The sequence below is a fragment of the Ranitomeya variabilis genome, chromosome 6 (assembly GCF_051348905.1).
Source record: "Ranitomeya variabilis isolate aRanVar5 chromosome 6, aRanVar5.hap1, whole genome shotgun sequence".
Lineage (NCBI taxonomy): Eukaryota > Metazoa > Chordata > Amphibia > Anura > Dendrobatidae > Ranitomeya > Ranitomeya variabilis.
In genome coordinates, this window is record NC_135237.1 from 90,684,792 (window position 1) to 90,828,970 (window position 144,179).

At 44.1% G+C, this 144,179-nt stretch overlaps 1 long non-coding RNA gene and 1 pseudogene across 1 annotated transcript; one reads left to right on the forward strand and one right to left on the reverse strand.

Moving 5' to 3' along the window:
• Window positions 1-14,786: 14,786 nt before the first annotated feature.
• On the reverse strand, window positions 14,787-113,710 carry LOC143783471 (uncharacterized). Its single transcript, XR_013217191.1, has 3 exons — window positions 113,582-113,710; window positions 75,133-75,350; window positions 14,787-14,878 (listed from the first exon to the last, which is right to left on the reverse strand). It is a non-coding gene; the product is annotated as an uncharacterized LOC143783471 (long non-coding RNA).
• LOC143783644 (U2 spliceosomal RNA) lies at window positions 98,097-98,213 on the forward strand (annotated as a pseudogene).
• Window positions 113,711-144,179: the final 30,469 nt, after the last annotated feature.

Consider the following 144,179-nt stretch of genomic DNA (forward strand, 5'->3'; position numbering starts at 1 on the left):
CTTGCGGAGTTAGAGGAACCCATGCATTTGGCCGGTGTTCATGCTAGCCGAAACCACATGGACCAGTGATCGTCCCAATGAGTGCCCGCTCTCTTTATAACGTGGGCATAACGCTACTCAGACAACACAGGGTGAGAGTAAAACAGTGTGGCACTACTTTATTGAACCGCAAAACAGGCAGATAACACATAGAAAAGTCCCAGCACAGTACTAAAGATGGTACACATTACAGAGTCTCACCCTTCCGCTGCCTCGCCAGGATAAGAGCAGCTGTTACTTCAGATCTTCCAGAGTCGCTACTCCACCTGTGGCACACACACATAGAGGAGGTAATAAGCGTATGAATATGACAGTCCATTGAGGTACAAGGCCAGTTAACCTGGCTTCTCCAAATGTATCCATGGTTCAGCGTTGGTCAATGGAGCAGATCTTTATTCTTTCAACCAGGGCCAAAAACACCTAGGTTTTTTTTCCTGCAGAATGATAGATCCGTGTACCTCGTGATGGAGCCATGATATAAAATGGCTGCTGTCCTGTGTCTGGTCCTTTTGGAGGTATCGATGTTTTGGCAGAATCTCTGGCTGTCTCTCTCTCTGTCTCTTTATACAGAGGCATGAAGCCTATTTTTAGACTTAAAAAGTGTCCCTGATTCAGTATTTACATAAAAGGGTAAGAATGGAAATGAGATCAAGAAGCATTACTTTATTATTTAAACTATTTGCATAGATTTTCCTCCCCTGTTTACAATGCAAACAAACTGGCAGGCAAAACAATGTATATTAACATATCAGCAAACATCATTGTTCAGTGACCATGCATTACTGTTTTGCAAAGATAACAGAAAATAAACAGTTGGAGATAATATTAGAGGTAAATATTCTTCCTACAAGAAGAGTCATTTTATGTTTCTGGGCCTACAAAATTTACATCTGGTTAAGACTGTGTCTTCACACTGAGTTTGCTAGAACTCATGGTTTTGTCTGCTCTAACTTGGCTGAATCTATTCCTATTTGCACCATCGACTTAGCACCTCTTGCACAGAGAACACTGGCACAAATTGTTCATAACATAAGATTGAAGGTGGGGTTTTCGCATTATGAAATAATCCCTTGTTATATCCTGAAGGGTCTCCACGCTCCAATGGTTCTGGGTTTGCCCTGGTAGGTGAAGCATAATCCAACTGTGGATTGGCAATCCAGAGAGACTGTAAAGTGGGGAGATTACTGTCATGGTAACTGCCTAAATGTTTCTCCTTCTCTTGTATCTACAAGGACCTTACCAACATTTTTGTCTGGCTTTGAGCAACCTGCCCCAATTTTGCAGAAGGGGGTATGCATTTCGGCCTTGTACATTGACCTGTAGGGTGAGGTGTTGGAAGCTCAGGGGGATGCCCCTGCTTCCTGCCTTCAGGGAGGTTGTTTGTGCCATCTAAATTGCGCTGTGAAGTAACTAGAGAATATCATGACTCTGTACTTGCTGCCCACCCAGGTAGTAAGGCAACCGCGGACCTCCTTTCTCATCGTTAATGGTGGTCTGGGTGGCATGTGGTTGAATAAATGTCTACCTTCAATGTTTGTGCACATTCTAAAGTACCGCATACTCGTCCATCTGCTCCTGTTGCCCCACTACCTGTTCCTAGCCGGGTCAGGAGAGACCGGTATACACGTATGACTGTCAGTAAACGCGTGCCAGGTCCAGACCTAAATGTGAAAGATTCTGTGTGGTTGTCTATCAGGAATTTCAGGTTGAGGGTTCCTTCCTGGAAGTTGGGACCTAGATTCATTGGTCCCTATAAGATAACCGCCGTCATTGGTCCAGCAACGTTTTGTCTTGAGCTACCTCAGGCTCTTAAGAGCTACAAGTTTTTCACAGGTCTTTGCTCAAGAGATATGTGGAACCCCTTGAGCCCCCACCCCTACCACCTACCCAAATAATGGTTGATGGAAACTTAGAGTTTCAAATTTCAGTGATTGTAGATTCTTGCCTCCAACGTTGTTCCCTACAGTACTTGCTGCACTGGAAGGGTTATGGTCCAAATGAAAGGATGTGGGTTTCTGCATCAGAGGTGAATGCCCCCCACAGGCTGGTTCATTCTTTCCATACCTCTTATCCTGAAAAACCTGGCCCTGAGTGTCCAGAGGCCACTCGTAGAAGGGGACACTGTAACGGGTGTGTCAGAGGCTGCATACCGTCGCTCTGCATCTGACTGCAGAAAGTTTCAGCTGTTTGCTTTGCAGACTTCTTCCTGGGCCTTCTGACCATAGGACTCAGTGGCATCCTCTCCCTGCTCTAGTTGGCACACCTGGACTGGGGTGTATATAACTCCCAACTTGCTGCTGGAAGTTGCGGTTGATATTTCTATTTCCAGTTCCCTGTGGCTTGGAGCTATAGCAGTTGGCTATCTTCCTTTCCTGTGTTTGAAGGACATCCATGTTTCTCTCTGAGTCTACTCAAGATAAGCATTCCCCCTTGTTTGTATATGCCATCTGTCTTTAGTTGTGGGGATTGACTAGTGCCCAGTCTGTCCTTTCCGTGCAGGGCTTATCACCAGGGTCAGGCAGGGATTAGGTATCCTGATCGGTGATAGGTGCGGAACCTATATAGGGACGATAGGGCAGAAAGAGTGATGTTAGATCTGTCTAGGCGTCTCCACTCCCCCCTTCCCTAGTGTTTGGTTCCCTTTCCCTTATCCCTTTGTGTTGCACTTAGCCTTTCCTACACGTTGCGTGACAATAATTCAGTACTAGCAAGTCATCCTGGTATTAATAATACTATCCTATTGATAACCAGGAATTTTTGATGGCCAACCAAAGTTCAGGATTGTAGGGAATATGTTATGCATGTGGAATGTGCATCCAAGTCAAAACTTCCCAAACCCGACTTGTTGAATTTTTACGGTCTTTGCCTGTTTCTAAAATTCCATGTACCCACCTCTCCATGGACTTTGACTTGCTTTCCTCAGAAAGAAAAACTGTAATTTGGGTCATAACTGAGAGATTAAAAAACAGTATTATTTTGTTCCTTTGTCTAAATTGACTACCTCTCAGACTTTGAGTAAGGTATTCATCATATTCGTCCTATGAAAAGAACACTCTAGAATCCACTAAATCCATGGACGGGCTGAAGCTTATCTGGTTTAAGGATAAAAAGAACTTATGGAGGACACAAGGTAGCCAGACCCTACTAATAAGAGGCAGAAGGATTGGACAAGCTTTAAAGTATGGTTATCCACTAGAAACATCAAACTTAAAGTCTTTTCTGCTAAATTACCCTGGTTTATACTCCTGTAACTGTTCTTATTCAGCTTCTTTGATTCCTGCTAATGATCTCACCTTCCCCCTCACCATGCCCTTGACTTCTGAGATTTTCTATCTGACTTTGACATCAGCATGCTCCACAGCCAATATCTACCCTGTGTAAGTCCAGACCCAGTGGCATAACTAGAGTCCAATGGCGCTGATGACCCCCATCCTGGTATATATATGTCCCTCATCCTGGCCCCATCCTGGTATATATATATATATATATATATATATATATATATATATATATATTTACCCGTCATCATGGTATATACAGTATGTCTCTCATCCTGGCCCCATCCTGGTATATGTATATGCCCTCTATCCTGGTATATATGTCCCTAATCCTGGCATCATCCTGGTATATGCATGTCCTTTATCCTGGTATATATGTTACCCTTCCTGGCCCCATTCTGGTATAAATATCTCCCATCCTGGCATATATGTCCCTTATTATGGGTTCCCTCCTGGTATATATATCCCCATCCTTATAAATATGTCCCTTATCCTGGGCCCAATCCTGCTATTTATATCCCCATCCTGGTATATATGTCCCTTATGGCTGGAAGCACAGCCAGTTGAAGTTTGTACTGGTGTCGGCCGGTCCCCCACCTGCATGAGCTCGGTCACAATCATAACCTTAAAAGCTCCCAGGCTTCCACCAGTGTTTCTTTACATATATGATGTCTGGCATTACCTTGAAATGCTTATTTCATGTTAAAATGAGATTAATTGATCTTTGCAAAAAACATACCAGTTCGACTGCAAGTGAAAAGGCTTGACAAACACTGTGTTCATCAGCATGTCTTTTAACACTGAGATGAATTATTTATGCCTGAGACTAAAAGTAGAATACAAGAACAAAGCACTGAAGGCTACACTATAATACCTGAGCAAACGTTATACAGACCATTGAAAATTTCCAGTTTAATTCATGATATATAATCAAGTTTCCATAGATACTATTAAAAATATAACATATTGCTGGGCAAATAATCTAAAATGCCTTAAGGGAAGATATATTTCAGCACTTAATGCAAATGAAAGTGCCATTTATTATGCCCTACTCACTTGAGAAGTAGACAAGAAGTCACCCAGGCTAGGTGAAGGTGGTTTTTCCTTTTGCTGCCTATAAGGAAGGTTACACTTGGCTGCAAAGCTCTTGCCAATTTCCAAGCAGTTCAAATGCAAGACATTGTAACTAGGAGTCATTGCAGGAGATTAGTCAAGTATGGGTGGCAATAGGGACAAGGAAAACTACAAGTATAAGATAATAAATGAAAGAGGACTCTCTTTTAATCTATAATCTTCTTGTCTGAACAAGCTCTTTAACTTACCTGCTGTATTACAATAAAAACGTGTTCAAGTTGCAAATTAAAGGGAACCTGTCAGGTCCCCCATGCCCTACAATCCAGCAGCATTCACATATGGGCATGCGGTCATGATAACATGACTTGCAAGAGTCGGCGTCATCGCCAGCTCCCTACACATCTCACTCATGCGCGGCTCTATTAGACAGCGTCATTGCACCTCTGAAGCTTAAGGCGCACTCCTAAGGGACTATTGAAGCAAGTAAAAAAACAAACTGAATTTTGTTGATCGCACTCTTTTGCATCCTGAACTCAGCACATGTAAATGTAACCAAAATGTTTCTTGTGATGGTGCAATATGGGTTAGCATTTATGGCCCTACTTTAAACTTTTGCCCAGGGACCCACTTCTAAAATCAGCCATGATAACGGCTATACTTGAAAAAGACCTAACACAGGTCGAAACGTTGTTGCTATTTGTATAGGGCAGAATAAATTATGTTTTTATTAGCTATCACCTGGTTTTTGGATGTTGTCTTCTGTGCTTGTACCTGTATTGCTTCTAAGTGGGTTCCCTGGTCTTCTGGATTTTGCAACCTTCTGAAGGAGAGTGCTTCTAGCTGTTTTCATGCAATCCAATAGATAGATCATTAACATGTTAGTCCCCCTTTACATAGTCCTTCAATGATATCCTGGGCAAGCCTATCCATTTAGGAAGTCTAAAGAGCTCCTTGTGTTCCCGTTTCACCCTTTTACAGATATCTCGCCTTAATTGCAATAACTTCTTAGATGTCTACGCAGAGCAGCTGTTAGCTGGTAAAATGACTTGAGACAAAACATTTGCATGTTAGATCAAAACCAGAGAGAAAGAGATAATGATAGTGCAGCGCCCCAGAGTCCTGGTCATTGCAGTAATGTCGCTCTTCCACCAGGGGGAGTGATGTTACGTCTGATGGTACTAAAGGAGTTCCCCTTGCCAGGTATCACAGTCACACACTACACTTTACACTCCAGTCCACCAGGGGGAGCAAAGCTTCTATCTACTAGGGCACTCCTCACACACGGGTAAAACTGGTGGGTTGGATAGGAAGTGAGAGAGAGAAGCAGACTGGGCTTTGACCAGATAACATCGAGGAAGAAGCAGCCTGGGTTTGACAGAGAGGTCCCATCAGGGGTGGGATCCTGATAGAGGTCTAGCAAGAGATAGAACGTTACGGAGCTGCGCCTGCACATCATTGCGGCAGCATCCTAAGAAAGGACACGAAGCGAAGTATATTGTGGAGAGTGAGAACCGAAGTCACAGCACAAGGAGATAATACTGGGAGGAGTCTGCCCCGAGATCGGCAGCCTCCTTCTGAGGCGCGTAGCCGGTGGCCGGAACACCGAGTGAGTACTGACTCTACGCATTTCTCCAAACAACGGCAGGACAGTCAATTTCAAGTTGGCTGCCCAACCTAAATACCTAAGAAGACACAGAGGCAACTGTGGGAGAGGGGCGTCTCTAGGGTCCCTATAAATTAACTCCAGGCCTACCCCGTCATACGGGTTGTCCTATCCATATCATCTGGGGGACAGAGAGAGAGAACATCAGAAATATCTACAAAGGTTGTGAGGACTTTCCCGTGGTGCTCAGCAGGGAGGTACTACAACACACAGGCGCTAGTAGGAAGGCTACTGATTTCCTCCTGGCGTAGGGAACTCTGGATGTGCCTTCGGACCAGCTGGATTCAGCCAGCCCCGTGAGCGGTACTCTGGACTGCGGACGCTGAAGTCTACAGTAAAAGTTAAAGAGACTGTAACCTTTGTGTCCTCGTTATTCATCGCGCCTTACAACGACCACTCTCATCATCCACACACTTTGGGAAGCCCTGGGGACATACTTCACCTGTGGGAAGGTACACCATCTGGCTGCCATTCCATCACCCCAGAGGAACCCCAGCAGCGTCGGTCACCCTGACCGAATACCACAGGTGGCGTCACGAACACCAGACAAACTTTCACCTTTAATTGGGCGACCCTCAGCAGGGTCACGGACCGAGTCGGGCCACCGTGACATCCCCAGAACCGAGACCGAGGGACCCGGTGCCGAGTACCCCATTGCCCTGCGCCTGGGGGCGATCAAACTTTGGCGTCACGAACAGGATCTACTTAAGCCTGAAAATCAGGTCATGTGTGCCTTAGAACTGTGCCAGAATCATGCTTGAACTGTGATTTATTGCAAAGACTGTGTATTGCCATTTGCCGCCAAAACTCCCGTCAAAATCGCCGCCATTGCCGCGCCACGAGGAGCGCAGAAGAAGGAGGGCATGCCATGGGAGGAGACTACCAAAGCGGCGCCAAAAGTAACGACCGCCCCCTCCGACTACTGTTGCAAGAGGATGACGTGCCTCAAGGGAGAGGAGATCCGCCCCCTGATTTGCAACGGCGGGAACGAGGTGAAGAAGGAGCTCCGCCCTCAGAAAATGGAGGAGCAACGTGTATGTGCCGCCGAAGATCCCAGAGCGGAGATGGCGACCAGCGAGTACCTGAACGACGAAGGAGTGACCCAGGACTGCCTCAGCCAACCGGGGGCAGACTCGAACTTGCCGCTGTTGGAGGATCCAGACTCCTTGGATCCGCCGGTGGAGGAGCCGAGTCCCCCATTCCAGGGCATGGAGCCGACCACAGTGAGGAAATGGAAGTCGGAGCTGTGCCAGAAGGTCGCATTGGAAGAACCGTGGCCCGAGCCGCCGCCGACTCCAGTGTCCTTATCAATGGAGCGGATCGTCATTGGTGGAACCACATCAGATGCAGATACAGAAAACGCCCCTGCCCCACGGACCGATCCTGCTCCGGTGACTGCTCCCCGTCCCGACAGTAACCGATCTCCCACCGCTGAGCTCGTCGTGGTAGCCCCAGACACCATGGAGAAGATAGTGCCTCCGTTACCAACAACTATGGGAGAGCAACTAGGCGTGAGATCTGAGGGGGTGATCTTCAGATGGGACACTCCAAAGACTAGACCGGATGGGTCCCAACAAGAAGGAACCTATATTGCTGTGCTCACCTGGGAGCAGTATAAACAGTGCCTAATTTCACATTGGAAAAACAGAAAAGACAGAGCAAAGTGACCCACCGAAAGTACAAAAGCCAAAGACCGAACACGGGAATAGGAGCTCGGTGAGGCAAGGAACCGTATTAGCCTTTCACCCGAAAAGGGGTTGGGGCTTGATACAGGAGCCAGGATTACCATCCGAAGTCTTTGTTGCCAGCTATGACGTGGACGTCCAATTCCGCAACGGTTATCGGAACCGCATCTTGCGCAGAGGGGACCAGGTGACCTACACCCGCCATCGGAATGAACAAGGTTGGTGCGCTCGGAACATTAAGCGATGTGAACCTACTGTAGTGCCACCTGCCGTCCTGAATGAGACTAACTCTGAGCTGACAAATCCTAACACTACCACCACTGTGTGCATTATTGCCGCTACTGAACTGGCTACCAAAACTGACATTCGAATCCAGACTCCTAGTAACTTGACCGCCCCCGAGAGACGAACCAGTGACATTGACACCGCATCAGACGAGAACACAGGGCCAAAGCTCCCCCGGTCAAGAAGTGTTCATTACCGACTGATGCCTTGCAACTTACTATGAGAATAAACCTCGGAGAACCGAAAACTGTAAATAGTTAACTGTTTGCTTTCCTGTTTTGTTACTTTAAACCCGTCTAGGGTTAATTCTTAAAGGGGTCCCTTTGTTTACCCAGGACCCCTATTGTTATAAGTTTTGCTATTTTTTCTACTAAAGAACATTTGAATCATGGACTGCGCATTATTACAAACTGCTTGTACATAGTTTGCACCTTCTTAAGGGTGCTCTCTACTGGTTTTACAAAGAAGAGCTTTTTGAAGAGACTGATCCTGATTACAACGTGAAAGTTCTTGCTTTAAACTGATTTGCAAATGGGTTGTTTGCACTACCTCAGTAAAGACTTGGTTTCCTCTTAAAGGGAATGTTCGTTGTTGCACTTCGCCTAAAAGTGATAATGTTGCTTTAAATAGTAATAATGTTCTTACATAGAGATAGGATGAAAATAAGGAGAACTAGGGAGTATAAAGGGTATCAAAATTTATTTAAATATACACAAAAGTGAATATACATAAACTCTATAAATATAGAACATATATCAAGTATCTATAAAAGATGCATAAGGACAGAGGGTAGAAACAGAGTCCACCCCGGTGGACGGCGCCCAAAAAGTACTTAAATAAACAATCACTGACAAATTGTGTGGTGTACAGCCACGGGACACTATGATACATGTAATATGTTAGAGCGACCTAGAGTCACTATTAATGGACCTGCAGAGTGTGCTTACCGCGATATGGGAAGGGCAAACCAGGGCACCGGGCTGGAACCAGGAGAAAAGAGCCCCCAATTTCATAGAGATAGGATGTAGTTAGAAGTAGAAATGTTTAATAATGCTATTTGAATAAAAATGGAAGTTAAAGTGATTATTAGAATTTTATGAGAGAAAGCAAGAGAAAGATGCAGTAGGCCCTTAGGGGTAGACAGATAGTCCTGCATACGTGAAAGTGAAAGAGAAATAAAGAGAATGTTGATTTGCACTTTTTAAGTTTTATAGTATACCTTTAGTGGGTACACGGCCTTAAAGGAAAGATATTGTTTTGTCTTTACACTTAGTAGATAGCATACCCGTATGGGTAATAATTGTTATTTATAGTCAGTTAATTAATAAGCGTTATTTAAAGTCATATGCACAATGTAAATATGTTCTTGTTTGCAATGTTCAAGTGTTCTTACCTCCCATAAAGGGAAGCACTGCTATATTTGTTTGTTTCTAGCATTTCAAAAATTTTGTATGTCTTTTGCTAACACGTATTGTTCTTCTTTTCCCAGTCCGGGAGTACTGAATTTAACGGGGGGGAGTGCAGCGCCCCAGAGTCCTGGTCGTTGCAGTAATGTCCCTCTTCCACCAGGGGGAGTGATGTTACGTCTGATGTTACTAAAGGAGTTCACCTTGCCAGGTATAACAGTCACACACTACACTTTACACTCCAGTCCACCAGGGGGAGCAAAGCTTCTATCTACTAGGGCACTCCTCACACACGGGTAAAACTGGTGGGTTGGATAGGAAGTGGGAGAGAGAAGCAGACTGGGCTTCGACCAGATAACATCGAGGAAGAAGCACCCTGGGTTTGACCCAGAGAGGTCCCATCAGGGGTGGGATCCTGATAGAGGTCTAGCAAGAGATAGAACATTACAGAGCTGCGCCTGCACATCATTGCAGCAGCATCCTAAGAAAGGACAAGAAGCAAAGTATATTGTGGAGAGTGAGAACCGAAGTCACAGCACAAGGAGATAATACCAGGAGGAGTCCTGCCCCGAGATTGGCAGCCTCCTTCCGAGGTGTGTAGCCAGTGGCCGGAACACCGAGGGAGTACTGACTCTACGCATTACTCCAAACAACGGCAGGACAGTCAATTCCAAGTTGGCTGCCCAACCTAAATACCTGGACTGCAGACGCTGAAGTCTACAGTAAAAGGTAAAGAGACTGCAACCTTTGTGTCCTCGTTATTCATCGCGCCTTACAACGACCACTCTCATCATCCACACACTTTGGGAAGCCCTGGGGACATACTTCACCTGTGGGAAGGTACACCATCTGGCTGCCATTCCATCACCCCAGCGGAACCCCAGCAGCGTCGGTCACCCTGACCGAATACCACAGGTGGCGTCACGAACACCAGACAAACTTTCACCTTTAATTGGGTGACCCTCAGCAGGGTCACGTACCGGGTTGGCCCACCGTGACATCCCTAGAACCGAGGGACCCGGTGCCGAGTACCCCATTGCCCTGCACCTGGGGGCGATCCAATAATATCAGAACCAAATATGTAAGATCAATCAGCCAATCATCATGTCCAATCAACGTAACCTTTCATATCGCTCTCCGATCTGCTTATCATGCTGAGATGAGATAGAATCACCTTCAGCACTGTCAGCGCCGCTGTGCTGATGGGAGTAGAGCAGCATATGGCAGTGGTGACCAGACCTGAAGGAGGGACAAGAGCATTTATTTCAAAATAATTGATAATATTTTTAAACATTTAGAGGAAACCTATGAGGATGAATGCTTGCTCTATACTAATAGTATGGTTGTATTAGCACTGTTGCTAAGTAAATATGTACTTTTCCTTTAGAGATCTGCCTTGCAATTTCTAAGAAATCTGACTGTGACTTTACATGTAAATTAGTTGGAAATGCTCTGGGTATGTCAGTACACTTCCAGCTCTCACTTTCTTGTTCCCTGCCTGATACCCGAGTCCTGTGTGTCAATGATATATCAGTGCAGGCAATGTTATGTACCTCCCCTTGGCGAGATCTCTCGCACATGTCTTCACTGCCTGTGGAAGCCCAGACACGTCTCATCTGTGAGCTAGGGACAGTCTATCGTACTGAACCATCCCAGGCACTGAGAGCATTAAAGAGAGATCTTAGTAAAGGGAGGCAGATGATGTCGCCTTGTCAATCACAGACAAGGAGGAGGTGTCAGATGGGGCATGAGCAAGTGAGGGTTGGAGAACTGGATGTGCACTCACATGCCCAGAGCACTTCCAATTAATTTGCATATAACTTCAAAGTTGGATTTCTCAGGAATGGCAGAGCAGTTTTCTATAACAATTGTACCAATCTACTGTACTTAAGGTAACAGTGCCTATACAACTATACTATCAGTATACAGTATAAATTCCTTATGACAGGTGTCCTTTTAAGATGGTCTACAAGTGGGGAAAGAGGCAACTACAGACTGCTGAAAAGTGAGGAAAATTGACCTGTCCTTTAAAAAGACTTTGATATTGATGACCTAACGTTAGGATCGGTTATTAATATTATACTCCCTGACAGCAGTTATGTCGCTTATCCATGTTATGTAAATAAATTTACAACGTTAATAATGTTTAATAACGTTAAATTCATCCATTGGTTGTATAAATTAATCTTTTGAAAGCTGAAACCATCCGAAATGTGGTTTAGGTTAAGAAAATAAATTGGCATCAATGCAGATATATTGATCAGTTAATGGACACAGAATGGTCAGATTTTGGCAAGACAAAAGTTTTGTCACCTGGTCATATAATGCACCCAATCCTAGTTTACATCCTCACCTGTGCTAAGTAAATAATAGGGTAATTAGTGGGTGTGTATAAAAAGAAACCCAGCACCCCAGACCTTCACTTGAACTGCAACTTGAGTTCTGACAACATGCCAAAAATCCATCCTGCGACCAAAGCCTGGATTATCAAGAGGCTGAAGACCAGATCCACTGCAGAGGTGGCTGGCACCTTTAATGTGTCTCAGCGTCAAGTACAAAGAATTAAAAAAAGATTTGAAGAGACTGGAGATGTGTTTGACAAGCCCAGGTCTGGCACACCCCACAAGACAACTGCTCAGGAGGAACGTTTGTTGGTTAGAAAATGCAAAGCGAACCCCTATTCCACTGCAGCAGAGCTCCAACAGGCCTGGTCACCTCAAGTCCCTGTGTCAACTAGAACAGTTTGTAGGATTCTGTCTCGAAATGGCCTCCATGGTCGAATCAGTGCCCAGAAGCCAGCACTAAACAAAAGGCAAATAAAAAACTGTGTGGCATTTGCAAAGTCCCACAGCCTGCTAAACAGATGGACGCTGGAAAAGAGGCAGAAGGTGGATTTCTCTGATGAATCTTCAGTATAATTACACCGCAGCCACCGCAAATACTGCAGGAGACCAACTGGAGCCCGTATGCATCCAAAATACACCCAGAAAACAGTTACATTTGGTGGTAGAAAGATCATGGTCTGGGGTTACATTCAGTAATGGGGGTGTGCGAAACATTTGCAAGGTGGAAGGCAATATCAATAGCCTAAAATATCAAAAAGTATTAGCTACCTCTTATATTCCAAATCATAAAAGGGGTCAAATTCTGCAGCAGGATGGTGCTCCATCTCACACATCCATCTCTACAACAAAGTTCCTCCAGGCAAAAAAGATCAAGGTGCTCAAGGACTGGCCAGCCCAGTCACCAGACATGAACATCATTGAGCATGTTTGGGGTAGGACGAAAGAGGAAGCTTGGAAGACAAAACCAAAGAATCTAGATGAACTCTGGGAGGCATGTAAGACTGCATTCTTTGCTATTCCAGATGACTTAATTAATAAATTGTATGAATCATTGTTGAAACGCATGGATACAGTCCTTCAAGCTCATGAAAGTCACGCAAAATATTAAATATGACTCTAATAGCACCACAACTTCATTCACCAATGTTATGCAGCATACCGTATATTTGTATTTTAAGTTAATTATTTGTTTGAATATCACATTACTTTCAGTGTGTGACAAAACTTTTGTCTTGCCAAAATCTGACCATTCTGTGTCCATTAACTGATCAATATTTCTGCATTGATGCCAATTTATTTTCTTAACCTAAACCACATTTCGGAGGGTTTCAGCTTTCAAAAGAATAATTTATACAACCAATGGATGAATTTAACGTCAGGTTGTAAGCTTTTATTTACATAACATGGATAACCGACATAACTTCTGTCAGGGAGTGTAGATTAATATTTGATCAACTGTTTGCAGGAACACAGACTGTGAAGTTACCATATTGAGTATTACACAAAGGCTCCTATTCACCTCAATGTCCTGAACAACCCATTTAAAAAAGTATTACAAAGTTCATACATTCACATGTGCTATGTACTACTTTATTTATGAAAACATATTTTATAATGACAGATAGACATAAAGAAGTGTGACTCCCCAGGTTTCTAGTTGTTACAGTGGCATTGCTTTCCTCACGGGGAGAGTGATGTCACCCTTGGAAGCGATGAACGATCTTTTTGCCAGGTAGTCACACACATGCAACACAGTTCTGACTCCAGGCCTGAAGGGGGAGCTCTGAACCCGGTTTCAGGGGAGCTTCCCTGTATATATATATATATATATATATATATATATATATATATATATATATATATATATATATTCTGGTCTGGGGGAGGAGTCAGGCAGTCTGTCAGGAACAGAATGGAGAGGAGACAGGCAGTGAGAGTCTGAAAGAGAAGGAGGGGGCTGTGCAGCCAGGAGAGGTGCTGCAGCTCCTAGAAACTATGAGAAGAGAACTGTTTGTAGAGACAGTAAAGGGGGAGTGGAGCGCAGGAGAGTGAAGAGCTGGAGAATGAAACTGCGACTGGGCTTCCTCCATGTTCAGTGCAGATACTGGTAGCCGGAAGAACTGCTCTAAGTATCACAGCAGAAACCGGTGGGACAGCTGGATTGCAAGTTACCTGTCCCCCCAACACCCAAAGAAACAGTGGCACAGAGAGCCAGGGTCATAGAGATCCTGTAAAAAGGCTTGAGCCGCCTGTCATACGGGTTAGTGTCCTACCTGCAGGGAGGACAGAGAGACAACGTGAGGACCTTGTGAATGGCCTAAGGCAGCAAGGGACTACATCACAGCGCTAGAGGCAAGGCTTCCAACCCCACCTGGTAAGGAAGATTCCAGATTCGCTTCCAAGCCGGCCGGACCATACCTGTACCTGTGATCTGATACCCTGGACTGTGGATGCCTGAACCCTTCAGTAAAGAGTTAAAGGGACTGCAACCCTGTGTCCTCCGTTTCTTTCTACACCACCTACCATCTGTCCCTACTACATCGGGAGCCCTGGGGACCCGGCTTCACCTGTGGGAAGTTATACCATCTTAACTGCCATAACATCACCCCAGTGGACCGCTTTAAGCAGCGTCGGTCACATGTGACCGAATACCACAGGTGGCATCATGAACAAACTTTATTCACAAAACCCCTTTTAAAGACCTTCCCTTTAACTTGGGTGCCCAGGGTCATGGACCGGGTGACCACTGCCGTGACACATCCCTTTGAGTACCGGATCCAGTACCAAGTACCCCATGGCCCTGGCAGGCGCTCCAGAAGTAAAATACGTTAGCATAAAATGGTCACCGGGTAGGACATTGATTGTGATGTTTCCAGGAAATAAAAACATAAACCAGCTGGTAAAAAAAATAAAATATAGAGCTTCATAATATGATTTTATTACCTCCAGTGATTTATTCCCATATAGCCACTTGAGTCCTAAGTGCCTGCTGTTCCTCTTCTGATCTGGTACCAACACAAGTTTATATGCCCCTGTTCAGACCTGATTATTTCATTATGCGCAAGGTAAGCTGTACCATGTGATCCACATTTATTTATTAGTCCTGTTGGGAAACATAAATCTATCAGGATCTATATTTTGTATGCATTTGCAGACAGCCAGATAGCAAAATATTGCTGATAGCATCAGAAAACTCCTTTATGACTTTGTTCCACTTTTACTTTTTCATCTTAAGACATGCTAAGAAAACCTATGAATGCCAATGCCATAGAAATGCTAAGAAAATGTTTGAAGCCATAAAATTGAAATCTGCGTTCTGATCCCGCAGCAGCAAGTTATATCCCAAGTGTGTCATTTTAATATAATAACTATAATTTGTAGCTGAGTCCGTTACCTCTGATATCCAAAATATTCATGTTCAGCTCCAAGAGGGAGACACAGAATTCTTGAACATATATATATTTATATATCTTGTGCATGTGTTCTTCTATATAAATGTATATACTGTGTATACAGTGGGAAAAAAAAGTATTTAGTCAGCCACCAATTGTGCAAGTTCTCCCACTTAAAAAGATGAGAGAGGCCTGTAATTGGCATCATAGGTAGACCACAACTATGAGAGCCAAAATGAGAAAACAAATCCAGAAAATCACCTTGTCTGATTTGGCAAGATTTATTTTGCAAATTATGGTGGAAAATAAGTATTTGGTCACCTAAAAACATGCAAGATTTCTGGCTCTCACAGACCTGTAACTTCTTCTTTAAGAGGCTCCTCTGTCCTCCACTCATTACCTGTAGTAATGGTGCCTGTTTGAACTTCTTATCAGTATAAAAGACTCAAAGAAAAATGATTGGCTACAAGCACTGTCGATGCAACACCAGCCGCTGCAGACGATAACATGCACCAGGAGCAATGATGGAGACTCAGGGCTCAACCCCAGGAAGGTAAGAAAACAAAATTTGGTTGTTTTTTCTACTCTTTGGAGGCCAAGTAAAAATTTTCAAATCTGACCAGTGTCACTTTATGGGCAGAGACAGACTGCCATATTTCTCGTGCGAAAATCGCATCGTAAAACTTGTACTGGCTGTCGGCTCTCCTGACCTGAGCATGACAGCTGCATAGAAATCCATCATACTGTCATGCTCGGGTCAGGAGAGGTGCCGGCCAGTCCGTGCAGTGCGATGCGATTATCGCCGGAGAAATACGGCAGTGTGTCTCTGCCCTATGTGGTAATAGCTCTGGAATGCTTCAGCAAATCCCAGTGATTTTCAGACTGTCTTTTCTAGAACGTTGTGCTGCTAATTTTAAATTTAATGCGATTTGTTTTGCAATTATTTATGAAAATTTCAGAAATATTTTCAAACTTTGAATATGTATACCATTAATTATGGTCATATCACACAAAATAGTTAAGAAATAACATTCACCTTTTCTTTACCATACATCAACACTATTTGTCAAATGTCCTATTATTTTGTTAGGATGTTGGAAGGTATCAAAATTTAGAAGCAATTTTCCATTTTTTTTCAAGGAAACAATTTTTTAGGGACTTATTCAGTTTTGTAGTGATTTCGGGGAGACCCATATATTAGGGGAAAAAGTGACACCATTTTAAAACCAGCATTCTTCAATATATTCAAAACTGCTGTCAGGTAGTCTGTTAACCCTTCAGGTGCTTTTCAGGAATTAATGAAGAGTGGAATGACAGGAATGGAAAATTATATGTTTTGCCATTAAAATGTTGCAAATATCTGAGCAGGCTATGATAGCTGGCAGACCATTTCTTGGCATCGGCTTCTCATAGGAACCATTTGGACCAGACAATCGCGATCTGTAAGTGCCAATAGGATTAAAGAGGGTGCCCCTATGCTTTGTTAACAATCTAGATGCTGCTGTATCTAGCAGCATCTAGGGGGTTAAACTGCCATGGTCAGTGCCAACATCAATCATGGCTGCTGCAGCAGGATGTCATTTATAATGTACAGCTGACACCTACTACGTTTTCACCCTTTGGGGGATGCTATTCTCTTATATCTCAAGTTAGTAAAAAGTATAGGTGATCAATAAGGGGTTAAAATAAACTGCAGCATGGAAAAAAAAAAAAGGTTTTCTGAAACCAGAAAACCCCTCTAATGACTTTTACCAAAATATGGATTATGAGCAACTTTTAGTAGGAAATATATATATGTGTGTGTGTGCGTGTGAGTATCGATCTGGCCCATGGTGAACAGGTGAATCTCCTGGTGGGCCCCCAACAGTGATTTGTACACTTGACATTAGATGCACTATTTGCAGACGAAAGCAGCAAACAGCATCTCATTTATTTAACATACTTCTGCAGCGCCCCAGAGTCCTGGTCGTTGCAGTAACGTCGCTCTGCCGCTAAGGGGAGTGATGGTATGTCTGATGGCACTAAAGGAGTTCACCTGACCAGGTATCACAGTCACACATTACACTTCACACTCCGGCCACCAGGGGGAGAAAAAGGTCCTATCTACTAGGCCACTCCTCACACATGGGTAAAACTGGGGGTTGGATAGGAAGTTAGTTAGAAAGCAGCCTGGGAGAGTTCCAGGGAGGACCTGTCGGGTGTGGGATCCTGACAGCGGCGGGGATCCTGACAGCGGCCTAGCACAGAAAGATCATTACGGAGCTGCGCCTGTACTGCATAGCGGCAGTCTCCTAAGGAAGGACAAGAAGCGAAGTGTATTGTGGAGAAGTGAGAAACGAGATCACAGCACAAAGGAGATTGAACCAGAAGGAGTCGTGCCCCAAGATCAGCAACATCCTTCTGAGGCGCGTAGCCGGCGGCCGGAACGCCGAGGAAGTATTGGGCTCTACGCATTACTTTGAACTATGGCAGGGCAGTTAACTCTAGGTTGGCTGTCTCACCTTTACACCTAATGAAGACAACGGAGGCAATTGTGGGAGAGGGGCGTCTCTAGGGTCCCTATAAAATAACTCCAGGCCTACCCCGTCATACGGGTGCGTCCTATCCAAACCATCTGGGGGACGGAGAGAAAGAACAGAAACATACACGACAGTTGTGAGGACTATCCCGTGGTGCTCAGCAGGGAGGTACTACAACACACAAGCGCTAGTAGGAAGGCTACTGATTTCCACCTGCAAAGGGAACTCTGGATGTGCCTTCAGGCTGGCCGGTCTCAGCCAGCCCTGTTAGCAGTGCTCTGGATTGCGGATGCCGAAGCCTTCAGTAAAGAGGTAAAGAGACTGCAACCCTGTGTCCTCGTCATTTACTGCGACCTACACCATTACCATCTACTCATCAAGGGAAGCCCTGGGGACATACTTCACCTGTGGGAAATTACAACATCTAGCTGCCATTCCATCACCCCAGCGGACCCCTAGCAGCGTCGGTCACCCTGACCGAATACCACATGTGGCGTCACGAACACTAGACAAACAAGCCCTTTAATTGGACGCCGCTCAAAGGGCCACGGACCGGGTCAGGCCACCGTGACATCCCCCGAACCGAAAGACCCGGTACCGAGTACCCCATTGCCCTTGCGTGGGGGAGCTCCACTTCCAATATTATTATTTTATGTAAACTTAAGCTGAAATTACATAAAAGTCGAGCAGCAAGCCGCATAGTATCCTCCATCCCCAGCCTATAATAATTAGCTGAAGAGTTGGCCCTTAGAATCAATGTTAATGGGGGGCCCTTGGTAATCCAGTCTGTGAGGGACGAAGGAGGCTCCATTTTCAATTTACGAATTCAGGCCCCATAGATTATCCAGAGATCTCCCTCCACTCCTGAATTGTGGCCCCCACCCTTTGGAAAAGTACACAATTCCCAAAAGCTCCGAACTTTGCCGTTTGGCCAGAGAATTAGAGGCCATGTGCTAATGAAGGCAGGGAGGAGAAGAGGTGAGACCCCCTTTTGCCTTTTGTGCAAGTCTGCTTACATTAAGGGAAAACTGACCGAGCGACACCAACATCTAGAGATGAATTATGAAAGTGCCGTGTGTCATGATCTCTGCAGGCAGAGATCATAGCAAGCCTATAGAGGGACAAGCTCTCGGAAGATGGAACTATACTGACCATGAACTAAGCCTGCCGCGCAACTAGAAATAGCCAGGTAGCATTTCCTATTTATCGCTAGATGCCCAGCTCTGGCCTAAGACCTAAATAGCTAGCAGAGGGAAATATAAGACCTGGCTCACCTCTAGAGAAATATTCCAAAGAAGACAGTAGCCCCCCACATATAATGACGGTGAGTTCAGATGAAACAACAAACGCAGCAGGAAAATAGTCTTAGCAAATTTGAGGTCCGCTTACTAGATAGCAGAAGACAGATAGTATACTTTCATGGTCAGCAGAAAAATACTAACAAAACACCATCCAGAGATTACCTTAAACTCTGGCATTAACTCATAACGCCAGAGTAGCAATCCCTGATCGACGAGAGCTTTCCAGGCACAGTAACAAAACTTCAGCTGCGAACTGGAACAAATAGGCAAAACAAAACATGGACAAAAGTCCAACTTATCAGTAGTTGTCTAGAAGCAGGAACAAGCACTGAGAGGCATCAGATAACATTGTTGACCGGCAAGAAACCACCAGAGAAATGAGCTTAAATAGCGACACCCACTACTGATGGAATCAGGTGAAACAGGAAAGAGGATGACAAGTCCAATTCCACAAGCGGCCACCGGGGGAGCCCAGAATCCAAACTCACAACAGTACCCCCCCCTCAAGGAGGGGGCACCGAACCCTCACCAGATCCACCAGGGCGACCAGGATGAGCCCTATGGAAGGCACGAACAAGATCAGAAGCATGAACATCAGATGCATTGACCCAAGAATTATCCTCCTGGCCGTAACCCTTCCAGTTGACCAGATACTGGAGTTTCCGTCTGGAAACACGAGAGTCCAAAATTTTCTCCACAACGTACTCCAACTCACCCTCAACCAACACCGGAGCAGGAGGCTCAACAGAAGGTACAACAGGTACCTCATACCTGCGCAATAACGACCGATGAAAAACGTTATGAATGGAAAAGGACGCAGGGAGGTCCAAACGGAAAGAAACAGGATTAAGAATCTCCAATATTCTATAAGGGCCGATGAACCGAGGTTTAAACTTAGGAGAAGAGACCCTCATAGGGACAAAACGAGAAGACAACCACACTAAATCTCCAACACAAAGCCGAGAACCAACACGACGATGACGGTTGGCAAAACGCTGAGTCTTCTCCTGGGACAACTTCAAATTGTCCATAACCTGCCCCCAGATGTGATGCAATCTCTCCACCACCGCATCCACTCCAGGACAATCCGAGGATTCCACCTGACCGGAGGAAAATCGAGGGTGAAACCCCGAATTACAGAAAAACGGGGACACCAAGGTGGAAGAACTGGCCCGATTATTGAGGGCGAACTCTGCCAATGGCAAAAAAGCAACCCAATCATCCTGGTCAGCAGAGACAAAACACCTCAGATATGTCTCAAGGGTCTGATTAGTCCGCTCGGTCTGGCCATTAGTCTGAGGGTGAAAAGCAGATGAAAAAGACAAATCTATGCCCATCCTAGCACAGAATGCCCGCCAAAATCTAGACACAAATTGGGTACCTCTGTCAGAAACAATATTCTCAGGAATACCGTGCAATCGGACAACATTCTGAAAAAACAGAGGAACCAACTCAAAAGAAGAAGGCAACTTGGGCAGAGGAACCAAATGGACCATTTTAGAGAAACGGTCACAGACCACCCAGATGACAGACATCTTCTGGGAAACAGGCAGATCTGAAATAAAATCCATCGAGATGTGTGTCCAAGGCCTCTTAGGAATAGGCAAGGGCAACAGCAGTCCGCTAGCCCGAGAACTACAAGACTTGGCCCGAGCACAAACGTCACATGACTGCACAAAGACTCGCACATCTCGTGACAGAGAAGGCCACCAGAAGGATCTTGCCACCAAATCCCTGGTACCAAAAATTCCGGGATGACCTGCCAATGCAGAAGAATGTACCTCAGAGATGACTTTGCTGGTCCAATCATCCGGAACAAACAGTCTATCAGGCGGACAACGATCCGGTCTATCCGCCTGAAACTCTTGCAAGGACCGCCGCAGATCAGGAGAAACGGCCGACAAAATTACTCCCTCCCTAAGGATACCTGTGGGTTCAGAATTACCAGGAGAGTCCGGGTCAAAACTCCTAGAAAGGGCATCTGCCTTAACATTCTTAGAACCCGGTAGGTATGACACCACAAAATTAAAGCGAGAAAAAAATAAAGACCAGCGCGCCTGTCTAGGATTCAGGCGTCTGGCAGTCTCAAGATAAATCAAATTTTTGTGGTCAGTCAATACCACCACCTGATGCCTAGCCCCCTCGAGCCAATGGCGCCACTCCTCAAACGCCCACTTCATGGCCAAAAGCTCCCGATTCCCAACATCATAATTCCGCTCTGCGGGCGAAAATTTGCGAGAAAAGAAGGCACAAGGCCTAATGACGGAGCAGTCGGAACCTTTCTGCGACAACACTGCCCCAGCTCCGATCTCCGAAGCGTCAACCTCAACCTGAAAAGGCAGATTCACATCAGGCTGACGCAACACAGGGGCAGAGGCAAAACGGCGCTTAAGCTCCTGAAAGGCCTCTACAGCATGAGGGGACCAATTAGCAACATCAGCGCCTTGTCTGGTCAAATCAGTCAGAGGTTTAACGACATCCGAAAAACCAGCAATAAATCGGCGGTAAAAGTTGGCAAAGCCCAAAAATCTCTGAAGACCCTTAAGAGAGGAGGGCTGAGTCCAGTCACAAATAGCTTGCACCTTGACGGGATCCATCTCAATGGAAGAGGGAGAAAAAATATACCCCAAAAAGGAAATTTTCTGGACCCCAAAAACGCACTTAGACCCCTTCACACATAAAGAATTAGACCGCAGAACCTGAAAAACTCTCCTGACCTGCTGGACATGAGAGTCCCAGTCATCAGAAAAAATCAGAATATCATCCAGATATATTATCATAAATTTATCCAGAAAATCGCGGAAAATATCATGCATAAAAGACTGGAAAACTGAAGGGGCATTAGAAAGACCAAAAGGCATGACCAAATACTCAAAGTGGCCCTCGGGCGTATTAAATGCGGTCTTCCACTCATCCCCCTGCCTGATCCGCACCAAATTATACGCCCCACGAAGATCAATTTTAGAGAACCACTTAGCACCCTCTATACGAGCAAACAAATCAGTAAGCAATGGCAATGGGTATTGATACTTAACAGTGATCTTATTCAGAAGCCGATAATCAATACATGGTCTCAAAGAGCCGTCTTTTTTTGAGACAAAGAAAAACCCAGCTCCCAAGGGAGAAGAAGATGGACGAATAAGTCCCTTTTCCAAAGACTCCTTTATATATTCCCGCATAGCAGCATGTTCCGGCACAGACAAATTAAACAAACGACCCTTTGGATATTTACAACCCGGTATCAAATCTATGGCACAATCGCACTCACGGTGCGGAGGTAACGACCCAAGCTTGGGTTCGTCAAAGACGTCTTGATAATCAGAGAGGAACTCAGGGACTTCAGAGGGAATGGACGACGAAATAGAAACCAAAGGTACGTCCCCATGAATACCCTTACATCCCCAGCTCAACACAGACATAGCTCTCCAGTCCAAGACTGGGTTGTGAGACTGCAACCATGGCAATCCCAGTACCAAATCGTCATGTAAATTATACAGCACCAGGAAACGAATAATCTCCTGGTGATCCGGATTGATACGCATGGTTACTTGTGTCCAGTATTGTGGTTTATTATTAGCCAATGGGGTGGAGTCAATCCCCTTCAGAGGAATAAGAGTCTCCAAAGGCTCTAAATCAAAACCACAACGATTGGCAAAGGACCAATCCATAAGACTCAGAGCGGCGCCAGAGTCAACATAGGCGTCCGTGGCAATGGATGACAAAGAGCAAATCAGGGTTACAGACAAAATAAACTTAGACTGAATAGTGCCAATGGAAACAGACTTATCAAGCTTCTTTGTACGCCTAGAGCATGCCGATATAACATGAGTAGAATCCCCACAATAGAAACACAATCCATTCTTCCGTCTAAAATTCTGTCGCTCGCTCCTGGACAGAATTCTATCACACTGCATACTTTCTGGCGTCTTTTCCATAGACACCGCCAGATGGTGCATCGGTTTGCGCTCCCGCAGACGCCTATCAATCTGAATAGCCATTGTCATGGACTCATTCAGACCTGCAGGCAAAGGGAACCCCACCATAACATCCTTAACGGCATCAGAGAGACCTTCTCTGAAAGTTGCCGCCAAGGCGCACTCATTCCACTGAGTAAGCACAGACCATTTACGGAATTTTTGGCAGAAAACTTCAGCTTCGTCTTGCCCCTGAGATAGTGCCATCAAAGTTTTTTCTGCCTGAAGTTCCAAATGAGGTTCCTCATAAAGCAAGCCCAAGGCCAGAAAAAACGCATCCACATCGCGTAACGCAGGATCCCCTGCTGGCAATGAGAAGGCCCAATCTTGAGGGTCACCCCTGAGCAAGGAAATCACAATCCTAACCTGCTGAGCAGGGTCTCCAGCTGAACGAGACTTCAGGGACAAATAAAGCTTACAATTATTTCGGAAATTCTGGAAGCTATCTCTATTCCCTGTGAAGAACTCCGGCAAAGGAATTCTCGGCTCAGATACCGGAGCATGTACCACAAAATCTTGTAAATTTTGTACTTTCGTGATGAGATTATTCAAACCCGCAGTTACACTCTGGAGATCCATTATTGTCAGGTGCACACAGAGCATACAGAGATTAGGAGGAGAGAGAGAAAAAAGACTGCAGCAAGGCAGACTGGAGGAAAAAAAAAAAAAAAAAAAAAAAAATTCCAGCAGACTTCTTATAACTCTCCTTTCTCAACCTGGGTCTTTAACACTTTATTGGCCGGTCAAACTGTCATGATCTCTGCAGGCAGAGATCATAGCAAGCCTATAGAGGGACAAGCTCTCGGAAGATGGAACTATACTGACCATGAACTAAGCCTGCCGCGCAACTAGAAATAGCCAGGTAGCATTTCCTATTTATCGCTAGATGCCCAGCTCTGGCCTAAGACCTAAATAGCTAGCAGAGGGAAATATAAGACCTGGCTCACCTCTAGAGAAATATTCCAAAGAAGACAGTAGCCCCCCACATATAATGACGGTGAGTTCAGATGAAACAACAAACGCAGCAGGAAAATAGTCTTAGCAAATTTGAGGTCCGCTTACTAGATAGCAGAAGACAGATAGTATACTTTCATGGTCAGCAGAAAAATACTAACAAAACACCATCCAGAGATTACCTTAAACTCTGGCATTAACTCATAACGCCAGAGTAGCAATCCCTGATCGACGAGAGCTTTCCAGGCACAGTAACAAAACTTCAGCTGCGAACTGGAACAAATAGGCAAAACAAAACATGGACAAAAGTCCAACTTATCAGTAGTTGTCTAGAAGCAGGAACAAGCACTGAGAGGCATCAGATAACATTGTTGACCGGCAAGAAACCACCAGAGAAATGAGCTTAAATAGCGACACCCACTACTGATGGAATCAGGTGAAACAGGAAAGAGGATGACAAGTCCAATTCCACAAGCGGCCACCGGGGGAGCCCAGAATCCAAACTCACAACAGCCGTGCATCTCAAGACGAAGTCCAGTATACCACAGTACAGTACAGACATATATATCTTGTATAGTCTCCTTTATTATGTATATTGTAATCCCTTATTACACAGTGCCCTCTATTGTTATGTACAGCTCTGTCCCTTACATATCGGATTACATAGCCCCTTGTTTTTTATTACATACTGTCCTCTCTTGTTAGATATATAATGCAATGACAGGTGATGGAGCATAGGAAAGCTTCTATTCTAATGGAGGAGCTGATGGACTGGTCATCTGGTTACCGGCTGCTCCATCAGCAGTCATTTTATATCTAACAAGATAGAACTATGTAATAAAATGAGGGCGCTGTGAACAGGGCCGCCATCAGGGCATTACAGCCGTGACTGGCGTATGGGGCCCGGTGGGCAGAGGGGGCCCGCATCGGGCCCCGTCTCATCTGCCCACTGGGCCCCTACCGGCAGCCGCAGGCTGAACCGGGCCCTTAGCTGCGGCCGGCGCTGCAGCGCTATTGAAGTGCGGGCCCGCGCCCGCACGTCAATAGTTAACAGCCGCCAGCCAATCTGAGGCTGGCAGCTGACGTCAGCCGCAGCGTGCATGTCGCCGGCGTCTGACGTCATTGTCAGTCGCCGGCGAGTGCGCGCTGCAGCTGCGTGCAGAGAGCAAGAGCGCGGGAGGTAAGTAGAACTTTTTTTTTTTTTTTTTAATTGAGAGCGGCGATCCGGGGGGCCAGGGCAGAGCGCTGGACACAGGGGGGCAGAAAGCTGGACACCGGGGGGGCAGAGCGCTGGACACAGGGGGGCAGAGCGCTGGACACAGGGGGGCAGAAAGCTGGACACCGGGGGGGCAGAGCGCTGGACACAGGGGGGCAGAGCGCTGGACACAGGGGGGCAGAGCGCTGGACACGGGGGCAGAGCGCTGGACACAGGGGGGGCAGAGTGCTGGACACAGGGGGGCAGAGCGCTGGACACAGGTGGGGCAGAGCGCTGGACACGGGGGGGCAGAGCGCTGGACACAGGGGGGCAGAGCGCTGGACACAGGGGGGGCAGAGCGCTGGACACGGGGGCAGAGCGCTGGACACGGGGGCAGAGCGCTGGACACAGGGGGGCAGAGCACTGGACTCAGGGGGGCAGAGCGCTGGACACAGGGAGGCAGAGCGCTGGACACAGGGGGGCAGAACGCTGGACACAGGGGGGCAGAGCGCTGGACACAGGGGGCAGAGCGCTGGACACGGGGGCAGAGCGCTGGACACAGGGGGCAGAGCACTGGACACAGGGGGGCAGAGCGCTGGACACAGGGGGGCAGAGCGCTGGACACAGGGGGCAGAGCGCTGGACAAAGGGGGGCAGAGCGCTGGACACGGGGGCAGAGCGCTGGACACAGGGGGGCAGAGCGCTGGACACAGGAGGGCAGAGCGCTGGACACGGGGGCAGAGCGCTGGACACAGGGGGCAGAGCACTGGACACGGGGGCAGAACACTGGACACGGGCAGAACGCTGGACAGGGGCAGAACGCTGGACACGGGCAGAACGCTGGACACGGGCAGAACGCTGGACACGGGCAGAACGCTGGACACTGGGGCAGAAAGCTGGACACGGGGGCAGAAAGCTGGACACGGGGGCAGAAAGCTGGACACGGGCAGAAAGCTGGGCACGGGGGCAGGAAGCTGGGCACGGGGGCAGGAAGCTGGACACGGGGGCAGAAAGCTGGACACGGGGGCAGAAAGCTGGACACGGGGCAGAAAGCTGGACATGGGGCAGAAAGCTGGATACGGGTAGAAAGCTGGGCACGGGGGCAAGAAGCTGGGCACGGGGGCAGGAAGCTGGACACGGGGGCAGAAAGCTGGACACGGGGGCAGAAAGCTGGACACGGGCAGAAAGCTGGACACAGGGGCAGAAAGCTGGACACGGGCAGAAAGCTGGACACAGGGGCAGAAAGCTGGACACAGGGGCAGAAAGCTGGACACGGGCAGAAAGGAGAAACAGGGCATGATTGGAGACACGGGGCAGGATGACAAACATGGCGGCATGACTGGAGACACTGGGGCATGACTGGAGACAGATGGGGCAGGAATGGAAACAGATGGGGCAGAATTGAGACACAGGGGGCATGATTGCAGAAATGGGGGCATGATTGGAGACGGGGCAGAATGGTGATACGGGCATGATTGGAGACACTCGAGGCAGGATTGGAGACAGATGGGGCAGGATCATGGGGCAGGATGGATACGATGGAGACAGATGGGGCTGGATGGGGAGATCATATGGGTCAGGATGGATACTCATTAGGGCAGGATGGGAGAACATATGGCTGACGCCAGGAATGAGACACACGGGGCCAGTATGGCGAATATTATTACCATAGGGGCTAATTAAGGGATATTATTACTGCAGTGATGTATTTATTTTATTTTTTGAGTACACTGTTTTAAATGGAGGGGCGGTCCTATTACTGTGTAGAGTGACACTATGTCGCCTTCTTCATGGGGTGTAATGTAGAAGTTGGGAAAATTAAGTAATGTGTTCTGCAAGTGGAACTCGAGATAACGGTGTTATTTCCTGCAGAAACGAGTCCTGGCTGCATGAAGTGATGGCGGTCTGTGCGGGATGAAAGATGAAGGACTTCACCTAGAGACGTCACTGGTGAGTCAGTGTGTTACCTATACACTGACACTATACACTGTATACTATATACAGAGGTCCTGTGTATAATGTCACCAGTGATCACTGGATTACCTATACACTATATACAGAGCTCCTGTGTATAATGTCACTGGTGATCACTGTATTACCTGTACACAGACACTGCATACTAAGTACAGATCTCCTGTGTATAATGGCACTTATGGTGATAGTATTGTGTTTTTTTTTATTATTGATCAGTATTGTAGTATTCAGTCACTATGTGTTGCTAATATGTGGTCTGGTCATGATGTTGTGGTATTTGTTCCTTGTATTTGATATTATTCGATCACTGTGGTGGTAATATGTCATCTGGTCATGGTGTGGCGGTATTTATGCCTTGTAGATACTATTATAGGTCACTGTGGTGATATGGTGTCTGGTCATGGTGCTGTGGTATTTGTTCCTTGTATGTGGTATTATAGGTCATTTTAAAAATTGAAAAATAAAAATATACCTAAATTGTACTGCATATTTTAACAAATATTTAATAGGTTACAGTAGAGTAGGGCCTGGCCAAAAGTGTCTACCTTGTCATTTTGGTGGCTTAAAAAATCTTTTGGCCAAAACAAAAGCTGCCGGCTACATGTGCGATCTGGTGATGGGAACTGTCAATGTGTGATAGGTGAGAAGTGGAGTTTTTCCAAGAGAGAGCGGTGGGACTGTGGACAGTTTGAGGGGTGGAGCGTGGAGGCGGGGCTGGGGTGGAGCCTGGGCGGAGTCTCAAGGGGGCCCCGGAAATTTTGCCAGTATGGGGCCCCGAAATTTCTAGTGGCAGCCCTGGCTGTGAATAACAAAAATACGCTATGTGAGGGACATAGCTATATGTAACAAGACATAATACTATATAATAAAGGGATAGCACTGTATAGAGAACGCTATATAATAAGGGTCGGCCCCATACATAACTTGTCACGCAGTGACTATGGCACTATGGGCGCTAACCAGGTCCCTAGAACTATGGGTGCCCTAGTCTTTCCCTGTACCCCAGTTTTCTCCTGAAGGCCCCCACACAGCACTCCCAACAGCATAATGGCCCCCACACAGCCATCCACACAGTATGATAGACATCACACAAACATTCAGACTGTATAATTTCTTGCATAGCAGCACTATACCTTCAAACAGTAGAATGCCCCCTCATCAAAGCCCTGAAAATAGTATAATGGCTCCCCACAAAGCACTTAAAACATTATCATAGACATCTACATATCCGTGAAAGCATTATAATGGCCCCACATAGCCCTGAAAGCAGTATAATGGCCCCCAGGTAGCCCTGAAAACAGTAAAATGCCCCCCCATACACAGCCCTCCATAAATTATAAAGGCTCCCTCATAGCCCTCCAAATATTATAATGGTCCAAAACGTAGCCCTCAAAATAGTATGATGGCCTCCCAAAGTACGTCAAATGTTATAAAGGCCCTCACATAGTATAATGGACCCCACAGAGTCCTCAAATTAGTATAATGGGCTTAGTATGAAACCTTAGTATGAACCCTTGGTATGAACAGGACAACATAGTGTTCCAGCAGGACAACAACCTAAAGCATATGTTGAGATTGGCGAATAAATGGTTCAATGACAATGAAGCAGAGGTGCTGGATTGGCCTCCACTGTCCCCAGACCTCAATCCAATCAGACACCTGTGGGTACTTGAAGAAAAAAGAAAAAATCCAAGTGAGTCGACCAGTATGTGCCAACTTTGGGAATGTGTAGAAGAGACCTGGGATCAGATTTCAGTCGAGACATGCTTGAATCTGATCGTGAGCATGTCCAAAAGGATTCAGGCAGTGTTGAAAGCCAAAGGTGGATTTACAAAATACTAACAAAATACAAAAAAATTAAATTAGTAGATTTTTAGAAGCAAAACAATGCAGTGACATGACAGGAATCGGCATAACTAAACATATGCTAATTAGTTGCAAGTCAAATTTAAGTATGAAATGATTGTCTATAAAATGATGGTAGTCTCACTTTCGAAGCAGCAGTGGATGGAAAGATATGGAGCCTGAAAGTCAAAAGTTCAAAACATTGTTACTCTTTTGCTGGTCAGTGTATAACAACTGTTGATAGAAAACACTGTGTGCACAACTAGGGGGCGGTGCAAAGGTTAGGTTCCCAAACCGTCAAGATAGTGAAAGTATACGTTACATACAAGCCCAGCATATCACGGTATGTGACTCCTATCTACTTTACTGTTTAGTCTCTCTGTACCTCACACCCTATGATGACTCACTGCTCATTAACTAGGTTTGCGCGGGTATATTGTAATAGGACTCACTGCCTGCCTATTACTACAGATACATGATCTAATGACCTTGTATTTAATTATGTATATACTTTATTTTTGTTTTTGTTGTGTTTTGCTTTATTTTCACGGTAATCTTGTACTAAGCTTAATCTATCTCTACTGTTTTAGTTACTGATGAAGGTCCGTGTGGACCGAAACGTTTCATGTGCTACAATAAATATAACAACTGTTGAGTCAGGTTAATGCGTACTATAGAAATTTTTACTATGGGTGACTAAAGTTCTAAATATGTCCTAAACAATGGTAAGGGCATGCTTTGAGTAGTTTTTCCCAAACTAAAATGAGTCAGCCTTAAAGGGCACCTGTCACCAGAAAAACATTATTAACCTGCAGATATGGGGTTAATCTGAAGGATTATAGCATTATAATGCTGCCCGGCGCCTGCACATAGCCAAAAGATGTAGGGAAAAAATGAACTTTACTCTCCGCGGTAGTATTCAGCTTCAGTCACGGGGCAGTGCTGGCACTGATTCAGTCACCACTCTGAGTATAGAGAGCGATGCCTGTAACCGCACCCTTAGCCCTGACTGACAGCCAGCCCCAATGCAGAGCTACTGTCAGTCACGGCTGGAGATTGTGGTTACAGCGGCCGCTCTGTATACACGAAACGGTGACTGAACAATTGATAGTTCTCAACAGGTGAGGAATGTTATATGTGATTGTGTGGAAACAATGACATGACTGGGATAGGATGTAGTATATAAAGGTGTACTTTTTACAAGATGGCACACAAGGGCTAAGAACCACAAGGTTCAAAATGTGTCTGCCCATGCTATTTTTCCCACATTGGGGGTTGTGATATCTACGCTGAACGGACTACTAATTTTTAAAGAATTTTTCAATAAATTAAAAAGATTTTATGAGACTGTTTGAGCTGGATTACCTACTCGATCTATTGCATGAATGGTCCACAAATATCATAGCATGAAATCAATTCAGCCAAATGGAAAAATCATCCAGTATGGCCACCACTAATAGTTACAACAATAATTGCCATGATCACAGAGCTTTCAGTAAATTAGTAAATACAACCCATAAAGGAGTCTGTTAATAATCTTAATTAGTGGAGAGATCCCTCTTACCCATGTATCCCTGTGTAGACCGACAGTGCCCGCAGCCCCGGCGCACGTTTAATGTCGCTTAGAATGCCAGAAGAGATACACTGTCCGGTGGATGTAGTACCACGCATGCCCCATTTATGGCACTAAATATCTGACACCTGTGGAGATATCTTAAGCTTGATGTGACACACAGTTAATCACAGCCCCCTGAGGAAGTCCACGAGAAACATGCATAAGGGCTACAAGCACGGTCAGTCCACACAGGGAGACATGGGTAAGAGGATCTCTCCATTGATAAAGATTATCAGCAGACTTCTTTATGGGTTGTAAATACTAATTTACTCCAAGTTCTGTGATCACAGAGATTATTGTTGTCACTATAAGTGGTGGCCATGCTGGATGATTTTTCCATATGGCTGGATTGATTTCATGCTCTGATATTTGTATACCATTCATGAAATATCACTTTATATATTAGTATACTATAGTACTTGTCATCATATAGGCTACCCTTAAAACTATAAGTGGAGTTTATACTGAATATATATTTTCTCATCTAGTCATATTTTATACTCATGCACTAGCACTTTATGAGATTAATTGTGTACATAGAGGATCCACTTTGCCCTTCCCTGCTACATATATGCGGATCGGTAGCCGTAAATGTCTGAGTCTCTGCTCTAGAATTTATATATTAATTTTTATGTATTGATTTTTAGGTGTGGTTTGTGTACAATTTAATAAACTTTGTTGAATTATGTATGAGAATGTGGAATATTGACTCCATGTTTTTTATAGGAAGTACAATTTTGGAAGTGATCTTGTGGACAATTTATGTTGGCCATCTATGAAGGCCTATGGCCCAATATAAATGAATGGTTATACGAGGTTATCAATTCACATGATTTTGATTCGATATATCTGTACATGTCTATATATATATATATGTATACATGTGTAAGCAGGCTACTTGTAAAGCACCATGGAATAAATGGAGCTATATAAATGTATAATAATAATAATAATAACTTGCATGCAACAGCGCAGACAATGAAGAGAAGACATTGATACTTAATCAACACTATTTATTTGACTAACACAAAAAGAAAATCTATCTATCAGTATATTTATGTATAAGTAACAAGTATATTATGGGTAACAGTAGCAAGGTCAATACAGTATGTTATGGCACTATCAGAACACAGTGATGCGGCTAAATATAATATCTATGCAACGTTCTATTATATACACTGCTCTTAATGTTCTTATTATCTAGCAGTTAATGACTATTAATGCCTTTATGTCTTATATTAGCCGGCGACACTCTCAATACTAGGCTCGACCCCATCGTAGTCTCTGTAAGCACCTCTGAACGCTTCCCTGGCCCTAGTGGGGGTCACCGGTGCTTTCTGTTAGGCTGGAAGTCCTGGATATGCGAGTCACTAGTGTTGTGAATTTGCTTTTTGCTCCCTCTAGTGGTTACTAGTTTTTTGACTCTGGTTTTTCTGTCATTCCTTTTATCCGCACCTGGGTCGTTAGTTAGGGGTGTTGCTATATAAGCTCCCTGGACCTTCAGTTCTATGCCTGGCAACGTAGTTATCAGAGCTAGTCTGCTGTGCTCTTGTCTACTGATCCTGGTTCCAGTTATATCAGCTAAGTCTGCCTTTTGCTTTTTGCTATTTGTTTTGGTTTTGTATTTTTGTCCAGCTTGTTCCAAATCTATATCCTGACCTTTGCTGGAAGCTCTAGGGGGCTGGTGTTCTCCCCCCGGACCGTTAGACGGTTCGGGGGTTCTTGAATTTCCAGTGTGGATTTTGATAGGGTTTTTGTTGACCATATAAGTTACCTTTCTTTATTCTGCTATCAGTAAGCGGGCCTCTCTGTGCTAAACCTGGTTCATTTCTGTGTTTGTCATTTCCTCTTACCTCACCGTCATTATTTGTGGGGGGCTTCTATCCAGCTTTGGGGTCCCCTTCTCTGGAGGCAAGAAAGGTCTTTGTTTTCCTCTACTAGGGGTAGCTAGATTCTCCGGCTGGCGCGTGTCATCTAGAATCAACGTAGGAATGATCCCCGGCTACTTCTAGTGTTGGCGTTAGGAGTAGATATATGGTCAACCCAGTTACCACTGCCCTATGAGCTGGATTTTTGTATTCTGCAGACTTCCACGTTCCTCTGAGACCCTCGCCATTGGGGTCATAACAGTTTGCCAGGCCAGTATTAAATGTTTAATGCATTGCAGAAGAGGGATTATAAGAAAGAAGATTCTGAGTTTTTTTTTTCTCCTTCCCCTTTACCTCAGAGTGGCTATGCTTGCTGCAGACATGAATGTCCAGACCTTGATTACAAGTGTGGACCAGCTGGCTACTCGTGTGCAGGGCATACAAGACTATGTTATCAGAAATCCTAGATCAGAACCTAAAATACCGATTCCTGAACTGTTTTCCGGAGACAGGTTTAAGTTTAGGAATTTCGTGAATAATTGTAAATTGTTTTTGTCCCTGAGACCCTGTTCATCAGGAGATTCTGCTCAGCAAGTAAAAATTGTTATTTCGTTCTTACGGGGCGACCCTCAGGATTGGGCTTTTTCGCTGGCGCCAGGAGATCCGGCATTGGCTGATCTTGATGCGTTTTTTCTGGCGCTCGGTTTACTTTATGAGGAACCCAATCTTGAGATTCAGGCAGAAAAGGCCTTGCTGTCTATGTCTCAGGGGCAGGACGAGGCTGAAGTGTATTGCCAAAAATTTCGGAAATGGTCCGTGCTGACACATTGGAACGAGTGTGCACTGGCCGCTAATTTTAGAAATGGCCTTTCTGAAGCCATTAAGAATGTTATGGTGGGTTTTCCCATTCCCACAGGTCTGAATGATACTATGGCACTGGCTATTCAAATTGACCGGCGGTTGCGGGAGCGCAAAACCGCAAATTCCCTCATGGTGTTGTCTGAACAGACACCTAATTCGGTGCAATGTGATAGAAAAACCGCAAATTCCCTCATGGTGTTGTCTGAACAGACACCTGATTTAATGCAATGTGATAGAATCCTGACTAGAAATGAGCGGAAAATTCATAGACGCCGGAATGGCTTGTGCTACTACTGTGGTGATTCTACACATGTTATCTCAGCATGCTCTAAACGTATAGCTAAGGTTGTTAGTCCTGTCACCGTTGGTAATTTGCAACCTAAATTTATTCTGTCTGTAACTTTGATTTGCTCACTGTCATCTTATCCTGTCATGGCGTTTGTAGATTCAGGTGCTGCCCTGAGTCTCATGGATCTCTCATTTGCTAAGCGCTGTGGATTTACTCTTGAACCATTAGAAAATCCTATTCCTCTTAGGGGTATTGATGCTACACCATTGGCAGCAAATAAACCGCAGTATTGGACTCAGGTTACCATGTGCATGACTCCTGAACACCGCGAGGTGATACGTTTCCTGGTTTTACATAAAATGCATGATTTGGTCGTTTTAGGGCTGCCATGGTTACAGACCCATAATCCAGTCCTGGACTGGAAGGCTATGTCAGTCTCAAGTTGGGGCTGTCGTGGTATTCATGAGGATTCCCTGCCTGTGTCTATTGCTTCTTCTACGCCTTCGGAAGTTCCGGAGTATTTGTCTGATTATCAGGATGTCTTCAGTGAGTCTGAGTCCAGTGCACTGCCTCCTCATAGGGACTGTGACTGTGCTATAGATTTGATCCCAGGCAGTAAATTTCCTAAGGGAAGACTGTTTAATCTGTCGGTACCTGAACATACCGCTATGCGTTCATATATCAAGGAGTCTCTGGAAAAAGGACATATTCGTCCGTCTTCTTCCCCTCTTGGTGCGGGATTCTTTTTTGTGGCAAAAAAGGACGGATCTTTGAGACCTTGTATTGATTATCGGCTTTTAAATAAGATCACTGTCAAATTTCAGTATCCTTTACCGCTGTTGTCTGACTTGTTTGCCCGGATTAAAGGTGCCAAGTGGTTCACCAAGATAGACCTTCGTGGTGCGTACAACCTTGTGCGCATTAAGCAAGGTGATGAATGGAAAACCGCATTCAATACGCCCGAAGGTCATTTTGAGTACTTGGTGATGCCTTTTGGGCTCTCCAATGCGCCTTCAGTTTTTCAGTCCTTTATGCATGACATTTTCCGGAAGTATCTGGATAAATTTTTGATTGTTTATCTGGATGATATTTTGGTTTTTTCTGATAATTGGGATTCGCATGTGGAGCAGGTCAGGTTGGTCTTTAAAATTTTGCGTGAAAATTCTTTGTTTGTCAAGGGCTCAAAGTGTCTCTTTGGTGTACAGAAGGTTCCCTTTTTGGGGTTCATTTTTTCCCCTTCTGCTGTGGAGATGGACCCAGTCAAGGTCCGAGCTATTCTTGATTGGACTCAGCCCTCGTCAGTTAAGAGTCTTCAGAAGTTCTTGGGCTTCGCTAACTTCTACCGTCGTTTTATCGCTAATTTTTCTAGCATTGTGAAACCTTTGACGGATATGACCAAGAAGGGCTCCGATGTAGCTAACTGGGCTCCTGCTGCCGTGGAGGCTTTCCAGGAGTTGAAACGCCGGTTTACTTCGGCGCCTGTTTTGTGCCAGCCTGACGTCTCACTTCCCTTTCAGGTTGAGGTGGATGCTTCGGAGATTGGGGCAGGGGCCGTTTTGTCGCAGAGAGGCCCTGGTTGCTCTGTTATGAAGCCTTGTGCCTTTTTCTCTAGGAAATTTTCGCCTGCCGAGCGAAATTATGATGTGGGCAATCGGGAGTTGTTGGCCATGAAATGGGCATTTGAGGAGTGGCGTCATTGGCTCGAGGGTGCTAAGCATCGTGTGGTGGTCTTGACTGATCACAAAAATCTGATGTATCTCGAGTCTGCTAAACGCCTTAATCCGAGACAGGCCCGCTGGTCATTGTTTTTCTCCCGCTTTGATTTTGTTGTCTCGTATTTACCAGGTTCAAAGAATGTGAAGGCCGATGCTCTTTCTAGGAGCTTTGTGCCTGATGCTCCTGGAGTCGCTGATCCTGTTGGTATTCTTAAAGATGGAGTTATCTTGTCAGCTATTTCTCCGGATCTGCGACGTGTGTTGCAGAGATTTCAGGCTGATAGGCCTGAGTCTTGTCCACCTGACAGACTGTTTGTCCCGGATAAGTGGACCAGCAGAGTCATTTCCGAGGTTCATTCCTCGGTGTTGGCAGGTCACCCGGGAATTTTTGGCACCAGAGATCTGGTGGCCAGGTCCTTTTGGTGGCCTTCCTTGTCAAGGGATGTGCGGTCATTTGTGCAGTCCTGTGGGACTTGTGCTCGAGCTAAGCCTTGCTGTTCTCGTGCCAGCGGTTTGCTCTTGCCCTTGCCTGTCCCGAAGAGACCTTGGACACATATCTCCATGGATTTCATTTCTGATCTTCCGCTATCTCAGGGCATGTCCGTTATCTGGGTGATATGTGATCGCTTCTCCAAGATGGTCCATTTGGTTCCTTTGCCTAAGCTGCCTTCCTCTTCCGATCTGGTTCCTGTGTTTTTCCAGAACGTGGTTCGTTTGCACGGCATCCCTGAGAATATTGTGTCAGACAGAGGATCCCAGTTCGTTTCCAGGTTCTGGCGATCCTTTTGTAGTAGGATGGGCATTGATTTGTCGTTTTCGTCTGCTTTCCATCCTCAGACTAATGGACAGACGGAGCGAACCAATCAGACTTTGGAGGCTTATTTGAGGTGTTTTGTCTCTGCTGATCAGGACGATTGGGTGACATTCTTGCCGTTGGCTGAGTTTGCCCTTAATAATCGGGCTAGTTCCGCCACCTTGGTTTCGCCTTTTTTCTGCAACTCTGGTTTCCATCCTCGCTTTTCTTCGGGTCATGTGGAGCCTTCTGACTGTCCTGGGGTGGATTCTGTGGTGGATAGGTTGCAGCAGATCTGGAATCATGTGGTGGACAACTTGAAGTTGTCACAGGAAAAGGCTCAGCGCTTTGCCAACCGCCGCCGCGGTGTGGGTCCCCGACTACGCGTTGGGGATTTGGTGTGGCTTTCTTCCCGCTTTGTTCCTATGAAGGTCTCCTCTCCCAAATTTAAACCTCGTTTTATTGGGCCTTACAAGATATTGGAAATCCTTAATCCTGTATCTTTTCGTCTGGATCTTCCTGTGTCGTTTGCTATTCACAATGTATTTCATAGGTCCTTGTTGCGGCGGTACATTGTGCCTGTAGTTCCTTCTGCTGAGCCTCCTGCTCCGGTGTTGGTTGAGGGCGAGTTGGAGTACGTGGTGGAGAAGATCTTGGATTCTCGCCTCTCCAGGCGGAGGCTTCAGTACCTGGTCAAGTGGAAGGGCTATGGTCAGGAGGATAATTCCTGGGTGGTCGCCTCTGATGTTCATGCGGCCGATTTAGTTCGTGCCTTTCATGCCGCTCATCCTGATCGCCCTGGTGGTCGTGGTGAGGGTTCGGTGACCCCTCACTAAGGGGGGGGTACTGTTGTGAATTTGCTTTTTGCTCCCTCTAGTGGTTACTAGTTTTTTGACTCTGGTTTTTCTGTCATTCCTTTTATCCGCACCTGGGTCATTAGTTAGGGGTGTTGCTATATAAGCTCCCTGGACCTTCAGTTCTATGCCTGGCAACGTAGTTATCAGAGCTAGTCTGCTGTGCTCTTGTCTACTGATCCTGGTTCCAGTTATATCAGCTAAGTCTGCCTTTTGCTTTTTGCTATTTGTTTTGGTTTTGTATTTTTGTCCAGCTTGTTCCAAATCTATATCCTGACCTTTGCTGGAAGCTCTAGGGGGCTGGTGTTCTCCCCCCGGACCGTTAGACGGTTCGGGGGTTCTTGAATTTCCAGTGTGGATTTTGATAGGGTTTTTGTTGACCATATAAGTTACCTTTCTTTATTCTGCTATCAGTAAGCGGGCCTCTCTGTGCTAAACCTGGTTCATTTCTGTGTTTGTCATTTCCTCTTACCTCACCGTCATTATTTGTGGGGGGCTTCTATCCAGCTTTGGGGTCCCCTTCTCTGGAGGCAAGAAAGGTCTTTGTTTTCCTCTACTAGGGGTAGCTAGATTCTCCGGCTGGCGCGTGTCATCTAGAATCAACGTAGGAATGATCCCCGGCTACTTCTAGTGTTGGCGTTAGGAGTAGATATATGGTCAACCCAGTTACCACTGCCCTATGAGCTGGATTTTTGTATTCTGCAGACTTCCACGTTCCTCTGAGACCCTCGCCATTGGGGTCATAACACACTAGGTATACAGTGTGCTCGTTGCACTGGCCATCTCAGTTCCCTGACACACAGCCCCAGCCCAGACCCTGTACTACACATCTATGCTGGAAGTAATGGCCCAAGGGAATGGTCCTCTGCTACAACCGGATTGTCTCTCAAGCCTGCTTCAGATCTAGTCACAGTCTTCTGCTGGCACTGCTTATGGTCTTCTACTAGTGCTGGTTATGGTCTTTTACTCTTGCTGCTTACTATCTTCTATTGGCACTGGTCGCGGATCGTCTTCCCAGCTCGGGCCTTCTCCAGCATTTGACCGTTCCGGACCCTTCTGTAGCCATGGTGTCTGTAAGCCCACCTTGCAGCCAAAGAACTTGTCCTGGTACAGTTTCTGATGCCAACTCTTCTGTTCTCGGCCTAGCTAGGCCTCTTATATTTAGTAACAGGAACACAACGGTCACCTGACCTGGTGTCATCTCAATCCACTTCCTGTCCTGTGGGAACCCACTATTAGGTTCCTACTAATACAGTTCTTTTGTTTTCACTCTCTCTTTTGTCCTTGATCAGCAGGAGGTGGTGTTCGCCCACAGATACTTGGCTTTAAACACTGTTATATGTGTCCTTTCACTTCTTCATCCCCTAAGGCTGTGTGCACACGTTCAGGATTTTTCGCGAAAAAAAAGGAAAAAATTAAGCATCCTATTATTAGAATGCAATCCGCAATTTTTGTGCACATGTTGCATTTTTTTCCGCGGCAGAATCTCATTCCGGAAAAAAACGCAGCATATTTATTATTTGTGATGAATCGCAGGGATTCCGCACACATAGGAATGCATTGATCCACTTACTTTCCGCATCGGGCTATGCCCACCATGTGGGAAGTAAGTGGATCATGTGCGGTTGGTACCCAGGGTGGAGGAGAGGAGACTCTCCTTCAGGCCCTGGGAACCATATAATCGTAAAAAAAAAAAAATAGAATTAAAATAAAAAATCATGATATTCTCACCTTCGGGCATCCCCGGCAGTCTTCCCGCTCCTCTCGATGCTTCCGTTCCCAATAATGCATTGCGAAAATGACCTGTGATGACGTAGCGGTCTCGCGAGAACGCTACGTCATCTGAGGTCATTGCCTTAAGGTGAGAGTATCACAATTTTTTATGTTTTTTATTATTTTTAACGTTGTATCTTTTTACTATTCATGCTGCATAGGCAGGATCAATAGTAAAAAGTTGGTCACACTTGTCAAACACTATGTTTGACAAGTTTGACCAACCTGTCAATCAGTTTTCCAAGAGATGCTACAGATCGCTTGGAAAACGCTAGCATTCTGCAAGCTAAAAATGCTTGCAAAACGCTAGTGTTTAGCGGGAATATGCATGCCAATTCCGCATGCGATATACCCGCAGCAGGAGTTGCGGAATTGCCGTGGAAATTTCCGCAGCAATTCTGCAACTTGTGCACTTAGCCTCACAAAAGACTGTATTTGATGTACACATGTCTTTGTTTACATTATCTGTACATGTCTTTGAACGCATTATAATGTTGCTTTTAGGTGTAGTATAGAAGTATTATATAAGCAATGTATCTACTATATAGTTGTCTAAGGTTCACTTCCGTCTGTCTGTCACGGAAATCCCAAGTCGCTGATTGGTCGCGGTCAAACAGCCACTACCAATCAGCGACGGGCACAGTGCGGCCGTGAAATGGCCGCTCCCTACTCCCCTGCCGTCAGTGCCCACTCCATACTCTCCTCCAGTCAGCGCTCACACAGGGTTAATAGCAGCGTTAACGGACCATGTTATGCCACGGTGTAACGCACTACGTTAACACTGCTATTAACCCTGTGTGACCAACTTTTTACTATTGATGCTGCCTATGCAGCATCAATAGTAAATAGATCTAATGTTAAAAATAATAAAAACAATTAAAAAATCATTATATACTCACCTTCTGTCGGCCCCCGGATCCAGCCCAGGCCTTTCCTGCTGCTTGCGATGGTCCGGTCCATGCATTGCGGTCTCGCGAGATGAGGACGTAGCGGTCTCGCGAGACCGCTACGTCATCATCTCGCGAGACCGCAATGCACTCTTGGGACCGGAGCGTCACGAGGAGCATCGGTAAATGCCTGGGCTGGATCTGTGGGGCCAACGGAAGGTGAGTATATAACTATTTTTTATTTTAATTCTTTTTTTTAACAGGGATATGGTGTCCACATTGCTATATACTACGTGGGCTGTGTTAGATACTGCGTGGGCTGTGTTATATACTACATCTCTGTGCTATATACTATGTGGGCTGTGCTATATACTATGTGGCTGTGGTATATATTACGTGGCTGGGCAATATACTACATTGCTGTGCTCTATACTACGTGGCCTGGGTTATATACTGCATTGGCAGTGTTATATACTATGTCTCTGTGCTATATACTACATGGCTGTGCTATATACTGCCTGGCTGTACAATATATTACGTGGCTGGGCAATATACTATGTGTCTGTGCTATATACTACATGGCTGGGCAATATACTACGTGGATGGGCAATATACTACGTGGCTGGGCAATATACTACGTGTCTGTGCTATATACTATGTGGCTGGGCAATATACTATGTGGCTGGGCAATATACTGCGTGGCTGTGCAATATATTATGTGGCTGTGCAATATACTACGTGGCTGTGCAATTTATTACATGGCTGGGCAATATACTATGTGTCTGTGCTATATACTACGTGGCTGGGCAGTATACTACGTGGATGGGCAATATACTACGTGGCTGGGCAATATACTATGTGTCTGTGCTATATACTACGTGGCTGGGCAATATACTACGTGGCTGGGCAATATACTACGTGGCTGGGCAATATACTACGTGGCTGGGCAATATACTATGTGTCTGTGCTATATACTACGTGGGCTGTGCTATATACTACGTAGCTGGGCAATATACTACGTGGCTGTGCTATATACTACATGGCTGTGTTATATACTACGTGGCTGTGTTATATACTACGTGAGCTGTGTGATATACTACGTGGGCTGTGTTATACGCTACTTGGCTGTGCTATATTTCTCTACTGTATCTATGCATCATGAATCGTGGTATGTGTTTAAAGAGGGGGGCCCACTGAGACTCTTTTGCCTGGGGCCCTCAAAAACCTGGAGCCGGCTCTGGCTTCACTGATTGGTCACGCCTGGCCACGAACAATCAGCGACAGTCGCAGTCCGCCTGCGAATTGGCGCGGAATTTGAACCACGCTTCGCTAATTGGTTGCGGCTGGCTGGCCGAATCCTTTGTATAAATTGCATTATTCTGAAAACTTCATAAATAAACTACATACATATTCTAGAATACCCGATGCGTTGAATCGGGCCACCATCTAGTATACACATATTTATGATAGATGATCACTCCTTAAAAGCACTGTCGTTTTGCTTCCATAGAATTTACTTATATATAAACTTTTTAATGTTCTGGGCCTTTTTCTTGTTTGCCTACTTTCTCTCCTGACCACATGCCACTATGATGAATGGCGTTGCTGCAGACACAGGGGCATGAAAGATGACCCATCGCTCTTCATTCTCCTTTGAGACACACAGCTCATACTCTAGTTTTTAGCCTGCAGTGATCACTAATTGAGGAAGCTGGCATATGCATCTCACATGCTCCTCTATCTGTGACCACTATATAATGTTGACAAATTGTAGTTTATTGTCAAGATTACCACAAAATTAGAGCAAAATGCTGCAGTTTGGCCATGGCTTTACAAAAATATTCACATTTTGTGGCGATTATGGAGTAATTGTAACAATAAGCCATGATAATGTATAACATGTACCAACCTGAGAAAGGCCAAAAAAACATTCTTTTGTCTTTGGTCAGGTGAATAAGACCCTATACTGTAGATACATTTGACATAAACATTGGGAGCTGTCCTGGTGAATATAACAAATGTATAAGTTTGTGTGTGACAAGTGGGGCAAGGGTTGAGGAACAATTTTATTTCTCTGCCTAAAGTGGTTGTCTGATCTAAAGCTACATGTCTGCAGTCACTCTATGTGACTGCAGACTTGTGAATTCTCACATTCTTCGGTGCCAGCGCCAGGAGCTCTGGTTATGTGATAGCAAGTAAATGATATGCATACTCCCCGCCATATTCCGACTAGATAGGCGCTGCCTCGTTCAATGCAAGTGTATTGAGTGAGGGGAAAACAGTCTAGCCAGGATTATGCATGTTGTATACTTGCAGTCACCTGACCACCGCTCCTGGCTCCGGGACCGGACAATCCTCCCAGCATGCACTGTGCGCAATGTGAGGATTCTCAAGCCTGCAGTCACATAAATTTACTTGTACTTTTAGACCCTACAACCCGGTTGAGGCACTAAAGTAGATTGTCCCATCTATGGGAGCAGTTTGAACTGTGTAAACCCCCTTATGCCCTTGTGAACATTCCTAGACAATACATAATTTTGAAAACCAATGATCAATGTTCAAATATAAGATGTATACCAAGTGTCTTAACATAAATGTATGCAGATTGCTTGAGTAAATCTCCCCGGACTGGGAGTAACGTAGTAGTAAGCAAGTACATAGGGTATTTGAGAGACACTACAGACACTGTAGTAGTTTAATATTAATTTGGGAGGTCACAGTTTAGTATATGATCATATGCATGTGTTAAATTAGTAAAACACAATGTCGTGCAGTTAGATGCTAATAGTAAAATCAAATAGGCTACAAACATTATGTTCTACTGCTGATGCTCCCTATGATATTCAGAATAACGCAGGGCGACAAGAAAGAGGCACAGACAGGCCATTATAAAGTGATATATTAGGAGCATACGCTCTGCTATTCTTAAATGACAAACACCGTCTAATCAGGGCTCCGTCTGTTTATTTCATTCCGATGTGCCCAACAACATCATTAAAAACAAAACGTCTTTGACGGAATCTGTCAAGGTGGTTTGCAGCTGATTGTGGGACATGGAATATATTTTTGTACAGGAGCTTCCTGCAAAACCAACAGGAGGATAAAAAAATAAACAGAAGCCAAAGAATACAGGTCAAATCGACCACATTGGGAAATACATCAGCGACCTTTTTCAATTATAAGTACTTTTTTGCCACATCCAGATATTATATTGTAGTTAATGGGATTTGGCATGGCCCTGTTGCCACAATGGGTAGCAGGCTGTATTGCTTGCATTTTTCATTGAAGTGAAAGCTTGATATGCAAAAAACCCACATGATATCATGTGACGGCAGATTTTTTTAAAATAGAGTATTGTGCTATAATTTTACATGGACTCAGGTTCATCTTGCACCTATACTGTATGTGATCATCCACCATAATTCCTTCATCATCATCACTATTAATATATACCTAGGACATAGCATCAAAAAAGGACTGATAGTAGACCCAGGACCCAGGTTGAGAAGCCTACTAATTGATTGTGGGCAGATAGTAAGAGCTTTTGCAGGGCTCTGGTCTGGCGTGCACAAAACTATTAATGTGACCCCCAGACAAGGGTCGTGTGAGTCTTTATGCTCAACGCTATCTACCATATCATGAGAATCTGTCTCATGCCGTACAATGCAGAGGCAAGTGATTGGCTGCAGAGGTCACACAGGCTCACGTAGATACGATTGTTGCAGCCAGGTAAAGAGAAGATCTATGGGGATGTCCGCAGATTCAAGGATTAAATAAGTACATTTTTCAATTATTTTATCTCTATTGGTAGCTGGGAGCACAGAATATTTTTCCTGCACAATCCCTTAAAGAAACTGTCAGGACAAAATGACTGTTCACACGAAGTACAGACGCTCAGTGCTTCATGGCGGAGCCAATCATTTAACTACACCTTCCCATCTGCATGTTTTCCCTCAATATCTGTTGAGGAGAGCCATAAGATCAAATACTTAATTAACCTCAAGACATAAGAGACTGAGACAAATGACCCATAACATGCATTGTTTCACCTTACATAAGCTTGCTCAGATCAAAGTGAGACACTAAAGATGGCTGCCATTTCCTTTTTCACCACATCATGTGCTGGTATCCAAGATGATCAAAGTGTGACACTAAAGATGGCTGCCATTTCCTGTTTCACGACACCATGTGCTGATATCCAAGATGATGCCCACCCTGATGATGTCAAGGATCCGCCCACGGTGACGCCCACCCTGATGACCTCATGGACCAACCCACCCTGATGACCTCATGGATCCACCCACGTGACGCCCACTCTGATGAGCTCATGGACCCGCCCATGGACTAGCTCATTGCCCAACCCACTAACCATTGGAATACATCCGATCACTCCAATTTTAGAGCTAACCGAGCCCCCTTACAGGGGTTATATAAACCTATGTTTGGCTTAAATAAAGGTCCTTGGAGCTGAGCCATAGATTGATCAAGGAGAATGTGAAGAGCGGAACAAAAATGGTTACCTCAATGAACCAAAAAGAATTTGTGATCAATATTGACCTGTCCATTCAAGGACATTTTAGCTATAGTGTGAAATCCTATTTTTTGTTTGTGAAACTGCCACTTAGGCGAAACTGTACTGTTTTGTTTGTTGTGAAACTATCACATAGCCGAAACTGTTTTTTTTGTCTTCTCTTTTCTCTCTTTGTTTAAACAAGCAAAACTTGTATAACCACTGAAACTACCTGCACAACTATATAAAGAGGGGATAGCACCTTGAAGGCAGGCGTGCCTCAGAGGCTTCCCAGTGATATACTATACGAGACGTGTCTTGTGTATTATTTCTGGTGATTCCCCACTTCCAAAGGCTTCTCCGACTGAGTGTGGTCCCGACATTTCCTGGCGCCTGAACGGGGACCCGAGGTCTGTGTACTCCTTCAAGAACACCGGCAGAATACGAACGAAAAGAGAATCTGGGATAATGGACGGCAGATGAATAAAAACCTGGCCAGGTAAGAGACACTGTTAGATTTCTTATATCTGCCCTGCACTGTCCGTAAGATTTTCTGTGTCGTGTCCTTTAGCGGGTAGTTCTAGTAGAGGAGGATACCTATAGCTCGGGTTCTTGAACTACTTAGGAATTGACCACCTCACGGAGTACGGCATTGAATGAGAGTGAATGTGAATAGAAGGTGTGTGGAAGTTGGGAATAGCCCTATAAGCCGCCCAGGGTGTTGAAACAGAAGAAGTGACTGTCCCACTGGGCAACGTGGTTGCGTCCTTTCGGGGAGACCTCCGCGCCTATGTTCAATCTCTGATCCTGTCTTTGACGAAAACCTGGTGACGGATAAGTGTATGATAGTATGAGCCCAGGACAGATAAATTAGCCTGGGACAAGATACGTTGTATTTTGATCCTCTGTCTGGTTGCATTTGTGTTGTTTGCTATAGGTGTAGGAATCAGGATTTTCTTACATCAACACGGTACGCAGAAGCCGTTAAACATCCTAGCTCCTTAGGAAGAAGGTAACGAGGTATTCTCATACCCAAACACCACCTAGGGCAAGAAAAGAAAAAAGCTCAGGATAAGAAAATGGGGAATAAGCAAACAAAGTCGGAACCAGAAGAATTAGATATCTATACTATCATAAAGGAGAGAAGTGGTGAAGATGCCACTAAGGGGCTGAGAAAGATTTTTAGTAAGTTTGGAGTTACTAAGGCAGAAGCCTTTAGTAGAAAAAAATGGGAAGGAATTCAGGAAAAAAAAAAAAGGCATAATCAGAGACAAGAAATGGATAGATCAGATCCAAGCGTTGATTGATGTCTCTAGGGTAGCAGAAAAAGAGGGATGGACATAAAATCAACAGAATAAAAAGTGGTGTATTAGACCCGCAGGCTATGGAGAAAAACAAAATGTGGAATATAAGAACACCCCACCCCCATACCTTAACCCACATGCCCCATCTTTTCTCCAAACACCACCTCAAAGTTTAGCCGGACCAGGAGGATGGGTATGTCCGCACTGTGGACAACAAAATCCAGACTGGAGAAATGATTGCCTAGCCTGTGGTACACCTAGACATGGCGCTGTACTTGCCCCTGTTAGGGTAGTACCAAGACCCTTTAGGGAACCTGGTGCTGACGGAGTAATGGGAACTAGATATCACCAAACTCGACAATATTTCCCTTGGTCCCCCGCTGAAGGCATGTCTCTCTTGCATAACGCACCAGATCCCACCCAGTGTCCAGTTAGATTTGCACAATATATACAGCAAATTATGCAGACTCACGCTGGAGTTTGGGCAGATGGAGAAGAATTATGTAGAATGAAAATGACTCCTGGACTCTTCCAGGAGCTATTAGCAAATCTACAGGTACATAGGCCCCAGGCAGGAGATGGTGCCTTACAAACGATAGAATCAGGTACGCAATTTGTAGATCACTTAATGGTTTTCATGAGGGAAAAACAGAGGCAGAGAGGAACAACGGGAGTGGTGGCTCAGAAATCTGGACAATCAGTAGACGAATATTATCTAAGTGTAGAAAATAATTTCAGAGATGAAGGCATGGATCTAACCGCTTCAGGAATGATGAGGTTAGTTACAAAAACCTTTATAGATGGATTGTCTCCAAAAGTGAAGGAAAAGCTTAAGGCCGCAACCCCTGATTGGAGAACCTTGGAAGACCCACACCTGGCTAGACAGAAAGCTGTAGGGATAGAAATGGACTTAAGAGAAAATTCTAAGCCAGTAAGAATTGCACAGGCTAATACTGGCTCTGCTAATCAAAAGTTTACTTGTCATTACTGTAAGAAGCCAGGACATTTCCAAAGGGAATGTAGGAAGAGAAAAGCAGATATAGATTCAGGAACCTTTGTACCCAAAAATAGGATAAATAACCCAGCGCCTGATCAAACAGACAGCTCAGAATGACTGAAGGTTATGCAGGTCTCTCTTCCTTCTAGAAGACCAATAATACAACTTGAGGTTGAGGGTAAAAATGTACCTTTTCTGATAGATACGGGAGCAACATCCTCCATTTTAAATCAAGACTTTTTACCATATCCTGACAATATATCCTCAAAGGTAACATATGCAGAAGGGTATGATGGTAAAATTCAGGCGTTGCCCTTTACAAAACCTTTAAATGTGAGCTTTGGCCCTAAAACCTTTGTATCCAAATTTTTATTTGCTAAAGGTGCACCTACCTGCTTGCTGGGTACATCAGTCTTAAGTAAAATGCACGCAAACATCCATTTTAGAGAAAATGGCACAGTTATGCTGACCATCCCTGAAGATGCAGAAACTCTGGAACAATATGTTAGAATACAGGCAATGGAGGATTTTCCCGAAATTTACACTCAACAAGCAAAAATTGACTTGTCTCGGGTTCCTGACAGCCTATGGGCAAAAGGAGACACTGATGTAGGATTCTTATCAGTAGCTCCTATACTGTTAGAAACTGCCCCGGGAACCATTTTACCTCAGCTTAGGCAATACCCCATCAGCGCCCAGCAAGAACTGGCGATTTCTCAACAAATTCAGGATTATGTGTTACAAGGTGTTTTGGTAGAAATCAGGTCACCCGCCAATACACCCTTATATCCTGTTAAAAAGAAAGTTTCCTCCAAAGAAACTATGGTGAAATATCGCATGGTGCACGACCTACGGGAAATCAATAAGGTTTTGGCACCGGTCACCCCTGTGGTACCGAATCCTCATACCTTACTGTCTCAAATTCCCAGCACTGCTGCATATTTTACGGTTATTGACTTATCAAACGCATTTTTTTCTGTGCCACTACATAAGAACTGTTGGCATTTGTTTGCCTTTACATTCAAGGGTAAACAATTAGCATGGACAAGATTGCCACAAGGTATGGTACACTCACCAACTTTGTACTCTGAAGCAATGCAGACCGTGCTGAAAAATTTCACCCCAGAACCAGGAGTAGTCATTCTACAGTATGTAGATGACTTACTTATTTGTTGCCCTGATGAGCAGACGGCAGTTACCTCAACTGTTAATTTCTTAATTTTCCTAGCGCAAGAAGGCTGTAAAGTAAATAGACAGAAACTCCAGGCTTGTCAACAAACAGTCGTGTTCTTAGGTCACTGCATATCACAGGGCATCAGACACCTCACACCTCAACGTACGGAAGCCATACGTAACATGCTTGAACCCAGGAATCACAAACAGCTGCGTGCTTTCCTGGGTATTGTTTCACACTGTAGACAGTGGATCATACATGCAAGTCAACTCATGCAGTCTTTATATGACTGTATTGCCAACACGCCATATTCACTCAGTGAAGAGGCTAAACAGTCATTTTCCTCTTTGAAAACAGCACTGGTATCAGCTCCGGCTTTGGGACTCCCAGACTACACTAAACCTTTTCAATTGATGGCAGCTGAGATATCCTCACATGCTACAGGGGTGCTCACACAAAAACATGGAAACAAACAGAGACCTGTGGCATACATATCAGCTCATCTGGACCCTGTAGCTAGAGCCGCACCTTCTTGTGTAAGAGTAGTAGCCGCAATTTCACTGTTATTAGATAAAGCTTCTGAGATTGTTCTTGATCACCCACTTCTAGTTCAGACCACTCATGATGTACATGGCATTCTTAACCAGGTCCAACCTAAACATATTTCAATGGCCAGACACCTCCGTCTCCAATGTTCCCTACTACTGCCGCCCAACATTTCCTTTGCCAGGGTTCAGACTCTTAATCTCGCGTCTTTGCTCCCTTTAGAGTCTGAGGGGGGTACCATACCTGAGGAAACTGCACTCTCCAACTCCTTTGACCCATCAGAGTCAATGCATGATTGTGTACAATTAATGGAACAAGAGACTCAGGGCTTACGTAATGTACGTGACAAGCCACTCTGTAATGCTACATTTGAACTTTTCATAGATGGCAGTAGATATGCAGATATGAATGGACAATTTCATACAGGTTATGCGGTAGTAACTCAGCATGAAGTGCTGAAAGCAGAACCTCTCCCTGCTAATCAGTCTGCACAAGAAGCAGAACTTACGGCATTAGTTGAAGCTCTAAAAATAGCCAAAGATCAGACAGCAAACATATACACTGATTCTAGATATGCACATGGCATTATTTTCGATTTTGGCGTAATATGGAGAGCCAGAGGTTATATGACTGCTTCAGGCCAACCTGTTAAACATGCCTCCCTCATTAGACAGATTCTGGAGGCAGCACAAGAAACTAAAGAAATAGCGGTGATAAAGGTAGCTGCACATGTGAGACTCAACACCGAGGAAGCCAGGGGTAACGATAAAGCCGACAAAGCAGCAAAACAGGCAGCACGTAAACCCTTACATCATGCCCACACACTAGATAGCTCTGAAGATGATGAGGAGAGATTGAAGGAAGCTCAGAAACAGGTAGACGACGAAGAACGAGGGCAGTGGCAGAAAAAAGGGGCAGAAGATCAGCAAGGATTATGGAAAAAAGGAACTTTGTTGTGTTTACCCAGAGCCTGGTACCCCGCAGTGGCGAGTGACCTCCACCTACCTACGCATGTATCGGCAAACGGTATGACGCTCAAGGTAAAAGAAAGGTGGTTGGCTCCAGGCTTTGGTAATTTCGCTCGGAACATGTGTGCTGCATGCGCTATATGCCTGGCACACAATCCAGGTCAGACCATTAAAACCCCAACCAAGCATCATGTAAGACCACTGTATCCCTTTCAAAGACTCCAGATCGACTACATCCAGCTTCCTAGGTACAATGGATACGAATATGTGCTTGTGTGTGTGGACATGTTCTCAGGGTGGCCAGAGGCTTATCCAGTTCGTAAAGCCTCAGCAAAAACAACTGCCATTAAAATAGCACATGAACTGATACCCCGTTACGGCATGCCTGAGGTGATCGAGTCAGATAGGGGTACCCATTTTACTGGAGAAATATTCCAGAATGTTATGAAAATGTTGGGAGTAGAAAACCAGTTTCACACTCCGTATCACCCACAGAGTTCAGGTAAAGTGGAAAGATTAAATGGAACAATAAAATTAAAAATCCAGAAGGCCATGGCAGAAACAGGAAAGCCTTGGACCGAGTGTCTACCACTTGCCCTGTATTCCATCCGAAACGCCCCAAGGGGGAAGGCTAAGCTGTCACCACATGAGATTCTTTTTGGTAGAGCAGCAAATTTGGGTTGTTATTTTCCACAACAACTGATGTTGAATACTGAGACTTTAACTGCTTATGTACAAGAATTACAAAAACGTTTAACTAAAGTGCATTCGCAAGTTTTTGCTTCCCTTCCAGATCCAGAAAATCTCGAAGGAGGCCACAAGTTGGAACCTGGTGATCAAATCTACATGAAAAGACACACCAGAAAGACTCTGGAACCGAGATTTGACGGACCTTTCCAAGTCCTGTTAACAACTCCAACAGCAGTCAAGCTTGAAGGAAAGGCATCATGGATACATGCAAGCCATTGCAAAAAAGCAGTATAAGACTCATGATATTGATGTTAATAATGTTAACCTCAATGGAGGCATGGGAAAGATTGAATTCTCTAGCCCCTTTGAACAATAGATTCGTACAACATCATAGAAAATTAGTGCATGATTTGTTAAATAATACGCAACCCCGGCTACTTTCATAATTTCGAACAAACAAGTGAATATGCAAGCCGTGCCCAAGCACACACTGTATAAAAGAGCTGCAGATAACTCACCACGTCCCTCGGGGAGGCCACATATAGTACAAATGGGAATTCCCAACAAAATTGCTAGTACCATTTTTATTTATCCTATGTTAACACAGATGTGGGATAAATTAGTTAGAGCCACGGATTATCTAGATGACCAGATTTGGGATATATTGGACATATTAAATACTAGTATAGCTGTACAGAATCAGCTTATAATAGTCACTAACCAAAATACCCTGGTATTGGATTACCTAACTGCCTCACAAGGGGGTATGTGTCAAATCATTGGACCCACCTGCTGTCATTATATAGACCCGAATAGTACTATGAGTATGAGATTTAAATTAGAAGACGTACAACGACTCAGGGATCAGTATGACAAAGACAATGACCAAAATAAGGATAGCTGGTGGTCAGATACCTTTTCTTTTCTTAACCCGGCCAATTGGTTCAGGGGGATCGGTGGGTGGGTTACCGGGATTATGCAAAGCCTAATACATACAGTTATAGTTATTGTAATTATATATGTATTATTCAAGGTTGTACTCAAGGGTATCTCGGTATGCACAAATAAATTTTGTGTAATGGATGCGAGAATATAAAGTTTTTTTTTTTGGAATATCACAAAAAGAATGACTAAAATAATAGTCTATATGACAAGGTTTTGAATGGAATATGTCAAAGGGGGGATTGTGAAGAGCGGAACAAAAATGGTTACCTCAATGAACCAAAAAGAATTTGTGATCAATATTGACCTGTCCATTCAAGGACATTTTAGCTATAGTGTGAAATCCTATTTTTTGTTTGTGAAACTGCCACTTAGGCGAAACTGTACTGTTTTGTTTGTTGTGAAACTATCACATAGCCGAAACTGTTTTTTTTGTCTTCTCTTTTCTCTCTTTGTTTAAACAAGCAAAACTTGTATAACCACTGAAACTACCTGTACAACTATATAAAGAGGGGATAGCACCTTGAAGGCAGGCGTGCCTCAGAGGCTTCCCAGTGATATACTATACGAGACGTGTCTTGTGTATTATTTCTGGTGATTCCCCACTTCCAAAGGCTGCTCCGACTGAGTGTGGTCCCGACAAGAATTTACATCTGACTGTTTGTTGTCTGATGTTATTTCTTTAGTGCGCACCTGATCAATATCCATTAGGCTAGGAGTAGGCAACTAGAGTGAACATTTCTTATTGTTCAACCTAACATATCCACCCCCAACTTCTTTGATTGACAGCTCTGGCTTCATAGGGCCAGAGAATGGCATAGATAAATGGAAACCACGTGGAGCGACCCGTCAGGGCAAGGGGTTATTCAGTACCAGGTCCTGCAGTTCAGAGGGGGATGTCACAGTGGCTGACCTGGTCCATGGCCCTGGGACATCTGCATAAAAAGGAAAGGTCTTTAAAGGGATAGAGTTTATGTACGTGACACCACCTGTGGTATTCGGTCAGGGTGACCGACGCTGCTTTAAGGGGTCCGCTGGGGTGATGTTATGGCAGCTAGATGGTATACCTTCCCACAGATGAAGTATATCCCCAGGGATTCCCAGTATGTAGATGGTAGAATGGTGAGAGGTGCAGTGAAGAATGAGGACACAAGGTTGCAGTCTCTTTACCGAAGACTCCAGCATCCACAGTCCAGAGCACCAGACCACAGGGTAGGCAGAGTCGGCCAGTTTGGAGGCAAGTCCGGAGTTCCCTTATCCAGGTGGAAATCAATAGCCTTCCCTTGAGCTGCAGTGGTGTAGTCCCGTACTGCCTATGGCTTCACATAAGGGTCTCACAGATGTGATGTTTCTCTCTATCTGTCCCCATATAGGATAGGACAAAACCTGTATGACTGGTGACCTGAGCCTGTTTATAGGGTCTCTTAGATAACCCGGCTCTATTGGGTGTCACCGTGCCTCCTGGGTGTAGGTGCGGACAGGTAACTTGCAATTAGCTGTCCTGCCGGTCTCTGGAATAAGGCGTAGATGTCCTTATTCCCTTGGTGTTCCTGCTACCAGGGTTCTGCTCCTCAGAAGGAGGCAGCCTGTTTGGGGCTGGTCCCCTTCTGGTATTCTCTCCTTTGCTTCAACTTCCTTCACGCTCGCTGCAATACAATTCTGCCATCAGAATGTCTCTTTCTGGGAGCTGCAGCTTTGAGGGCATGCACAGCTCTGTTGACCCTCTGTCCTCCTCAGACTACTGTTAGGAACTGACTGAGCTCAGCTCAGCCAGCAACTATCTATCTTTCCCTACAGACTACCAGTTATATATATGTGGGGAGTGACCTAATAAATAGGAGCAGAAGCTCCCCCTGGTGACCTGGAGTGTGAATGTGTTGCATGTTTGTGATACCTGGATGCAGTTATCCTTTCTTGACTCCAAACGTAGCATCGCTCTCCCCTGGAGCAAAGCAATATCACTGTGATGGCAAGGACCCTGGGGCGCCATACAAGCAGGTGGAAATAATAAATAAATGATCATATAAATGATTGGGCCCCAACATGAAGCACCGACACCTGTACTTGGTTTGAACAGCCATTCTGTGCTGACAGTCCCTTTAACTATAAGAAATGAGAGAAAGGGAATTACAGTACTTTTTTGCACAATCACATTGACCTGCTAAGGTCCAGATAAGTTAAATAGAAAGGACCCTTTGACCCATGTGTGTACAGCCTGTTCCAAAAAGTTAATTCATCTAGTTTCAGATCAAATATCATTGATGCCTAACACATCTATGAAGCTGATCTTTGACCGTGTTCACATAAATAAGTCAAACTCTTCCCAGCCTGTATAATCCTGAACAGAAAGCAATGAGATGGCTTCTGTGAGGGCATAGGGGTCACTTCTATGTGTTCATATAAAAGTGGCTCAAATAACTGTAAATGGATGAAATCTGTCCTCATCTGATGCTCTCACTACAAATGATGGCGAGTACTTCACAGCATGATGCTGATGGAGCCGCTGCCTGGAGCATTTCTGCAAATCTGCCGAGATTCCAGTCTCTGCCCCTCACATCCTCCACGAGTGCGGCAGCAGAAGCTGATTAAGGCATTATTTCATGGGCATGTTTTCAAGTCAGTGATTTACACTTAGCGGCCGGCATTATGGTTAATAGCTTCCATGGAAACTAGGGAAAAATCTAGGGATTTGGGTTTTAAATGTGACTCTGGTCTGAGTATGGTCTAGAAAAGAGCTACTTGATCAGTATAATCACCGGTCACGTTTAGCCTTATCACCATTACTCATGCAAATTGTTAATTAAGCTGCAGGATGTCTTTTTTTCTCCTCCAGTAAATGCAATCTAGCAAAGTATTTCTGTAATCGCTCCAACAATATGAGCTTTCCAGTTCAACGTAAACAGGTTTCCATGTGCTGAATATGAAAATGCATGAAAAGGTATCCGATTCCTTTCCATAAATGGTCCCTAATGATCATATGTAGACTTCATTACAACAGTTACCAGCTGTGCAAAATCACAAGAGGGTATGAGCTGGAACGAATGAAATATTTCCCTTATCAGATCCCTGCTAGTAACACTGCTTCAGTCATAATTGGTATAAATGTTCCTAGTCCTTGTATTCTGTTAGGAAAAACCCGATGTATTAGGGCTCACTAACACGACCTTATAACACTGCCAAGTGCTATATAAAGTTTTATCGGAGAGCAATCAGCCCAATGTTATGCTATGGGGCAGTGCAGATCTGCAATTATGCGGAGTGCATCCGAAATCGGACCATGTGCATCCATACAAGTCTATGGGTGCGCGTGATGTCATCGGAGTGAAGTCTGATTACTGGGGGCACAGAGATTGGAGAGATGGAGAAATTAAGTTCTTAGTCTTCTCCATAACTGTGATACAATTTTCTCATGCGAGAGTATCTGATCACCCTAAGGTGACACTCGGATTAAACTCTATCAAAATTTGAGACAAGTGCATTAGAATAATCTGCCCAATTCTCTAACATGAAAGAAGCGACATGTGTACCTTAAACTGAGGGCTTCTGCACACAACCATAAAAATGGGACAAGTGCTATCCATCATTTTGACCGATAGCACTTGTCCACATGTTATGCAATGAGGCCATGCACATGTACTATTTTATTCTCGAACTGAGTGGTCCAAGGAAAAAAATCTCAGCATGCACAATTGGTCTCCAACAATCGGAACGCACTGAGTCCATTGAAAAAACTTTTCCATAGACAGACTACATGGAGAAGATGGAGAAACTTTTATTTTATTCTCCAATTCTGAGAAAATCGGATCACACTCTGATCGGAGTGTGATTAGTATAATTGGAGCTATTTTCTCGGATGAGAGAAAATATTTAGTCAAACCCTAGCCTTATTGCAACATTTACAACTGATGATCTGCCATTAAGGGCTTCAGGTCAAAGTCAAGAGGGATTTTTTTCTCTTTTTGCCTGTTTTCCTTTAATTAGAACTCTATAATGTATTTTTTTAGAGATAAAAATGCAAAAATAAAATAAAAGCTGCCAACCCCATTTGCAACATGGCGATTATCTCTTAATTCTTCATTCAATTTAACATTTAACTGCATTTTCAAAACACTGTCAACATGTCAAAGTGACATGGGGTGACATAGAGTGATATGTCAGGAGTTTGGATTGGTCGAGATCCAGGTGCTGAAGATGGGACTCCTGGGCGTTGAAAGTCCATGTTACAAGGTGATATTAACCTGTGACTAATTCATTTGTTAACATTGACTTTTGCAAGGTTACCAAGAACTGTTGAAGTACTGTAGAAATAAGACTATTGCATTGAGGTAACTGCAACTTAAAATGAGTTGTTTGAGAGATTGTGCCCTTTGTCAACATGGTCTTGGACTATTACTATGTGGCCGTGTGGTGGTGTATGGCCGTACCCCTGTCACTCAGAACTTTGATTGTCATGCAAGTTTTCAACTGATGGTATGTGAAAGCAATTCTATGTAACGTAGGAACTTATGAGGACCCACAGAAGTGTAGAGCAGATAAATAGAGTGGCAAGAGGGCTAAGGAGTAGCCTTTTGGAGACCCACTGGGGCAGAAAAGGTCAAGCGAGAACTGACAGCCACTTCGGGACTGCCACCACAGACGGCAATTCTTTACTGTGCGAGCAGTGAGATTATGGTGTTGTAATGGTTGATTCACCACAAAAGTTCAAGGAGGGTCTGGATGCCTTTCTGGAGATATATAATATTAAATATTATAGGTACGAGATTTTGCAATGGAACGTTGATCCAGAGAACTTTTCTGATTGCCGTTTGCGGAATCTGGAGGGCACTTTTTCCTTATGATGGGGCAATTATCATCTACTTCATATGGTTTTTGCCTTCTTCTGGATCAACATGTTAGGCTATAGGTTGATGGCTTTGTATTTACCTTCAACTTTAAAAACTATAAAATTATGAGTCCTGACTCTCAAAAGACTAATGGAGTATCACATGCTCAGCTTTGGTAATGGACCATTAAAAATTGAACTGTAGAGTTAAATAGTAGAACATTCAAGTGTATTATACTATCAGGTGTGTTCTGCAACCATTTTGTTTATTATGCCGCTCATACTCGAAACCATAAGATCTTAGTGATTTTTTTTCACAGAATTAATGATTACTGTTAACTGCTACATTCTGCAACCAATTCTTATAACTAGTGATGAGCTCAAGTGTTCATTACTCAAGTTTGCCAAGGGTGCTCGAGTATGCACCTAGTATCACGGGGGCTCGAGTGACACTATTGCGTCCATGTGCCCGCATGTTTCATGGCTGTAACATGCGGGGATTGCCTAACATACATGGGCCACCATCAGAAGACCGCCACTGTGAAAAGACGGCCAGCTCCATAAGTTAGCATTTCCGGCCGCTGCTGCCAAAACCCAGGTGCCGGGTGTGGGACCCTGACCAATCACACATTGATGACCTATCCTAAGGATAAGTCATCAATGCTAAAGTAGTGGACAACCTCTTTAAATCCAATTTTTTTATTTTCACAATATTGATAGGAAAAAATGAACCACACAATTTGTTGAGCAAGGTCGCCTGAATACACCAATATCCAATGTGTGGTCAGAAAGGAGTGCTGGGGAGAGCTAGGGTTGAAAGGAGCGCCATTTTGGTGTACAAATTAAGCTGGAACAAATTGCGGATTCCATGTTGAATTTGAAGAGCTCGTGAGGTAACAAAAAAGGAGGAACCCCCTACAAGTGACCCCCTTTTGGAAACTATACCCCTCAAGAAATTCATTTAGTGGTGCAGTGACCAGGTGCTTCACAAGAAATGAAAAAAAAAAAAAAAATCTCTAAGATGTTGCTTTAACCCCAAATTTGTCATGTTCACAAGTGTAACTGGCGAAAATAGACCAAACAATTTCTTGTACAATTTCTCCCGAGTATGCATATGTGGTCAGAAGTTACTGTTTGTTAACAAGGCATAGCTCACAAGGCAAGGAACACTATTTTACTTTTAGGCCACGTGCACACGTTGATTTTTTGATGAGTTTCATAACAGGGAATAGGTGAAAATGGACCATAGAATTCGTTGCACAATTTCTTCTGAATGCGGTAATGCCTAATATGTGGTTAGAAACTAATATTTGGGTATACGCAGGGCTCAGAAGAGAAAAAGCACCATTTGGCTTTTCTGGGAGCACATTTTCTTGGAGTAGTTGGAGCATGCCATTTGCAGAGCCACTAAGGTGCCAGAACATCAGAATCTCCCCTCAAGTGAACCCCTTTTGAAAAAATTACACCCCTCTGGGAATTCATATAATAGTATCTACTATTTTGACCCCAGATGTATTTTCCGGAAATAAGCACACGACACAGCTGTTGTTACACAGTGAAAATTGCAAATATTGCTTCTGGAAAACTGAATCCCATATACAGTTGGGGAGACTCTCCCCAAAACATAATGCCATACATGTGGAGGGTAACTATGGTTTAGGCCCAGTGTGGGGTTCAGAAGGGTGGGGTATTTGGATTTGGGACCTCAAGCAATATCACATTTATCTAGTTTTTATGTTTTACTACCTTTATGTACAAAACGCTTTTTTCATTAAAAAAAATATTTCTTTGCACTGCCTTGTTTTGAGAGCTCTAACTTTTATTTACTTTTCCACCAACCAAAATGCATGATGGCTTGATTTTTGAAGTATAAGTTGTGCATTTTATTAGCACCATTTGGGGCTAAGTAATTTTTGTTGATCATTTTCATTTCCACATATTTGTAGGTAGAATTAACAAAAAACTGCGGCTGATGAATTGGTTTTATTTATTTATGTAGTTATTATTTTACTGTACTCTATGTGGTAAAAGTAATGACAGTTTATTCTTTCTGTCACGAGAATGATTATTCTTGATGATGCAAAAATAATAAGTAATCAAAATATTGTTTGGACCCCAAAATGGCAAAAATTAAAACTGAAGCTCAGCGGGCAAAAAAAAATAGTTCTTACACAGTTTCATCAACTGAAAAATAAAGAAAGTTATATGTCTCAGAATATGGAACGCAAACCCTGTAAGTAAAGTATTTATTTTATAAAAGAGGTAAATATAAAAACGGTATCATTTTGGTATCACTGTAATCATATTGATCTGGAGAATGTAGTTATCGGGTCATTATTGCTGCAAAGTCAATGCTGTAAAAATGAAACCAGACAAAAATGAAACTACAGTTTTTTTCATCATTGCTCCCCATAAAATATTGCCTAAAACTAAAGGAGACACGATAAGAGATTTAACTAGTCCAGTTATGGATAACAGCAAACACTTAAAATTAAATCGATATTCCAAAGGAACAAATTACATAGTGAAAGTAATTGTTGTGCTCAAAAAATCTTTGCTGAGCAGTGAAACACACAATCCGAACCTTTGTGTGTTGGGTAATTTGGATTGTAACTTTGTGGACCAAGCTGCTGACTCAATAGCGTTTTGTGACCTGGGTCAGAAAACTCCTGTTTCTAAGGAAATCTGATTTTCTGAAAAACTGCTGACACTCGCTGCTGTAATGGCATGAATGAACACAAACAAATGGTCTACTACAATATGCCAAAAAATCAGTGTGTGAATGTCCAATTATGTATGTGTGTGCAAGAACAGTATACAATGCAGCAGTTTTGTCTCTCTAACAAGGTACCAGTAATTATGGATACTTTTACTTTTACCTAGACAGCAGCTTTTAAAGTGCGACCTGCCCCCCAAAATCTGTGCTGCTTAAAATCGCTGCTGGCAATTATGATATTAAGGGGGGTTGTCCGGTCCAAACTGAAAAGTGTGCAGTCACTGTGTGAGACTGCAGACTTAAGAATCCACCAATCACATGCACAGAGCGCTGCAGGGATACACCAGTTTCAGACTGTGGACCAGAGGGTATATATGTGTTATACATGCTCCTGGCCAGTGGGCGCTGCCTCGCTCCAAACACTTGTATTGAGCTGAAGCCAAGCCCTGACTATGGAGGGAGCCAACCAGTGGGCGTGGCCAACTAGAGGGTGTTGCATACCTTAATACAAGTGTATGGAAGTGAGGCCACGCCCACTGGTCAGAAGTATATGTAACTTATACATACACTCCTGTTGTGAGTTTGGTTTTTGGGCTCCCCCGGTGGTCACTGGTGGTACCGGACTTGTGTGCTTCACTTTCTCTGTTCACCTGTTTCCATCAGGATATGGGTGTATCCTATTTAGCCTTGCTGCTCAGTTATTCTAGTGCCGGCCATCAATGTAACCAGAGCCTTTCTGTTGCATGTTCCTGCTTCTAGACTACTATCAGCTAAGTTGGACTCTTAGTCCTAAGTTTGTTTGCATTTTTGTTCCAGTTCACAGTTATGTTATTTTTCTGTAGCTGGAAGCTCTTGTGGGCCGAAATTGCCACTCCGGTGTCATGAGTTGACACATGAGTCTTAAAGTAATTTCGGGATGGTACTTTAATAGGGTTTTCAGCTGACCGTGAAGTTCCCTATTGTATCTTCTTGCTATCTAGTAAGCGGACCTCGCTTTGCTGAACCTACCTTCATACTGCGTATGTCTTTTCCTCTGAACTCACCGTCAATATATGTGGGGGGCTTCTGTCTCCTTTTTGGGGGAATTTCCCTAGAGGTAAGCCAGGTCTGTCTTTTCCTCTATTAGGGTTAGTTAGTCCTCCGGCTGGCGCTAGGCGTCTAGGGATAAAACGTAGGTACGCCACCCGGCCACTGTTAGTTGTGTGGTAGGTTTAGCTCACGGTCAGCTCGAGATTCCATCACCCAAGAGCTGTTCTGTTATTTATGTTCTCTGACGTTCCCTTGCCATTGGGAATCATGACAGTATGGCCGGCCCAGTGTTAAAACCGTTGGCAGAAGAAAGGAGAGAAAAAGAAGTCTGCAGATTTTTTTTTTTTTTTTTTTTCCTCTGAGCTTGCTCTATAGTTGACTTAGTTGCATTTCTGCTCTAATTGCAGCCTTTGTCTCTCTCTCTCCTTCTAATCCTTGAATGGCTCTGATCTCACCTGATTAAAATGGATCCTCAGAGTTTGGCTACAGGTTTGAATAATCTTGCTACGAAGGTTCAAAATTTACAGGATTTTGTTATTCATGCTCCTATATCTGAACCTAGAATTCCTATACCAGAATTTTTCTCCGGGGATAGATCTCGTTTCCTGAATTTCAAAAATAATTGTAAATTATTTCTTTCCCTGAGATCTCGCTCCGCTGGAGATCCCGCACAGCAGGTTAGGATAGTAATTTCCTTGCTGCGGGGTGACCCTCAAGACTGGGCATTTGCATTGGCACCCGGGGATCCTGCGTTGCTCAATGTGGATGCGTTTTTTCTGGCTTTGGGGTTGCTTTATGAGGAACCTAACTTAGAGATTCAGGCTGAAAAAGCCTTGATGGCCCTATCTCAAGGGCAAGATGAAGCTGAAATATACTGCCAAAAATTTTGTAAATGGTCTGTGCTTACTCAGTGGAATGAGTGCGCCCTGGCGGCGAATTTCAGAGAGGGTCTCTCTGATGCCATTAAAGATGTTATGGTGGGGTTCCCTGCACCTACAGGTCTGAATGAGTCCATGACAATGGCTATTCAGATTGATCGGCGTTTGCGGGAGCGCAAACCTGTGCACCATTTGGCAGTGTCTTCTGAGAAGGCTCCAGAAAATATGCAATGTGATAGAATTCTGTCCAGAAGCGAACGGCAGAATTTTAGGCGAAAAAATGGGTTGTGCTTCTATTGTGGTGATTCAACTCATGTTATATCAGCATGCTCTAAACGTACAAAAAAGGTTGATAAGTCTATTTCAATTGGCACTTTACAGTCTAAGTTTATTCTGTCTGTGACCTTGATTTGTTCATTATCGTCAATTACCGCGGATGCCTATGTCGACTCTGGCGCCGCTTTGAGTCTAATGGATTGGTCCTTTGCCAGGCGCTGTGGGTTTGATCTAGAGCCTCTGGAAGTTCCTATACCTCTGAAGGGTATTGACTCTACACCATTGGCTAGTAATAAACCACAATACTGGACACAAGTGACTATGCGTATGAATCCAGACCATCAGGAGATGATTCGCTTCCTTGTGTTGTACAATCTACATGACGTTTTGGTGCTCGGATTACCATGGTTACAATCTCATAACCCAGTCCTTGACTGGAAAGCAATGTCTGTGTTAAGCTGGGGATGTCAGGGGGCTCATGGGGACGTACCTTTGGTTTCCATTTCGTCATCTATTCCCTCTGAGATTCCGGAATTTTTATCTGATTATCGTGATGTTTTTGAGGAGCCTAAGCTTGGTTCACTACCTCCTCACAGAGATTGCGATTGTACCATAGATCTGATTCCGGGCAGTAAATTTCCAAAGGGTCGTTTATTTAATCTATCTGTACCTGAACATGCTGCTATGCGAGAATATATTAAGGAGTCCCTGGAAAAGGGACATATTCGTCCTTCTTCATCTCCCTTAGGAGCCGGCTTTTTCTTTGTATCTAAAAAAGATGGCTCTTTGAGGCCGTGTATTGATTATCGACTCTTGAATAAAATTACAGTCAAATATCAGTATCCTCTGCCACTGCTGACTGATTTGTTTGCTCGAATAAAAGGGGCTAAGTGGTTCTCTAAGATTGATCTCCGTGGGGCGTATAATTTGGTGCGAATTAAGCAGGGGGATGAGTGGAAAACCGCATTTAATACGCCCGAGGGCCATTTTGAGTATTTAGTAATGCCTTTTGGTCTTTCAAATGCCCCTTCAGTCTTTCAGTCCTTTATGCATGACATTTTCCGTGAATATTTGGATAAATTTATGATCGTGTATCTGGATGATATTTTGATTTTTTCGGATGACTGGGATTCTCATGTCCAACAGGTCAGGAGGGTTTTTCAGGTTTTGCGGGCTAATTTCTTGTGTGTGAAGGGTTCTAAGTGTATTTTTGGGGTTCAAAAGATTTCTTTTTTGGGGTACATTTTTTCCCCCTCTTCCATTGAGATGGATCCTGTCAAGGTTCGGGCTATTTGTGATTGGACGCAACCTTCTTCTCTTAAGAGTCTTCAGAAATTTTTGGGCTTTGCTAATTTTTATCGTCGATTTATAACTGGTTTTTCTGATGTTGCTAAACCTTTGACTGATTTGACCAAAAAGGGTGCTGATGTTGCTGATTGGTCCCCTGCTGCTGTGGAGGCCTTTCGGGAGCTTAAGCGCCGCTTTTCTTCCGCCCCTGTGTTGCGTCAGCCTGATGTTACTCTTCCTTTTCAGGTTGAGGTCGATGCTTCCGAGATCGGAGCTGGGGCGGTCTTGTCGCAGAAAAGTTCCGACTGCTCCGTGATGAGACCTTGTGCGTTCTTTTCTCGAAAATTTTCACCCGCCGAGCGAAATTATGATATTGGTAATCGGGAGCTTTTGGCTATGAAGTGGGCTTTTGAGGAGTGGCGTCATTGGCTTGAGGGGGCTAGACATCAGGTGGTGGTATTGACCGATCACAAGAATTTGATTTATCTTCAGTCTGCCAGGCGCCTGAATCCTAGACAGGCGCGCTGGTCGTTGTTTTTCTCTCGGTTTAATTTTGTGGTCTCATACTTACCAGGTTCTAAAAATGTGAAGGCGGATGCCCTTTCTAGGAGTTTTGAGCCTGATTCCCCTGGTGATTCTGAACCTACAGGTATCCTTAAGGATGGGGTGATATTATCTGCTGTTTCCCCAGACCTGCGACGGGCTTTGCAGGAGTTTTAGGCGGATAGACCTGATCGTTGCCCGCCTGGTAGACTGTTTGTTCCTGATGATTGGACCAGTAGAGTCATCTCGGAGGTTCATTCTTCTGTGTTGGCAGGTCATCCCGGGATCTTTGGTACCAGGGATTTGGTGGCTAGGTCCTTCTGGTGGCCTTCCCTGTCTCGAGATGTACGAGTTTTTGTGCAGTCTTGTGATGTTTGTGCTCGGGCCAAACCTTGTTGTTCTCGGGCTAGCGGATTGTTGTTATCTTTGCCTATTCCGAAGAGGCCTTGGACTCACATCTCTATGGATTTTATTTCTGATCTCCCTGTTTCTCAGAAAATGTCTGTCATCTGGGTGGTGTGTGACCGTTTTTCAAAGATGGTTCATTTGGTGCCCTTGCCTAAGTTGCCTTCCTCATCCGAGTTGGTTCCTCTGTTTTTTCAAAATGTGGTTCGCTTGCATGGTATTCCGGAGAATATCGTTTCTGACAGGGGGACCCAGTTCGTGTCTAGATTTTGGCGGGCGTTCTGTGATAGGATGGGCATTGATTTGTCTTTTTCGTCTGCGTTCCATCCTCAGACTAATGGCCAGACTGAGCGAACTAATCAGACCTTGGAGACTTATTTGAGGTGTTTTGTGTCTGCGGATCAGGATGACTGGGTTGCCTTTTTGCCGTTGGCGGAGTTTGCCCTCAATAATCGGGCTAGTTCTGCCACTTTGGTTTCTCCTTTCTTTTGCAATTCGGGGTTTCATCCTCGTTTTTCTTCCGGTCAGGTGGAGTCTTCGGATTGTCCTGGAGTGGATACTGTGGTGGATAGGTTGCATCGGATTTGGGGACAGGTGGTGGACAATTTGGAGTTGTCCCAGGAGAAGACTCGGCATTTTGCTAACCGCCGTCGTCGTGTTGGTCCTCGTCTTCGTGTTGGGGACTTGGTGTGGTTGTCTTCTCGTTTTGTCCCTATGAGGGTTTCTTCTCCTAAGTTTAAGCCTCGGTTCATCGGCCCGTATAAGATTTTGGAGATTCTTAACCCCGTGTCCTTTCGATTGGACCTCCCAGCATCTTTTTCTATCCATAATGTCTTCCATCGGTCATTATTGCGCAGGTATGAGGTACCGGTTGTGCCTTCCGTTGAGCCTCCCGCTCCGGTGTTGGTTGAGGGTGAATTGGAGTACGTTGTGGAGAAGATCTTGGACTCCCGTGTTTCCAGACGGAAACTTCAGTATCTGGTCAAGTGGAAGGGCTACGGTCAAGAGGATAATTCTTGGGTGACAGCCTCTGATGTTCATGCCTCTGATTTGGTCCGTGCCTTTCATAGGGCTCGTCCTGATCGCCCTGGTGGTTCTTGTGAGGGTTCGGTGCCCCCTCCTTGAGGGGGGGGTACTGTTGTGAGTTTGGTTTTTGGGCTCCCCCGGTGGTCACTGGTGGTACTGGACTTGTGTGCTTCACTTTCTCTGTTCACCTGTTTCCATCAGGATATGGGTGTATCCTATTTAGCCTTGCTGCTCAGTTATTCTAGTGCCGGCCATCAATGTAACCAGAGCCTTTCTGTTGCATGTTCCTGCTTCTAGACTACTATCAGCTAAGTTGGACTCTTAGTCCTAAGTTTGTTTGCATTTTTGTTCCAGTTCACAGTTATGTTATTTTTCTGTAGCTGGAAGCTCTTGTGGGCCGAAATTGCCACTCCGGTGTCATGAGTTGACACATGAGTCTTAAAGTAATTTCGGGATGGTACTTTAATAGGGTTTTCAGCTGACCGTGAAGTTCCCTATTGTATCTTCTTGCTATCTAGTAAGCGGACCTCGCTTTGCTGAACCTACCTTCATACTGCGTATGTCTTTTCCTCTGAACTCACCGTCAATATATGTGGGGGGCTTCTGTCTCCTTTTTGGGGGAATTTCCCTAGAGGTAAGCCAGGTCTGTCTTTTCCTCTATTAGGGTTAGTTAGTCCTCCGGCTGGCGCTAGGCGTCTAGGGATAAAACGTAGGTACGCCACCCGGCCACTGTTAGTTGTGTGGTAGGTTTAGCTCACGGTCAGCTCGAGATTCCATCACCCAAGAGCTGTTCTGTTATTTATGTTCTCTGACGTTCCCTTGCCATTGGGAATCATGACACACTCCGGTCCCGAGTCTGAAACCCGCTTGAGAGATTCATAAGTCTGCAGTCACACAGAGTGACTGCAGACTTATCGGTTTAGACAGGGCAACTCCTTTAAGGGCAGGAGTAGATGGCTGTATTAGTAGTCCAAGTGCGATCCGACAAAACATTGCATCACACCCCGATCAATGTTAGTCTTTGGGGCCATGCACATGTCTGTTTTGTTTTCCTAGGACAGACTTTGTTTGGCTGGAGACACACTAGCGATTTTAAAATTGGTCCGATTTTGATGCAGGAGAGTCGGACGAGTGTAATGCAAATATCATGCGATGTCATGCGTTCTTTATGTGAGTACAATCCGATTTTTCACACCTAGCATCCGATTTACATCACAATGCAGTGCAATTGAACTGGCATTTTCCCACGCTCCAGAGTTCACCGCAGTTCAGGCTGTGAGGCAGCGCTGCATCAGTGACGGCACCGCTAGTTACTGACACTGCGCTGGCAGCATCTCCTCATTCACCAATAGTTTTCAGCACGAACACTGCCGGAAAAAGCCGAAGACTGCCGAGTGCAGTGAATACCGCCGGAAGGTAATGAGCGGCCCCAGAGGCAGATGCGGCCGGGAGACAGCGGGACGGGAGGAAGCGTCGCTTGACAGGTAAGTATAATTATAATGTTTATTATTAATTGTTTGCTTTCTTTTACAGCCCCCCCGCCCCTTCCCATATCTGTAAAGTCCAAGTTCAGGGTTCGGACACACGTGCGCGTCATCTTCGGCCCCAAACTCGAACTTTACAGAAAAACTCGGGCGAACCCGCTGATCCTGAACATCAGGGGGTGCGGCCATCACTAGCCAGGAGCCCTTTGAGTAAAAAAAGATCGCTGCTTGCCAGAGTTTGATCAAATATTCCGATCGCACTCAGCAATTCAAGTCAATGGGTACATGGAAACCATCTGACTGCACTGGGATCATATCTGAGTGATGTCCGATTTTACCACACTGACACAATGAAGACAATGGAGGAATTTTGTTTTCCACCTTCTCCTCATAGTGTGTTCTGACTTTGTTATGTGTTATAATCAGATCACACTCTGATCACCCGATTCTCTCAGATGAGAGAATCTACAGCCGTCTGCACCTGCTCTGAAGGGGTTGTCCAGTTTTCTGATAAAAGCCTGCAGTCACTATAGGTTTGCTCCTCACGACTCCTCTCTCCATAAACCTTGCCTTGTGACTAAACTGACACCTTAGGCTACTTTCACACATCAGGTTTTTTGTTTCAGGCACAATCCGGCAAGTTTTGAAAAAAACGGATCCGTTTTTTTTTTTACGCCGGATCTGTTTTTTGTCATAGAGTTGTATTAGCACCGGATTGTGCCTGATGGCCAGACGTTTCATCCGTTTTTTTCCAGATCCGTCCAAATAGTCGTTTCAGGCGGACAGAGAAAAGGCCCATAGGAACATTTTTTTGTCCGGCGAAAAAAAGCGCACAGTGCCGGAGCCGGCCAAAAACGTGTGAAACGGACATGTGAAATGATGAATCCGGCCCCCCATACAAATCATGCACATTTACTGGTCTGGGGTCTCTCTCTCTCTCATAAACTTTGCTGGTACTGTAAAACATAGCTGAAAATTAGCTTTAAAAAAAATGCAGCAAAAACGCCATGTGTGAACTTAGCCTAAGCCCTTTTTTTTTTTATAATGTATGAGGATTTCAGGAGGCAGAGGGGAGGGGAAGAAACGGCACAAAATTGGAGAAAGACAAATATTCCTCTGATATATAGCAATGATTGTTGTATTTTCTTGAACTATTGATTTATGGAAAGTTTGCTGAAATGAAAGAGACTATTCAAGTTTCCAGGAAAACAGCGATACAACGTGTATAGTATTCGAAGTTATAACACCTTGAGGATCTTTGTTTCATTATTCTTCTTTCGATGATAAAAGGACAATCTTTCCATGAGATGTGTATGGCTGAGCCAGTAAATGGCACTGCTCTGTAAATGAATTACCAGTTGTATCTGAGCCGCAGATTGTTGCACCACTGCAGCATACTTAGGCTTCCAGTAATATCACCGTTATCACTATCTTTCTCTCATCTTCAACAATAAGCCTTAAAAGCATTGCTGTCATAACGGCAAACTTTTCTGTTTGTGGAAAATGAAAATAAATTGATCGGAATGACTCAAGAGACCTGCCGCTTTCCCAACCATTGTCACTTTAGTTTTGATGATTGCTGCTATAGCTGACCCATGTGGCACAGGAGTATGTCTCCCCAGCTGTTATCTGCACATATTTCATGTTCGCAGTGGATGAAAACTATAGAAAACGTCTAAGAGGTGGAGAATCCTATCATAACTCAAGTACATGGTTTGTGAAAAACATGTATTTGTGCTATAATTTATTTTCAATTGCTATCGAGGTACCAACATGTTCTGCAGCGCTGTACATCATATCAGCTGTGAAATCGTACTAGACTCGTAGGACAACAAATACCCTACTACCCAGTTAGGGTTGTTCCTGTAGGACCTGACCAAGGCCTGACCAAAGACAGTAAGTTAGTTGGTTTAGACTATAACTAGAAAACTATGAAAAGTTGTTATTTGTATTGTGTGGTGTATATATCTGCAGGGTTTGCATTTAAACTGTATGCTTCATTTATTCTGTATATATTACTTGTGATAATTGTGAACACATGACCACAAAAATGGAGGAAGAAGTGAGGGTGAAGTGTCAGTAAGGCCGGGATCACACATGCGAGAAATACGGCCGAGTCTCGCATGTTAGTACCCGGCATTGCCGCCGTCACTCAGGAGCGGAGCGTGCAGCCACATAGCAATACATGGAGCCGCACGCTCCGCTCCTCAATGACGGCAGCAATGCCGGGTACTAACATGCGAGACTCGGCCATATTTCTCGCATGTGTGATCCCGGGCTAAAACTGAGGATCTTTGTGAAGAAATTGGACTTTCACTTACCCCCTTTGATAAAGGGGTCGAAGATCATCAAAACGTGTTTTTTTAGAGGATAGCACTGTGTTAAAACCATCACAAAGTACCATACTGTAAGTTGTGCACTACAGAAACTGCAATCACTAATAGAGACTGTGCTCGTAACTAAGAGTTATGCTTGAGAAATGGCTAAGCTAAAGTGGCTCTGAGAGTAACGTTTTGCTTATCCCATGAATACCGGTGTCCCTTGGTGTAAAGACTTTCTACTTTTTGGGGGGGGCAAATCCAATTTAATTTGTGAAAATCAAAATGAATTTGATTCAATTTGAATCATATTACTCAACACTAATATATACAGTAATAATCATGGAGTAACTCCAAAATATAAAACAGCTGTCACTAACTAGAGTCATATTAAAGGGGTTGTCCAGTTTTCTCATCAAAGTCTTCAATCACTCAATGTGATTGCAGACTTCTGAAATCTGACATCGGTGTGCATGCTGTTGGGATTCTCTAGCACTGCTGGTGAGAACAGGCAGTCAAATAAATTAGTTGGAAGTATTCGATTTGCATACTTCCAACTAGACTTGCCTGGTTTCTCTCAATACAAGTGAATTGAGCAATGCTGAGCCCGTCTAGTCGGCATGTGACCAAATGTATGCAACTTGCAGTCACGTGGCTGCCCACTCTCAACAGCAATACCGGTGAAACGTAACAGTTTGCACACCGCTTGCTGTCTAAAGTCAGAAGTCTGCTGTCACATTGATTTTTAGCAGAATCCCTGTAAAGTTAATTTCCTGAACCATCAAACTACCCTTTCTTGAAAAAAAAGTTTTGAAAGGCCATTGTGGATTACACTTGATGTGCAATTTCTAATATCTTTATACATTCTTCATCTTTTAAATGGAATATTTGGTGAAACTCCAGAAAACTTTAATTTTTTTTTTTTTGCTTCCCTGCAAAATCCAAACTTACTTGTCTGGCAAAATACAAAATGTATTTCCATTTTGTGGCTCTGGGCTGCATTAGTAAATTACAGAGAATGAATAGTAATGGTGTTTTAGCCCAGTTAAGGTAAGTGTCATCATGAACAATTTACATGACGTTGTAGGCTCTAATAAATTGTTATAATCTCCATTTCATCCAGCCCTATCATTACAGACACCAGCGATCCAGTCTTTGTAATTTTTCCCTGCCTCTGCTTTTCTGTCATTATAACTTTCCTGCTTCCATGGCAGTATTACCTTATCTTACTTATTCAGAGCAGTCCTCACAGATAACCTTCTAATTCTATTAAATTATTCATTTTGTTCATCAGGGCTCATTAAACCCTTAACACAATCATCTGGCTAAAAAAGAATCACAAAAGTTATTCAAAGCATGAAGTGTATGTTTTCCCTTTCGTTCGGTTATTGCATTGTTAAGTTCTGGACTGGCTTTATATTTCTATTGTTTTCTATCACATGTCATCTATCTCCAAGGTTCCATAATTGCTGAATGAAAAACGGTATTGTTTTCTGATTTTAATCAGTATAATTAAAACTGTGACTAGATATACTGTACTTGCTATAGATTTTAATACTTTAAATTACTGAGATATATAATTTCCTTCCCCTACGATTATTCTTGATCTTTTCAGTTACTAATGACTGCTTAATATAAAAGGAGGCAGTAACCAATGCGTAAGTAGGCAGCTAAATCATATCTGGTATGAGAAAAAGCAAGAAGAAAAATGCACCAATTGTTCAGACTTTCCTTGCCTTCTTCATATACTGCATCATACACTTTTACTTCTTGTACCATTCATTATAGTATTCCTTTCTAAAACTATTGGCAGTACAGAGTGGTTTAGGTGGTAAAACCAGCTTATTTTTGGTTTTCAAAAACAAAAGGACGTTAAAATTGTCATCTATTGTAAGTGGTGGCTATGGGATAATGTCCTTGCAGGTCAATAGTGCTCATTGTAATTATATTATTAGAAAAAAAACGACTTTAAAGGGCCTTGGGTAATTATGTCAGAGGTGATTGCTGGGCTGTTACAGCAACCCAGCATGAACTAGCACAAAGGGAACTAGCCATAGGACAAGGAAACAAGGCCCGGCGCTTGAGCCGGGACAGGTGATTATTAGCTAGTTTTATATTGATGGAATACATGACTCATTTGCTATCAACAATGAGTGAAGTCTGGTGCAGTGATATGCTCTCTTGGTCCTTAATGTACCCTTAACCCCCTCAGGACATTGTGATTTTCCATTCTTGTGTTTTCATTTTTTGTTCCCCTTCATCCCAGAGCCATAACTTTTTTATTTCTCCATCACTATAAGGTACTGGAAAATGGGGAAAAAATCCAAGTGCGGCGAAATTGCACAAAAAGTGCAATTCCACAATTTTTTTTTTACCTTGTTCACTACATGCTAAAATTGACCTGCCATTATGGTTCTCCAGGTCAGTATGAGCACCCAGATACTAAACATGTATAGGTTCTTTTCTATTTAAGAGGTGAAAAAAAGCCAAAGCTTTTTTAAAAAAAGAGGCCATTTTCTGAGCCTCCATTTTTGGGATCTGGGGCTGGATGGGGGCTTTTTTTAACATTGAGCTGACGTTTTCATTGATACCATACTGGGGTAGATATGTTGTTTTGATCGCCCGTTATTTCATTCTATTGCAATGTTGTGGTGAGGAAAAAAAAAACGTAATTCTGGCATTTTGATTTTTTCTCTAATTACACCGTTTGCCGAATGGGATTAATTTACTTTAGATTTTGATAGTCTTATGACGTGCTTCCAGTTCGCTCATGTTAAATGCCCCTGTCAGTGACTGACCGCAGCATTTAAAAAATTAACAGCTGCAGGCGGATCATGATTCCACCTGCGACTGTTAGAGGCACATGACAGTTGATCAGATCAGCTGTCATTTGCCAGGAAAGATGAGGGCTCAGTGCTGGAGCCCACATCAAATGGAGGGGCTCAACCTTTAACCTATAAAGGTCGTGAATGGGGTTAATTTATGTATATTTATCTAAAAGGTATACAATTATTCAGTTATTCAGGAAGATGTTTTTTTTTTTTATAAAGAGCTCCAAAGTCTCTGGTTATCTTCACACATTCATATTGCAATATAGAAAAATTCTGTCTTTCTATAGCTTAATTAATCCACTTAATTTCCCTAGCTAGAAATCTCCTTCCATTTAAAGAGAACCTGTCGAGAAATTTATATTGCTGATATCATGAGCAGTATGAAATCCAGACAAAATTCCTCATTAAAAATAACTATTTTTTGGTTTGAAACGCTGTGGTCTCTTTTTATCTCATGCAATTACTCCGCATACACCAGAAATGCCCAACACACTTGTTTGGACATCCAGGAGTCCCACCTACAGATGCTGAGGTGCTGCATTCTGGTGGTGCAACATCCATATATATATAGTCAGGCACAAAACATCAAGTCAATGACCCTTTGTAACCGACTCTTCTTCCTACTGCTACAGGACGGCATCCAGGAACAGCAGTCCAGGAAACACAGGATGAGGTGGCACCAGTGAGACACTGGTTCATCGGTTCCTATGATATGCTTTAGTGAGAGCCGAGACTACTCTGGATAAAAGGCATAAGAAATACAGTAAGCTAAACATCGTATGCAACAACCTAAATAGCAGGGCACAACACAGTGCAGGTTGGTACGGGAACAAGTATTGGACACTTGTATACTTAAGTCCATTTGGTTTCTGTTTGTCCATCATTGTAAAAGAAAAACAGTGGAATTTGCAATAGAGGCTTCAAATAGAGGCTCTCACGCAGTTGTAAACCCAGCCTAAATGAACAGTGGTGTGATGTTCCTATTTTCTTTTTAGTTCTTATGTAGTTAATCATTATCTATGATAAAGTACAGCACAATTGTAATATAAATGTATCTACCTTTGCCCTCTTCAATTAGACATTATTCCTATTAAGTAATAAAGTTGCTGTTTAAAATAGAATCAATATTGGAACAATGAAGTTGCTGTATTTCTTATCTGTAACATTAACGAACTCTTAATTAAGAACTTTATGTGGCATGCTAGAGAATCATGATACCAGAGGGAGTCACAAATGAAAAGCCATTTTGCACATTATTATTGTTTGTTATTATGACGGGATTACTGACAGAAAGCACCCAGGGATGGTTAATTGATGAAAAATCAAAGAAGTTATGTCACTTGGTAGGGGTGGACAAACCATTAGTGCAGTCACACAGGGACTAAGAGGAAAGGGGGTCCGTTTCTATCTCCCAAGCAAAAGAAACTTCTGTCATAGATGCAAAGAAGATCCCATGTGTTGGTCTTGCACAAGGGCCCATTTCTGTCCACTTCTGCCACTGTCATTGTGGAAAATATTCTACTGAACATTGACACAATTGTCCAAGGTTATAACACAGAACAACAAGCAGAACAAATCTGGGGGCACCACTGAGTAATTTGTTGCCAAGAAAAATAACATCCTCTAGTCCTGAGATAAACTCCCCAATTCTAGCAAGGAAGAGTAGGCAGGTTTCCAATTAATTATTTAATTATTAGCGCCAGATGAGCCCCGATCTCTTTTCTATTATACAGTGGTCTCATGATCTACCTCTACCCCTCCAAGACATAACAGAAAACATTTGTCTTGTCCCTTTAATACCTCCCTTTTAAGCTCCTGAGAAGTAGGTGGTCTGTAAATGAGTTAATTACGAAATAAATAAGTGAACTCCTGCCCATATCCAACTCTATCCAGATACCTATGCATCAGTAAAGCCTTCTGCAGTGCAGGACAATACAAAATAATAAACTGCTCCCTCACCTGGTGCAGGCCAGGTGAATGTTAAAAGGGAATCTCTATGCAGGATTTCACCCAAAAAAATATGCATATGTGCACGTAGCTCTTTCCAAAGCTAGTCTGGTAATACCTTGACATGACCAGTCCATGCCTCAGTTACTGAGAAATCAAAGTTTGAATGGATATGCAAATGAGGCTTAAGAGCTATTTGTAGATCTGAATCCTTTATCACTCCAGCTTTATTTCCAACACAGCGCCACCTTCTCCTACTGACCATGTAAAGGTATTACTGGACTTCTTTTTCAAAGAGCTATGTACACATATAAGTAATTTGGGATATTAAATCCTGCTGACAGATTCCCTTTAATGTAGTACATGAGTAAGTTATTTTTCATTAAGATGGTCTGGGTGGGTGGTGGACGGGATCAGGGGTAACACACTGTTACAAACTGTTCCTCCCTCATAGTGTGTATGAACTAGCGACCTCAACAGGTCACTTGAGAAGAATAAGTGGATAGAGCTGAAATGTTTCTTGTCTCCTCCTGCTTTGACAATCCATCAGCATTTTGATGTTGGCTACCTGTTTTAATATTGTGTGGCATGGTTGAAGGACCAGGCTCCATTTTTGCCTCCTCCATGGCATTACTTTAAGTTACTGCACCTACAAATTACCACTGTAGATTTTGTGCATCATTTTTTCAGTGAATATTTGCAGGTAGGCCACTCATCATACTCATCATCATTGCTTGGCTTCGCAGCCAAAATCCAGTTCTACACTTGATTTTGGAATATTCCATCGGCTGCCTCCAGTTAATTCAATGGCAATTCCTGTTCCCTGTGGTATAGCCTCTGGCTGAACCATATGAGGGTCAGCTATGATGAGAAACGCTCCTGAGTCGCGAAAGCCAACAATTCTGCAAACATCTAGCACAACATCCTGTAAGTGCTTACTTTGAGGATCAAAGGAAGATGTGGCTATGGGCCACATTCCATAAGTCCCAAGTAATGGCACAGACAAATCCAAGTCACTTGACAAGTCCTTGCATATGATGCAAGCTCTTCCTCTGCTGAAGTTGACTGCAGCTAATGAATTGACCACTTTAGAGCAGGGTCATTCCTCCAACGCCTAGCTGAACGGGTGGCTTTCAGATGTTGAACACATTCATAAAATCTGTGCAGTATCACTCACCCTACTATCTATATTCTGGTGAAGGAATTTAGAGAAACTGGAGACTGATAAATATTCATAGGTACATGTGGTGTTGGTCGAATTGGAGGAAAACAGTGGGGATTGGATGATAATAGACAAGTTGGTTGTGGAATGCTGGTAGGTCCCAACAAACAGTAAGCCATCCCCTATCCTTTCCTTACTCATATAATTTTCTGATTGACTTTTATCCAATTATCCATTGGATTATCTACATCCTGTAATAATGTTCTGTGTCCTGAGTCCCTTCCTGTAATAATGTTCCTCGTTCTAACCACATCCTGTACTAAAGTCCTCTATCCTGCCATCTGTCCTGTAGATAAATTGCTCCATCCTGGCCGCCATCCTGTAATAATGTCCCACATCCTGCAATATCTTCCATCCTGGTCCCCATCCTGTAATAGTGGTCTCCATCCTGGGCCCCTTCCTGTAATAGCTCATCCATCTTAGCCCCATCCTGTAATAATGTCTTCTGTCCTGGCTTTTATTATGTGAATAAATTCTTCCATCCTGACCCCTGTCCTGTACTAATTTCCTCCATTCTGGCCCCAATCCTGTAATAAATGGCCCCATCATTTCAGTAATAGTGTTCCCCATCTTGGTCCCATCCTGTAATAATGTCCCATGTCCTTAGCCCACATTCTATAATAATATCCCCTGTTCTGGGCCCCATCCTGTAATAATGGCCCCTTTCAGTAATAATGTTCCACATCCTGGTCCTTTTCTGTAGTAATGTCCCATGTCCTCAACCCGCATTCTATAATGTTATCCTCTGTCCTGGGCCCCATCCTGTAATAATGTCCCCTGTCCTAGGCCCATATTCTACAGCAATGCCTCTGTCCTAGGCCGCTTCTTGTAATAATTGCACCTATCCTATCCGATGCCCTTTCCTGTAATAATATCCCCTGTCTTGGGCCCCAATTCTGTCCCAAGGACCCTTGTCATGGGTGCCCCTTCCTGTAAGAATGTCTCCTGTCCTGGTGTTCTTCTCCAACAATTTGAAATTTAAATAAAAATGTTTTCTTACCTGTCCACACACCAGCAGTGAGCAGCGTCCTCTTCCTGCTCCATAGTCACTGCAGGGAGGTGGGCAGCACATAAAAGTGACATCATGCGCTGTCTGTGATGAGCATGCCGATGTCAGCTGCAGGCCCCTAATTGATTGGTGGCATGCATAGCTATTGTGGTGCCAGTGCTATTGTGGGGCAGGGAGTCAGTGACCCATTGAATGTCCCACATTCAGCTGAAATGGCGCAAGTGTCAGACTCCACGGGGCCGGTCGCAATCACACCCTCTGAGACTGCCATTGTTATCCCCCTGACTACTGTGTAAAGTCCAAAGAAATCCCTTTAAGCACTAGATTCAAGAATGCTATTGTGCTTGCGCTATGTAATGCATTTTTTAAGATGACCAATTAAAAAAACATCTATTCTATCAATAGAGCATGTTGGCCGAACCTGTAATTTAGAAGAAGGTAATGAACCAACATACTCGGCTGTAAATTCTGGTTGTGAACAATGAGCTGTTACTTAGGCTAAAATCAATCATTTTAACTAGTTAAGAAGAAATTTCAGAGGCACAAGTGGGTAAAATATATTTCAATTGACTTTCTATCATGTTAAATGAGGGAGACATTTCCTAGATCATGCTGCACCACTAACCTTATTCGGTCCCTTTTCCATCTGGCAAAGAGGACGGCTATTAAATTAACTTAGTTAGCTCCATTAGGTTGGCATATGCGGTAGTCTTGATGGAATCATGCTCATCACTAGCAGCGATTACTGTATATTAATGTATGCACAGCAGAGGGAACCTTGTATGAACCCGTTCAGATGCCTTAAATGGAAGTGCCTGGTTTTCTTTGAAGAAGCAAAATTTCCTGTCAAGGTCAACAAGAGAACTGTGATTTATTTCATTTACAATAAAATGTATACAGCGATAGCAATAAATATGAGAGACGAAGTAGCCCATGTGCCCATGTGCAGACGCTGAATATTTGCAGCAGATTTTTAAACAGCAAAAGCCAAAGTGCTGGCAGGAAAAACGCTGAGTAAAATAAAAGTGTATTTAGATGCATTTTTTATGCATTTTTACTTGTAATTTTCCCCATTCATTTGGCTTGGTGAGAAACACTGCAAAAACTCAGAAATAATTGACTTGCTGCAGGTTTTAAAAAAGCTTTGAATGTTCAAATTTGCAAGGAAAACAAGCAAAATGTGCATGAGAGTTTAGAAATCTCATTCACTTTGTCGGTATTGTAAAAAATGTGTTTTCCCCCATGGCAACATGTAAACATTCCCTAAAGTAAGTGCGTTGCATGCGTTTTTCATGCGTTTTTTTTACTTGCGTTCTTTCCTTATGTATTTGAATGGGTGACAAAACACTGCAAAAACGCGGAAATACTGTATGCTGCAGAATTGAAAAAGTGCTTTAGTTGTTCAAATCCGCAAAGTAACAATAAGCAACATGTGTATGACATTTCAGAAATCTCATTCACTTTGCTAGTACTATAAAACGCTGCGCTTTCTCTGCATCAAAAACACTACAAAAATGCAACGTGTGAGCAAGACCTAATACTACATAAGTGTCATGAACCTGTTATGTGAAAAAACATTATTGATCTGCAGACATGGGGTTGATCTGCAGATTAATAGCATTCTGAACTTACCCGACACCTGTACATTGAGCCCGCTGTCGGGAGAAAATTAACTTTATTACTCCTGGCAGAATTCAGGTTTCAGTAACGGGGGCGGCATCGGCACGGGTTCAGACAAAGCTCTGAGTGTGTCAGCGCCCCCCGTAATGGCTGCCAACCAGCTTTAATGCTGAGCCCTTCACGACATGCGCCATACTAGTACGGTGCATGTTGTGTCTCCCCCTTTGACGTGGGCTCCGGCGGTGAGCCCACATAAAAGTCGGGATATGTCAGCTGTTTTGTACAGCTGAAATGTGCCCGCAATAGCAGCAGGTGAAATTGTGATCCACCCGCCATTATTGACTAGTTAAATGCTGCTGGCAAACTCTGACAGCGGCATTTAACAAGCGCTTCCGGCCATCGGGCCAGAAATACACGCACTGGTGACCCCCATCATCGGTGCATTGGCATAACAACCAGAGGTCTCCTGAAGACCTCTATGGTTGTTGATGCCGGATTGCTGTGAGCGCCACCCTGTGCTCGGCGCTCATAGCAATGCTGTAATTCTACATTATTATTATTATTATTATTAATATTATTTATTTATATAGCACCATTGATTCCATGGTGCTGTACATGAGAAGGGGTTACATACAAGTTACAGATATCACTTACAGTAGACAAACTTACAATGACAGACTGATACAGAGGGGCGAAGACCCTGCCCTTGCGGGTTTACATTCTGCAGGATTATAGGGAAGGAGACAGTAGGTTGGGGGTTGCAGGAGCTCCGGTGTTGGTGAGGCGGTAGCTTCGGTAGTGATGAGGAGGCAGCGGGGTCAGTGCAGGCTGTAGGCTTTCCTGAAGAGATGTGTTTTCAGGCTCCGTCTGAAGGATCCGAATGTGGTGGATAACCGGACGTGTTGGGGCAGAGAATTCCAGAGGATGGGGGATATTCGGGAGAAGTCTTGGAGGCGATTGGATGAGGAGCGAATAAGTGTGGAGGAGAGAAGGAGGTCTTGGGAGGACCGGAGATTACGTGAGGGAAGATATATGGAGATTAGTTCAGAGATATATGGAGGAGACAGGTTATGGATGGCCTTGTAGGTCAGTATTAGTCATTTGAACTGGATACGCTGAGGGAATGGGAGCCAGTGAAGAGATTTGAAGAGGGAGGAAGCGGAGGAGTAGCGAGGAGAGAGATGAATTAGTCGGGCAGCAGAGTTAAGGATGGACAGGAGAGGTGCAAGGGTGTTAGCAGGGAGGCCGCAGAAAAGGATATTGCAGTAGTCAAGGCGGGAGATGATGAGGGCATGCACAAGCATTTTAGTAGATTGAAGGTTGAGGAAAGGATGGATTCTGGAGATATTTTTGAGCTGGAGGGGACAGGAGGTGGAAAGAGCTTGGATGTGCGGTTTGAAGGACAGGGCAGAGTCGAAGGTTACTCCGAGGCAGCGGACTTCCGGTACGGGGGAAAGCATGATGTCATTGATTGCGATAGATAGGTTAGGTAAGGAAGATCTGTGGGATGGAGGAAAGATGATGAGTTCAGATTTGTCCACATTGAGTTTGAGGAAGCGAGAGGAGAAGAAGGAGGATATGGCTGATAGGCACTCTGGGATTCTGGACAGCAGAGCGGTGACGTCTGGGCCAGAGAGGTAGAGCTGAATGTCATTAGCATAGAGGTGGTACTGGAATCCATGCGACTTTATGAGTTGTCCCAAGCCAAGTGTATAGATTGAGAAGAGTAGGGGTCCTAGAACAGAGCCTTGGGGGACTCCAACAGAGAGAGGAGGTAGTGTGGGAGTGGGAGACGCTGAAAGTGCGGTTGGAAAGGTATGAGGCAATCCAGGATAGGGGGAGGTTTTTGATGCCAAAGGAGGAGAGGATCTGTAGTAGAAGGCAGTGGTCAACTGTGTCAAAAGCAGAGGACAGGTCTAGAAGGAGGAGTACAGAGTATTGTCCAGTAGCTTTGGCGGTAAGTAGGTCGTTACTGATTTGCTACTGTACATAGGAGCGATCTGAGCATCGCTCCTATGTAGCAGAGGCGATCGAGTTATGGCAGCTTCCAACTTCCCACGGATACTATTGAAGCATGCCAAAAGTAAGAAAAACATGTTTTAAAAAATAGAAAAAAAATTAAAAATATATAAAAGTTTAAATCACCCCCCTTTCACCCCATTCAAAATAAAACAATTTAAAAAATCAAACCTACACATATTTGGTATCGCGGCGTTCAGAATCGCCCGATCTATCAATAAAAAAAAGGATTAACCTGATAGCTGGACGGCGTAGTGAGAAAAAAATTCAAAACACCAGAATTACTTTTTTTGGTCACCGCGACATTGCATTAAAATATAATAACGGGCGATCAAAAGAACGTATCTGTACCAAAATGTTATCATTGACGTCAGCTCGGCACGCAAAAAATAAGCCCTTACGCAACCCAAGATCCCAAAAAATGGAGACGCTATGGGTCTCAGAAAATTGCCCACTTTTTTTTTTTTTTTTTTTTTTTTTAGCAAAGTTTGGAATTTTTTTTCACCACTTAGATAAAAAAGAACCTAGAGATGTTCGGTGTCTAAGAACTCGTAATGACCTGGAGTATCATAATGGCAGGTCATTTTTGCATTTAGTGAACCTAGCAAAAAAGGCAAACAAAAAACAAGTGTGGGATCGCACTTTCTTTGCAATTTCACCACACTTGGAATTTTTGTCCCGTTTTCTAGTACACGACATGGTAAAACCAATGGTGTCATTTAAAAGTACAACTCATCCCGCATAATGACGGAAAAATAAAAAAGTTATGGCTCTGGGAAGAAGGGAAGCAAAAAACGAAAACACAAAAATGAAAAAGGGCTGCGTCCTGAAGGGGTTAAAGCAGCCTGTCATTGGCCTCTGGCTTTGAGAATACAGATTCTTCTAAAAAAAATTCCAATCTTGTTTTTGGAGTTGCAGGATAAACATAAGAAAATCAAGCCAACTATTGTATCATAATTTTCACTAAAAAAATACAGAGACAATACACAGATCAAATGACGAACTCAAATGTTAGATCTGTACTGACTTATTTGGACTATTTAAATGAATAATTTTAACACATGTTCTTTTTTTCTTTTTTTGAAATTGTAATCTTTATTGAAACAGGCTTTTTTTCACTTTTAAAATCAAAAAATATAAAAGAAGGTTATCTGCGCTGGATTAAGGTTGTGACTTTCTATATGCAGAGACCCAAAAGGACTGATTCCTTACACTAAATATAACAATAAAATAGAAAAAAATATATATATGTACCTGATGGAGTTTCTTATATGAAAGTATGATCTTCCGTGGTTGGAGCTGCTCGCAATGCCCTGCAGATAAAGACCAAATGGAGTCAAGGCTGCGAGGAGTCTTTCAAGGCTGGTGGATCTAGCTGCCGTTTAAGATACACAATCCTTCCAAGGTTCTCACACTTACGTCTCCCAAGGAGAAAAGGGGCAAAAGAGGTCCGGAAAATGCCGGGTGTTGCCTATCGAGTAACGAGTAGCAGGAGCTGCCCCGGCCGGTGGCAGTAAGAAAATCCCACGCTCGTTATACTCTGTAGTCGGTCAGTTGTGCTGTATTGCTCGACTTAGCCGCTCGGTACTCTGCCGTAGCAGGACCTTGTGTGACGTCACAGTCACGTGATTACTCACGTGACGGGCTATGGAAAGACACTAGGACCACAATCCTACGCGTTTCGGAGCTGAAAACGAGCTCCTTCATCAGGGATGGTCCTTCCCAGGTCAAATATGCTTATATAGTCTACCGCAATCATCTGGCCGACATCTAAGAATTAAAGGCAAAAAGTTCAACATCGCTATTTAGGCCCTTAGGAATTAAAGTATCAAAGATAAAAATCATTCTAGTTTCCTCTCTAGACATTTTCCGGATAAAATCTCCTCCTCTTCGGCACTTTTGTACCACTTTGAGACCAGTAATGACAGTGCCACATATTAACCCCCCATGATGCGTCAAATAATGTTTGGAGAGGGGATGCCCTTCAAACTTCTTGTTAATATTGTTGATATGTTCATTAATCCTAGTCTTCAGGGCCCGTTTTGTTCTGCCAATATAGATTTTATCGCACGGGCATCTGATCGAATAGATAACCCCCTTAGTATCACAAGAGATGAAATTCTCAATTTTCCAATCGGTATTACCCTTCTTGCATCCAAGTTGTTTTTCGGTTTTTAATAGTTTGCAAGATTTGCACTTTTTGCAAGGAAAAAAACCTTGAGGTTTCTGAGAGCACAGTCCTTCAGTTTGAACAAGATGTGGAACTGTAGGGGCTATTCTATTTCCCAGATTCCGGGCTTTTTTTATAAATGAACAACGGATGTTCAGGAAGTTTTTCACCAATGACTTTGTCTTCTTTCAGAATGTCCCAATGTCTCTGCACAATCTTTCTAAAAAGATGTGTATTGGCATTATATCTGGTGATAATTGGGATTTTCTCCAATAATACTTGATTATCACGTTTTTCTTTAGTTTGAAAGAGACTAGATCTGAGTAATTTCTCAACCTGATTTTTTACTGCAGACAAACAGCTATGTGAATAACCTTTCTCAACAAATTTGTCCATAAGAATGTCCGTCTCATGTGTAAAATCCTGTGGTCGGGAACAATTCCTATGCGCCCGAATCATCTGGCTTTTGGGAACATTCAACAGCCAGTGGGGGAGATGACAACTGTCTAATGAAATATAATTATTCCCATCAGTGGGTTTGTGGAATGTTCTTGTGTGGATTCTGCCCTCCTCAATAAAAATATTGAGATCCAGGAAATCAATAGAAACTGTACTGGTGGTACCCGTAAATTTTAAAAAATATGAATTTTTATTTAAATTACTAATAAAATTGAACAGAGAATCGGGTCCACCAGACCATATAAAAACAATATCATCAATAAATCTATGCCAGAGTACCAGGTTCGCTTTCAAGGAGGGGTCATTATGAATGGTGTCAAGTACCCATTTGCCAACATAAAGGTTGGCATAACTTGGAGCGAACCTGGTACCCATGGCAGTACCCCATTGCTGGGAGTAGTAGTGCATTTTGAATTTAAAATAATTATGTGTCAAAATAAAACGCATACAATCTAAAATGAATAAAATTTGACTTTTAGGGAGCATTCCCTGTTTATCCAGGAAAAATTTCACCGCCTCACACCCCTTCTCATGCTGAATGACCGTATAAAGTGAAGTGATGTCCAGTGTTCCTAAAATGAAATGATCCTTCCATTCTATGTTTTCCAAAATTCTCAGGATATGTGTACTATCCTTCAGATGCGATGGAAGTTCAGGAACTAGTTTCTGTAAATGACAGTCTACGTATTTTGATAAATTAGCTGTTAGGCAGCCTACACCAGATATTATCGGTCTACCTGGGGGATTTTCAGAATTTTTGTGAATTTTAGGGAGATAATAAAAATAAGCCATCTGTGGGTGATTTATATTAATAAAATCATACTCCCTTTTAGTGATAATCCCTTGATCCCATCCCTTTTTAATTAAATCTTTCATTTCTAAGATAAAGGCATTGGATGGGTCTGTAGATAGAAGCCTATATGTGTGTTGATCCCCTAATAGTCTCAAACACTCCTTCGTATAATCCTCAGTATTAAGAATAACAATACTGCCCCCTTTATCCGCGGGTCTAATAGTTATGTCTTTATTGATTTGAATTTGTCTAATGGCCTTTTGTTCCATGTATGTTAAATTATTTCTGAATTTTGAACACCTTTTGTCAGGAATATTTCTTATATCCCGAATCACATTTTTTTGGAATGCTTCAAACGACTCGGAATATTCCTGAACAGGATTAAAATTGGACTTAACTTTTAATGTGGTATGTACAAATGGATCACTTGGTGGAGAAAGATTAAATATTAAAAACCGAAAAACAACTTGGATGCAAGAAGGGTAATACCGATTGGAAAATTGAGAATTTCATCTCTTGTGATACTAAGGGGGTTATCTATTCGATCAGATGCCCGTGCGATAAAATCTATATTGGCAGAACAAAACGGGCCCTGAAGACTAGGATTAATGAACATATCAACAATATTAACAAGAAGTTTGAAGGGCATCCCCTCTCCAAACATTATTTGACGCATCATGGGGGGTTAATATGTGGCACTGTCATTACTGGTCTCAAAGTGGTACAAAAGTGCCGAAGAGGAGGAGATTTTATCCGGAAAATGTCTAGAGAGGAAACTAGAATGATTTTTATATTTGATACTTTAATTCCTAAGGGCCTAAATAGCGATGTTGAACTTTTTGCCTTTAATTCTTAGATGTCGGCCAGATGATTGCGGTAGACTATATAAGCATATTTGACCTGGGAAGGACCATCCCTGATGAAGGAGCTCGTTTTCAGCTCCGAAACGCGTAGGATTGTGGTCCTAGTGTCTTTCCATAGCCCGTCACGTGAGTAATCACGTGACTGTGACGTCACACAAGGTCCTGCTACGGCAGAGTACCGAGCGGCTAAGTCGAGCAATACAGCACAACTGACCGACTACAGAGTATAACGAGCGTGGGATTTTCTTACTGCCACCGGCCGGGGCAGCTCCTGCTACTCGTTACTCGATAGGCAACACCCGGCATTTTCCGGACCTCTTTTGCCCCTTTTCTCCTTGGGAGACGTAAGTGTGAGAACCTTGGAAGGATTGTGTATCTTAAACGGCAGCTAGATCCACCAGCCTTGAAAGACTCCTCGCAGCCTTGACTCCATTTGGTCTTTATCTGCAGGGCATTGCGAGCGGCTCCAACCACGGAAGATCATACTTTCATATAAGAAACTCCATCAGGTACATATATATATTTTTTTCTATTTTATTGTTATATTTAGTGTAAGGAATCAGTCCTTTTGGGTCTCTGCATATAGAAAGTCACAACCTTAATCCAGCGCAGATAACCTTCTTTTATATTTTTTGATTTTATTGTTTTTAATTACGGAAAGGCGTGACCGTAATATTATCTGCTGCAGGTTTATCAGGGTATTAGCGCTACTGGTGCTTTTTAGTAGAATTTTTTTCACTTTTAGCAAAAAACAAAGCATCAAATGGTGTAAAACTTTGTAATATCATTAATAAAGCATTAAACCAGAGTTTTACATCAAAGAAGTAGAGGAAGTAAACAACCAAATAGAATAAAGAGACTGACTAGAAGGGGAAAGGATAAGAATTCGGATTGAAAGAGTGACCCAAGGTGCCCGAGTGGGGTAGTTGTGGATGAGCTACTGCTTCTGCACGCTCTGGCACCCTACAGGAAAATCGTGTCCCATTCCCTGTGTGCTGTTAGGTGAGGCGTGCATCACACTCAATTGTGGGCCATAGGCCTCCTCTGAGTCCAGGCTTCCCTCTTCAGGAACCGCCATACACAAAACAGGGAACACCAAGTTCTTTTCCATAGTCAACTTTTACTGAACAGTTCACAGTTCTAACAGTGGAGCATGTGGGATAGGGCACAACATTTTACACTCTTTCCCTCTGGTACCGGACATAACTTCAGCCCTAACACTCCTTCCCTAAAGAGTATCTCTTTTCCTACTGTCTCCACTACCTCTAAGGATCCCTCTCCAAAGGTAGCAGTGAACCCAGATTCCATCATTCTCCTCTCCTGTGGATCCATGTCCGTCTTCCCCTACAGGCCTGCAGGTGTGATGTGCTTAATGTCCCTGGCACCAATCTCGAAGTCCCGGGCCGGACAAATGGACCCGCATGGAGGAATTGTGTGACAATCCACTGGCCTGAATGATAGGCCCATGTTGGCCCTAGCAGCCCACTACACTAGATCTCCACAAAGACCTTGCATAAACCTTCCACTAATGCAAACCACAAATAACCAGGAAGTACCTCTCCTTTTAACACTATTCCCCTTCCCATCTGTGGACCTGTACCAAGCATTAACTATTCCTTAGCTATCTCCTACCATATATTACTTGCTACATTTATCTATAAACACTTATCTTTATACGCTATCATAGTGTTTCAGCATTTGCCCCGCTATTCTACACATTACATAGGGATTATACACATACACATCAAATGCATAAAATGCATGACATTGTTCACACTACACATAGGAAAACAGCGGTTGTCTTCAGGGTAGGGACGGGGTAGGACAGTCCATATCCTCACACATTGTATTGACTTCTTAAATATTAAAATAGTCAAAGGAGTCCAGCAGGTTACCAAGTGGAGCAATTAAATTTAAACCTCTTTACAAAATTGTCGTGCAGAGCAGCACGATATTCAAAATTCATAATGTCTTTGATGCAAGTGTATAGGTCTAATAGAGAAGGAAGAAAAAAACCTTATTAAGCTGCAGTTTTGGGTTTAATCTGCAGGTTCGTACAGCTGTTTACCCGCCTGGCGCCAGCACTTAGACCAAATCTGCCGAAAGTAAACTAACTTTATTCTCTCCTAGCAGTACTTCGGTTTTAGTCATGGGGGCGGCGCCAACACAGCGCCTGATGAAGCACCAGAACCACACTCCACACCAATCTTTAGGATATGTAAGTTACCTTTTAGTCATCTTCTTGTACACAAATCTTCCTATACAACTGGAAGATAGACCATAAACCTGCACTATGCAGCATAGACATTGGGCCATCCAGGCTCTGTTTTTGGTGTCTTCAATTCTGTAGCTTAAACAATTTCCTAGACTGTTTCATGATTAAACACTAATGACATGTGATTTAACTATGTTTATACATTACGTGGTCCACAATTACGCTATTCTGTTAAACTGCTATTATTTTTATATTGGAGCTTTCAATAAAGTTTACATTTTTAGAGACTGTAGGCACCCAGCTGTTTTTTTTTGTCATTATTTATAGTTCAGGTGTGTCTCCTGAGATTTAGATGATTTATGCTCTTTATGTTGGTAGTTAGGTTAATAGAGCTGTAAACCTACCCAGCGCCAGCACTTGGACCCAAGCTGACAAGAGGTAATTAACTTTATTCACCCTAGCAGTCAAGGGGGTGGTGCCGGCGCGGGGTCAGTCACCACTCTATGTACAGTGCCTTGTGAAATTATTGGCCCCCTTGAACTTTTCAACCGTTTCCAACATATCATGCTTCAAACATAAAGATGCCAAATGTACATTTTTGGTGAAGAATCAACAACAAGTGCAGCATGGTGGTGCAGTGGTTAGCACAGCAGCCTTGCAGCGCTGGAGTCCTGGGTTCTAATCCCACCTTGGACAACATCTGCAAAGAATTTGTATGTTCTCTCCGTGTTTGCGTGGGTTTCCTCCGGGCACTCCGGTTTCCTTCCACATTCCAAAGACATACTGATAGGGAATTTAGATTGTGAGCCCCATCGGGGACTGCGATGATAATGTGTACAAACTGTAAAGCGCTGCGTAATATGTTAGCGCTATATAAAAATAAAGATTATTAGATTATTATAAGTGGAACACAATTGTGAAGTTGAACGAAGCTTATTGGTTATTTTAAATTTTGTGGAAATGCAAAAACTGAAAAGTGGGGCATGCAATATTATTCGGCCCCTTTAACTTAATACTTTGTTGTGCCACCTTTTGCTGTGATTACACCTGCAAGTCCCTTGGGGTATGTCTCTATCAGTTTTGTACATCCAGAGACTGAAATTCTTGCCCAGTTTTCCTTGGCAGGCAGTTCGAGCTCAATGAGGTTTGATGGAGATAATTTGTGAACAGCAGTTTTCAGCTCTTTCCACAGATTCTCGATTGGATTGAGGTCTGGACTTTGACTTGGCCATTCTAACACCTAGATATGTTTATTTGTGAACCATTCCATTGTAGATTTCGCTTTATGTTTGGGATCATTGTCTTGTTGGAAGACAAATCTCCGTTCCAGTCTCCGGTCTTTTGCAGACTCCAACAGCTTTTCTTCAAGAATGGTCCTGTATTTGGCTCCATCCATCTTCCCATCAATTTTATCCATCTTCCTTGTCCCTGCTGAAGAAAAGCAGGCCCAAACCATGATGCTGCCACCACCATGTTTGACAGTGGGGATGGTGCGTTCAGGGTGATGAGCTGTGTTGCCTTTGCACCAAACATATCGTTTGGCATTGTTGCTAAAAAGTTCGATTTTGGTTTCATCTGACCAGAGCACCTTCTTCTACATGTTTGGTGTGTCTCCCAGGTGGCTTGTTGCAAACTTTAAACTACACTTTTTATGGATATCTTTGAGAAATGGCATTCTTCTTGCCACTCTTCCATAATTCCAGATTTCTGCAGTGTATGACTGATTGTTGTCCTATGGACAGACTGTCCCACCTCAGCTGTAGATCTCTGCAGTTCATCCAGAGTGATCATGGGCCTCTTGGCTGCATCTCTGATCAGTCTTCTCCTTGTTTGAGATGAAAGTTTAGAGGGCCGGCCGGGTCTTGGTAGATTTGCAGTGGTATGGCACTCCTTCCATTTCAATATGATCACTTGCACAGTGCTCCTTGGGATGTTTAAAGTTTTGGAAATCATTTTGTATCCAAATCCAGCTTTAAACTTCTCCACAACAGTATCACAGACCTGCGTGTTGTGTTCCTTGTTCTTCTTGATGCTCTCTGTGCTTCAAACAGAACCCTGAGACTATCACAAAGCAGGTACATTTATACGGAGACTTGATTACACACAGGTCAGGGCCGTATTTGCCACCAGGCACTTGAGGGCACGTGTCTAGGGCGGGATGATGCGGGGGGCGGCACCTAAGCAAGGTTTTTTTTTAAAATTTATTTATTTATGTCCTGGGTCACCTCTCGATGGACCGCCACCCAGACCCCCGCCCGCCTGCCTGCCTCCCACCTACCCTCCTTGAAGACGTCATTCTCACCCTGCTCCAGCGATGCCTGGTCTCAGCGTCTGCAGCTCGTCCTGAGTGAGCGGTCACGTGGTACCACTCATTAAGGTCATGATTATGGGCATATTCATGACCTTAATGAGCGGTACCACATGACCGCTCACTCAGGAAGAAGGTGCTGCTCCGGGAGTCGGGACAGAGCTAGAGGAAAGTTCGGCGTGGCCACGCAGTGTGGGAAAGGTGAGTATGAGGGACAGGGGACGGGGGGACAGGGGATGAAGGAGGACGGTAAGCCGAGCCATGCAAGGCAGGAGCTAGGGGGTTGAGAGATGAGCCATGCATACAGGGGGAATATGAGCCATGCATACAGGAGGGTGGGAATATGAGCCATGCATACAGGAGGAGGGGGGGAATATGAGCCACGCATACAGGAGGGGGGAATATGAGCCATGCATACAGGGGGGAATATGAGCCATGCATTTGGGTGGAGGGAATATGAGCCATGCATATGGGATGGGAGGGAGATGAGCCATGCGTACAGGAGGGGAGGAATATGAGCCATGCATACAGGAGGGGGGAATATGAGCCATGCATACAGGTGGGGGGAATATGAGCCATACATATGGGATGAGCCATGCATACAGAAGGGGGGAATATGAGCCATGCATATGGGATGGGAGGGAGATGAGCATACAGGAGGGGAGATGTGAGCCATGCATAAAGGGGGGGAATATGAACCATGCATACAGGAGGGGGGAATATGAGCCATGCATACAGGAGGGGGGAATATGAGCCATGCATACAGGGGGGATATGAACCATGCATACAGGAGGGGGAATATGAGCCATGCATACAGGAGGGGGGAATATGAGCCATGCATATGAGATGGGAGGGAGATGAGCCATGCATGCAAGAGGGGGGATATGAGCCATGCATACAGGATGGGGGGAGATGAGCCATGCATACAAGATGGGAGGGGGGCATTATACAGTACTGAGCATCATGTGTGGCCATTATACAGTATGGAGCATCATGTGTGGCCATTATACAGTATGGAGCATCATGTGTGGCCATTATACAGTATGGAGCATATATGATCCATGCATACAGGTGGGGGGGATATGAGCCATGCATGTGGGATGGGAGGGAGATGAGCCATGCATACAGGAGGGGGGAATATGAGCCATGCACACAGGAGGGGGGATATGAGCCATGCATACAGGAGGGGGGAATATGAGCCATGCATACAGGTGGGGGGGAATATGAGCCATGCATACGGGATGAGCCATGCATACAGAAGGGGGGAATATGAGCCATGCACACAGGAGGGGGGAATATGAGCCATGCATATGGGATGGGAAGGAGATGAGCCATGCATACAGGAGGGGGATATGAGCCATGCATACAGGAGGGGGATATGAGCCATGCATATGGGATGGGAGGGAGATGAGCCATGCATGCAGGAGGGGGGATTTGAGCCATGCATACAGGATGGGGGGAGATGAGCCATGCATACAAGATCAGAGGGGGGCATTATACAGTATTGAGCATCATGTGTGGCCATTATACAGTATGGAGCATCATGTGTGGCCATTATACAGTATGGAGCATCATGTGTGGCCATTATACAGTATTCAGCATCATGTGGGGTCAGTATACAGTATGGAGCATCATGTGTGGCCATTATACAGTATGAAGCATCATGTGTGGCCATTATACAGTATGGAGCATCATATGTGGCCATTATATAGTATTGAGCATCATGTGGGGCAATTATAAAGTATTGAACATCATGTGTGGCCATTATACAGTATGGAGCATCATGTGTGGCCATTATACAGTATGGAACATCATGTGTGGCCATTATACAGTATTGAGCATCATGTGTGGCCATTATACACTATGGAGCATCATGTGTGGCCATTATACAGTATTGAGCATCATGTGTGGCCATTATACAGTATTGAGCATCATGTGTGGCCATATTTTTTTGTTTATAATTATTGTATATGAAACATTGTGATCAGCAGTGCTAAATGGGTGTGGTTGGGACGTGGATATGGGTGTGACTAGTTGTGAAATGGGTGTGGTCAGAGGCGTGGCCTAAAATTTGCTGCGGCGCACTACGCGTGCCACAAACTTTATACCTCTTTCCCTTCTTCAAAAGTTGGGAGGTATGGTACCGCATTTGCCATTACGCGGCAGATGCAGAAAAACTGCCGGATTTGCTGCAAAAGGCTACTTTCACATCAGCAATTCTTTCCAAAGTCACTGCCGATAGTGTCATACTCCCCAAAAGGGGAGGCAGCACTAAAAGTGCCTAGGGCAGCAGAAACTCTAATTACGGCCCTGACACAGGTGGATTATATTTATCATCATTAGGCATTTAGGACAACATTGGATCATTCAGAGATCCACAATGAACTTCTGTAGTGAGTTTGCTGTGCTAAAAGTAAATGGGCTGAATAATATTGCACGCCCCACTTTTCAGTTTTTGAATTTCCACAAAAATTTAAAATAACCAATAAATTTCATTCAACTTCACAACTGTGTTCCACTTGTTGTTGATTCTTCACCAAAAATTTACATTTGGTATCTTTATGTTTGATGCATGATATGTGGGAAAAGGTTGAAAAGTTCCAGGGGACCGAATACTTTTGCAAGGCACTGTACCTGCCTTTCCATACAACATGATATATGACCAGAGAACAGCTAAAATGTCTACTTTATCATCATTGCAGTATGCTAAATCTAAATGCACTGTACAAAAATATAAACTGGAATATATGATTGTAACAGTGATCATTAATATAGTTATTAGAATTATGAGCAGAGTCAGTGACATCACATTTCTATGCAATCAGTGCAGTATATTTTATATATTATGGTAATTACCAGAAGCATGAGATTATACCAAAGATACAATAATACTGCTCACTGTCAAATTGCATGAAATGTATAACAATTATGTATTTTCAATACATTGATCAAATTAGTACACTTAGAGCCTAATTCAATATTGCATTTGCACTTTTTTTCTCAAATTTTTGCTGTTTTCGCCTGTTGTTCATTTGCCCCTTATTTTCTTTTTTTGCGCCAAAAATCTACCATATATGTGTTAGACTGTTTAGTCTTTTTTTTTACATATATTTGTTATTGTTTGGAGTTTCCAGATGTTTTTGGCTGATTCATCAATTGCCACTAATTATAAAGTAGCAACATTTTTGCATAAATGTACTCCAGTTTTCCCCTGGAATGATTTTATGTACTTCGCAAATATTGTAACATATGATTTCTTGCACATAAAAGTTGTAAATAAAATGAAAGACGAAAATAAAGAGCATTTTTCATTTTGTGCAAAATTAATGAATCAAATTCAACATTTTGAATAATTTGGTGAAAAAAAAACAACAAATTCTACAAGTCAAAAAATAAAAGGGACTAAAAAAATCCTGCACATAATGAATCTAGTCCTAAGTGTAAGGGATTTGGGAAGGAAAAAATTAAAACAACCTATGGGCAGGAGCAGATGGCCATAAATTTTCTCATCAGAGAGACTCGAGTCTGGGTCAATTATGCAAATCAGAGTTTGATCAGAGTATGATCAGAGTATGCTCCGATTCTCTTGGATCAGGAGAAGATGCAGGAAAAAATGTCCTTACCTTCTCCATTCTGTGAGTGCGTAGAAATTGGACTGCATGCCCTCATCATCTCCTGCCTTGACTATTGCAACATCCTTTTCTGTGGCCTCCCTGTTAACACCCTTGCACCTCTACAGTACATCCTTAACTCTGCTGCCCGACTAATTCATCTCTCTCCTCAGCTTCCCCCCTCTGCAAATCTGTTCACTTGCTCCCATTCCCTCAGCGTATCCAGTTCAAATTACTAATACTGATCCACAAAGCCATCCATAACCTGTCTCCTCCATATATCTCTGAACTAATCTCTCGATATCTTCCCTCACGTAATCTCCGGTGCTCCCAAGACCTCCTTCTCTCCTCCACACTTATTCGCTCCTTACCCAACCGCCTCCAAGACTTCTCCCGAATATCTCCCATTCTCTGGAATTCTTTGCCCCAACACATCCGACTATCAACCACATTTGGATCCTTCAAACGGAACCTGAAAACTCATCTCTTCAGGAAAGCCTACAGCCTGCACTGACCCCGCTGCCTCCTCATCACTACCGGAGCTACCGCCTGACCAACACTGGAGCTGCAGTAACCCTCAACCTATTGCCTACATCCCCACCATCCTGTAGAATCTAAGCCCACAAGGGCAGGGTCCTCGCCCCTCTGTATCAGTCTGTCATTGTTAGATTGCTTACTGTAAGTGATATCTGTAACTTGTATGTAACCCCTTCTAATGTACAGCACCATGGAATCAATGGTGCTATATAAATAATAATAATAATATGTCATCCGAGTATAGTCCGATGTTTCCCGCATACTCATTGACTTGCATGGCCCAGTGCAATACGAATATCAGATCAAGCTCGGGCATGCAGTGATTTTTTTCCTTGGACAGTCTGTGTCTGAGGAAAGAAATTTGACATGCGCATGGCACTAAAGACCAACGCTGGTCCAAAAGTACGCTTGTCTGCACCTGCCCTAATAATAAGGTTAACAAGCCCAAATTACAGATGTACCTCTGTCCTCTATGCAAAATCTGGAATACGTCAACTCTATAATTTCCTAAGTGCACAGCTTAGAAGGTGCTTTACTGAACATCTCTGGGTCCAGCACTAAGTTTCTACTGCTGCCCCAGGAGCCTGGTATTGGCTGTGGCAATGGCGTCACATCGTCTCTGCAGCAGCCATGCAGTGAGCTTAGTTCCTCTGCCCACTCAGATGGAACACCCAGCCCAAAGTCACTGAGCTCAATGACTGGCCACTGCACTGTCGATTTAACGCCATCGCCGCAGCAAAAGCCTGAGACCGGGAACAGCAATAGAGACTCAAAGCGAGACAGTGAGTAAAGAGTGACTCTTTTTTTTTTCATATAACAATCTGCATCCAGGCTCCAAGATTTTCTGAAATGGGACAACCCCTTTAAATCAAGAAAATAGCAGTCTTTTCTTCCTTAGTCATTCTTTCTCATATTTCCTTTCCTTTCAGAAAAGGAACTAATTTCATCAAATGGCTGTGATACTTGTAGATTCGCTCTGCAACTCTTAAATAATTAAAAATCCTCAGGGTATGCTACTGTACGATTGACAGGAATGATAAGCTTTAAAAATAGAAAAAGCAGTGGGAAATGAAGAAATTCCCTGCAGAGTAAAGAATTAAAAGACAGCCGAGCAGCAATTTGGAGATTTTGAGAAGTTATGAGAAGCATTGTACTATTGGGGATTAACACAGAGAAAGGCAGCACACTCTGACTGCATGATACTCATTGAAGAAAAAAAGAATATATCAGTTTAACAAACGTCAGAGGGTATTTGGATGACAAACATGGTGCATTTCCAAGGCTGTGCCATAGAGAAACATAACAGTTGTACTAAAGCTTTACACCTGCAATCCAAATTATTCACCTCAATTGTAAATTAGTGATATTAACAACATTTACACTCTCTGCTGTGTGCAATGTACAAATGAAAGGAGGACAATTTAAATAGACCTCACAGAAAAAATACAGTCTTAGGGCTCTTTCACACGTCAGTGTTTCCGTTAGGTGTGATGACAGTTTCCACACGTACCGGAGACAATTAAACACGTAGACCCATTGGGTCTGCACATATGTCTGTATGTTTCCACAGGCCATGTGTCCGTGGCCAAAACACGCTGACATGTCCATTTTCAGCTCCAGCACAGGCTGCAAAGTGTCCCGTACACATGCACACTGATGACAAACAGATGATTTCTGTGTGTCATCAGTGTGACACATACAGTACCAGCTCCTGCAAATCAGTGGTACTGTTCATGCTGTTCCCCAGCACCGACTGCTGAAGACAGTTTACATCATTGTCCCCTGCTCTGCCGGCAATCAGTGTGAGCAGGGGTAATGGTAAGAGTTGTTATCAAGTGTAGAATTAAGAATACAATTTTAAAAATCATTTAAATTATACTTGTTACGACTCTAATATCAGGTGTCCCAGGACCAGGGACTCCGTCTGTCTGCAGAAGCACGGTCTGGGCATAATGTACTGCTGACTGCAACGTACGGGTCACTACAGCGTACTGATCACTACAGTGGTAGTTTGCAATTTTCACTCAGTAACATTTATTGCTGCTTTTTTCTGAAAAATACCCATGGAGTCAAAATCGGCACTACACATGTAGATAAATTCACCAAGGGGTATAGTTTTACAAATGGGGTCACTTGAGGGGGGATTCTGCTCTTATAGCAATAAGGGGCTCTGTATATGGAGTCCGCAAACTTTTCTAGGAAACTTTGCGCTCCAGGAGGCAAGTAGCGCTCCGTTCCTCCCGAGTGTAATAATTATAGGGGATAACTCAGGAGACTCTTTGCGTGGAACAAGACAACTACAGGACACCGTTTTATAAGTGGTAAAGTCTATATTATCACACGGTGATTCAAACAGGTGCAGAGAGAAACTCAAGTCCACAACACTTGGTGCAAATATCAAATGCAGCTCAGCAGTCTATAGGAAACTTCAGAGGAAAATGCAATCACGCAGAAAGTCTATGAAGCACAATTATTCTTGAGGATACTTGACACGAATAAGTCCTTGCTTAGTCCAAAACACAGATAGATATGCTTATAAGGCAGTTCAAATAATATCTTAGCTCAACCAAGGAGGTCTGGGTAATAGTCTCAGGTTTTTGCAGAGCAGCAACAGCTTACATGTCCAGCAAATGCACATGGAAGTAAACACGAGCAGCAGATGAAGGAGGATTACTGGAACTGGTGTATGCAGCAGGAACTGAGAGCAGAGTAGCAGGATCACCACACAGGTTCACAGGAGCAGGTATATAGCCAGGGAGTCACCAGAGGTCAGGAGCTGGATGCAAGGCAGAATACTCTAGCACAGACTGAAGGCTGGGGTGGAGTTTTATAGCAGGAAGACACAGTGCACATGAGACCGAAGACGCCATCATGGAAAAGGGCAGTAATGCACAAAAAGGTAATAAAAAATGTTCAGAGTCCTGACACCGAGTCTCTCATATAAGTAGTACTGTACAGCCACTTATGGGGTTTTGCCTTGTTCAGAAGAAATTGTGGGACAAATTATAATGCCATTGTTACCCACTTCTTGTGTGAAAATGTAAAATCTGAGGCTAAAACAAAATTTTGATGTTAAAAATGTAGTTATTTTTTCTTCACTGCCCAATGGTATAAAATTCTGTGACACACCCGTGGTGTCAATATGATCACTGCACCCATAACTAATTGAGAGTGTAGTTTGTAAAACTGGGTCACTTATGGGGGGGTTCTGCTGTTCTGGCACCTCATGGGCTCTCCCGGTGGGTCATGGCACCTGCCAACCATAGCAGTAAAATCTGGTGCTCCTTGCCTTCTGAGCTTTGCACTGTGCCTGAAAAATATTTTCCGATTACATGTAGGGTATTGTCGCACTCAGGAAAAAATGGACTTTGGTTTATTGTACAAAAATTTCCTATTAGCCCTTAGAAAAATGAAAACTTGGTGCTAAAACAACATTTTAGTGGTAAAAATTACATTTATTCTTTCTTCAGCGCTCAATCGTGTAAAATTCTGTGAGGCACATGTGGTGTCAATATGATCACTGCACCCCTAGATAAATTCATTGGAGAGTGTAGTTTGTAAAATGAATTCAGATACAGGGGGTTTCTGTTGTTCTGGCTCCTCAGAGGCTCTGCCAATGTGACATGGCACCCTCAAACCATTCAAGCAAAATCTGAACTCCAATATGCCGCCTCTTCCCTTTTGAGCTTTCCACTGTGCCTCAAAAGTAGTTTCCTCCTCATATGGGGTATCGGCATACTCAGGATAAATTGCACTACAAATAGTATGTTGCAATTTCTCCTGTTACCCTTCTGAAAATGGAAAATGTGGGGCTAAAATAACAATTTTGTGGGGAAATGTGATTTTATTTTCACGGCTCAATGTTATAAACTTCTGTCGTGCACCTGGGGGTTCAAGATGCTCACCTCACACCTAAATACATTTCTTGAGGGGTCTAGTTTCCCAAATGGGATCATTTGTGGGGGGTTTACACTGTTTAGGCACATCAGGGGCTGTCCAAATGGGACATGACGTCTGGTAATGATTCCAGGAAATTTTACATTCAAAAAGACAAATTATAATTATTATGTCATTTATGTTACTTGAAAGATAAAAATTTGTATTTGGAGTTTTTCAATAAAAATAATTTGATTTAAAAAATAAAATCTGTGGCTAGACCTCAAAATAGCAGTGCATGCAAGATGACCTGGGAATGTCACACAGCTGAAAGAATTTTTCAAGGAAGAATGGATGAAAAATTCCTCAAACAAGAATTGAAAGACTTTGGGCTGGCTACAAAATGTACTTACAAGCTGTGATATTTGCAAAATGGGATGCCATTAAGTACTAACCATGCAGGGTGCCCAAACTTTTACATGCCACTGTATAGATCGTAGTGGATTATTCAACTCTACCCAGAGGTGATTCCTTTTCGTCATACCCCGGCAAAACTTATTGTCCATCAGCTGATTGCCATGTTCTGCCGCCTTGGGATACCAAAGGAGATCTTTATGGATCAGGAGACTCCTTTTATGTCCAAGGTCACTAAAGAATTGTGTAAGCTGCTCCAGATCAAACTGTTGTGCATGTCAGTCTACTACTCACAGACCAATGGCCTAGTAAAAAGTTTTCATAAGATCCTAAAATCCATCTTAAAAAAGTGGTAGCTAAAGATGGGAAGGATTGAGATATGTTGTGCTGTATCTAACGTTCACCATCCAAGAGGTACCGCAGTCTTCCCTTCCACGGTTTCTCTCAATTCGAACTTTTATATGATAGATATCCCAAGGGGCTTCTGGATTGCCAAAGAGACATGGGAACAGGAGCCCACGCCTCAAAAACCATTATACAGTACCAGATTATGTCCATGATGCCTATCGTAAAGGAACGGTCAAGCAAAAAAGGCAGCACACTGCAGCGCTAACACATGCAAAAATGAAACACAGAAATTGAACTGCATTACTGCACTAAAAATATGAAAAATGAGAGCGTTTAGCGCATAAAAAAGGCCAATTTTATGTGTACCTGGTAGCCACTTTACGGCATCTCTCTTATACCAGGTCCTGCGCTATCCTTCCTCGCTGAGAATAAACGTCTCCATGTGAATGGGCACTTATGAAAACCTCTCATGAGACTAACATTCTCTTTCTCTGTGGAGGGGTACTGGACCTGATGCAATTAAGACACTTGTGACTAGGAGGCGGAGTGCTCGGTCAGAAGGCTAGACAATACATTTGAAAAAACTGACCGTCACATCCAAACATAGAGCAAGTGTGAACAGGTGCTGAACCTTAGAGTCACCAACTCCTATACAGTCAAGCAAAAAAGGCAGCACACTGCAGCGCTAACACATGCAAAAATGAAACACAGAAATTGAACTGCATTACTGCACTAAAAATATGAAAAATGAGAGCGTTTAGCGCATAAAAAAGGCCAATTTTATGTGTACCTGGTAGCCACTTTACGGCATCTCTCTTATACCAGGTCCTGCGCTATAATTCCTCGCTGAGAATAAACGTCTCCATGTGAATGGGCACTTATGAAAACCTCTCATGAGACTAACATTCTCTTTCTCTGTGGAGGGGTACTGGACCTGATGCAATTAAGACACTTGTGACTAGGAGGCGGAGTGCTCGGTCAGAAGGCTAGACAATACATTTGAAAAAACTGACCGTCACATCCAAACATAGATCAAGTGTGAACAGGTGCTGAACCTTAGAGTCACCAACTCCTATACAGTCAAGCAAAAAAGGCAGCACACTGCCATTTTCAAATGTATCGTAAAGGAACATCTCCTGAATGCCCAGGAAAATTAGAGCCGAAGTTATTATAGAAAAGCCACACTGAGGTCATTTAAGCAAGGGGATAGAGTGTTGGTTTTGGTACCCACAGCAGAAAGTAAAATCTTTGCCAGCTGGAAAGGCCTATATGAAGTCTGGGAAAAAATTGGGGAGGTGAACTACAGGGTGTACCAGCCCAGAAAGAGGAAATTTGAGCAAATTTACCATGTCAATCTATTAAAGACATGGAAAGATCTGGAATGTATGGCAACAGAGGGACTCCAGTCACATCTCTTAAGGTCCTTCCGACATTGGCCTGGGAAGAGGCTGCGAATAAGGTAAAGATTAGCAAAAGTCTCTCGAAATAGCTGTGATGGGAGGCTCAGAAATTAGTGCAGCGGAATACGGATGTATTCTCAGAATTGCCAAGTCGAACATCTGTGATGCAGCATTACATTGTCACCTAGCCTCAGTTAAGGAGGTGAATGTAACTGTACCGTGTTCTAGAGGCCCAGAGGCAAATCATCTCGGAAGAGGTAATGAAGATGTTCCAGCTAGGAGTCATTAAGGAGTCCAGGAAGGAGTGAGCTAGTCCCAATGTACTGATTCAAAAACTGGACTGATAATTACGGTTAAGTAACGATTTTCAGAAATTGGATGAGGTGTCAAAATTTGACCTATATTCAATGCCCCAGGTGGATGAGCTGATTGAAAGACTGGGACATGCCCAATACTTCATGAGGCTCAATCTAACCAAGAGTTCCTGGCAGGTGCCTCTGATAGAGTCTGCCAAAGAAAGTACCGACTTCATTACCTTAGAGAGTCTATATCAATATGTTGTCTTGCCCTTTGCGTTACATGGGGACCAAGCCACATTTCAGAGGCTGATTGACATAGCGTTAGAGCCTCATCAGAAGTATGTGTCTGCGTACTTAGATGATATCATCATCTATAGTAGCGACTGGCATACCTACTTGTGCCAGGTGCAAACGGTAGTGGATTCATTCAGAGCCCCTGATCTTGAGGCACGTGGGAACAGCAGGGATGAAGGACGGGCATGTCAGAACAGGAGGAGTTGATACATGGCTTGCAGCTGCAACAAACAGCAGACTTGTGGGTTTTCAGATGTCTAGTGGTTGAGAAGATGTCTCACTGAAGGGAGTCTTGTTCCTATGTCCACAATGGGTGGCTGGCAGAGGCAAGGATGCGTTGCTAGGCTGAAACAAATTTGAGTTATCGCTTTTCGGCCTTTTGACAAAGATCAAGTGTAGTATTTGTTGTTATCAGTTTCATATCTGGTGCTGCAGAGAGCCATGCATTTGTTTCCGTTGTTTTGGGGCACAATAATTTATGAGTTTAAGCATATATTCCTTATAATCTTTTTGATTTCTCAATCATTTGAGTTCATTTTGTTCAAGATGTCCAGGAAAAATTAAATTGAGTTTGGCAACCAAAGTTACAAATAGAGATGACCAGATTGATTTATCGGGACTCCGGTCCAGGTCTGTGGTATTTGGTTGCTAGACAGCAGGCACAACATTTGATTCATCAGGGCTGGTGCAACGTAATGCACAGATAATGTTGTGACAGCCCTGGATAAACAAAAGTGGCACAGAGATGCCGGAGGGTAAGAGATTCAAGGGCCTTCTGTCTAACATCCTGGTACAACTGACCTGGAACCTTGAACGGAGTCCCATGAATAATCTGCTCATCTCTGGTTACAAAGTAGTAATCTATAACAACTGATGTGGAATGGACGCATTTATTTAGCAGTAAATCAGAAGTTAAGTTGTACACTTTGTGTAAAGAAACACTTCAGTGCTAATGAAAAATTCAATCTCCAGCCTTTGAGAGTAATGATCATATAACAGAGTGTACTAATGTTTCAGAGATACTCAAAAATCTTTAGAGAGATACTGTAGCCCTGTGGCACATAATATAATAGGAAGCTTTAATTGCTGTTTTTTAATTACATAGATTACATAGTTGCAGAAAGTTATTATAGACACAAAGGAACAATGGTTTTATAAGCTATGTCTTTATACAGATCATCATGACTTTGTATTCCATTTATTACTGAGCATTTGCTGACAAAGCTGTTGTGTAGAATCGGAAAATGATCCTGGCTTTGTGCTTCACATACATTTTGACATAATACAGTCACAGTAAGGCTGGGGTCACACATGGCGTAAGAAAATACGCCACGTATTATACGTCCGTACTACGGCCGTAATACGGAGAAATGTCCCCAAAATATTGATCCGTAGTCAGGGTGTTTCAGCGTATTTTGCGCATGGCATCCTCCGTATGTAATCCGTATGGCATCCGTACTGCGAGATTTTCGCGCAGGCTTGCAAAACCGACATCTAATGGATTTATGTGCTCAAATGTTAGGGAAAACATATATACAGTATATATATATATATATGTCATTGAGACACATATATATATATTCTGTATTTAGATTTCATTCAGCGCGATATCTGTGAACAGCCGCTAATTCAATTGCCGGCTTTTCATTTCTCCTGCACAAACCCGACAGGATATGACACATGGTTTTCATACAGTAAACCATCTCATATCCCCTTTTTTTTTGCATATTCCACATTACTAATGTTAGTAGTGTGTATGTGCAAAATTTCAGCGCTGTAGCTGCTGAAATAAAGGGTTAAATGGCGGAAAAAATTGGCGTGGGCTCCCGCGCAATTTTCTCCGCCAGAGTGGTAAAGCCAGTGACTGAGGGCAGATATTAATAGCCAGGAGAGGGTCCATGGTTATTGGCCCCCCCGTGGCTAAAAACATCTGCCCCCAGCCACCCCAGAAAAGGCACATCTGGAAGATGCGCCAATTCTGGCACTTGGCCACTCTCTTCCCACTCCCTGTAGCGGTGGGATATGGGGTAATGAAGGGTTAATGCCACCTTGCTATTGTAAGGTGACATTAAGCCAGATTAATAATGGAGAGGCGTCAATTATGACACCTATCCATTATTAATCCAATTGTAGGAAAGGGTTAAAAAACACACACACACATGATTACAAAGTAGTTTAATGAAATAAACACAGCGGTTGTTGTAATAATTTATTGTTCTCCCATTCCATTTCCAGGACCTCGCTTGGCAACATAATAAACGCACAAGATACATACCTTCTGCTGTCAGATCTCGTCCCACGAAGTAATCCATCTGAAGGGGTTAACTAATATTACAGGCAGGAGCCCTGCAAATGCAGCTGTGCTCCGTGCTTGTAATCCCCGGGGAATGAATGAAATGTAGGTCATTGACCTACATTTCCTTCAGTCGCGGTGAGGCGCCCCCTGGTGGATGTCCTCATATGACCTGGAGCGTGGGAAAAAGTTCCCAGGCTGCAGTTCATGAGAACATCCAGCAGGGGCGCATCACCGCGACTGAAGGAAATGTAGGTCAATGACCTACATTTCATTCATTCCCCGGGGATTACAAGCACGGAGCACAGCTGCATTTGCAGGGCTCCTGCCTGTAATATTAGTTAACCCCTTCAGATGGATTACTTCGTGGGACGAGATCTGACAGCAGAAGGTATGTATCTTGTGCGTTTATTATGTTGCCAAGCGAGGTCCTGGAAATGGAAAGGGAGAACAATAAATTATTACAACAACCGCTGTGTTTATTTCATTAAACTACTTTGTAATCATGTGTGTGTGTGTTTTTTAACCCTTTCCTACAATTGGATTAATAATGGATAGGTGTCATAATTGACGCCTCTCCATTATTAATCTGGCTTAATGTCACCTTACAATAGCAAGGTGGCATTAACCCTTCATTACCCCATATCCCACCGCTACAGGGAGTGGGAAGAGAGTGGCCAAGTGCCAGAATTGGCGCATCTTCCAGATGTGCCTTTTCTGGGGTGGCTGGGGGCAGATGTTTTTAGCCACGGGGGGGCCAATAACCATGGACCCTCTCCTGGCTATTAATATCTGCCCTCAGTCACTGGCTTTACCACTCTGGCGGAGAAAATTGCGCGGGAGCCCACGCCAATTTTTTCCGCCATTTAACCCTTTATTTCAGCAGCTACAGCGCTGAAATTTTGCACATACACACTACTAACATTAGTAGTGTGGAATATGCAACAAAAAAGGGGATATGAGATGGTTTACTGTATGAAAACCATGTCTCATATCCTGTCGGGTTTGTGCAGGAGAAATGAAAAGCCGGCAATTGAATTACCGACTTTTCACTAACAGCGCTGCGTATTTCTCGCAAGTCACACTGCAGGTCCGTGTGGAATCCGTATTTTTCTCGCCCCCATAGACTTTCATTGGCGTATTATTTGCGCAGTACGCTGACAAACGCAGCATGCTGCGATTTTGTACGGCCGTAGAAAGCCGTATAATACTGAACCGTAATATACGGCTAATAGGAGCAGCCCCATTGAGAATAATTGTGCCGTATGTAATGCGAGTTTTACGGACGTAGTTTCTGCGCTCTTACGTCCGTAAAACTCGCATGTGTGACCCCAGCCTAACAGTTTTAGTGAAAGAGGTTACAGTAACCTTTAAAATCTTTGTTATAAGACATTGGTCCTGATTCATCATTTGTGGATTTTTAAGTTACGTGTGTTATGATGCACCAACATGTTACAAAATATGCATAATTGCAATAGTTTTTTTCGGATAAATACTTTTTTCTGGAACAATTTCAAGGGTGCCAAAACTTTTGGCCATGACTGTATACTTTCATGTTAATCTCTATTTATTTTCAGTATATACATTATGTGCTTTTGTATTGTAAATACTTTGTTTTCATTTATTTGACATTATTTTTGATCTTATGTTCCGCAATCATGCTTTGAAAAAGACCGTAAGTGGTCGAAACGTTGGCTTACAAGTCTGTTATTGCTTTTGGAATCTGTACAAATGAAGCCATTTTTCAATTTATTCTCTTTTTTTGCCAAATTATTTTTCTGAATCTTAAATTGAGATTAAAATAGTTAAAGATAAAGTATTATTTTAAATTTTAGTTAACATTGTTAACTTCTCTATTTAATTAAGGAGAGCAAAAAGTTTTCCACTTTGGAAATCCTATGTTAGAAGATCCCCTGAAAATAAGTTAATTGTAGGAATTCATTTGCCTAGGACCTGTACTGTATACTAAATAACCAATTATCCTGAAGCATCGCCATAGAGAAAATGAAGCATTACACAGTAGTGTCAAATGAATTTAATGGGCTTTTTGTGCAATACATGGACTTTCTTCCTCCAAACAGAAATAAGGCATTTTATAGCTCATTTCTACTCAGTCAACAGACAAATGTTATATCTGAGGACGAATTGCCCTCTATTAATTAACTCTATTATACCTGCATTTGGCGTTATTAGTTCTCTTCCTATTTTGTGCCCTGAGGGTGTACATGATGCCCAAAGTGGGAAATTGTATAAATCTTACTCTGTAGCATCAATAAGTTTATTATTAGTGATGAGCGAATATACTCGTTACTCGAGATTTCTCGAGCATGCTCGGGTGACCTCCGAGTATTTTTTAGTGCTCGGAGATTTAGTTTTTATTGCTGCAGCTGAATGATTTACATCTGTTAGCCAGCATAAGTACATGTGGGGGTTGCCTGGTTGCTGGGGAATCCCCACATGTACTTATGCTGGCTAACAGATGTAAATCATTCAGCTGCGGCAAGAAAAACTAAATCTCCAAGCACTAAAAAATACTCGGATGACCCCCGAGTGTGCTCGAGAAATCTCGAGTAACGAGTATATTCACTCATCACTATTTATTATCCCTGAACTGTGACCTTAGTATGTTATGTTCCCTATACTGTAATTTGCTACAGTACTGCGTATTTGCTTGCAGAAATTTCTGCAAAGTTCTTGGCAGAAAAATGCAGCTGAAAATATTCAAGTTTTTATGTATTTTTTATGCTTTTTTGCATGCATTTTTTAATGCGTTTTTGTAAATTCATAGAGCTAAATGAAGATATATTAAAAAAAAAAGAATTGTGATGTAATTTCTTTGTTCAACCTCTTCAGCCAGATACCCTCATTAATATTAAATAAAGACACACACACACATACACCAGCCTATGTAAAAGCATTAACATAATTAACCTACATATGCTGTAACAAAAAAGCAACTGTCAGAAATCTGCGTGAAATGCAATATCTGTTTATTTATTTTTTTTAAATTTTAAAAATTGCGTGGGCTCCCGCATAATTTTCATAACCAGCAGAGCGAAAGCCGATGGCTGAGGGCTGATGTTAATATTCTGGGAAGGAGACAATAGCCAAAGGTTCCCAAGCAAATAATATCAGCTCACAGCTGTTTGCTTAGCCTTTACTGACTAATTTACAGGGAACCCCCAGAAAAAATTTGACATGGGGTCCCCCTATATAATGTAAATTCTTTTTGCGTTTCTGCAGCTTTTTTGACTCATTGACTTCAATTGAGTCAGTAAAATCTGCAACAAAAACGTAGGTGTAAAAAGGTTTGCGTATTTGCTGCCAAAAATGCTGGGGATTGTCAAAGGGAAATTATGTCAGAAGGAGGAAGAGTGTCTGGGTGGAGAATATGTGTGTGCCTGTCTGTGTGTATGTGTGTGTGTGTGTGTGTGTACTCATGTGACATGTGTACCCAGGCATCATCTGATGCTTCCAGCTATGTCTTTTGTCACATATAACAGAGACAGCATGAGCCGATGATGGGAGAATAGTCTCATCATCCGGCACCTGTGTTCAATTATAAAAAAATCAAAACATTTAGATATTCAGTTCTATTCATAAAATAGAACTTTTTGGTATCAACTCAACTCTCCGTGTTTGGAAGAAGAAGAAGAAGGATGAGTACAACACCAAGAACAATGTACCAACCGTGAAACATGGTGGGGAAAACATCATAATTTGGGGGTGCTTTTCTTCAATGGGGACAGGACGACCACCGTTTTGAAGAAAGGATGGATGGAGTCATGTATAGCAAGATTTTAGCCAACAATCTCCTTCCCTCAGTAAGAGCATTGAAGATGGGTCGTGGTTGGGTCTTCCAGCATGATAATGATCTCGAGCACACAGCCAATCCAACTAAGAAGCATTTCAATGTCCTAGAGTGGCCTAGCCAGTCTTCAGACCTAAAAAATCTTTGGAGAGAGCTGAAACTCAATGTTGCCCAGCGACAGCCCTGAAACCTGAACGATCTGGAGAAGATCTGTATGGAGGAGTGGGCCAAAATCCCTTCTGTAGTGTATGCAAACTTGGTCAAGAACTACAGGAAACGTCTGACCTCTGTAATTGCAAACAAAGGTTTCAGTACAAAATATTAAGTTCTGTTTTTCTATTGCATCAAATACTTTATTCATGCAATAAAAATGTTTGTAAAAGTCATACGTTAAGATTTTCTGGATACTTTTTTCTGTCTCTTACAGTTGAAGTGTACCTATGATAAAAAATTGCAGACGTCTCCATTCTTTGTAGGTGGAAAAGCTTGCAAAATAGACAATCAAATATTTATTTTCCCCACTGTACCATAGGCTTTTTTTGTTATGGGAGATTGCATTTTCCAATACATACACATTCTGGATAGTCAATGGCCAAAGGGATACTCTTTTGTCCTTCATTTGGTGAATAAGGGCTTAAGAAGACATTAGCGTGTACATCTATTTCATTTCGCGGTACACATTGAATCTCGTGCAGGAACATAATGAGCACATGTTTCAAAAATGAAATTCCATATCTTTTTATAAAAGATCTTCACATCGATGCTAATACATTTTCAGGAATTTCAATTCATTTCAACTCATTTTACACTTTACCTTTTCATTTTTTTTTTATATAATCTGCAAGGGAAAACAGACTGGCTATCAAAATCACCCCAATATAGTGTTAACATAAGAAAATCACACATACAAATCCTAATAAGAACTATTTATGCCATGAAAATGATTATTTGCTAAACCTCTTAACGACTGCCAATACGCCTTTTAACGGCAGCAGTTAAGAGTACTTACAGTGGGGAAAAAAAGTGTTTAGTCAGCCACCAATTGTGCAAGTTCTCCCACTTAAAAAGATGAGAGGGGCCTGTAATTTACATCATAGGCAGACCACAACAATGAGAGTCAAAGTTGAGAAAACAAATCCAGAAAATCATCTTGTCTGATTTGGCAAGATTTATTTTTCAAATTATGGTGGAAAATAATTATTTGATCATTAACAAAAGTTCATCTCAACATTTTGTTATATATACTTTGTTGGCAATGACAAAGGTCAAACGTTTTCTGTAAGTCTTCATAAGGTTGGCATACACTGTTGGTGGTATGTTGGCCCATTCCTCCATACAGATCTCCTCTAGAGCAGGGCTGTTTTGGGCCTGTCACTGGACAACATGGATTTTCAACTACTTCCAAAGGTTTTCTATGGGGTTGAGATCTGGAGACTGGCTAAGCCACTCCAGGACCTTCATACGTTTCTTACGAAGCCACTCCTTCGTTGCCCTGGTGGTGTGCTTGGGATCATTATCATGCTAAAAGACCATCTACATTTCATCTTCAATGCCCTTGCTGATGGAAGGATGTTTGCACTCAAAATCTCACGATACATGGCCCCATTCATTCTTTCATGCACATGGATCAGTCGCCCTGGTCCCTTTGCACAGAAACAGCCCCAAAGCATGATGTTGCCACCCCCATGCTTCACAGTAGGTAAGGTGTTCTTTGGATGCAACTCAGCATTCTGTCTCCTCCAAACATGACTTTTGTTTCTACCAAACAGTTCTACTTTGGTTTCATCAGACCATATGACATTCTCCCAATACTCTTCTGGATAATCCAAATGCTCTCTAGCAAACTTCAGATGGCCCAGACATGTACTGGCTTAAGCAGGGGAACACATCTGGCACTGCAGGATCTGAGTGCCTGGCGGCGTAGTGTGTTACTGGTGTTAGCCTTTGTTACAGTGGTCCCAGCTCTATCCAGGTCATTCACTAGGTCCCCCATGTAGTTCTGGGATTTTTGCTCACTGTTCTTGTGATTATTTTGACCCCACGGGGTGAGATCTTGCGTGGAGCCCCAGATCAAGGGAGATTATCAGTGGTCTTGTATGTCTTCCATTTTCTAATTATTGCTCCCACAGTTGATTTCATCACACCAAGCTGCTTGCCTATTGCAGATTCAGTCTTCCCAGCCTGGTGCAGGGCTACAATTTTGTTTCTGGTGTCCTTCAACAGCTCTTTGGTCTTCACCATAGTGGAGTTTGGAGTGTGACTGTTTGTGGTTGTGGACAGGTGTCTTTTACACTGATAACAAGTTCAAACAGGTACCATTACTACAGGTAATGAGTAGTGTTGATCGATACCGTCCAATACTTGAAAGTATCGGTATCGGATAGTATCGGCCGATACCCGAAAAGTATCGGATATCGCCGATACCGATACCCGATACCAATACAAGTCAATGGGACACCAAGTATCGGAAGGTATCCTGATGGTTCCCAGGGTCTGAAGGAGAGGAAACTCTCCTTCAGGCCCTGGGATCCATATTAATGTGTAAAATAAAGAATTAAAATAAAAAATATTGATATACTCACCTCTCCGGAGGCCCCTGCACCTCACCGCTGTTAACCGGCAGCCTTCTTTGCTTAAAATGAGCGCTTTTAGGGCCTTCCATGACGTCACGGCTTCTGATTGGTCGCGTGCCGCTCATGTGACCGCCAGGCGACCAATCACAAGCCGTGACGTCATTCTCAGGTCCTAAATTCCTAGAATTAGGAATTTAGGACCTGAGAATGACGTCACGGCTTGTGATTGGTCGCGTGGCGGTCACATGAGCGGCACGCGACCAATCAGAAGCCGTGACGTCATGGAAGGTGCTGAACGCGCTCATTTTAAGCAAAGCAGGCTGCCGGTTACTACCAGGGCGCGTCAGAGGGTGAGTATATCCCTATTTTTTATTTTAATTCTTTATTTTTTACATGGATATGGATGCCAGGGCCTGAAGGAGAGTTTCCTCTCCTTCAGACTCTGGGAACCATACACTGGGAACTTCCAATTCCCGATACCACAAAAGTATCGGATCTCGGTATCGGAATTCCGATACCGCAAGTATCGGCCGATACCCGATACTTGCGGTATCGGAATGCTCAACACTAGTAATGAGTGGAAGACAGAGGAGCTTTTTAAAGAAGTTACAGGTCTGTGAAAGCCAGAGGTCTTGCATGTTTTTAGATGCCCAAATACTTACTTTCCACCATAATATTCAAAATAAATCTTGCCAAATCAGACAAGGTGATTTTCTGGATTTGTTTTCTCAATTTTAACTCTCATAGTTGTGGTCTACCTATGATGTCAATTACAGGCCTCTCTCATCTTTTTAAGTGGGAGAACTTGCACAATTGGTGGCTGACTAAATACTTGTTTTCCCCACTGTATTCCCCAGCGCCGCTTTTTAACGCCGCTGAGAAATAAGTGTACAGCGCCCCCCAGCATTGGAAAATCTTCGGGGTCTGGGCTACCCCCAGTAGAACATGATCAGGGATGGTTTTTATGGTCTCCTGTCACGTGATCGCTGTTATTCACCGAATAACGGGGATCACAAAAATAAAAAGTCAGATTTACAATTAATTTCTCTCTCATCTGATATGATCTAGTATATCTGCTCAGTTCCCCAGCCCTCTATGGTATGGTTATGGTAAATGTTATTTTTTTCCTTCCACATTGCTTTAGTTCTCGTTAAGCACCTGAAGGGTTAATTCAAGGGAAAATGAAGCATTACACAGTAGTGTCAAATGAATTTAATGGGCTTTTTGTGCAATACATGGACTTTCTTCCTCCAAACAGAAATAAGGCATTTTATAGCTCATTTCCACTCAGTCAACAGACAAATGATATAACTGAGGAGGAATTGCTCTCTATTAATTAACTCTATTATACCTGCATTTGGCATTATTAGTTTTCTTCCTATTCTGTGCCCTGAGGATGTACATGATGCCCAAACTGGGAAATTGTATAAATCTTACTCTGTAGCATCAATAAGTTTATTATTAGTGATGAGTAGTGTTGAGCGATACCTTCCGATATCCAAAAGTATCGGTATCGGATTGGATCGGCCGATATTCAAAAAATATCGGATATCGCCGATACCGATACCCGATACCAATGCAAGTCAATGGGACAAAAATATCGGAATTAAAATAAACCCTTTCTTTCCTTGTAGGTTAATTCTACATGAAGGAAAACAACTAAGAATAATGTAGAATGTATTGGGGGACGTGGAGGAGACATTAAAGGCATAGTGGTTTAGGCCAATCAAATGGAATAGCGTGAACGGCGCTTCAAGGCCAAAAAAAGCTCCTCTATGTAATCCTATATAGTGTTTTTCCACAATCTAGCAGGATATTGATGGAAAGCCACAAATAGGATAAATTAGAAAAAATGTGCAGCAGGCTGCACTAATTGAAAAACGGACAATGGAACGGTATGAGGCAGTGACGCACCATGAGCTGACTACAACCAGCGGTGGCTGCAGACCAGACTACAGAGTGAGCTGCACTCACACACAGACCGTGCAGACAGCCATGAACAGTGCTGCAAGGCAAAAACAAGGTTCTCACACAGCGGTTGCTAACTGAATTCACAGCAGAGTGAACCCAAAATGGGGGCGGTGACTTTTATAGTGCATCATGACATCATTCCAGCAGCCAATCACAGCCATGCCAGTAGTTACATACCTAACATGCAGAACAGGATGTGCCCACACTTCTAATGATTCCTCATTGGCTGAATTCTGGCACTTTGAATTATGGGAACTTCCGATTCCGGTATCCGATATACTGAAAGTATCGGATCTTGGTATCGGAATTCCGATACGGCAAATATCGGCCAATACCCGATACTTGCGGTATCGGAATGCTCAACACTAGTGATGAGCGAATATACTCGTTACTCAAGATTTCTCGAGCACGCTCGGGGGTCCTCCGAGTATTTTTTAGTGCTCAGAGATTTAGTTTTCATTGCCGCAGCTGAATGATTTACATCTGTTAGCCAGCATAAGTACATGTGGGGGTTGCCTGGTTGCTAGGGAATCCCCACATGTAATCAAGCTGGCTAAGAGATGTAAATCATTCAGCTGAGGTGAGGAAAACTAAATCTCTGAGCACTAAAAAATACTCGGAGGACCCCCGAGCATGCTCGAGAAATCTCGAGTAACGAGTATATTCGCTCATCACTAATTATTATCCCTGTACTGTGACCTTAGTATGTTATTTTACCTATACTGTAAGGCTATATGCGCACCCTTCTCGTTAAGCACCTGAAGGGTTGATACACTTCTTGAATGTGGTTTTGATCACATTGAGGGGTGCAGTTTTTAGAATGGTGTCACTTTTTGGTACTTTTTGTCATATTGACCCCTCAAACTCACTTCAAATGTGATGTGGTTCCTAAAAAAAATAGTTTTGTAAATTATGTTGCAAACATTAGAAATCGCTGGTCAACTTTTAACCATTTGTAGTGCAGTGCTCACTGAATGTACTGGGGACACTCACTTGGCAGCGGGATTAAGGCACACAAGCATGATTTTTCCACTTAATCAGTCCATGCGGTTTATTATGCCATCATAAACCACTGTAGGCCATGTTTACACATCACAGACTTAACTTAAGGTACCTTCACACTAAACGATATCGCTAGCGATCCGTGACATTGCAGCGTCCTGGCTAGCGATATCGTTTAGTTTGACACGCAGCAGCGATCAGGATCCTGCTGTGATATCGCTGGTCGTTGGTTAAAGTTCAGAACTTTATTTGGTCGTCAGACCGGCGTGTATCGTCGTCGCAGGGCCGCGCTTAGTAACCCGATGTTTACCCTGGTTACCAGCGTAAAATGTAAAAAAAACAAACAGTACATACTCACCTTCCCGTCCCCCGGCGTCCGCTTCCCACACTGACTGAGCGCCGTAAAGTGAAAGTGAAAGTACAGCACAGCGGTGACGTCACCGCTCTGCTGTTAGGGCCGGCGCTCAGTCAGTGCAGGAAGCGGACGCCGGGGGACGCGAAGGTGAGTATGTACTGTTTGTTTTTTTTACATTTTACGCTGGTAACCAGGGTAAACATCGGGTTACTAAGCGCGGCCCTGCGCTTAGTAACCCGATGTTTACCCTGGTTACCCAGGGACCTCGGCATCGTTGGTCGCTGGAGAGCGGTCTGTGTGACAGCTCTCCAGCGATTAAACAGCGACGCTGCAGCGATCGGCATCGTTGTCGCTATCGCTGTAGCGTCGCTTAATGTGAAGGTACCTTTACAGTCCACTCTTAACTGCAGTTGTGTCTGCACAGTTCATTAACTGACCCTTATCAGTGCATGCAGTCTCCCACGCTCTGGGTTACCTGCTTGCCAGCTTTGCAGGCTTCACAGGCTGGCATCACATGGGTCCTGACTTCCAGGGAAGCTGCCTTACTGGGATCACAAACATGCACAATGACTTGCTTGACAAGCTCACATCCATCAGTTCCAGACCCACAGAAGGATGGTAGTTTCTCCCAACACCAATAGCAGTGTCGGACTCTGCAGGCACATACACTTGCAGGGAAGATGCCCTACTGGTATCACTGACCCGTACTATGTCTTACTCGACAAGCTCACTTGGTCAGTTCCAGACCCACAGAAGGACAGCAGCTTCCCCCAACGCAGATAGCCATCACAGACTCTACAGGCACATGCCTCCTCCATGTGCCTTCCAGGAAACCTGTACACTTTCAGGACCTTCCAACACAGAGACCATGTGACCTAACCACAGTCTCATTATAACGTATGAGACACACCTATTGATGGGAGGTGGGTGGTTAGCCAGACCCACCCAGCTCTCCGACTAACCCTGCAAACAAAGCCCCTTATACACTAAACAAGGCTCATGGAACTACAAGTCCCAGAGAAACAATCCAGGCTTATATCACAGAGGACCTCCTCCTCTAAAACTCATATCGGTCATTCACAACAATGCCGGTCATTGTCTCACACCTTATAACTAGTGATGAGCAAATATACTCGTTACTCGAGATTTCTCGAGCACGCTCGGGTGTCCTCTGAGCATTTTTTAGTGCTCGGAGATTTAGTTTTTCTTGCCGCAGCTGAATGATTTACTTCTGTTAGCCAGCATAAGTACATGTGGGATTCCCTAGCAACCAGGCAACCCCCACATGTACTTATGCTGGCTAACAGATGTAAATCATTCAGCTGCGGCGATGAAAACTAAATCTCTGAGCACTAAAAAATACTCGGAGGAACCCCGAGCGCGCTCGGGAAATCTCGAGTAACGAGTATATTCGCTCATCACTACTTATAACGTCCTGACAAAAGAAAAATTATGTTTCCAAAATTGTGCTGATGTAAAGTTGACATGTTGGAAATATTATTTATGAACTATTTTGTGTGACATAACTCTCTGATTTAAGGGCGCAAAAATAAAAATTTGAAAATTGCTAAAGTTTCACAATTTTTGCCAAATTTCCATTTTTTCATAAATAAACGCAAGTCATAGCGAAGAAATGTTACCACTAACATGTAGTACAATATGTCACATAGAAATATTCTCAGAATCAGTGGGATCCAATAAGGCGTTCTAGAGTTCTAACCTCATAAAGTGACAGTGGTCAGAATTGTAACAATTGGCCTTGTCATTAAGGTGAAAATTGGCTTGGTCACTAAGGGGTTAAAAGTATGTCATGACATCCATTTTTTTTATTTCCGTTAGATGAGGTTAACAGTCAGTCCTCAGGAATTAAAAGCATTTTCTTTCAGACATTTGATCCATGTATTGGGAACCTCTAAAGTACATCACACAAAACTGTAATAACTTAAAAGTGATTTGACACTTTTTCTCCTTCAGTTAAACATCCACAAGCAGCTTTTTAACAAGATGAGGGCATGTGGGAAAAAGAAAGGTAAAATATGGGATAAATCGTTTTAAAAATATATCTGCACAAAACACTGTTTAATTGGCATAATCCTCCTCCCATTTGCTCTAAAAATAATGTACTTGTCCTCATTTTCAAAGCAAATGCTCCATTAAAACAAAACTTTTGCTCCAAATCTGGGCACTGTATACATATAATCTAATGGCTGCTATTTATATAGTCAGCAGGAAATTGCAGTGTCTGTACTAAAACACGTCTGCTACAAGAATATTGCATGAGAAAAACAGACATTTCCATCTGGAAAATTTCTTGTCGCATACAAATATTTGTATTATGCTATAGATTTAGGAAGCAAACATTTAGCAAAGAGTAAGGACTATTTCAGACACCTGTGAATAACGTACATGTTTTAAACTATCCATGGTTTTCGGGGATGGAGCACATACCAATTAAAGTCTATGGGGCCATTCGCATGTCCGTATTTTTTTCTTCACTCAGGAGGCACTTAGGATTCACCAAAAAGGGTCAGTGAGGGCCAACATGTGATGGGTCACGAGGAACTACCAAGAGCAAATGTGGCACTTCAGAGGTGTTAATAAGAACCAATAAAGATCAGGACTATGGGGGGCATTAGGTACTGGTAGTGGAACCTGGATTGTGGAAGGGACTTACCTGAGACACTGCTTGATGGGTGGATGGAGAGGGAGGCACAGTATGAGAGGTGGATAGACAGTAACTTCAAAACTAGGGGCAGCTATGTGAAAACAAAAATCCTGATAGTACACCAGATAGAATATTAGTTATATAGTTAAGCAAGGGTTGTGTGGGCAAACAAGCAACTGTTATAAGGTCCATTATTCTCACCTTGTTTCCGAAGCAGTGTACATTACCTAGCCTCAGAACCTGTACAATGTAGGACAAAACAAGTCCTCCCTCCCACTCCTTAATATCAAAATTGTGAGCTCAGCTCGCCTCTTACCACTGGCCCACCAAGACTTTTCTGTGTTTTTTTATTGCCGAAACAGTAAAATATCCTTCTCTGATTGTCTTATACCCTAGGACATCATAAACTGCCGGCCAATTGAAAATTATTTATATATCACCATGCGATACTACAGTAAAGCAAGCATGCATTGCTAGTACCAGACAAGACAGGCAGATTTGTCCCCCTCTATCTCACCTCCAGAGCCCCCTTGCTTTTTTCTCCCCATAATACCTTCCTGGCGCTCCACTTCTGCCCCCAATCCCGTCAATCTTGATCTGAGTCTGGGAAAACTGGATGTTAGAATAAACAATGTTAGGTTGGACTGGAAACTGACCCACTCTGTCTCACCCCATAGCCTCCCCTCCAGCCCAGCCTCATACACATTGCGGCTGCGCTCTGTGCAATGTAGCGGCTATCTTCATGTTCACCTCCACACTGTTCTCAGAGAGGGAAGAAGGAGAGTGCACACAGCTGCTTCACCTGTGCTTCCACTCGGCGCTGACACCGGTGCCTTCTTTAAACATAAGAAGACTCCCTTTAGTATCACATCGGGGCACTGCTTCTTGCCGATTTGGCAAAAAGGCTGTGATTTTAACAAACAGTTCCACCAAACCAGTAAGAAATGGCTGAACCCAGCACCTCCACCTTGCATTTGAAAGAACATGGAATTAATTTTTACTTATAATGAGGTAAGTCAGGTGACCATTGCAGAATTTATGATGACAAGGATAGAACTGCAGAGTATGCTATTCTTGTCATCAAGGAAAACATCTGGCAGAAACCATTGATGGAGAATAAAGGGGAAATCTGGGACTTAAAAAAAGGCATGCAGTTGCAAACAGAAGCAACTACCTACCTGTTGTACCCAGTGCTGATTATTGACCGTTCCTGATGGAGATTCAGCTGCTCCCTGTCAACAGAGCAGCATTTTCTCTTTCTGTTGACAGGGCGGGACTTCTGTGTCATGCTGATTGACCGCTGTCTCTCTGCTGCCTAATTGGTGAAAGCCAACTGTCAATCAGCATGACACAGTAGTCCCACCCTGTCAACAGTACGAGAAACTGCTGCTCTGTAGACAGGGAGTAGCTGAATCTCTGGCAGAAGAGGTCAATGACCGGCACTGGGTGCAACAGGCAGGTAATTGCCTCTGTTAGCAACTACATGCCTTTTTTTTAAAGTCCCGGATATGATTGAAACTAGGGTTGAGCGAAACGGATTGGACAAATTCAAAAATCACCGACTTTCGGCAAAGTCGGGTTTCATGAAACCCGACCCGATCCTAGTGTGGGATCGGCCATGAGGTCGGCGATCTTCGTGCCAAAGTCGCGTTTCGTATGACGCATTCAGCGCCATTTCTCAGCCAATGAAGGAGGACGCAGAGTGTGGGCAGCGTGATGACATAGGTCTTGGTCCCCACCATCTTAGAGAAGGGCATGACAGTGATTGGCTTGCTTTCTGCAGCATCACAGGGGCTATAAAGGGGCATGAACGCCGGCCGCCATCTTACTTCTGCCGATCTTAGCATAGGGAGAGGTTGCTGCAGCTTCGTCAGAAGAAGGGATATAGTTAGGGAGGGAAGATTAACTCCCAAATCACTTGTGCTGTAGCGATTTCCACTGTCCAACACCACCTTTTTTTGCAGGGACAGTGGAGGCTATTTTTTTGTGCATCAGCTCTGCAGCTTATTAGGCTGCCTTATAAGGATCCCTGATAGCTGCATTGCTGTTTGCACGCTGCTGTGCAAACCAACTGCTTTTTTAAAAGCAAAAATCCTGTTGATCCTTTCTGCAGTTATCTTGTTTATTTGTCCACACTTTTGTGTGCAGCAGTCCTTTTTGTTGCTGCCATACTTGTCCTGAGATCATTGCAGGGAGATTGAAATTGTACTACAGTCCTTGGATTTTTTCAGATATCTTCCAGCCACTTTCTGCCACTAACATTGTGTTGTGTTACACACTGGGCCTGAGTTGTGGTGCAGTCTCCCCCCAAAAAAAGGGAGATTCAAATTGACACAAAGTGGATATACATCAATTCTGTTAGTTTGTCGTATATCAGCCAGCCACTTTCTGCCACTTACATTGTGTTGTTTTAAGCACAGGCCTGAGTTTTGGTTCAGTCTCCCCAAAAAAAGGGAGATTTAAATTCTCAACAAGTTTATATACACCTTCTACCTTGTTTACTGAATTCTCCAATTCCTCGATTTGCAGCTGCTGAATGTCCACCATAGGCCATTTTTATACCTCCCTAAATGGGCTGACTCCCCCCACACGGCCGTGGTCACCACCTGGCGCAAGCACCCGTGCGAGTGCCGTTTGCCTGGACAGGTGGGTGTGCCCACTCTTGGGCGACGGCACTGGCACAGGGTCCCTCATAGTACAATGAAGTGCCTCTGACGGTGGTGGTGCACAACCAACGTCAGACACACCGTCGTAATATGAGGGGCCCTGTGCCAGTACCGCCGCCCACGAGAGTGTTCCCCCAGCTCGAACAGTGCTCTACCACTTGCAATACTTACCTCTCCCTGCTCCACCACTGTGTAGTCTGTGCTGTTAAATCCTTCAATGGCACTGCCAATACAAATTTGTTGAAATGATAGATGATAGTTAAAATATACAGGGGCCTTGGCCTTCATTTAGACCAGTTAATACTTTGCGCCTACTACCACTGTCTGCTACTCAGCAGAGGAGCCCACCCCTGTACCTAGCTATGCCACCTGTTTATTTATGAAAACATTTTTGGCAGACATTTAGCCTACTTACTTATTTGGGCCTACTCACTGTGTCAGCCACTCCTTACAGTTGTCCTCCGCTGAACAAAGCAATGCCGCCTGGTTAGTCCTGTTACCAATTTTGAACTGCATTTAGCCTACTTACTTATTTGGGCCTACTCACTGTGTCAGCCTCTCATTACAGTTGTCCTCCGCTGAACAAAGCAATGCCGCCAGTTTAGTCCTGTTACCAATTTTGAACTGCATTTTGCCTACTTACTTATTTGGGCCTACTCACTGACAGATCTGACAGATCGGACATTCAGTGTCTCCCTCCGCCACACCACCTCCTCACCTCGCCCCTTGTCAGTCAATGTTCCTCAAGGCTCTGTTCTAGGACCCCTACTCTTCTCCATCTACACCTTCGGTCTGGGACAGCTCATAGAATCCCACGGTATGCAGTACCATCTCTATGCTGATGACACGCAGATCTACCTATCCGGACCTGACCTCACCTCCTTACTTACCAAAATCCCGCACTGTCTGTCTGCTATTTCAGCCTTCTTTTCTGCTCGCTTTCTACAACTGAACATGGACAAAACTGAATTCATCATCTTTCCCCATCTCACTCTACCCCTCCACCAGACCTATCCATCAATGTCAATGGCTGCTCACTTTCCCCAGTCCCACACGCCCGGTGCCTCGGGGTGATCCTCGACTCTGCCCTCTCTTTCAAGCCACATATCCAAGCCCTTGCCTCCTCCTGCCGCCTCAAACTCAAAAACATTTCCTGGATCCGCGCATTCCTTGACCGCGACACCGCAAAAACACTAGTGCATGCCCTTATCATCTCCCGCCTCGACTACTGCAACCTCCTACTCTCTGGACTCCCCTCTAGCACTCTGGCACCACTCCAATCCATCCTACACTCTGCTGCTCGACTAATCTACCTGTCTCCCCGCTATTCCCCAGCCTCTCCCCTATGCCAAGCCCTTCACTGGCTTCCTATCGCCCAGAGACTCCACTTCAAAACCCTCACAATGACCTACAAAGCCATCCACAACCTATCTCCTCCATACATCTGTGACATGATCTCCCGGTACCTACCAACACGCAACCTCCGATCCTCTCAAGACCTCCTTCTCCCCTCTTATCTCCTCTTCCCACAACCGCATCCAAGACTTCTCCCGTGCTTCCCCCACACTCTGGAACTCTCTACCCCAGCACATCAGATTCTCGCCTACCATAGAAACTTTCAAAAAGAACCTGAAGACTCACCTCTTCCGACAAGCCTACAGCCTGCAGTGATCCTGAACCTACTGAACCGCCGCACAACCAGCTCTACCCTCTCCTAGTGTATCATCACCCATCCCCTGCAGACTGTGAGCCCTCGCGGGCAGGGTCCTCCCTCCTTATGTACCTGTGTGCCTTGTTTTTACTCATGTTTAATGTATTTGTCTATATTTGCCCCGTATTTCACATGTAAAGCGCCATGGAATAAATGGCGCTATAAAAATGAATAATAATAATAATACTCACTGTGTCAGCCTCTCATTACAGTTGTCCTCCACTGAACAAAGCAATGCCGCCTGGTTAGTCCTGTTACCATTTTTGAACTGCATTTAGCTTACTTACTTATTTGGACCTACTGTTGTGAAATTGGATTCTGGGCTCCCCCGGTGGCCACTTGTGGAATTTAACTTGTGTGCATCATCCCCTCTGTTCACCTGCTCCTATCAGGATGTGGGAGTCACTATATAACCTTGCTTGTCATGATTCTCAATGGCGAGAGAACATAGCCCAGCATATATGAGAACTAGCTCTTGGAAGATGGAAACTATACTGACCATGAACTAAAACCTGCCGCACAACTAGAAGTAGCCGGGTAGCATGCCTACGTTTTTTTTTATCCCTAGATGCCCAGTGCCAGCCGGAGAACTAACTAATCCTGGCAGAGGAAAATACAGTCCTGGCTCACCTCTAGAGAAATTTCCCCAAAAGGCAGACAGAGGCCCCCACATATATTGGCGGTGATTTAAGACGAAATGACAAACGTAGTATGAAAATAGGTTTAGCAAAATCGAGGTCCGCTTACTAGATAGCAGAAAGACAGAAAGGGCACTTTCATGGTCAGCTGAAAACCCTATCAAAACACCATCCAGAAATTACTTTAAGACTCTAGCATTAACTCATAACACCAGAGTGGCAATTTCCGATCACAAAAGCTTTCCAGACACAGTAACGAAACAGCAGCTGTGAACTGGAACAAAAAGCAAAAACAAACAAGGACAAAAGTCCAACTTAGCTGAGAGTTGTCTGGTAGCAGGAACATGCACAGAAAGGCTTCTGATTACATTGTTGACCGGCATGAAACTGACAGAGGAGCAAGGTTATATAGCGACTCCCACATCCTGATGGGAGCAGGTGAACAGAGGGGATGATGCACACAAGTTCAATTCCACCAGTGGCCACTGGGGGAGCCCAGAATCCAATTTCACAACAGTACCCACCCCTCAAGGAGGGGGCACCGAACCCTCACCAGAACCACCAGGGCGATCAGAATGAGCCCTATGAAAGGCACGGACAAGATCGGAGGCATGAACATCAGAGGCAGTGACCCAAGAATTATCCTCCTGACCGTATCCCTTCCATTTGACCAGATACTGGAGTTTCCGTCTGGAAACACGAGAGTCTAAGATCTTTTCCACAACGTACTCCAACTCACCCTCAACCAACACCGGAGCAGGAGGCTCAACGGAAGGCACAACCGGTACCTCATACCTGCGCAATAATGACCGATGAAAAACATTATGAATAGAAAAGGATGCAGGGAGGTCCAAACGGAAGGACACAGGGTTAAGAATCTCCAATATCTTGTACGGGCCAATGAACCGAGGCTTAAACTTAGGAGAAGAGACCCTCATAGGGACAAAACGAGAAGACAACCACACCAAGTCCCCAACACAGAGCCGAGGACCAACACGACGACGGCGGTTGGCAAAAAGCTGAGTCTTCTCCTGGGACAACTTCAAATTGTCCACCACCTGCCCCCAAATCTGATGCAACCTCTCCACCACAGCATCCACTCCAGGACAATCCGAAGATTCCACTTGACCGGAGGAAAATCGAGGATGAAACCCCGAATTACAGAAAAACGGGGACACCAAGGTGGCAGAGCTGGCCCGATTATTGAGGGCGAACTCCGCCAAAGGCAAAAAAGCAACCCAATCATCCTGATCCGCAGACACAAAACACCTCAAATATGTCTCCAAGGTCTGATTAGTCCGCTCGGTCTGGCCATTAGTCTGAGGATGGAAAGCAGACGAAAAAGACAAATCTATGCCCATCCTAGCACAGAATGCCCGCCAAAATCTAAACACGAATTGGGTCCCTCTGTCAGAAACGATATTCTCCGGAATACCATGCAAACGAACAACATTTTGAAAAAACAGAGGAACCAACTCGGAAGAAGAAGGCAACTTAGGCAAGGGAACCAGATGGACCATCTTAGAGAAACGGTCACACACCACCCAGATGACAGACATCTTCTGAGAAACAGGCAGATCCGAAATAAAATCCATCGAGATGTGCGTCCAAGGTCTCTTCGGGATAGGCAAGGGTAACAACAATCCACTAGCCCGAAAACAACAAGGCTTGGCCCGAGCACAAACGTCACAAGACTGCACAAAGCCTCGCACATCTCGTGACAGGGAAGGCCACCAGAAGGACCTTGCCACCAAATCCCTGGTACCAAAAATTCCAGGATGACCTGCCAACGCAGAAGAATGAACCTCAGAGATGACTCTACTGGTCCAATCATCAGGAACAAACAGTCTACCAGGTGGGCAACGATCAGGTCTATCCGCCTGAAACTCCTGCAAGGCCCGCCGCAGGTCTGGAGAAACGGCAGACAATATCACTCCATCCTTAAGGATACCTGTGGGCTCAGAATTACCAGGGGAGTCAGGCTCAAAACTCCTAGAAAGGGCATCCGCCTTAACATTCTTAGAACCCGGTAGGTATGACACCACAAAATTAAACCGAGAGAAAAACAACGACCAGCGCGCCTGTCTAGGATTCAGGCGCCTGGCAGACTCAAGGTAAATTAAATTTTTGTGGTCAGTCAATACCACCACCTGATGTCTGGCCCCCTCAAGCCAGTGACGCCACTCCTCAAAAGCCCACTTCATGGCCAAAAGCTCCCGATTCCCAATATCATAATTCCGCTCGGCGGGCGAAAATTTACGGGAAAAAAAAGCACAAGGTCTCATCACGGAGCAGTCGGAACTTCTCTGCGGCAACACCGCCCCAGCTCCGATTTCAGAAGCGTCGACCTCAACCTGAAAAGGAAGAGCAACATCAGGCTGACGCAACACTGGGGCGGAAGAAAAGCGGCGCTTAAGCTCCCGAAAGGCCTCCACAGCATCAGGGGACCAATCAGCAACATCAGCACCCTTCTTAGTCAAATCAGTCAATGGTTTAACAACATCAGAAAAACCAGCAATAAATCGGCGATAAAAGTTAGCAAAGCCCAAAAATTTCTGCAGACTCTTAAGAGAAGAGGGTTGCGTCCAATCACAAATAGCCTGAACCTTGACAGGATCCATCTCGATGGAAGAGGGGGAAAAAATGTATCCCAAGAAGGAAATCTTTTGAACCCCAAAAACGCATTTAGAACCCTTCACACACAAGGAATTAGACCGCAAAACCTGAAAAACCCTCCTGACCTGCTGGACATGAGAGTCCCAGTCATCCGAAAAAATCAGAATATCATCCAGATACACAATCATAAATTTATCCAAATAATCGCGGAAAATGTCATGCATAAAGGACTGGAAGACTGAAGGGGCATTTGAAAGACCAAAAGGCGTCACCAAATACTCAAAATGGCCCTCGGGCGTATTAAATGCGGTTTTCCACTCATCCCCTTGCTTGATTCGCACCAAATTATACGCCCCACGGAGATCAATCTTAGAGAACCACTTGGCCCCCTTTATACGAGCAAACAAATCAGTAAGCAGTGGTAACGGATATTGATATTTAACCGTGATTTTATTCAAAAGTCGATAATCAATACACGGCCTCAAAGAGCCGTCTTTCTTAGACACAAAGAAAAAACCGGCTCCTAAGGGAGATGACGAAGGACGAATATGTCCCTTTTCCAAGGACTCCTTTATATATTCTCGCATAGCAGCGTGTTCAGGCACAGACAGATTAAATAAACGACCCTTAGGGTATTTACTACCCGGAATCAAGTCTATGGCACAATCGCACTCCCGGTGCGGAGGTAGTGAACCAAGCTTGGGTTCTTCAAAAACGTCACGAAAGTCAGACAAGAATTCAGGAATCTCAGAGGGAATAGATGATGAAATGGAAACCAAAGGTACGTCCCCATGAGTCCCTTTACATCCCCAGCTTAACACAGACATAGCTTTCCAGTCGAGGACTGGGTTATGAGATTGCAGCCATGGCAATCCTAGCACCAAAACATCATGTAGATTATACAGCACCAGAAAGCGAATAATCTCCTGGTGATCCGGATTAACACGCATAGTCACTTGTGTCCAGTATTGTGGTTTATTACTAGCCAATGGGGTGGAGTCAATCCCTTTCAGAGGTATCGGAGCCTCCAATGGCTCCAAATCATACCCACAGCGTTTGGCAAAGGACCAATCCATAAGACTCAAAGCGGCGCCAGAGTCGACATAGGCGTCCGCGGTAATAGATGATAAAGAACAAATCAGGGTCACAGATAGAATAAACTTAGACTGTAAAGTGCTAATTGAAACAGACTTGTCAGGCTTCTTAGTACGCTTAGAGCATGCTGATATAACATGAGTTGAATCACCACAATAGAAGCACAACCCATTTTTTCGTCTAAAATTCTGCCGCTCGCTTCTGGACAGAATTCTATCACATTGCATATTTTCTGGCGTTTTCTCAGTAGACACCGCCAAATGGTGCACAGGTTTGCGCTCCCGCAGACGCCTATCGATCTGAATAGCCATCGTCATGGACTCATTCAGACCCGCAGGCACAGGGAACCCCACCATAACATCCTTAATGGCATCAGAGAGACCTTCTCTGAAAATCGCCGCCAGGGCGCACTCATTCCACTGAGTAAGCACAGACCATTTGCGGAATTTTTGGCAGTATATTTCAGCTTCATCTTGCCCCTGAGATAGGGACATCAAGGCCTTTTCCGCCTGGAGCTCTAAATGAGGTTCCTCATAAAGCAACCCCAAGGCCAGAAAAAACGCATCCACATTGAGCAACGCAGGATCCCCTGGTGCCAATGCAAAAGCCCAGTCTTGAGGGTCGCCCCGGAGCAAGGAAATTACAATCCTGACCTGCTGTGCAGGGTCTCCGGCAGAGCGAGACCTCAGGGACAAAAACAATTTGCAATTATTTTTAAAATTTTGAAAGTGAGATCTATTCCCTGAGAAGAATTCGGGCAAAGGAATTCTAGGCTCAGACATAGGTGCATAAACAACAAAATCTTGCAAATTTTGTACTTTCGTGGCAAGATTATTCAAACCTATAGCTACACTCTGAAGATCCATTTCAAACAGGTGAACACAGAGCCATTCAAGGATTAGAAGGAGAGAAAGAGAGGGAGGCTGCAGTATAGGCAGACTAGCAAGTGATTCAATTATGAGCACACTCAGAACTAGAGGGAAAAAAAAAAAAAAATTGTAGCAGACTTCTTTTTTCTCTCCTTTCTCAGCAGTAATTTAACCCTTTTTGGGCCGGTCAAACTGTCATGATTCTCAATGGCGAGAGAACATAGCCCAGCATATATGAGAACTAGCTCTTGGAAGATGGAAACTATACTGACCATGAACTAAAACCTGCCGCACAACTAGAAGTAGCCGGGTAGCATGCCTACGTTTTTTTTTATCCCTAGATGCCCAGCGCCAGCCGGAGAACTAACTAATCCTGGCAGAGGAAAATACAGTCCTGGCTCACCTCTAGAGAAATTTCCCCAAAAGGCAGACAGAGGCCCCCACATATATTGGTGGTGATTTAAGACGAAATGACAAACGTAGTATGAAAATAGGTTTAGCAAAATCGAGGTCCGCTTACTAGATAGCAGAAAGACAGAAAGGGCACTTTCATGGTCAGCTGAAAACCCTATCAAAACACCATCCAGAAATTACTTTAAGACTCTAGCATTAACTCATAACACCAGAGTGGCAATTTCCGATCACAAAAGCTTTCCAGACACAGTAACGAAACAGCAGCTGTGAACTGGAACAAAAAGCAAAAACAAACAAGGACAAAAGTCCAACTTAGCTGAGAGTTGTCTGGTAGCAGGAACATGCACAGAAAGGCTTCTGATTACATTGTTGACCGGCATGAAACTGACAGAGGAGCAAGGTTATATAGCGACTCCCACATCCTGATGGGAGCAGGTGAACAGAGGGGATGATGCACACAAGTTCAATTCCACCAGTGGCCACCGGGGGAGCCCAGAATCCAATTTCACAACACTTGCTCCTCTGTCAGTTTCATGCCGGTCAACAATGTATCAGTAGCCTTTCTGTGCATGTTCCTGCTACTAGACAACTCCCAGCTAAGTTGGACTTTTGTCCTTGTGTGTTTTTGCATTTTGTTCCTGTTCACAGCTGCTGTTTCGTTACTGTGTCTGGAAAGCTCTTGTGAGCGGAAATTGCCACTCTGGTGTTATGAGTTAATGCTAGAGTCTTAAAGTAATTTCTGGATGGTGTTTTGATAGGGTTTTCTGCTGACCATGAAAGTGCCCTTTCTGTCTTCATGCTATCTAGTAAGCGGACCTCGATTTTGCTAAACCTATTTTCATACTACGTTTGTTATTTCATCTTAAATCACCGCCAATATATGTGGGGGCCTCTGTCTGCCTTTTGGGAAAATTTCTCTAGAGGTGAGCCAGGACTGTCTTTTCCTCTGCTAGGATTAGGTAGTTCTCTGGCTGGCGCTGGGCATCTAGGGATAAAAAAACGTAGGCATGCTACCCGGCCACTTCTAGTTGTGCGGCAGGTTTAGTTCATGGTCAGTATAGTTTCCATCTTCCAAGAGCTAGTTCTCATATATGCTGGGCTATGTTCTCTCGCCATTGAGAATCATGACAGTTTGACCGGCCCAAAAAAGGGTTAAATTACTGGCTGAGAAAGGAGAGAAAAAAGAAGTCTGCTACAATTTTTTTTTTTTTTTTTTTTTTTTTCCCTCTAGTTCTGAGTGTGCTCTTAATTGAATCACTTGCTAGTCTGCCTATACTGCAGCCTTCCTCTCTTCCTCTCCTTCTAATCCTTGAATGGCTCTGTGATCACCTGTTTCAAATGGATCTTCAGAGTGTAGCTACAGGTTTGAATAATCTCGCCACAAAGGTACAAAATTTGCAAGATTTTGATGTTCATGCACCTATGTCTGAGCCTAGAATTCCTTTGCCTGAATTCTTCTCGGGGAATAGATCTCACTTTCAAAATTTTAAAAATAATTGCAAATTGTTTTTGTCCCTGAAGTCTCGCTCTGCCGGAGACCCTGCACAGCAGGTCAGGATTGTAATTTCCTTGCTCCGGGGCGACCCTCAAGACTGGGCTTTTGCATTGGCACCAGGGGATCCTGCGTTGCTCAATGTGGATGCGTTTTTTCTGGCCTTGGGGTTGCTTTATGAGGAACCTCATTTAGAGCTTCAGGCGGAAAAGGCCTTGATGTCCTTGTCTCAGGGGCAAGATGAAGCTGAAATATACTGCCAAAAATTCCGCAAATGGTCTGTGCTTACTCAGTGGAATGAGTGCGCCCTGGCGGCGATTTTCAGAGAAGGTCTCTCTGATGCCATTAAGGATGTTATGGTGGGGTTCCCTGTGCCTGCGAGTCTGAATGAGTCCATGACGATGGCTATTCAGATCGATAGGCGTCTGCGGGAGCGCAAACCTGTGCACCATTTGGCGGTGTCTACTGAGAAAACGCCAGAAAATATGCAATGTGATAGAATTCTGTCCAGAAGCGAGCGGCAGAATTTTAGACGAAAAAATGGGTTGTGCTTCTATTGTGGTGATTCAACTCATGTTATATCAGCATGCTTTAAGCGTACTAAGAAGCCTGACAAGTCTGTTTCAATTAGCACTTTACAGTCTAAGTTTATTCTATCTGTGACCCTGATTTGTTCTTTGTCATCTATTACCGCGGACGCCTATGTCGACTCTGGCGCTGCTTTGAGTCTTATGGATTGGTCCTTTGCCAAACGCTGTGGGTATGATTTGGAGCCATTGGAGGCTCCGATACCTCTGAAAGGGATTGACTCCACCCCATTGGCTAGTAATAAACCACAATACTGGACACAAGTGACTATGCGTGTTAATCCGGATCACCAGGAGGTTATTCGCTTTCTGGTGCTGTATAATCTACATGATGTTTTGGTGCTGGGATTGCCATGGCTGCAATCTCATAACCCAGTCCTCGACTGGAGAGCTATGTCTGTGTTAAGCTGGGGATGTAAAGGAACTCATGGGGACGTACCTTTGGTTTCCATTTCATCATCTATTCCCTCTGAGATTCCTGAATTCTTGTCTGACTTTCGTGACGTTTTTGAAGAACCCAAGGTTGGTTCACTACCTCCGCACCGGGAGTGCGATTGTGCCATAGACTTGATCCCGGGTAGTAAATACCCTAAGGGTCGTTTATTTAATCTGTCTGTGCCTGAACACGCTGCTATGCGAGAATATATAAAGGAGTCCTTGGAAAAGGGACATATTCGTCCTTCGTCATCTCCCTTAGGAGCCGTTTTTTTCTTTGTGTCTAAGAAAGACGGCTCTTTGAGGCCGTGTATTGATTATCGACTTTTGAATAAAATCACGGTTAAATATCAATATCCGTTACCACTGCTTACTGATTTGTTTGCTCGTATAAAGGGGGCCAAGTGGTTCTCTAAGATTGATCTCCGTGGGGCGTATAATTTGGTGCGAATCAAGCAGGGGGATGAGTGGAAAACCGCATTTAATACGCCCGAGGGCCATTTTGAGTATTTGGTGATGCCTTTTGGTCTTTCAAATGCCCCTTCAGTCTTCCAGTCCTTTATGCATGACATTTTCCGCGATTATTTGGATAAATTTATGATTGTGTATCTGGATGATGTTCTGATTTTTTCGGATGACTGGGACTCTCATGTCCAGCAGGTCAGGAGGGTTTTTCAGGTTTTGCGGTCTAATTCCTTGTGTGTGAAGGGTTCTAAGTGTGTTTTTGGGGCTCAGAAGATGTCTGTCATCTGGGTGGTGTGTGACCGTTTCTCTAAGATGGTCCATCTGGTTCCCTTGCCTAAGTTGCCTTCTTCTTCCGAGTTGGTTCCTCTGTTTTTTCAAAATGTTGTTCGTTTGCATGGTATTCCGGAGAATATCGTTTCTGACAGAGGGACCCAATTCGTGTCTAGATTTTGGCGGGCATTCTGTGCTAGGATGGGCATAGATTTGTCTTTTTCGTCTGCTTTCCATCCTCAGACTAATGGCCAGACCGAGCGGACTAATCAGACCTTGGAGACATATTTGAGGTGTTTTGTGTCTGCGGATCAGGATGATTGGGTTGCTTTTTTGCCTTTGGCGGAGTTCGCCCTCAATAATCGGGCCAGCTCTGCCACCTTGGTGTCCCCGTTTTTCTGTAATTCGGGGTTTCATCCTCGATTTTCCTCCGGTCAAGTGGAATCTTCGGATTGTCCTGGAGTGGATGCTGTGGTGGAGAGGTTGCATCAGATTTGGGGGCAGGTGGTGGACAATTTGAAGTTGTCCCAGGAGAAGACTCAGCTTTTTGCCAACCGCCGTCGTCGTGTTGGTCCTCGGCTTTGTGTTGGGGACTTGGTGTGGTTGTCTTCTCGTTTTGTCCCTATGAGGGTTTCTTCTCCTAAGTTTAAGCCTCGGTTCATCGGCCCGTACAAGATATTGGAGATTCTTAACCCTGTGTCCTTCCGTTTGGACCTCCCTGCATCCTTTTCGATTCATAATGTTTTTCATCGGTCATTGTTGCGCAGGTATGAGGTACCAGCTGTGCCTTCCGTTGAGCCTCCTGCTCCGGTGTTGGTTGAGGGTGAGTTGGAGTACGTTGTGGAAAAGATCTTGGACTCTCGTGTTTCCAGACGGAAACTCCAGTATCTGGTCAAATGGAAGGGATACGGTCAGGAGGATAATTCTTGGGTCACTGCCTCTGATGTTCATGCCTCCGATCTTGTCCGTGCCTTTCATAGGGCTCATCCTGATCGCCCTGGTGGTTCTGGTGAGGGTTCGGTGCCCCCTCCTTGAGGGGGGGGTACTGTTGTGAAATTGGATTCTGGGCTCCCCCGGTGGCCACTTGTGGAATTTAACTTGTGTGCATCATCCCCTCTGTTCACCTGCTCCTATCAGGATGTGGGAGTCGCTATATAACCTTGCTCCTCTGTCAGTTTCATGCCGGTCAACAATGTATCAGTAGCCTTTCTGTGCATGTTCCTGCTACTAGACAACTCCCAGCTAAGTTGGACTTTTGTCCTTGTGTGTTTTTGCATTTTGTTCCTGTTCACAGCTGCTGTTTCGTTACTGTGTCTGGAAAGCTCTTGTGAGCGGAAATTGCCACTCTGGTGTTATGAGTTAATGCTAGAGTCTTAAAGTAATTTCTGGATGGTGTTTTGATAGGGTTTTCTGCTGACCATGAAAGTGCCCTTTCTGTCTTCATGCTATCTAGTAAGCGGACCTCGATTTTGCTAAACCTATTTTCATACTACGTTTGTCATTTCATCTTAAATCACCGCCAATATATGTGGGGGCCTCTGTCTGCCTTTTGGGAAAATTTCTCTAGAGGTGAGCCAGGACTGTCTTTTCCTCTGCTAGGATTAGGTAGTTCTCCGGCTGGCGCTGGGCATCTAGGGATAAAAAAACGTAGGCATGCTACCCGGCCACTTCTAGTTGTGCGGCAGGTTTAGTTCATGGTCAGTATAGTTTCCATCTTCCAAGAGCTAGTTCTCATATATGCTGGGCTATGTTCTCTCGCCATTGAGAATCATGACAGCCTACTCACTGTGTCAGCCTCTCATTACAGTTGTCCTCCGCTGAATAAAGCAATGCCGCCAGTTTAGTCCTGTTACTAATTTTGAACTGCATTTAGCCTACTTACTTATTTGGGCCTACTCACTGTGTCAGCCTCTCCTTACAGTTTTCCTCCACTGAGCAAAGCAATGCCGCCTGGTTAGTCCTGTTACCAATTTTGAAATGCATTTCGTCTACTTACTTATTTGGGCCTACTCACTGTGTCAGCCACTCTTTAGAGTTGTCCTCCGCTGAACAAAGCAATGCCGCCTGGTTAGTCCTGTTACCAATTTTGAACTGCATTTAGCCCACTTTATTATTTGGGCCTATATCTGTGTTTCCTCCTCATCCTGCCCATTGCCCAGCCACTGCTAGATGAGTCTGCTGGTACATTGACCCAGACCACTACATTCCCCTTGCACTCTACACAGCCAGAATCTGACCCTGCTGAAAGTCAGGTTCCCCTTCCTGCATACTATACCACCTTACACGGGGACAAAGAGGAAGGTGCAGATGAAAGTGCAGGTTCCTTCATCAGGTGGGGGGCATACTCGTTGGTGACGTCACTGGCACAGGGCCCCTCATAGTACGCAAAAGTGTCTCTGCTGGTGGGAGGCGCCACCCGCCGTCAAACACACCGCCGTACTATGAGGGGCCCTGTGCCAGTGCCAATGCGAACGAGTGGGCCCCCACTGCTTGCTCAGGATCACAGCACTTGCAAAGTTGAAATACTTACCTCTCCCTGCTCCACCGCCATGACGTATTCCGCGTTTCCTGGGCCCACGAAAAACTTGAGCCTACCCTACCCCCCACAGCCAAATGACCCCCAGTTTTCAATGCCTAACTATTATTATAAAGTAAATTAAGATTGACAAGCTTCAGTAATAAGAATTGATGTTTTTGGCATTAAAATGAGCACTGTAGGTGTTTTCCTGTCCTCCACTCACTGCCGACTTTGATTCCCCATTGACTTGCATTGGGTTTCGTGTTTCAGTCGGCCCCCGACTTTACGCAATAATCGGCCGATTTCACCCGACCCGACTTTTGACAAAGTTGCGAAACATGACTAAAGTCGCTCAACTCTAATTGAAACCAATAATACATTGACCTCAATAATAAAGCAAAACCATAAAAGGTCCTTAAAAAAATCTCATGACAAATATTGTAAACCGGTGACCTTGATCTATTTTGGATGATCATGAGTGCATAACTTTGAAATTAAAACTGTCAACTGTAGCCTCCACAAAAATGAAAATATTTTTCTAATTTTTCTATTTTTCTCAAATATTGCCCCAGATACGAACATATGACTGACACAAAATAGGGACCTGACATAATAACATGACATTTGCTCTGCAATCCAAAGACTTAAGAGTTTCTCCGATGACCTTTTCAGTCTACTGAAACTAAGAAATAAATTGTTAACACTGTTTAAAGCTTTTCAGAAATAAATTGCATGTTGCAGATAACCAATTTGCTTTCCATAAATTTGATTAATCATATAGTGTGATTATGTTCTACTACTGAGATTTCTTACAAAGTTATTTTCACACTGCTCAAGGAGAAAATACAATTTAATTCTTTCAAGTTTTTAATATCTCTCACTGCAGGGATTTTCTCCTTATAAAAGCAATATTGAACATTGTACAATTGAAATTGTGATTAGTATTGAAGTTGTTGTGGTTTAATTTTTTGGGGGGGTTGGTAGGTGTGTTAAAAAAATAATGGATCCTGAAAAGATATGTCCACATTTGCAACCAATATCAGCTTTTATCCATTGATCCTAGGCTTCTAAAATAAAAAAATATATATCTTTGTCATGATACAGTTGGTACGGAAAGTATTCAGACCCCTTTAAATTTTTCACTCTTTGTTTCATTGCAGCCATTTGGTAAATTCAAAAAAGTTCATTTTTTTCACATTAATGTACACTCTGCACCCCATCTTGACTGAAAAAAACAGAAATGTAGAAATTTTTGCCAATTTAATAAAAAAGAAAAACTGAAATATCACATGGTCATAAGTATTTAGACCCTTTGCTCAGACACTCATATTTAAGTCACATGCTGTCCATTTCCTTGTGATCCTCCTTGAGCTATGTTTAATTAAACTGATAGGACTTGATTTGGAAAGGCACACACCTGTCTATATAAGACCTCACAGCTCACAGTGCATGTCAGACCAAATGAGAATGATGAAGTCAAAGGAACTGGCCAAGGAGCTCAGAGACAGAATTGTAGCAAGGCACAGATCTGGCCAAGGATACAACAGAAGTTCTGCAGTACTCAAGGTTCCTAAGAGCACAGTGGCCTCTATAATCCATAAATGGAAGAAGCTTAGGACCACCAGAAGTCTTCCTAGACCTGGCCGTCCAGCCAAACTGAGCAATCGTGGGAGAAGAGCCTTGGTGAGAGAGGTAAAGAAGAACCCCAAGATCACTGTGGCTGAGCTCCAAAGATGCAGTAGGGAGATGGGAGAAAGTCCCACAAAATCAACTATGACTGTGTAACACCCCAGGGTCCTGGTTGTTGCAGTGGCATTGCTTTCCTCATGGGGAGAGTGATGTCAAGCTTGGAAGCGAGCGAGGATCTTCTTTATCAGGTAAACACAAGCATACAACATGTTCACACTCCAGGCGAGAAGGGGGAGCTCTGATCCAGCTTGTGGGTGCCTCCCCTATATATATATTCTGGTCTGGAGGGAAAGTGAGTTAGTTCCTGTCAGAGAGACAGAAGGGAAGGAAGCAGAGGAACCGTGCAGCCACAAGAAGGTGCTGCATCTCCTGAAGGACAGAGACAACACAAAAAGACGGACAGATTGTAGTGAGCATGCAAGAGAGTGAAGCACAGGTGAGTGACAACTGGGGAGGACAGCTGCGATTGGGCTACCTCCCTGCAAAGCGCAGATACCAATAGCTGGAAGGTTGTGAGGGACTCCAAGACTTACATCAGAAACTGGTAGGACAGCTGAATTACATGTAACCTGTCCACCCTAATACCCAGGAGACACAGTGGTGCATAGAGCCCGGGTCGTGATAGAGATCCTGTAAAAAGGCTTAAGCCTCCTGTCATACGGGTTTATGTCCCACAATTAAGGAGGACAGAGAGAACTGTGAGGACCTTGCAAGAAGCTATAGGCAGTAAGGGACTACAACACCACCATGCTAGTAGGAAGGCTTCTAACTCCACCTGGTAAAGGGACTTCCAAGCCAGCCGAACTCTGCCTGTACCTGTGATCTGGTGCCCTGGACTGTGGCTGCCTGAAGTCTTCAGTAAACCAGGTAAAGAGACTGCAAACCTGTGTCCTCCGTTCTTTACTGCACCACTCACCATCCTTATCTATACACTGGGAGCCCTGGGGACCCAGCTTCATCTGTGGGAAGCCATACCATCCCTGCTGCCATAACATCACCCTAGTGGACCCCTTTAAGCAGCGTTGGTCACCCCTGAACGAATACCTCAGGTGGCGTCACAAACTTTTATTGTTTCACATACCTCTTTAAAGACTTTTCTGTTGTGAATTTGGTTTCTGGGCTCCCCCGGTGGTTTCCGGTGGTACTGCACTTGTGTGCTTCATCTCCTCTGTTCACCTGTTTTCCATCAGTATGTGGGAGTTTTCTATTTAGCCTTGCTCCTCAGTCATTTCTATGCCGGCCAACAATGTTACCAGAAGCCTTTCTGTTGCATGTTCCTGCTCCTAGACTACTATCAGCTAAGTTGGACTTGTTATCCTAAGTTTGTTTTGCATTTTTGTTCCAGTTCTCTGTGATTGAATATTTCTGAGGCTGGAAGCTCTTGTGAGCTGAAATTGCCACTCTGGTGTCATGAGTTGATGTTAGAGTCTTAAAGTAATTTCAGGATGGTATTTTGAAAGGGTTTTCAGCTGACTGTGAAGTTCCCTTTTCTGTCTTCCTACTATCTAGTAAAGCGGACCTCAATTTGCTAAACCTATCTTCATACTTCGTATGTCATTTTCCTCTAAAATCACCGCCAATATACGTGGGGGCTACTGTCTGCCTTTTGGGGAAAATTTCTCTAGAGGTAAGCCAGGTCTGTATTTTCCTCTGCTAGGGTCAGTCAGTTCTCCGGCTGGCGCTGGGCGTCTAGGGATAAAACGTAGGCACGCTACCCGGCCACTGTTAGTTGTGCGGTAGGTTTAGCTCATGGTCAGCTCGAGTTCCCATCTTCCAAGAGCTAGTCCTTTTGTATGCTTAATTACGTTCTCTTGCCGTTGAGAACCATGACAGTTTGGCCGGCCAAGGGTTAAAATAATTGGCAGAAGAAAGGAGAGAAAAGAAGTCTGCAGAGAATTTTTTTTTCCTGAGTTTGCTCATTAGTTGATTCACTAGCATCTCTGCTTACTGCAGCCTTCGTCTCTCTCTCCTTCTAATCCTTGAATGGTTCTGATTTCACCTGATTAATATGGATCCACAGAGTTTAGCTACAGGTTTGAATAATCTCGCTATGAAGGTTCAAAGCTTACAGGATTTCGTTATTCATGCTCCTACATCTGAACCTAGAATTCCTTTACCTGAATTTTTCTCTGGGGATAGATCTCGCTTCCAGAATTTCAAACATAATTGTAAATTATTTTTGTCTCTGAGATCTCGCTCCGCTGCAGATCCTGCACAGCAGGTCAGGATTGTAATTTCCTTGCTCCGGGGCGACCCTCAGGATTGGGCATTTACATTGGCACCAGGGGATCCTGCGTTGTTCAATGTGGATGCGTTTTTCCTGGCTTTGGGGTTGCTTTATGAGGAACCTCATTTAGAGATTCAGGCTGAAAAAGCCTTAATGGCCCTGTCTCAAGGGCAAGATGAGGCTGAAATATACTGCCAAAAATTTCGTAAGTGGTCTGTGCTTACTCAGTGGAATGAGTGTGCCCTGGCGGCGAAATTCAGAGAGGGTCTCTCTGATGCCATTAAAGATGTTATGGTGGGGTTCCCTGTGCCTACAGGTCTGAATGAGTCCATGACAATGGCTATTCAGATTGATCGGCGTTTGCGGGAGCGCAAACCTGTGCACCATTTGGCGGTGTCTACTGAGAAGGCGCCAGAGATTATGCAATGTGATAGAATTCTGTCCAGAAGCGAACGACAGAATTTTAGGCGAAAAAATGGGTTATGCTTCTATTGTGGTGATTCAACTCATGTTATATCAGCATGCTCTAAACGTACTAAGAAAGTTGATAAGTCTGTTTCAATTGGCACTTTACAGTCTAAGTTTATTCTATCTGTGACCCTGATTTGCTCTTTATCGTCTATTACCGCGGACGCCTATGTCGACTCTGGCGCCGCTTTGAGTCTTATGGATTGGTCCTTTGCCACACGCTGTGGGTTTGATTTAGAGCCTCTGGAAGTTCCTATACCTCTGAAGGGTATTGACTTCACGCCATTGGCTAGTAACAAACCACAATACTGGACACAAGTAACTATGCGTATTAATCCGGATCACCAGGAGATTATTCGCTTCCTTGTGTTGTATAATCTACATGATGTGTTGGTGCTTGGATTGCCATGGCTGCAATCTCATAACCCAGTCCTCGACTGGAAAGCAATGTCTGTGTTAAGCTGGGGATGTCAGGGGACTCATGGGGACGTACCTTTGGTTTCCATTTCGTCATCTATTCCCTCTGAGATTCCGGAATTTTTATCTGATTATCGTGACGTTTTTGAGGAGCCTAAACTTGGTTCACTACCTCCGCACAGAGATTGCGATTGTACTATAGATTAGATTCCGGGCAGTAAGTTTCCAAAGGGTCGTTTATTTAATCTATCTGTGCCTGAACATGCTGCTATGCGGGAATATATTAAGGAGTCCTTGGAAAAAGGACATATTCGTCCTTCGTCATCTCCCTTAGGAGCCGGTTTTTTCTTTGTATCTAAAAAAGATGGCTCTTTGAGGCCGTGTATTGATTATCGGCTTTTGAATAAAATCACGGTTAAATATCAGTATCCATTGCCACTGCTTACTGATTTGTTTGCTCGAATAAAGGGGGCCAAGTGGTTCTCTAAGATTGATCTTCGTGGGGCGTATAATTTGGTGCGAATTAAGCAGGGGGATGAGTGGAAAACCGCATTTAATACGCCTGAGGGCCATTTTGAGTATTTAGTAATGCCTTTTGGTCTTTCAAATGCCCCTTCAGTCTTTCAGTCCTTTATGCATGACATTTTCCGTGATTACTTGGATAAATTTTTGATTGTGTATCTTGATGATATTTTGATTTTTTCGGATGACTGGGACTCTCATGTCCAACAGGTCAGGAGGGTTTTTCAGGTTTTGCGCTCTAATTCCTTGTGTGTAAAGGGTTCTAAGTGCGTTTTTGGGGTTCAAAAGATTTCGTTTTTGGGGTACATTTTTTCCCCCTCTTCCATTGAGATGGACCCTGTCAAGGTTCAGGCTATTTGTGATTGGACGCAACCCTCTTCTCTTAAGAGCCTTCAGAAGTTTTTGGGCTTTGCTAATTTTTATCGTCGATTTATAACTGGTTTTTCTGATGTTGCTAAACCGTTGACTGATTTGACTAAGAAGGGTGCTGATGTTGCTGATTGGTCCCCTGCTGCTGTCGAGGCCTTTCGGGAGCTTAAGCGCCGCTTTTCTTCCGCCCCTGTATTGCGTCAGCCTGATGTTACTCTTCCTTTTCAGGTTGAGGTTGACGCTTCAGAAATCGGAGCTGGGGCGGTTTTGTCGCAGAAAAGTTCCGACTGCTCCGTGATGAGACCTTGTGCGTTCTTTTCTCGTAAATTTTCGCCCGCTGAGCGAAATTATGATATTGGTAATCGGGAGCTCTTGGCTATGAAGTGGGCTTTTGAGGAGTGGCGTCATTGGCTTGAGGGGGCTAGACATCAGGTGGTGGTATTGATCGACCACAAGAATTTGATTTATCTTGAGTCTGCCAGGCGCCTGAATCCTAGACAGGCGCGCTGGTCGTTATTTTTCTCTCGGTTTAATTTTGTGGTTTCTTACCTACCAGGTTCTAAAAATGTGAAGGCAGATGCCCTTTCTAGGAGTTTTGAGCCTGATTCCCCTGGTAATTCTGAACCTACAGGTATCCTTAAGGATGGAGTGATATTATCTGCTGTTTCCCCAGACTTGCGACGGGTCTTGCAGGAGTTTCAGGCGAATAGACCTGATCGTTGCCCGCCTGGTAGAATGTTTGTTCCTGATGATTGGACCAGTAGAGTCATCTCGGAGGTCCATTCTTCTGCGTTAGCAGGTCATCCTGGAATCTTTGGTACCAGGGATTTGGTGGCTAGGTCCTTCTGGTGGCCTTCCCTGTCGCGAGATGTGCGAGGTTTTGTGCAGTCTTGTGATGTTTGTGCTCGGGCCAAGCCTTGTTGTTCTCGGGCTAGTGGATTGTTGTTATCTTTGCCTATTCCGAAGAGGCCTTGGACTCACATCTCCATGGATTTTATTTCTGATCTCCCTGTTTCTCAGAAGATGTCTGTCATCTGGGTGGTGTGTGACCGTTTCTCTAAGATGGTCCATTTGGTTCCCTTGCCCAAATTGCCTTCCTCATCCGAGCTGGTTCCTCTGTTTTTTCAAAATGTGGTGCGCTTGCATGGTATTCCGGAGAATATCGTTTCTGACAGGGGAACCCAATTCGTGTCTAGATTTTGGCGAGCGTTCTGTGCTAGGATGGGCATTGATTTGTCTTTTTCGTCTGCTTTCCATCCTCAGACTAATGGCCAGACCGAGCGAACTAATCAGACCTTGGAGACTTATTTGAGGTGTTTTGTGTCTGCGGATCAGGATGATTGGGTTGCCTTTTTGCCCTTGGCGGAGTTTGCCCTCAATAATCGGGCTAGTTCTGCCACCTTGGTTTCTCCTTTCTTCTGTAATTCGGGGTTTCATCCTCGTTTCTCTTCCGGTCAGGTGGAGTCTTCGGATTGTCCTGGAGTGGATGCTGTGGTGGAGAGGTTGCATCAGATTTGGGGGCATGTGGTGGACAATTTGAAGTTGTCCCAGGAGAAGACTCAGCATTTTGCCAACCGCCGTCGTCGTGTTGGTCCTCGTCTTTGTGTTGGGGACTTGGTGTGGTTATCTTCTCGTTTTGTCCCTATGAAGGTTTCTTCTCCTAAGTTTAAGCCTCGGTTCATCGGCCCGTACAAGATATTGGAGATTCTTAACCCTGTGTCCTTTCGTTTGGACCTCCCTGCATCTTTTTCTATTCATAATGTCTTCCATCGGTCATTGTTGCGCAGGTATGAGGTACCGGTTGTGCCTTCCGTTGAGCCTCCTGCTCCGGTGTTGGTTGAGGGTGAGTTGGAGTACATTGTCGAGAAGATCTTGGACTCCCGTGTTTCCAGACGGAGACTTCAGTATCTGGTCAAGTGGAAGGGCTACGGTCAGGAGGATAACTCTTGGGTGACAGCCTCTGATGTTCATGCCTCCGATTTGGTCTGTGCCTTTCATAGGGCTCATCCTGATCGCCCTGGTGGTTCTGGTGAGGGTTCAGTGCCCCCTCCTTGAGGGGGGGGTACTGTTGTGAATTTGGTTTCTGGGCTCCCCCGGTGGTTTCTGGTGGTACTGCACTTGTGTGCTTCATCTCCTCTGTTCACCTGTTTTCCATCAGTATGTGGGAGTTTTCTATTTAGCCTTGCTCCTCAGTCATTTCTATGCCGGCCAACAATGTTACCAGAAGCCTTTCTGTTGCATGTTCCTGCTCCTAGACTACTATCAGCTAAGTTGGACTTGTTATCCTAAGTTTGTTTTGCATTTTTGTTCCAGTTCTCTGTGATTGAATATTTCTGAGGCTGGAAGCTCTTGTGAGCTGAAATTGCCACTCTGGTGTCATGAGTTGATGTTAGAGTCTTAAAGTAATTTCAGGATGGTATTTTGAAAGGGTTTTCAGCTGACCGTGAAGTTCCCTTTTCTGTCTTCCTACTATCTAGTAAAGCGGACCTCAATTTGCTAAACCTATCTTCATACTTCGTATGTCATTTTCCTCTAAAATCACCGCCAATATATGTGGGGGCTACTGTCTGCCTTTTGGGGAAAATTTCTCTAGAGGTAAGCCAGGCCTGTATTTTCCTCTGCTAGGGTCAGTCAGTTCTCCGGCTGGCGCTGGGCGTCTAGGGATAAAACGTAGGCACGCTACCCGGCCACTGTTAGTTGTGCGGTAGGTTTAGCTCATGGTCAGCTCGAGTTCCCATCTTCCAAGAGCTAGTCCTTTTGTATGCTTAATTACGTTCTCTTGCCGTTGAGAACCATGACACTTTTCCTTTAACATGAGCGCCCAGGGCCACTGACCGGGTCACCACCGCCGTGACACATCCCTTTGAGTGTCCCTGGTGGGCGTTCCCACTGCATTCCTCCACCAGTCGGGCCTTTTCCTCAGTGCAAGACATATGAAAGCCCGCATAGAGTTTGCTAAAAAACACATGAAGGACTCCCAGACTATGAGAAATAAGATTCTCTGGCCTGATAAGATGAAGATAGATCTTTTTGGGGATAATTCTAAGTGGTATGTGTGGAGAAAACCAGGCACTGCTCATCACCTGCCCAATGCAATCCCAACAGTGAAACATGGTGGTGGTAGTATCATGCTATGGGGTGTTTTTCAGCTGCAGGGACAGGACGAATGGTTGTCTGTTATGACCCCAATGGCAGAGGGTCTCAGAAATAAATACCAAGTCTGCAAACACAAAAAACCAGCTCATAGGGCAGTGGTAACTGGGCTGACCGTATATCTAATCCTAGCACCACAAATAGCAGCAGCCGGGGAACGTGCCTACGTTGGTTCTAGACGTCTCGCGCCAGCCGGAGAACTAACTAACCCTAGAAGGGAAAAGATAGACCTTTCTTGCCTCCAGAGAAAAGACCCCAAAAGTTGGATACAAGCCCCCAACAAATAATAACGGTGAGGTAAGAAGAAAAGACAAACGTAAGAATGAACTAGGTATTTAGCAAAGAGAGGCCCACTGACTAATAGCAGAATATAGTAAGATGACTTATACGGTCAGCAAAAACCCTATCAAAATTTCCACGCTGGATATTCAAGAACCCCCGAACCGTCTAACGGCCCGGGGGGAGAATACCAGCCCCCTAGAGCTTCCAGCAAAATCAGGAATCACATTTAGTACAAGCTGGACAAAAATAAGAGCAATGCAAATAACCAAAAGACAAGGAAGCAAGACTTAGCTTAATTTTGCAAGAACCCAGACCAGCAGACAGGAGCAAACAGAAAGGACTGATTACAACGATGCCAGGCACCAGACTGATAATTCAGGAAGTTCATATAGCAACACCCCTGGACTAACGACCCAGGTGGGTGCCAAACTGAGGAAAGAGAATCCCAGAGTCATATCACTAGTGACCACAAGAGGGAGCCAAAAAAGTCTAATTCACAACAGTTGTCATCAGGGCTGCCACTAGAAATTTCGGGGCCCCATACTGGCAAAATTTCCGGGGCCCCCTTGAGACTCCGCCCAGGCTCCACCCCAGCCCCGCCTCCACGCTCCACCCCTCAAACTGTCCACAGTCCCACCGCTCTCTCTTGGAAAATCTCACACATTGACAGTTCCCATCACCAGATCACACATGTAGCCGGCAGCTTTTGTTTTGGCCAATAGATTTTTTTAAGCCACCAAAATGACAAGGTAGACACTTTTGGCCGGGCCCTACTCTACTGTAACCTATTAAATATTTGTTAAAATATGCAGTACAATTTAGGTATATTTTTATTTTTCAATTTTTAAAATGACCTATAATACCACACACAAGGAACAAATACCACAGCACCATGACCAGACACCATATTATCATCACAGTGACCTATAATACTATCTACAAGGCACAAATACCGCCACACCATGACCAGATGACATATTACCACCACAGTGATCGAATAATATCAAATACAAGGAACAAATACCACAACATCATGACCAGACCACATATTACCACCACAGTGATCGAATAATATCAAATACAAGGAACAAATACCACAACATCATGACCAGACCACATATTACCAACACATAGTGACTGAATACTACAATACTGATCAATAATAAAAAAAAACACAATACTATCACCATAAGTGCCATTATACACAGGAGATCTGTACTTAGTATGCAGTGTCTGTGTACAGGTAATACAGTGATCACCAGTGACATTATACACAGGAGCTCTGTATATAGTCTATAGGTAATCCAGTGATCACTGGTGATATTATACACAGGACCTCTGTATATAGTATACAGTGTATAGTGTCAATGTATAGGTAACACTGACTCACCAGTGACGTCTCTAGGTGAAGTCCTTCATCTTTCATCCCGCACAGACCACCATCACTTCATGCAGCCAGGACTCGTTTCTGCAGGAAATAACAGTTATCTCGAGTTCCACTTGCAGAACACATTACTTAATTTTCCCAACTTCTACATTACACCACATGAAGAAGGCGACATAGTATCACTCTACACAGTAATAGGACCGCCCCTCCATTTAAAACAGTGTACTCAAAAAATAAAATAAATACATCACTGCAGTAATAATATCCCTTAATTAGCCCCTATGGTAATAATATTCGCCATCCTGGCCCCGTGTGTCTCATTACTGGGGTCAGCCATATGTTCTCCCATCCTGCCCTAATGAGTATCCATCCTGCCCCATATGATCTCCCCATCCTGCCCCATCTGTCTCCATCGTATCCATCCTGCCCCATCTGTCTCCAATCCTGCCTCCAGTGTCTCCAATCATGCCCGTATCACCATTCTGCCCTGTCTCCAATCAGGCCCCCATTTCTCAATTCTGCCCCATCTGTTTCCATTCCTGCCCCAGTGTCTCCAGTCATGCCCCAGTGTCTGTCATCATGCCCCGTTTCTCCTTTCTGCCCCCCTGTGTCCAGCTTTCTGCCCCCGTGTCCAGCTTTCTGCCCCCGTGTCCAGCTTTCTGCCCCTGTGTCCAGCTTTCTGCCCCCGTGTCCAGCTTTCTGCCCCCGTGTCCAGCTTTCTGCCCGTGTCCAGCTTTCTGCCCCTGTGTCCAGCTTTCTGCCCCTGTGTCCAGCTTTCTGTCCCTGTGTCCAGCTTTCTGCCCCTGTGTCCAGCTTTCTGCCCCTGTGTCCAGCTTTCTGCCCCTGTGTCCAGCGCTCTGCCCCCTCCTGTGTCCAGCGTTCTGCCCCCTCCTGTGTCCAGCGCTCTGCCCCCTCCTGTGTCCAGCGCTCTGCCCCTGTGTCCAGCTTTCTGCCCCTGTGTCCAGCTTTCTGCCCCTGTGTCCAGCTTTCTGCCCCTGTGTCCAGCGCTCTGCCCCCTCCTGTGTCCAGCGTTCTGCCCCCTCCTGTGTCCAGCGCTCTGCCCCCTCCTGTGTCCAGCGCTCTGCCCCTGTGTCCAGCTTTCTGCCCCTGTGTCCAGCTTTCTGCCCCTGTGTCCAGCTTTCTGCCCCTGTGTCCAGCTTTCTGCCCCTGTGTCCAGCGCTCTGCCCCTGTGTCCAGCGCTCTGCCCCCTCCTGTGTCCAGCGTTCTGCCCCCTCCTGTGTCCAGCGCTCTGCCCCCTCCTGTGTCCAGCACTCTGCCCCCTCCTGTGTCCAGCGCTCTGCCCCCCCCTTTGTCCAGCGTTCTGCCCCCTCCTGTGTCCAGCGCTCTGCCCCCCTGTGTCCAGCGCTCTGCCCCCTCCTGTGTCCAGCGCTCTGCCCCCTCCTGTGTCCAGCGCTCTGCCCCCTCCTGTGTCCAGCGCTCTGCCCCCCCCTGTGTCCAGCGTTCTGCCCCCCCCCTGTGTCCAGCGTTCTGCCCCCCCCTGTGTCCAGCGTTCTGCCCCCCCCTGTGTCCAGCGTTCTGCCCCCTCCTGTGTCCAGCGCTCTGCCCCCTCCTGTGTCCAGCGTTCTGCCCCCTCCTGTGTCCAGCGTTCTGCCCCCCCTGTGTCCAGCGCTCTGCCCCCTCCTGTGTCCAGCGCTCTGCCCCCTCCTGTGTCCAGCATTCTGCCCCCCCCTGTGTCCAGCGCTCTGCCCCCTCCTGTGTCCAGCGCTCTGCCCCCCCTGTGTCCAGCGCTCTGCCCCCTCCTGTGTCCAGCGCTCTGCCCCCCTGTGTCCAGCGCTCTGCCCCCTCCTGTGTCCAGCGCTCTGCCCCCTCCTGTGTCCAGCGCTCTGCCCCCTCCTGTGTCCAGCGTTCTGCCCCCCCCTGTGTCCAGCGTTCTGCCCCCTCCTGTGTCCAGCGCTCTGCCCCCTCCTGTGTCCAGCGTTCTGCCCCCTCCTGTGTCCAGCGTTCTGCCACCCTGTTTCCAGCGCTCTGCCCCCTCCTGTGTCCAGCGCTCTGCCCCCTCCTGTGTCCAGCGCTCTGCCCTGGGCCCCCCCCCCCCCCCCCCCCCCGGATCGCCGCTCTCAATTAAAAAAAAAAAAGTTCTACTTACCTCCCGTCCCGCGCTCCTGCTCTCTGCACGCAGCTGCAGCGTGCACTCACCGGCGACTGACAATGAAGTCAGACGCCGGCGACATGCATGCTGCGGCTGACGTCAGCTGCCAGCCTCAGATTGGCTGGCGGCTGTTAACTATTGACGTGCGGGCTCGGGCCCGCACTTTAATAGCGCTGCAGCGCCGGCCGCAGCTAAGGGCCCGGTTCAGCCTGCGGCTGCCGGTAGGGGCCCGATGGGCAGATGAGACGGGGCCCGATGCGGGCCCCCTCTGCCCACCGGGCCCCATACGCCAGTCACGGCTGTAATGCCCTGATGGCGGCCCTGGTTGTCATTGAAGGAAACATGAATGCGCCCAAGTACAGAGATATCCTGGATAAAAACCTCTTCCATAGTGCTCTGGACCTCAGACTTGTCCAAAGCTTCACCTTCCAACAAGACAATGACCCTAAGCACACAACTAAAATAACAAAGGAGTGGCTTCAGAACAACTCTGTGACCATTCTTGACTGGCCCAACCAGAGCCCTGACCTAAACTCATTTGAGTATCTCTGGAGAGACCTGAAAATGGCTGTCCACCAACATTCACCATCCAACCTGACGAAACTGGAGAGGATCTGCAAGGAAGAATGGCAGAGGATCCCCAAATCCAGGTGTGAAAAACTTTTTGCATCATTCCCAAGAAGACTCATGGCTGTACTAGTTTAAAAGGGTGTTTCTACTCAATACTGAGCAAAGGGTCTGAATACTTATGACCAGGTGATGTTACAGCTTTTATTTTTAATAAATTTGCAAAAATTTCTACATTTCTGTTTTTTTCAGTCAAGATGGGATGCAGAGTGCACATTAATGTGAAAAAATGAACTTTTTTGAATTTACCAAATGGCTGCAATGAAACAAAGAGTGAAAAATGTAAAGGGGTCTGAAAACTTTCTGTACCCACTATAGTTGTGTCAATAGCCAGACCTATGTGTTAAACCCTTGTGAACTGTTCAATTCCTTTCTGGCTTGGACTGGCCCACAGAAGAATAGGAGAATCCTCCGGGGGGCCTTTGTGCAGGAGTGTCCCCCACCCTCTTATATGAGCCATACTTAGCTTACTTACTCACTATTACAGACAAAGGCAGCATCTTATTCATTTAACAATCTACCCAGTTCATTGTATACATTTCTGATTGAGAATATTATCATATTTGCATGTACCTGAACATTGGGGTCCTGGAGTCCGACATTGGTTCCCTATGATCCTGTCTGTCAGTACAGGAGCTAAACTGTTACTACACAGTTACTTACCTTCTCCAGGACAACTATCCATGGCTTTCTTTTAGATTACCATAAAGTCATAAAGAGCCATAGCTGTAGATCAGAGCCCCTAAGTAAACTGCTTAGAAAAAATACATACATTATTAAATAGCTCTCTTCGACCTCATAAGGTGCACTTACTTTCAAAATCTATGTCAGAAAAGGTTCTTGCCTAATATGAAAATTAGTATTTTATGAGTCCAACTAGAGCTGGACTCATAAAATGCTAATTTAAATATAACCAAGTAAAAGTTTAATAAAGGATTATACAGCCATTTTAGTAATGAGTTTTCAAAGTTAATATGCCAGAGTCATTATGTGTAAAGATCTTTTTATCAAAGATTGCAGCTCGCAGTGTGAAATCTGGTAACAGATCCCCTTTAAGGGCATATAAATCGGATAGCACACAGACAGCGCACTGGCCAATGTTATTCAATAAGTCTGTTCAAATAATTGATCTTTTTATCGTTCTGACTGTCTTTGAAAAAAAAATTGAAGCATGCACTATTCTCTTCCAAGTCTCGGAGGAGACTCACCCATTCAAGTCTACGGGTGCGTAAAAAAAACCCAGAATCCCACACAGAACATCTGAGTCGCATCCGATTTTTACTGATACATTTCTATTATAAACGTAGGAAACTGTGTGTGATCATGTACATTTTTTAATGTAGTTGTATGAAAATGGATCGCAAATGGATGTCATAATAAAGTAAAAAAAGAAAACACATGACACACGAACGAAAATCGGATGTAAATTAGAAAAAAATGGTCTGAGTTTTCTGGATGAAACGTGGACAACTTCTCATTCGAAGGTCTGCAGCCTACCTTAATCAATGAAGGTTGTGGAAAGCTCAAACATTCTTGACTTTTGCCGTTTTGCCCAATAACCTTACCTTGTATGTAAAGCTGGCCATAGGTATAGACAATTATAAATATTCCATCTATTTATCTGTTCCAATACATAGGGGAAAAAATATTCAGAAGATAAGTGTAATCATTATTCTCGCAGCATATAGCAGAGAACTTTTGCATTTTTTTCTTTCTCTCACTAGATTGCTTTTTGTTTTTTTCATTTTAAACACTATAATAAAAACAATACAAACACAGGGAGTCCATCTGTGAATCTGAGATTTACTGTCAGATGTAAGATGTTTCATTCTCGGTTATTACACCTGTTCTCCCCATTAATGTGCACATTTGCCTTAGCTAAACATGTTATTTTCAAGGCACTTCTCATAATATCTGAGGCCGGTTTAAGGATGGAAACCTATCATTTAGTGTTTTATAAATAAACATTTCCAATGTGGATTTTCTTCAATCCAGGAAAAATAGAAGACTATACCAAACAATTTCAGGATGATACCCAATGATTACATGTCTCAAAACTCTCTTTCAAGGTTCATATTTTGTAGGAAAATATTGAATGTTGACACGTCGGCCATTATTTGGTTGAACTTCACAAGGGCCTTAGTATCCTGTTTTCAGTCATCACCAGTTAATCTGTACAAACACTTTGGAGTGGGTGTGAATGATTCTGATGTTTCTCTAATCTCCTCCACCAGAGCAGAAGTTTGACTGTGTATTACAGCTGGTGTCCAGCTCCTGTGGGGGCAGACGGGCAAAGCCCCTACAATGCAAATTGACTCATGTCTTTTAGTCACATGGGCATGTTAAAAAGTTAAAAAATAAAAACAAAACTGTAATTAGATTATGACATAAGTATTATTACTTGTTATTTCAAAAAGGAGTTAAAATATTGTTTTATTTGTTCAAACAGGATGGCTCTTCTCTCCATTTCTATATGTATATATGCCATATGGATACAGAAGAACTGGAAATAAGCTGACTGTGTGAGATCCAAAAGTATAATACCATTCCACAGTGATCAGTATGAGCAGCAGCATCATACTGGTGAATTGTTTCCCAGGAACATCTAAATATGGAGCTAGGAGGCCAATGTAGTGACCTGAAAGTTCAGGTTGGTCATTATTATTATTTAGTTGGTTAGGTCTGGCCTTCATGACTCCCACTGATCACTACAATTAAGTAAGGCATTTTAGTGGTGGTTGGGTGAATT